A 125,676-nucleotide genomic window follows, 5' to 3' on the forward strand; every position below is an offset into this window, starting at 1 on the left:
GATGGCAAAAAGCTTTTTGCTTTGCCATCCGGCGGGCGCAACGCAAAAAGAAGAAAAGTGTGGATTCACAGGATCGGGCGGGTTGACTTCGAGGAAGGGACAAAGAACGCACGACTTTGTGAAGTGCCACGGCTCCTCACAACCTCTTCTTTTGAGCCTAGTTCAGGCCTTCCGCTTCGAAAAAGTGTATGTGTTCATGCTCTGCGTGGTTTTTAGCGCGTTGAAGTTGACTTCAACCCGCTAAAGTCGCTAAAGTTTCGTCTTGCGGTGAAAGTGCACGCTTCTGCAGCTGGCCTGTGACATAGAAGCGACTTTGTTCAGGGTGTGTTTTGAGCTCCACCAGAAGTTATCACATTCTCGACGCTTTTTCAAGGCTCACTATGACTTATGGATGCAGTCTTTTAGCTTCGAATGTACGCCCGCATGTACTGATTTGGTTTGTGGTGATTAACGTTTTTTAACGTCCCGAAGCGACTAAAACTATGATGGAGGTCGTAATGGATGGCTCCGGATAGCTTTATCTAGGTCGCCAGGGGATGTTTAACGTGCACTTTGATCGTAGAGTCGTACCTGGGCTGCCAAATTCCTCGTTGGCGTTTCATAACTCTCGCGCGGGCGCGCTACCGCTGCTTTAGAAGTTGGCGCCTCGGCGCGATTGTATTTCTTCAATAGATTTTATTTGCCAGTTGTAACAACGTGTCATTATTTCGTATGATTGACGGCGCCTTCTAGGCACCAAAGCTGCAACGGGAACACCAAAGCTAGAACCACGACTGGCTGGGGCTAGCCGAAGCTTGTGCGTGCCAAGGGGGTATAAGATCGGCTGTCCGCTATCTTCTTTTTTTTTTTTTTGTATGCGAACTCTCCCTGCGCCGCCTGCTTTATTGTAATGTCACGTGCTCTTCAGAGGCCTCCATTAGCCGTCACATGTGCCCTCCTGGAACAGCACTTGTAAAAAAAAACAATTTATCGTCACGCTTACCAAAGCACCACGCAATCAAAAAAGCGGCCCTGTTGCCAGGCATTGCTGACCGCAGACAGTTGGAATCTCTCACGCGCCGGCCGAACAAAAGTATCCTGCAGGTACGTAACTGAACCTACGAAACCACGTACATATACTTTCACGCTGTCAAAACCTGAAACTTTGGTAATTACGCGCGTATTTGAGCACACCGCGTGCTTGCGTCGTGTTTCAGCAACACGAACTCTCAATGTGCGCGCGCTTTAGGCCTTAAATACGCCTTGAATAATGGTCCTTTTCTCTATTTCTTCCACAATTCGAACACGACATTCTTAAGGCCAGTTACCGACTGACGAAGCAAGATCTCTATTGAAAAAAGTGCTCCGCAGGTCTCAAACGAACTTTTCCGCGGATTTCCTCCCGTAGCGTGTTAGCCATCGTCTGCTACGGCAGGCCCAGCAGCGGCGGCGCCACCGTCGAGCACGCGCCGAGCGGAGGAGGAGGGAAGCGAATGGCGCTACTTTGGGAGATTGAGGGGTGTTAGAGCGGCCGAGTCGGTGACGCCATCTGTGTTGCGTGGAGTTCTACCAGACAAACACAGAGCTATTACTGCAGTTAAACCAAGTATATTCTACTCCGCTGCTGGTGTAAGTTTTCGACCGGGGCGTAATGTGAACGCGTCGCCTATTTAAATGGGGTTCCAGCAAGTACGTACGCGAGCACAAGTAAAGAGAAACGGGCAGGACAACGCTGGGCACTAACACAAATGCTGGCGGGATCCGTAGAACAGGAAACACGTAGAAAGCGTTGTCCTGTCCGTTTCCTTTTACTTGTGCTCGCGTCCGTACTTGCTGGAACCCCTTACACGTTCACCATGCACCAACTGGCCCAGCAAACCACACTACTAAACTGCCTAATTAAATGTTTTTTTTTTACAAGAACAATCGTGAAGCATGAAAACGTGTCTATGCGGCAATGTGGTCAGGCGAAAGTGTCACAAGATGTCGCGCTACCGGCGCCCAGTAACCCGGTATTACGTAAGCGCCATTGCGTGCACCGGAATGCCGGACACGCTAAAACTCTTGATTGTTGCCGCACGAACCCTTCGCGGCGTCACCGATTTTGACGACGCCTGCTCGGGGCTATATATATAGTAAATCGTTTATCGATGAAGGACTACACTGCATTCTAAAAGCACCAAAGACAAAAATCTAAGTTCTGAGAACTTATTCTTGCGATAACACCCCAACGACGCGAAGTCAAAATTTTGACGTCATACTGGGAACTTCGGCCTGTAATTCCATCACTGAGTAACCATTCTTCTTTCTTCCTTCCTCCAAATTATGATGCGCATAGTCTTTAAAGAATTATTTGCCATGCAGCTCAAACTGATTTAGTGTCGCTATTTGTTTAGAAGAGCATGACCTATTTGGACGTTCTGCTGCGGTTCGTCGGCGAGGCGGCCATTATCAAAAATATCGGGACAGCTAAACCATACGCACAAAAAATATCCAAATTCTATCCACGTGAATACAGCGTAATGCTAGGGTGGCTAGAACTGCCACCCTAGCTATGCTACGTACAAACGAACTCATTTCTGTCTCTTCGAAATGCAAACTTCGCTACTAACAAAGTTACAAACATTTAAATTCACATTACATATATATCGCAACGGCTCAACTGTCGTGAACTGTTGAGGAAGATGAGCGGGCCATTGATTTGCAGTGGGGAATTTTGGAACACTTGCATGCTTCTCTCAGTGGATGGATGGATGGATGTTATGAGCGTCCCCTTTGGAACGGGGCGCTGGTTTGCGCCACAAAGCTCTTGCTCTCAAGAAATTATGCTGCGCTGCCACCTACCATACCTGAACACTTATCTACGCTGGTCAGGTTTGGTACCGTCCCCTCTGTACTCGTTTTGTAATGAGGACAGAACATTTCAACCCTTCTTGTAGCTGTTTCATTGACGAGGAAAAATCATGCAGCTTCCCCTTTGAAGACTTGGCCTGGACTTAAAAACATCCTGATTGCATTTCGTTTGGAAACTAGACTATGGAATTCAGCCACGCCCCGCTAAATTTGCATCTCTTCTCTCCCTCTCTCTTGTACTTTTCAATTGTTGATTATACTAAGTTGTCCTCGTTTTATCATATAATTTAGCCTTTGTGCATCCTTTACTCTTCATCTGCCCTGGAAATTTATTTCCGGTTGCCGTTTGGAATGATCCATCCACATCTTGGGTCAATCCCCTACTGTGGGTATGGGCGACTTAATCACTTGGTGTCAGCCAACAACTAACGCACCCGACCTCTCCTGTATACCCTCGCCTCTGTGCAGGAGGTTCCGGTGACCTGGTGGCCCCTGTTCCGGGACTCCGTCTTCTACGCGTTCACCGTGGTCATCCTGATCCTGGTGAGTCTACGGGCGGCGACCTCCGCCACACCTTCGCCCACTTCTGATGTCGCTGCAGCAGTACATGCTTGTCGCAGCCGAGGAACATCCACCCAATATATAACGAAGGTCGCAGAAGAGCGCGGGCTAGAACCATCCTTCGACGAATCGATCCTCCTTGCGGGGCAGATGCATTCTTCGTCGACGCCGCCAAATATGGCAGCGAAGACAGGTTTGCAATCACGGTCGTTGACGCGCGCGGAATACTTATCAGCACCGCATCTATCTAGGCTAAACACGCGAACGAGGCGGAGGAAACCGCGATAGCCTTGGCTCTTCAAGCCACAAAAGGCCCGGCCACCATTTTCTCCGACTCGCGCACGGCGGTCAGGGCTTTCTCGTCCGCTCTAGTTCGTAAACACGCAGCCGACATCGTCAACTTATCATTTCGTATTATTACGCGAGAAGACACTGGAGGTCATACCATAGCGTGGTTCCCGGCGCACGTGAACGATGTAACTAACCAAGCGGGTTGCAACCCTAACGAGCGGGCCAACTGCCTGGCGCGTGAATTCACAAACCGCGCCCGAGCTAACGGTCCGGCTCTCCCGCATGATTGCCCCTTCAAAATAAACTTACCACCTTTCACGAACTTACGTCACACTACAGACACAGCAGAAGGAAATTCCCTCCCCCCAGCCCGAAACTGAACAGGGCTCAGGCTGTTACTTTCAGGCTTTTACAGACGACATCCTACCTCAATCCGAGAGCGCTTAGTTGGATAGACCCGAACTTCCCGCAATCGTGCTCCAAATGCGGTTACGCGTGCTGCTCCTTCGACCACATGCTCTGGCTGTGCCCGTACAACGCGGGCTCCGACTTTCATAACAAGTCCAAGTGGGACGCCTTGCTGAAGAGCTCGGATTTCACAAACCAACTACAGGCCGTCCAGAGGGCCCGCGACGTCGCGGAGTCACCACGTCCCTGTCCCGTCGTGGGCGGAGCCACCAACTTGATCGGGGAGCCTTCGGTTCCCCCCAATCGAGTTCCTCAGGACACTCTAATAAAGTTCTTGTCACTGTCAGTGTCACCAGTCAACGCGCATTCCACTGCGCCGAAGTACGGCTACTTTTAAAGCTCTTCCACCAAATGACTGAGAATCAAGTTTTGACCGTGTTACTCTTTAGCACACCTTTTAATTACCCCTCAACAGGCACCATCGTAGTTTATTTCTGTATGCAGTGGAACTTGCAAGGCGGTGTCCACGGTGCGCTCTTCCACAAGAATATTTAAACATAACTTAGTAATACGTCTAGATGGATGCAAATGGAATGTAGCGAGACGATAGCGCGTGCAAGCAAGCAAGCTACTCACCCTCACTGCCTTGCGACCAGCGCCCACAAGCGACATTATATCCCCTGATTTCTCCCACCTCTGAGCCGAGGACGCACCACTTGACGTTGACGTCACGAGCTCCACCTCCTTTCTCGCCCATTATGCTCCGCCTCTATCCTCCACCTTTTTGCCCAATCCACATGCGCGCCAACTGTCACTCGGGAGAGCGCGTGAGCATACGCTACGTCAAAGCGTTTCGCAAACGTGTAACCAGAGGAAGTATTCTGTAAGAGTCCACCTAGTGGACTTGTCCATTTCGTATGCTGTTGAAGTCCTGATTGGATGTGGCGTCTGGCTGCTCTGGAAGCGCAGCCGACACGTAGTCGAAAGCAACAGCGATGGCGATGTCATGTGAACCTCTGCTCCACCGTGATACGTATTCTTGGACGATCACTTCCGGCGATACTATCGTCTTCGTGTGACGTAGTGCTCAACCAGCCAATCAGCGCGCGCCTGATGGCCGAACCGATAGTATCGCCGAAAGTGATCGTCCCAGAGCACGTCGCCATTATGCTCTAGAAACACACTTGCGTTGGGCACTTCCTATTGGCAGATTACGCTGCTAAACACGGCCTCACAAGGCTTCAGTACAGCCGCTTAAGTTTCCGGTTACTCACACAACGCCTAGATGACAGAAGCCCTGCGAGCTTTGGGAGGTGACATAACGCGGGAAAGTGATCATCACACATACACATCCGTGAAGCACACGGGTGGCACCTGGCTCCAGTCATTCTTTTTTCCATAGCATGATTTCTTAATGGGGGAGCATCGGCCTATCGTAACGACGTTGGAGCTCACAAGCCAAATTTTACCTGATGACTGTAAGGGTGTGCGAATATTCGAAATTTTAAATACAAATCGAAAAGTCTCTGCTATTCGATTCGTACTCTATTTGAGAATTCACTATTCTAAACTGTCTAATATTCGTTTCTTTCTAATACAAGCAATAGCACTTTTTTGAGTTTCCAGGGAATGAGAACGATGAAAGTCAGTACTGTTCCGAATGTTTCCACTGCAGAAGAGCTGCGGTTGCTGCAGAGACACCAGTTCTTGTGCAAATACATAAGGTGCTTGATAGTCATTCAACATGAATGTCTTGCCTTTTGGCAGCCTATATGCGAATTTGTTTTATTGAATTATTATTTGGCCACATGTCCCCATGATCACCTCCCTTTAAAGCACTGTGCATTACCATACCTCTCTCCTTCAATGAACACAACAATGTTCAGTGCTCACGGAATGAAACGCAACAGGGAGCATTTAGTAGAGCCCTGCATATGTGCAAATTACTTGAGAGGACCATGTCATGTCACCAGGAATCTGGTCACCAAAGGCGACGCGGACTCCGATTTAAGTGTATGCACCAAGATTGCGACAATGTGACGTGAACTGTAGGCGCTGGAAACGAAAGTATGTGCATTAGTTAGCCCTAAATTGATACATTTCATTCCGTCAGCACTGTACATGCACCATTGCCATGGTGTCCCAGATAGCTGAAAGCAGTTGTTTCTCATTTACAAGCGCCTCAGTTGTCCGGACATACCATTGCGAATGATATTACATGTGTCAAATAATGTACCCATATATGCCTCACTTTTTTCACCAAATGGGCCCCGCATGACTCTACACTTTCTTTGGAAATGAGAAAACAATAGACATTTGATTCTGATACTCGAACGCTTTTCTTTTAATGACCAGCTATATCAGAAAATTTTACTATTTGAACACTCCAACTAAAGAGTTCTCATCCCCACAACCAAAGCACAGCAATGGCAATGCACATACCTCATGATGTCCCGCGTCACATATGTGCAGGTGATCTACGATGGTAAGGTCACATGGTACGACTCCCTCTTCATGCTGCTCCTGTACGCCGTCTACATCGACATCATGAAGTGAGTCTCCTGCCGCGTTTCCCACCCATCTGAGTTACACATCCAAGGGCCTGCATTCTTGCTTGATCACTACCGAACTGATCACTATCAGTTTACTTTCGTGCAATGTAACACCAAACACAATCCTCAGCTGGTGCAACAGGCAGTCAGTCAATAACTCAGCCAGTCGCCACACAGTTAAAGTGATATATCGAAAAATGACCCATTAAGAACGCAACATCTGTTTTCATTGAGAAGCATAGCGGGAGAGCTAGAAGAATGTATGCAGTCTGCCACCTATGCGTCATGCATAGTTTCAAATGAAATCTTGCACACAACCAGAAGGTACCGTCCACAGGTAAATGCATTCAGCTATAAGCACTGTATTACACTAATAAATCATGTCAAACAGATACCGTGAACAGAGTGTTGTATCACTAGCATAAGGAAAGAAAACAAATGCAGTTTGTGTAATGATAAAAAAAACTCGTATGAGAGGTGTTAGGATTTATTTACTTTCATTCTCATCTCTGAACAATTTTCTACAAGTGTTCAACAAAATGGCGGAATTGGTTAAAAGCAGTTCGCAATAAACAGAAGTAGCATTGTCTATTTGGAAATGATTGAAATTCTGGTATCAAAATATGATTGCCACTGGCGCCGGCCACAAAGCTTCAGGCACGTACCCCATGTGTTTTCAATGGTACCAATGACAACATTGTTGAACAAAAAGCTGCCAGTTAACTTGGCAGTGCTATGACAGTCATCAATGTGCTAGTTGCAATAATCAACATGCAATTTTATGGCAACGCATGTTGTGTGCATGTTCATTTCAGTTTTATGCTTATAGTTCCTTCAATTGGTCACTTTTCATATTTTCTGTAAGCAAGAAAGTAATTGTGAATAAGCCTCCTTTCATATCTTTATTTCAATAAGAAAAGGCCTCGCAGGGCAGAGACATGTGCATACATTTCCTTCTCATTCTGTGCGACAAGGTACAACAAGAGGATCCACCTATGGGTGGCCGCCGCATTTGGCATCCACGAGGAAGAACAGACTTCTCTCAGCCTTACATCTGCAGGCTACGATGGCAAAAACTACAGCTCCTACGGTGAGGTCCACCTCTTCTCACCTGCTCAAACTTTAGTGAACCACTTGAAAAGGAGAGTGCTTAATTTGGTTGAACTGACAGATTACTTGTTCGGGAGTTACTTTTTCCCATCTCTCTCTGCGTCTTCAATGGATGTGGACAGCTTATTGGTGAAGAAATGCCCAACTTTCTCGAATCTCAAATCTAAACTAACCATGGCAATGACGGTGTCGCTGCATGACATTGCATGCATCGTGAGCGAGAAAAAGAGGAATCGAGGGACTTGATTTTCGTCAGTCACAGTCATATGAAGCCAGCCAACAATGCAGTGGAGGACAGCACAAAGGAAATTAACTGTGGTTTTCAACTGAAATGTAGAAGTAAATGGAAAATGAAAATAGATGACAAACATTGCTAGCTGCCAGTGGGAGCGACACCCACAACTTCGTGCCACTTTCATAATCAATGCAGCTTCAGGCACCCTTTCAGCTGCACAAAAACACACAATAGTGATGCCTTTCCGCATGTCACAGCTCTCTCGGATGGCCTTTCCGACTATGTTGCTACTGTCTCTGGCCCAAGTGCCTTCAGAAAGGAATGAGCAAACCTGTTTCCTTATAGTTACCACAGATTGAACTCTCTTACCTCATATTTCACAAATACAGACATAACAGCTTGTAATTGCAGGTTTCGCAGATAATGAGTGGGCTCCCTCTACATTTTTTTTTGCCTGCTCTACCTGTGCGACTTTATTTTTGCTACTGTTTTCTGATTATTTCTGCATTCATTCTGTGATTATCGCCTTAAATCTTGCTCCTACATATCTGCCAGTATTAATCCTGTATTACAATGTAATGGCTTGCATTCATTTACCTCTTCACAAAATCTTGTACCATGCTAACCAGTGAATAATGATAACAATTACATATCCTGCGCTTACATTCCTTAAATATATTCGTATTGCACTCTCTTTATAACAAAAATGACTTCATGTGTCTATCTCACTCAGTCACGCAATGCTCTGATGTAAGGAGCTTGTGAATTATTTGTAAAGAAATAAAGTTTGCATTAAAAATGCAACAACACTCCGCCAATTCAGCTATGGCAACAACTGCCCTCTCATCTACTTTCTCGAGTATTTGTGCATACATAATGAATGAGTGTACAACATCTGGCCCAGGGAGTTTTAGCCAGCACCCCACATGGCCGTAGCAGCAGGTTGCACACTTGCTGCCTTTTAATACGTTAGAGCAAGATTTTCGCTGGGGAAAAGAGGCGAAATGTCTTGTTGCTAAGCTCAAAATTTGCCATTCAAGTGCTAACATTGTGCGAATTCTAAACCTGCAGTGCCATTCAACAATGAAATTGACGACTTCGCCCAGCAAAATGCTGCAAGAAACGCACGGCCCCTGGATGAAGTGATCAGAGATAGCCGGAGAAGGTGAGTCTAGGATTCCTAGGGAATGCATTTGCTGTACCACACAAGAAGACTCCGAAAATTATGATGAGAGTTCAATGAATGATGCGCCATTTTGCTAAAAGAATGTAACCATAAGTAAATATTTTTTCTTTATGAATGCCCATCTCGCAGGGTACATTTTGTCAAGTGGTAGTTTATAGCACCACCAAACAATGGAAGAAGTAGTGGAATGAAGATGCAATGAAAAGCATTGGTACAAATCAAACTTCGGTTCCTTTTATTTTTCAGAGAAATCCCTGCATGCATATAAGCAAAATAATGGAACAAAACAATGGCACTAGTGTCAAGCCTCTCTCTACTGATGCAATTGCGACACATTGCACCGCTTTACCCGCCAGACGTGTGGGAAACTTCCTGCATGCCTCAATGCAAAAAGGCGTGCCTTAAGTCGGGCTTTTTCACAACAAAGACAACTTTGGAAGGAAGCCAGCTTTAAGGTTAGGGTAGGCTTTCTTGCAAAGCTTAGAGGGTTGGTAGTCCACCGGCGTGCCGAAAAAATAAATAAATAACAAGGAAGAATACGTCTGTAACGGAACCGCATAACATTTACACACGTGGTGTACATATGTTGCAGCAAATCGCCAAGTTCACAGGCCAGCGGTCAGACAAGACAACTCTACAAAAGAAAAAAATGTGGCCATTCCTTGTATACATTAAATACAGCATGTGCTACCTGCATTTCTTGCAGGCCCACTTTGTACGAAGCAGCACTACGAATGCTCATGACCCGATACTTCCGCCCCAAAACCCGTTTCTGGGCGGCAGCAAAGAGGATCACCCACGAGGTAAGAACTTTCCTCAAAGAGATTCATGATAAATCATTTGTCAGGGCCTCTATCGCAAGTGTCTCTATATAGGGTTCTGTTTATTTACAGTCCACAAACTCTTGCTCTGAACTCTCACACAGATTGTCCATCTTTTGGTTGCCATGGTCAGCCAAATGTCTAACTTGCTGATACTACACATAGGGCTGATCCAGATAACATAGCATTTTGGTGCTTGTCATGTGGAACAAGAATTAAAGAACATGCAGAAACAAGGAATTCCGCAGCAGGGGTAACAGAACGCACAGTGAGCCATTCACGCTACTTCACTGAACCAACCTAGCGCAAACACCGTTGATGCACTGGACACTTGCTGAATCGTTTATTAACCTCACTGAAATCTCACCTTCATGACTTGTTTGATAAAACAAAATCTGGAGGACGCTTAAGCTTCGCCTTTAAGAGCGGAATGCGATAGCATTCAAAGATCCCCAACTGCTTATTCTCACGCTTCCCGGCAACTGCAGCTTATGTAACCATAATGTTTACCAGAAAAAGCTGGCGGCGAATGCTACGCATAAGGGCAAGCTTTCTGGTAGAAATGTGGCCGCTTGCGTGGGCCGCGATGCAGTGGAGGCGAGTGCCATCTGGAGGTGTTGCAAAGAACTGGGCATGCCACTCTGTGCCCTCCGAGATTTGTGCACGCCGGCACGCGCAAATCTCGGACGCCGTGGCTGGTCTATGAATGGTAGAAAGCTACAAAGGGGTTTGTGTTTGAGTTTCTGCATAACATAATTATGTTTTCTCATATATTCACATTGCAATCCGATGCTACCATGTCTGTAGGTTGTGTGTAAGTCATACTTTACGATATTTCCAACGTATTTCACTCTGAGTAATTCAATTAGTTCAGTAACTTCCTTGCGCTACACAGAGGGTGTGCGTGGTTGGGTTTGCATGGTTTAGAATTACTATTGTCAAAACGACAGTCAACGCTGGACGCCAACGCCAGATTCTCTGCGACACAGGGCTCTTAACGCTATCGTGTTGAAACATGCGGTTCATCTACTTTGCCATAACACAAACTCATCAGCAAGTTCACTGACTACCAGGAACATTTTAGTGAATAAGTTACTCTCAACAGCGTCAGCCACTTTGATTTTGTTCTTGTTACACATTCTTCAGCAGTATTAGCTTTACCCACATCAGCTTTTTCTCACAGCTTCGCTGTCATGTCTCTTTAATGTGCAGCTTGGCTTCTTAGGCAAGGATGATTGTCGTGTGCATTATGTTATAAATTACAACATAGTTAACTTGTTGCAACAGTGAATCTGCAGCCCATTCATTTTTATTCATCTTCCAATGTGTGCTGCAAGCTTCATAATAAGCACTAGTTCCTCCAGCTAGGTACAGTGCTCACAGAAAGAAACGCATTAATTTAGGGCGAACTAATGCGCATAATTTCGTATCTGCCGGCTGCAGTTATTGTCAAATCTACTTAATTTTGGTGCATACACTTAGACCGGAGTCTATGTCAATTTTGGTGACCAGATTCCTAGCAACATGACATGGTACTCTCGAGTACTTTGCACATGTGCAGGCTTCCACTAAGTGCTCCCTGTCGTGTTTCATTACCTGAGCACTGTAAATAAATCGGCTTAAATCACAATAAATTCACCAATATTTATGATACTCCCTAATGTGAAATTTGAGCGCAGCTCTATACGTGTTTTCATTTCACTACATATTGGCTGGTACGGAATATCTGTATCGTGCGGCATGTCACAAACGGAGCAATCGTGCCGTGACAGCAGCCACTGCAGATAGACCTCCCAGACAATGCGCGCTACTCTGGCGCCATCTCGTAGACATCATCGCCGCAAAGCCCGTCATGCGTGGCACTACGCTTTTCTTCTCATGCTTTCGCCATACCCTCCTCCGATTTCCGCCGCAGTTATGTTGTACCCTCCTCCTCCTTGCACTCTCTTTGCTATCGCTGTCTTTCATCTGCCACTGTGCTCCGCGTTCATCCTTCACTGCGCTAGTTCGCTCAGTTACGTTGACAATCACAGCAGGAACAGGCGCCTAAGAGCTGCGTTCTAAAAACTTAAGTGCTCTAATTACAGGTCATGAATGTTGAACTCTTATGCCCAAGTTGCAGCACCATGATTTCCTCAATAGAAGAAAATCCACATTCTGGCGAGACTTGAGAAATAATTCAGCTTGAATTGAAGCTGACAGCTGGTTGACAGTTTTTGTGGTTTGCAAACGAGTGAAATAGCAACTAATCGTTGCACAGAAATTCACTTCAGTGTGAAGAACGAAAATGCTGGTCACACCTAACGTTTTAACTGTGAATGATTAGCTTGTCATAAACTTGTCACAACTTTTTGCACATGTGTATACGTGCAATCTTTTGGAATTTTGACAAATAGATAATAAACAATGGCCTTTGCAAATTTTTCCATAGGACCAATAAAAATAGTATTTTTAGAAAAAGTTGGCATAAAATATGCAGGTCTAAAAAGAACTCCACATGTTTAAAATTTCTTTATACATTTGTCACATAGGTTAAGAGGTTAATGAAGTAATCACTGAAAATGAACAGCGCCATAAGCACGAAGCAATTTCCGCGCAGTTCATCACTTGCGATTGGCATTACCTCTGACTTAAGTAAGGTGGGCAACTACAACCTGCAACTTGCAGACTCAAGGACACATGCATAACATCCTTGTTCCACTTCCAGCACAAGCGCATTTGCCGTGGGGAGATCCAGCACTTACCTTCCCAGACCTCTCTCGACCCCAACGACATGGTCCGACGTGGCAAGAGTTCCAGGTTGGGCACGCGTCCTGCACATTTCAAGTGGTGACATTACGAAACTGCATCAAACAAAGCGAAACAAAAGTGCAAAATCGTTACTGCAAAATAATAGTACACAAATGCAAAGTTGCACTCGTGCACATCTCTCTTGATGTGCTCCCCATCTTTTCTGTTTCGCTTTTGTGCAATGAATGTCTAGAATCTTTAGCTGTCTGCAACTGCCACACAGGTTATTAAGCCCTTTAGCTGTCAATCCAAACCCATGCCTGCCTTATCACTGTGTACCAATACTGCCAAAGAAGAGCTCTGCTCATCCCGACGACAGCTCATTTTGCCTTGCTTGCCAGAAACACTCTGCTTGTCAGTTGACTTCAGCACAAGCAGTTCATTTTGGGCATTCATGCATATCATTTAGTGCTTCACATTCCTTCCCTGATCATGTGCTGATATATAGCAGTAATATTTAAAACACACACATCTGTTGTAGGAATGCCTCCTTTTCGAAACAAGCTTTCCTGTCTCATAATCCGGGTGAAGATGAAAGGAAAACCTAATACATAAACATTTCTTTTCTTTTTTCATGTCACGAGGTTTAGGACGAACATTTATGCAATTTTAGGATTTTCAGAAAGGTTGGGCATTTTTGTCCATAAATAACTCCAGAGACAAAGGGTTAGAAGGCAGAGTAATAGGCTCCATCTTTGCCCCAAATAAAGGTGCTCTGGTAATCTAAGTCAAAGCTGCACTGAGGTCTTAATACTAAGGCTGTCAGTGTGCACATGAAGACAGTGGCGTAGCCTGAAATTTTTTATGAAGGGGGGGGGGGGGGGGGGCGTGCTCGGCGTGTTCCCCCCAGCTATGCCCCTACATGACGAGAAGCTTCCTAGCAGGATACTACTTTGCAAAAGTTGTTGTTCCACAGGCATGGCTGAAATGGAGCAAAAAACATTCTGGTGCATGTTTTCAGTGAAATGCTATTGAAAGTAACAAAAGGAACGCTGTGCAAGGACAGCCACAATTTCTGAAGCTTTCTGTGAGCACTTCTCAAGCTTCATTTTGCCAATGTGGTGTGCCTTTTCTTTCGGTGACACAAATCGGATTGTGTTTCCTTTTCCAGCGTCGATGTTGCTCTGTCAACAGAGGCTGACTGGAAAAGAGTTCCCTCACTGAGTAAGTAGGCTTCTTCAAATCGTGCCCAACACACTTTGTTCCTTGAGTTGATGTATACCAGTGGGCACAAGTATACAGACCAGGGATTGCACGATAAAACTAATTTTCTCCTTTGTCTGTGATATCAGTTGATACTTGGCAATACGAATTTTCTAGTGCACTGGTCAGTTTCTGTTTATGCGTGTTAATTACAAAGAAATTCAGTTTTTTCGGCGACCACGTGGTCCATATACTTTCGCTCACGGGTGTACCTGTCCTATGCGTGACTTCCCAAAGGGTAGTGTTCTTTTGTGGTGTTGCTCTCTTGAAAAATATGCCTCCACGTACTACCAAATGAAACCTGGTCGAGAGTCAGCACTGTGTTGTGTCTGTCTGTGTAGTCACCCATTCTTTGTGCTGCACAAAGCGACACCGTGCCTACTCGCCCAACTATCCACTGTATTATTTCTTGATGCCACTGGTCATCTGATCGCACGCTGCCCTACTTTATTGTAGGGGAGGGCCCCTGGGCGCTGCTCAAGTGGGTGGTGCAGGCACCCCTGCTGGCAACACTGCACTACACGGTGCCGGATTGCCGGACTGCGACCGGCAAGCGGCTCTTCATGCTCAGCTTCACCATGTCCATCTTCTGGACGGCAGCCTTCTCCTACGTCATGGTCTGGATGGTGGGTCTCGAATGGCATGGTTACCGAGAGTGTATATAATTGGAGAGGAGAGCTGACAGGGACACAGCAACATTTCAAGTGCATCAGACACCACTTCATCTCTATTCATTCTTGTCTTTTTTTCATGTACACCACCTCGTCAAACATTCTTGCTTCTGTCATTCATAACCCCAACTCCATGGGCATCCCTAAACAGTAAAGACTTGTTCTGAGAAAAATGCAGAAAAACTTTAAAGTTTCAAATTTTTCTATATTGCTGGTGTAATTGAAACACTGTAATTGTAAAAATTGTAATTGTAATTAATTACAAATTGTAATTGTAATTACAAATTGTAATTGAAACACGGCACTTTTTTATGCGCACTTCGAAGCTAATGCAGGTCACTGTGGCACCCATGACAGTTTCTAATAGAACTCCTTCCCAGACAGTGTCTCATGGATGCTGTGCCCTTGATGAAGTGGATGTTGCAACACCTTCATTCTCCCGAACATAAAAGGCCCTTCAGTTTCCTTATGTTACAAAGGCAAAACAGGATTGACAGTCCAATTACTGTCATTTTAGTTACGCATATTTTGTGGTTATGCAGTTGGATGTCAAGAGCATCCTTCAGAGTGAGTCATCTATCCGAGTTTGAAAGCAATTTAACTGTCATAGAGACTATTTAAAGAAAAATTTACCCTACTACTGTTTTCCACTGGATGTTGCAAGTGTATGCTCAAGCCTCCACCCATTGCTGAATTAGCTATGTCATCTCTGTAGTGAATGCAACTTTCAATTTACCATAGCAAATAAAATTGGGGTGGTGTATTAATGACTTTGGGATTCAGGTTTATTTGACTGGAGTTTTGCCAAACCTGGGTAGCAATTTGAACAAGGTTTTAACGTACTGCAGATCTTTTTGTTGAGTGGGTTGATTCTAATGAACCTTTAACTCCTAAAAATGTAGCTGCCTGAGGACAACACAGTGAGCCATTGAAGCACTTCAATACGGACCACCATGCAAGGAGACTGCTACGGCATTAATTGTGAACTTGGCTAGAGACAGCTGCTAAACAGAAAATTCATGAAAACCACTGCATACACTGGGTGTTCCATTAGCGTCCTAATGTGCAGTTTCTACAGACGGCCTGGAAAGGCACGTCACTGCATGGTTGAAGCTGCTCCATGTTCACTGGTGCCCACGATGCGATATTTTCAGTGCCGATTGTTTATTTTATGCCACTGAAAATGCGGGAAATCAGCTGGAAGTGGAGCATTTGTCTAATTTAAGCAGAACTTTTACTATATCTGCAGTTGCTCTATCAGGGTTCTTAATTTGTGCAGTCTTGAATTCAGAAATGTGGCCTGCGCTACACTAGGCAATCAACATATTTTCATGTTGCTTCACTACCTGCAGGTACAAACTGCACAATAGATCAGCCTTCTTTTGGAACCAACACCCTGTATAATTTTGATGGCAATCATACGAAGAAATAAGACAAGATGGCCGTTATTAAGCATAGGTGAAAATGGAGTGTGACACTATGTGCAACACTGCGTAGTGCTGTACTTCCCTCTTCAGGTCCACTTTTCTGTGTTTCAGTATGTGTGAGTGGTTCGGGGAAAGCAGTCATTTTCTTCTGTGATTTTGTGCTCAGGACCACAAGAGGTGGCCTTTCATGAGCCACCGTCAGCTCTTCCTATGACCATTTGAATTTTTGTTGTTATCTGCAGTGCAACATACTTTTTCATGTCTTTACTTATGTTACGTGAAAAGGAGCAGTCATTGCCACTGCAAGATGACCTCCAGTGTCATGTTTTGCTTTCATTCCCATGATGAAAGAGCTATGCAATGCTATCACCATGCCGAAAAACAGATGTTCAGCCAAGCACGCGACCTGTGCAGGTGACCCTCATTGGCTACACAATGGGGATCCCGGACACGATAATGGGCATCACATTCTTGGCAGCAGGTACGAGCATACCTGACGCCTATGCCAGCCTGCTGGTCTCCCGACAAGGTGCGTGCATCTACAAAACGTCTAACCACCTCAATTCATAACCCTGATAAGCACTTACACACAGGCCTGCGTGATTCGACACAGATCAGGCAATACCTGCTGAGTGTGTACAGTGTACTGCTCGAGTGCGGTCACTGCGAATTGTCAGCTATTGATTCTGAATCCGCAAGAAATGCCAGGGTAATTATTTTTGCCAGAAGACCAACTTTGTTGACGTGCGATAAAACTAATACAAGCGCTTACCTGCATAAAGGCGCTGGTTCTCCGTAGGCGCCCCGTATATTTTGTCTGTTCCGTTCTGCAGCGCCTGGCAGTGCAGCATTAAATGGCTCAAGACGTAATCTTTCACCATGCCACAGTAGGAGGTTAAGGATGCGCGTCAAGTTAGCAAGATTTGGCAGTACGCCCTAAGTCGGAATACTTGTTTATTTAGCTGGTTGGATCGCAAGCCGTAGCTCACAGGGATCTTAAATGCTTGACGAAGCATCGGCCAAGATTAAAACTAACGCTACACTTGTTCCTTCTCGAGAGAGAGAGAGAGAAAATGCACTTTATTTCGAATTTGGCAACGTGCGCGCCAGCTGCTTAAGCTGCTGCGGCTTAACCGTTCTGGGGGCGATGCGTTAAACCTCTCTGCCGATCACATCTGCTGCGACGCTAGGCACTGGCAAGCGAGTTTTGCGAGTGACGCCCGAGGTCACATCTGGCCCGCGGGCGCTTTGTCCAGTCGTCTGCGTCATGCTCCGCAGACAGGGCAACGCCCGACGATCCGCGACAATTCTAGCCCGGTCTGTCAGTAAAGAAGCAAAAGTTTAGAATAGCCAATACAGGTGTTCGAATACCGAAACAGGTGAAACTGTAATTGAGGTGCACAACGTACCCGTCGGTGCTTTCGGGGCAGCTTCTGCTCTCGTCGCAGTCTCCGCGCCTCCGAGTTGCGTTTCTTTCTGCATCGCCACCGTTCGCGCGCCTCGCAGCAATGTCACGAAATGACGGAATAGAACTGGGACGACAGGGCAATTCCTTTCTTTCTTTTTTCTTGCCGGCCTTGAACAAACTTTAGGTAAAGCTGTCAGATGTAAACAAGCAAGACAAACTTTTTTTCACGCACCAAATGTCACTGGCTGGATTGAATTGGATCGACTGGACTCGTGTAAAGGCTTCGTTTAGTTTCGGTTTTTGTTCATACATTTTTGTTTGTTTGCTCGCTTTTTTGTTTTTTATGAATGCTGAACGATGCGTCGAGATCCAGCTACAAACGGGTTTTCTGGTCGAACGCTGATTCACCCAAATTTCGTGAAGAAGTTGATTATATCGGGATCATTGGTTTATTATTGCACTATGGTTGGGTTTGCTTGCTTGGCGCGTTTGCCATGCACGCAAGCGTGCGCTTCCGACCCTCTCGCAAACGTGTGCGCTACATGGCAGCGAACGTTAGCGCCTCACGCTTGGGCCGCTCTTTTCCTGCAGGTATCGGAGTCCATCCTGCGGCGGTCTTGCTAGAGGCGCGCACTCGTCATGCTGCAGTAGTAATGCCTCGTTTCAGTCTCTTCTAAGATTTGGCACGACAGTTCGCCACCGTCTCCTTCTCGTGAGGCCGCTGGCACGTGGCTTTAATGCTAGGAAAATAATGCTAGGAAAACTGGCGGCTCTCTATACGAAGTGTCTATCGTCTGCAAGGGTCCCAGAAAAGTGGAAGAATGCAAACATTGTACTAATCCACAAAAAGGGAAACGTTAAAGAACTCAAAAGTTCTAGGCCCATTAGCTTACTCCCAGTATTATATAAAATATTTACCAAAATAATATCCAATAGAATAAAGGCAACACCGCACTTTATTCAACCAATTGGGGAACAGGCTGGCTTCAGGAAGGGATAATCTACAATGTACCACATCCATGTGATTAATCAGGTTATCGAGAAATCCGCAGAGTACAACAAGCCTCTCTATATGGCTTTCATAGATTACGAAAAATCATTTGATTCAGAAGAGATACCAGCAGTCATAGAGGCATTGCGTAACCAAAGAGTGCAGACCGCTTGCGTAAATACCCTGGAAAATATCTACAGAGATTCCACAGCCACCTTAATTCTACACAAGAAAAGCAGGAAGATACCTATAAAGAGAGGGGTCAGACAGGGAAAAACAATCTCTCCAATGCTATTCACTGTGTGCTTGGAAGAAGTATTCAAGCTATTAAACTGGGAAGGTTTAGGAGTAAGGATCGAAGGCAAATACCTAAGCAACCTTTGGTTTGCCGATGACATTGTTCTATTCAGCAACACTGTGGACACGTTACAACAAATGATTGAGGGTCATAACAGGTAGAGTGTAAGACTAGGGTTGAAGATTAATATGCAGAAGACAAAGATAATGATAAATATTTGGACAAGGGAACGAGTTCAATATCGCAAGTCAGCCTCTCTGTGAAGGAGTACGTTTACCTAGGTCAAATAATCACAGGGAACCCTGACCATGTTGTTTTATTCGGCGCCGTCTTTGTAATCATGCTTAACCAACTAGCCCACCAACACATGCTCAGTTACATGAGAAGGAAATTCACAGGAGAATAAAAATGGGTTGGATCGCATATGGCAGACATCGTGAGCTCCTGACTGGGAGCTTACCGTTATCATTGAAAAGGAAAGTGTACAATCAGTGCATTTTACCAGTGCTGACATATGGGGCAGAGACTTGGAGACTGACAAAGAAGCTTGAGAACTAGTTAAGGACCATGCAAAGAGCGATGGAACAAAGAATGGTAGGCATAACTTTAAGAGACAGAAAGAGAGTGGTTTGGATCATAGAGCAAACGGGTATAGACTATATTCTAATAGACATTAAGAGAAAAAAATGGTGCTGGGCAGGTCATGTAATGCGCAGATTAGATAACCGTTGGACCATTAGGGTGACAGAATGGGTACCAAGAGAAGGGAAGCGCAGTAGAGGATGGCAGAAGACTAGGTGGTGCAATGAAATTAGGAAATTTGTGTGTGCTAGTTGGAATCGGTTGGCACAGGACAGGGGTAATTGGAGATCGCAGAGAGAGGCCTTTGTCCTGCAGTGGACATAAAATAGGCTGATGATGATGGTGGTGGTGGAGGTGGTGGTGGATGGGTCCTCAGAGAGAGACGCGTAAGGTATCTTTGGACGACAAACACACATACGCTTTCATCTACCTTGAGAGCATGCACTCAATGTTTATCGTTTCGCCGGCCACAGATTGCAGCTTATTCGCAGACTATATATATATATATATATGTATATACATATAGATGAGAAATGCTGTCATCGAACACAACTGCAACCCCGTGTACATGCTATCCGACGCGCTTTGACGGTTGTCGTCATATTACACAGCATCACAGGACCCACACCACCGACACCAGAACCTTGAGATCGGTAAAGTGATAGTCAAAGCAGACACCAGTGAAACCGCGCACAAACACAAAAGTCAATGCAGCAACTGCATGGGTGATGTGCAATGATGCAGTCGCCATTGACAACCTAAGGTTGTCCAACTCGCATAGAAATCTGTATAGATGCACCAACCAATCATGTTGACTCATTTCAGTGACATCGTGGTGAACTTCATCGTTCGTCTCCCGGCCAGAAACCGTTTTGGAGTGCAGAGGGGTATAGGTTACACAGACTTAATTGCAGGAGGAACTTGAACTTCTGAAGGCCGTGTTTCTGAATTAGACAAACAGCACAGGTACACGTGATATACAGGAGCAGATTTTATTGAAGAGAGAGATTAGAGAACAAATTTTATTGGAAAAGGTGTGCAGCATATATACCTTCGTAATCATATCAATATGCCAATAGTATAGAGAATGCGCTAAACTCATGCATGCTGATAAAACGTTGGGCACAGCTATGGAACAGCAAAACTTTTTCAACTTGGCAGATATGTGACTCTCATCAAATGTATCTCTAGAAAGCATAATTCTTTCGTCAATAAGGCCACGAGTAAATACTTATATATCTGCAGGGATTGCCTGACAACGCAATCTTTTCAGATGCTACGATTCTCCATGTCGGGCGAGCTGTGCTTGCTCAAAATCACGTACTCGGTATGGGAGAGCAACTGCAGGATTTACAATGAGCAGCAAGCCACCCTTCATGTGTGCATCTGACACTATATAATCATGCCCACTCAGTCTATTGGCACAGTGGCCCACCTGCCCCACATATTTTCCATGCCCACCACATTTTCTGTACTCTCAATATGTACACCATTGTTGCCAAAGGTCTTGCTCCGAACAAGTGAACTAGCCAGAGCATTTATGGCCCAGCATAACAACCTTGATGTTGCAATTGACACAGGCTGAGACCATTCCTACCGACACATAACATCATTTGGCTTCATTCTGCGATCAGCTAGTCTCCTGGTTAGATCAGCTGCTAGAGCAACCACCCCGGAGAGGTGTTGGTCTCAGGTTCGATCCCCAAATCAGGAAAAAATTTTCTTCCACTGCTGATTAAGCTTTCTTTCTGAGAAACCCGTAACGGGTTTCCTTTGTAGCTTTGTGCTACAGTCAGGTGGATGACAATGATTTTCACTTTCATGACATAGGACCTTGGGCTGACACGTAGCACACAACCTACCCACTGATTGATGCACAACACCGATGACTCATCTAAAGGCCTGTTAATGCATTTGCATCATAGAGGGCAGCATGATGAGGAAAGACCAGCAATGCAAGATATTTTGTTTGTCGTGCTGCTGCTGTTCTAGGATACTTCACTTGAACTGCCACTGCTGACCACAAGTGCACGGACAGCAATGACGACTGTCGCAGTACTGTAGTTTGCATTACAATTCTCATGAACGCAAATGACCCAGTGCACAACATTACTATGTTCATGCACCAGCATAACCAACAGCACACAAGACAGCATCATAGCAATGAATGCACTTCCCACAATTCTGAGAGTGTGTCAATTCTGTGTCATCATGTTGTGATGGTCCTCATGGCATACAGTTTGCCATGTGACCCTCCCCTAATCACTTCCAATTATGCTCTTCCCTAAATGTGCTAAAAATGTGCAGACATACCTTATGAATCACTAGGTCAGAGTGTGTCAGGCTGGACATATTCATTGGCATCAAATGAGTAGAGAGACACTTAACTCACTATAAAGCTACCCATGTGAAGCTTCCATACTGAGCCACACTTAGCCTGATCTTTCTTTCCGACACCTACTTCCCCAAGCATGAAGTGAAAGTTCTGCCACTCCCAAACAGAGTGCTCCACCATTACTTTTGCTGACGAAATATACTTGTTTAGTCAGACATTGCTCCAGACAATGTGTAAGCCAGATTTATTCTGGATGAAATGAATAGACGTTGCATTGAAACACAGTATTAAGCAAAACCTACCATAATGTCTGATTTCTGTACAAAATTTGAGCAAGAACAAGCCAGAAGTTTAACTGGAAGAGCCCCTTATACCGAGCAACATACAGTATAAGGTGCACAGCTAATTCTTGTAATAGTTGATGGAATTGTGTGCCTGCCTCATTTCCGTATATCTGGTACATTATATCTATACACACCACATTTTAGGAAGAAAACATCCCAGGAAGGTACATATGACGTTATAATTTTGCACGAAATAGAAATGCAAACAATTGTACTCAGAAATAACATTGCATTATGCATGTCAAATGAATGGTAAATTTTCAATACAGTGCATAAACGTCTATCCCAAAGCTGTTGTCAGTACTTCCTTTTGTTTTTTCCCTTCTTCAGGTCGGGTATATTTAAACCTTATTGTTAACTCATTTTAACCTTTTTTTGCCAGGTCAAGGAGACATGGCCATAGCAAACAGTATTGGAAGCAACGTCTTCGACATTCTAATAGGTCTAGCACTGCCATGGCTGATTCAGACAGGGATGGTCAAACCTGGGTCACTTGTAAGTTCTCTGCCACGTGTGGCACATAGGCACATACATTTATGGGCTCATTATGAAACTGCTGAATTAATTCTGCAAAACTTCTTGTGCAGGCTTACATCAACAGCGGGGGCCTGGTGTGGTCAGTTGTCTTGCTATTCCTTACCATCATCATTACAGTGAGTTCAGTTCCCTTACGACTGTCTACTAACCACTGTCAATATAAGGCGAACCTCGATATAACAAACATGGGTATAACGAAGTATTGGATATAACGAATTACTGGCTACAACGAACTAAATCTAAAATGTTTCTGGCTGTTGGCGTGTAGCGAATATGTGCTTACAACAAATATAAGATATAATGAAGGTATTTTTGTCTTGAATATGCAATTTCGTTGGTGACGTTAGAGTTTATTTCTATGGCTCGTCCATGGTGTTCTGCTGCCGAGTGTGAGGTGGGTGCAATAACATCATTTGATAATGCAAGAATGTTTATGTACATAGCTTTTCTACAAACCCCATTTTGTCTTTGGAATGATAAACTTCATCAATTAATAGATTAGGACACCCCTGAAACAAAACCATGTCAAAGTAAGAGAAGTCAACCACATTGTCTTTTTGTTATTTTCAACATATAAACTTAAGGATGTCTGGACCAATAGCTACAAGCCTAGTAGTGGGTCCAGTGTCATGCAGAATTGGGAAATCACAGTAATCACGTAACCTAAGCGCTTAAGTGTTGTAGCTCAAGACAAGGCTATTGCCATCCCATTTGCCATCCAGTAGTAGAAGCGACGCATTCCTTCGACCAGTGGCTGCCGTGCACTGCTTGTGCTCGTAACCAAAACATAGTGTGTCACATACGGGAAGCACGAAGGTGCATAAATGATATGCAATTTGTCATGACCTTGCGTCGACAAGCTGCACTATGACACATGAAAAACTGCATAGCAGAAAGCAAGGAGTGAGACACTTATGATCACGCTATACTTCCGTAGTACCTACAGCATTGCCTGATGAGTATGAAATGGAGTGTACGTAACTTGTCTGTCTTGAAGCCGCAGACAAACATGGTTGTTCCTGGTATTTTCACAAATGCCCCAAGCATTGTTCCTGGTATTTTCACAAATGCCCCAAGCATCACATTATGTTGAGGTTAGGCCGCTAGCATATCTTCTCCCTTGGGTGGCACAAAAATGGTCTTGATCTAACTCGTGGTCATGTGCTACACCGTTTTAATCGTAATTTAATCATTCCGAAGAACCGTACCCAGCTTTCTTCAATGGACTTGACTTGCTGACAATTCATGTGAAGAGGCTTCAGTATGCTGCCTAAAAAAATCCACGGGAAATTTTTTCCGTTATGTTTGCCTGTCTTTTGTCATTCAAGTCCACAAAACTTCCAATTTTCACCCTATTGATGAGAGTAGTTTCTAGACTTGGTAATATTTGGAGTGCCATTCCACATGGCCAATTCTGTCGCATTCAAATAATTTTGCTTTCACGTATCTGCTAGTTGTAATGCCAGGGGAAGCTCCCCCGCCTTGTGAAAGAAATGACAGTGTGCTCCTGGGCAGACAACTCGATATGACAGCAGCGACTGTTGCAGGTCTACGCCATCCACCGGAGCCACTGGCTGCTCACCAAGAAGCTGGGCGTGTTCCTCATGGTGGTGTACGTCATCTTCCTCGTCGTCTGCAGCGCGGTTGAGTTCAACCTGCTGGGATACGTGAACCCACCAATGTGCGTCGAGTGAGCTGCAAGCCACGGCCCCTTTGCAAAGTCTCCCTAGTCTGGGGATATTCTAGTCGGCCGATGTTCATCGCAGGGAACAATTCCCAGTGCACACGCACACATGCATACTGCAATGCTGGGTGAATGCAGGGAAATGATCGACAATGCTGGAAAAAGGGGAAAAGGAGCCCTCTAGACTTCTTTTGCGTCATCGATGTTGAGCTACAAGATAGGGTTGACACCTTTGTTGAGGCTAAACAACGGCTTTTGGAAGTGGGTACAGCAGAGGGATGCAATACTTAAATGCGCTGTTGTTGAACACACATTTAAAGGGGCCCTGAAATGCTTTTTAAACACAGTACGAAAACATTGCTGATCTGTACAGGAGGCTCCTGTGAACATGTGATCAGAATGTTATTGCACTGCACACAGCAGGAAATTGACAATCTCGTGTCCAAAACTGCGAAATATCGCTCGCTCTCACTTCCGCAGTGTCGTCATGCAGCGTCATCGCAAACAGCTGGACCCACCAATAGCTGTTGGCTGATGTCACGATCGTGAGAACATTCTTGATAATACATAATTGCCAACCGTGAGTTAAATAAGTGAAAAATATATATGCCTGCAGTCTCAAAAAGACAAAAATAATTTCATCTTTGCGCTACTAGTCTATGCATGACAGTTGCACGTAGCTGTGTGCTGCATAGCGTAGTGTACTACAGCCACCATGGGGTGCCGTGACAAGCCCTTTCACCGTATTTCACTATCAAGGCACTCAACTTTCAGGCTGGGCTTTGCACCCCCCCCGGCTTTTCCCCTGTGTAGCTTCCAGCGCGCTAGCGGGGACGAAAGAGAGAGAAAGCCACTTACTGGTGCGATAACTCCACCTATACTTCATGGGTTTTAAAAAAATTTGCAGCATGAGGTTTGTGACAAAGCGTCCTTTAATAGTCATGCCATTTTAGGATTAGTTATGAAAGTGCTTCAGGACCCCTTTAAATAGCACAAGCAAAAGTAGTTATAAATTTTATACATTCAGAAAATGCAGTGCTTTTGTACAATTCAATTTTTTTTATTTAAGCACAAATAATAAAGAAGTAACATTACATTGGAAGCTATATGCCATGTAGGCTAGCCATATGTACTGCAATATGTGGACATCAGTATGTAAACAAACCATTTTTGCACTATCAACACAGTGTGTTAAACCTCAAAAGCATAAATCAATCAGACAATAGTGCACTATAACTTTTCCACCAGTGGTCATCCCTGTTATGTGATATCTCAGCTTTTTGTCCAGGGAGCTAGGTGCCAGTCACAACGTTGAACTGGTAACTAGCGACATCTGAAAAAACAAACACTGCGTCGGTTGAAAACCAAACAGGTGGTAGCCATAATACAGTATAATCTCAATTATATAAATTTCTCAGGACCTCCTAAAATATTTGTATCATCCAAAACTCGTACGATTCATAACAAATGATAGCTATAGCACGAAAGTGAGAATAACACAGTCTCGTTCAATTGCAGTGACTACTTTTGGTTGAAGACGTTTGATGGTGTTGTGGACCAGTCTTTCATTGATGCTCTTGAGGAAACATTTCCGGCATGCGTATAAGGTTGTAGTATTACTCATTCTTTCACCTTCGTTGCCAGCACTCAATGTCGCAGTGAACGCTCTTCAAGTGCACGGGCATTCGCCGGGATGGTGAAAGACCAATATTTCGTACGCTGACTTAACAACTGTACACTGCAGCCGTACTTCCACAACCGAGAGAGACCTATGGTGGCATAAAAATCTGTGTCGTCTACCACAGCCCAAACAAACGTTTCAGTCATCCTGAAACGTGCCGCATTGTATTTAATGCATTCTGCTCGAAACTTTTTTGAAGTATGAATCGCCCATAAGATCGGATCAATCACAATTGTATCTTTGAGATTCAGCTGTACAAGATAGTCTGAACCAAGTCATCGCCGATGAGATTACATGCGAGGGCTGCAGTGTAAGTGCTAGCAGATACCCTGCGTTAAGCTCTCAACTTGGTCACTGTCTTCACTGCATGCTAAACATTTAAGTGGGAACATGAAAACTTGCCTTAAGTTCAGTGTGACTAGAAATGCACAAAGCTAAATTTCCTTATGACTGTTGTTAACCAGAAAGACTACCAAGGACATGTTCTTCAGTAGGTAGGAAAATTAATTGTGCAGCAGGTTTCGACAAGTAATGGCTGAACACTTGCTTCGAGAGTAAATGTCGGTAAAGGAGTCCATAAAGCACTCCCTGTCACATTAGACTGCACAGTACAACATTTAGCCATGCTGCCTATAGTCTCTAAAGCTGCTATCCAGCTCCCGTGAACACAGCACCATGTTTTTAGAACTATGAATTCTATTGCGAGCCTCATCAAAGTCGTGCGCTTGATTTCCAGTGATTCAGGTTAGACCAAGGCTTTCATATGAAATCGGTGCTCTTGTCGCCTGCTGCAGAAGCCAGTTCAAACAGGATGGAAGGTTGTGTCTATAAGTTGTAGATATATTTAGCCTTGCAGAATTCTTGGCAGTGCCCCCCATTCTCTGGCGGTGCAGCTGTAATGGATGTAGCTTAATTTGGAACTCCGTGGAAACATGTGAAAGACTGTCACCACATGGCTTTGTATATGGTTGTAACTAGTACGAGGTGACCACAGCTTTTTCACAGTGCTGGTTTGGGGCGATAACTCGCGCGTGTCCGACAGAGATGTAGATTTTAATCATAGTGTCGGGTAAGGTGCGTACAAGATGGCTTGCAGTAAAGTGCCACTAAGCAGAAAACACTAAAATCGAGAGCGGATAAAGGACGATGCACAGACATTGAAAAAGGCGTGGTTCACATATTTTTTACACTTCTGCTTTTTGCTGTAGCTTCACGTTGTGACAGTAGGGCGATGTGGCAGTGAGCATGGTGGAGATAGCCGCTGCAGCACCAATGCTATTTATAGACTGTTCGTACACAAGCTCTTTTATGTGCATCTGTTGTTCTGCGAAATTGTGCAGGTATTGACCGTCTAGCATTGCGAATTATTTAGTGGGGAGGATTGAGCCCATTATATACAAGGCAAGGACTGCACAGCAAAGTTGTACCAGCAAGGTTTGCCGAGTCCTGAAACAAGAAAACGCACTCCCATGTATGCAGTCTTACGTCCGATGACCAAAATGCACGAAGTTGCTCAGTACGACCATAAGAACTAGTGTCGGAAAAATGGCTGCGCTCCAATCAGAGATGTGGCCTCTGTGGGAACATCAATTCAATGCTTTGCTGTAATACTCGATTGAGAGAGCAGTAGAGGGGACCTCAGTTTGGGGAGACTTATTCGCACGAATCGCACATGGTCCGTGTTATATGGTACATGGTACATGGTGAACTGTGGCTCCGTCCTACAGCATATGTGTCTAAATGCCATGTTCAGCACAAGAAAGTGAGTACATGTGGCAAGCGCCTGATTACCCCTTTAAGTGCCAAGGACGAGGCTTATGTGTACAAAGGGTTTTCAGCAAGAATTGCCCGGAGTTAAGGACTTCGAGCGATGCAAGCTATTGGGGTGTACCAATGGTTTACATATGGCACCATACGTATGCCCACCAAGAGGGTTGGAGGGGTTGAGGGACAGAGGAGGCAATGGCCGTCCCTGGCTTGCCGAGTTGGGGCCACTAGTCTGTCTCGTAACCTTTGGCATCCTGTGCATGCAAAAGATGCCAAAGGACTGCCACACATTTTGGTGAACCTAAAGAGTGGGGAATAGCTCCACAAGGTTTGCTTCCCTTCACTTTTGATCAAATTATCCACAATGGCTGTTTGGAAGGTTTGGCAGCTCTGTGGCTAGCCGATACGGAGCAAACATGAGAGGGCCACGGGGGCACTTATGGCAACGAGAAAGCCAGTGCTGCAGGGAGGTTTGGGCCCGATATTAATGGGTACCTCCAGCTTTGCGCATCCATGCATGGTGTATCGTGCTTGCTTTTACATTGACACAAATTTTTCTGAATTTAGTACTCGTGTCAGTCATGCTAGGATAGTATGTGCAAGTGATAAATGAAAATGGTATTTTCTAAAAGCTTTTTCCAAGGTGTTAAACAGCACTTATTGGTTCAAGCTGTTGCTCCACCTAAAATATTGTTGTGCAAGGTTCATGCAATATCTTTGCCAAACTGAGGTTGCCATGTTCTGGGCCGCAACAAAGTCTTTCACTTCTCTCTGGAAGCTATTCCCACTCACCACACATGCTTCCAGAGGGCACTTTTACTGTGTGTTTGCGCAGTTCAACCCCGTATGTAGACTTGTATGAAGTTGTGAACGCTATATGTGAGTGTTATATATACATAGTGCTATTCATACATGCTTGTTGACTTCAGCCAAATATTTTTTTTTTTTTGCCCAGTGAGAATAGATTAAGTATAAGGGTTCATTCACTGTTGCCGATTCATGTTAATCGTGCTCTAGCTATCTTCTTGGGGACTTCATAATGGACCGCTAACGTGTGTGCATGTGCGTGTGTACTGAGCTAGGTGTTGTGCTGTTGTTGTACATGTGTATTTCAACCATGGAAACAGAGATGCTCCTTAATTGTTGACCTCCTAGTGAAAGACAGGGAAACATCCAAGCTATCTTCAAAAACATCATTGTGTTTCCGCTGGAATTTAACACATATGTATTCTCAAGGCTTTAAAGAAAGACATCTCAATTGCTAACAAATTTCATTAGAGTCTACCAATTCTGTTAGGTTGTCCTGTACCTAGATTTTAATAATGACATATATATATATATATATATATATATATATATGCGTAAGAAACCTATAGATGAAACTTGGAAGTGATACAATTGGTGGCATTCTCAAATGAAGCCGTTTCAGTTTTAAATTCACATGGCGGGAAAATTCAGGGGAAGCATGCACAAAGCGTTTTATTTGTCAGTAAATTCGAAAAGCTTTGCAAACAGGACAGCGAGTTGCTGCATACCGAACTTTGTCACTTGACAACTTACTGTGCAGCATTTACACTGTCATTTATGCAAAGTATTTTTATCCACGGGTAAGTCCACCCAGGTAAAGTGCCTCGTGCAGATGACACTGGTTATTGCTCTCTCAATCCCAAAAAACAGAGAATATCGAGGGTGCCTGTGTCTGGTGCTCAATATAATACCATCATGGTGCTGGTACAATTTGACCTCAAAACGTGCAAGAAAAAGCATTGTTTTCAGGCAGTGTACAATCAATATCAGCAGTGTTGGCAATCGTTCCCAAATTACTCAATCGCATATATACATCAGCCATAGCCACAGAGCGTTTGGCGTCATATACGGACCTAATTTACGGCACGTCAGGAAGCACATTTGACAAGAGGAACTCAGTTACCAATCATACAGACAACAGTGAAACTGCACAATCAGTTATTTGTTGTAAATCACCTGGCCGGCGATAACCATCACAAAATGTTAAAGGCTTAGCAGGCACTGCATCTAAGCAATCAAGGTAACAGTGTCAGCCTCGTTCCCTTCTGTTGTTGCGTAAACCCTCCAGTCACTGTGCACACAACTGGGCATGCCAAGATAGTGCATCAAAACTAAAAACAGGGGAAAATCATTTAAAACGCGTCGCATGCATCTTGAAACACCTCTGATTGGACTTGTACTGTAAGTTCGCAAAATATACATGAAGTGTTTTAGTAAAACAAAGTTGGAAAGTAGACAGCTAGGTGCTTGCTCTTGATGCCAGCGTGGCATTGCAAAGCTGTTTCACTTCTATCATTCCTTTTTTGCAATGTTTTACCTGAAGCATATTGTTCAAGTCAAGGGACAGGTGCTTTACAAGTGTGCTACACGTGAGATAGTTGATGTTCCCATATCTGACATTCCTGTAGATAGTCCTCACATAGAGTGCACGTTCTGTAAACTTGACAAAACTCACCTAAGAAATGAAAACTCTCAATCTGTTCTGTAGGCGTATGCTTTTTTGTGATTCTGAAGCTGCAAGAAATGTGATTAAAAGTAAATTTTTAATTGAAGGCATTAATTGGTGCCTGAAGGGAATAAGTGGCAAAACAAAACACGCTGTGAAACAAGTTCTCTTAACACACGCCCCCACTGATCCTGTGTGCTATCAACAATCGTGAGTGAAAAAACAATCTTCTGTAACCGTCGAACAATCCTCCTCAAATGCCGCAGTCATGGCTGTATCGAATCAAAACCTCCACAATCGTTTTGAAGACATCAGTGTCTATGCTAACTACTCGGGTACCCAATCAATTTGCAACTAAAGTTGCAACTGTCATTGTAGAGACTATCAGAGTGTGTCGTAAAGCACGCAAGCTCTGCGAGAAGCGCGTGCTTTACAGGTTGTCTGGTCACAAAGCCCCTCAAAGAAAGCAATATATGTATACACAAATGTATGAAGCCTCCCAGTGTTGTGTGTTGTGCGACCACATGAGCTTTGAGAGTGCTAATGTACGCATGAGTTGTGTCTGCTTCGTGCCCTAGGCACATTTCTGGCCTGATGTTAGTGCGTGTGTGACCACGTGCTGGTGTGTGCTGGGTGCAAAACAGGCGTGGGATGGTACAGCCTCTGAATTTCTTCTTCACAATGCTAGATAGCTCATATGTCTAGCACTTCTTTCACCTTGTCATGTGTCTATGGTGGTGGTGTGAATTTGAAGAGTTCCTATATTGGAAATGTTGTTGCTTTACTGGTGACCTTGTTGTAAGTGTGTCTTTGAGAGATGCTTTGTGTTTGCATTTGTCGAATGTTTGCCATTTATGTGAATATAGTATCACAACGTTGCTATTTAGACTTTGACTTGTTGCACTTTGATAAGGTAAATGCAAAATTTATTGCGTATTCGAGGCGATTTGTTCATATAGCAGCTACGTGGGCATGTTAAAAGAAAAAAAACTAGCTCAATGTTAAATGACGAGTAAATGTGCGTTTATTACTACTATTTTCGTGTAGAACATTGTGTTTAACTCGCCATTCGCAGATGTGACAGTAGCATGAACAGTGAAAAGCACATAAGTGTATGTTCCCCGCTGCCCTAACGTGCAGAAAAGCTTCGGAGTGAAATTGTCATGTCGAAAAGATTCACCTTAGCGTCCAGTGCATTATGTCATGTTGAATCCTTGAGTGCCGCGAAGCCACAGCTGTGTGCAAAAGGAAAAGAAGAAGAGCACCTAATTTGCTGCTTTAAAGTGACAATTTGTGCAATGTTGACAGCGTAGTCAACAAGAGTACATTTTTGCTTGCCAACCATGTAACCACTGGTGATGAGTGATAGCAGGGGCTTTCATTGTGTACATTAAGCACGCGACAGTGTGGCATTCCAACAGAGCTGCTCATAGCTGTGCATTACAGAAGAGCGATGCTACCTATAAAATAACAGCCTCACCATATTGAGGCAAAAGAAGTTGGCTTCGACAGGGAAAAGGCAAAGCCAGACCTCCTACAGAGTTTATCCTGCAGGGACAGAGGTGCAACAATTACAGCAGTATTTACACCAGACGCCTTTCTCACTCTTTTTCCAATGAAAGTAAAATAATAAATAAAAAAAATATCTCTAGAACCCTTTCTCGCTGGCCTTTGCACCTAGAATTCTTAACACATGGATTGACAGTTCTGCCGAGTCATTTTAGACAGTGCCGAAGACGGGCACCGACCGGTCATAGCAGCCGACAAGACGCTCACCCACCCATAGACGTCGTGTAAACCCCGGCCATCACCAGGCGGCATAGTAGGAGTTTCAGCTCCCATTATTACATGACCCAGTCTTTCATTTACAGTGCCAAGAAGCCCCACTTTTGTGCTCCGCGTCCCTCCAAGCGAACCAAGCAAAGTTTTTTTTCTCGTGCGCCTCCTTGGCGTCTTGGGGGCTGCACGCAGCACCACACGGAGTGTTCCACCACAAAGCTGCAGACCTTATTTTGATGGAATTTCTGAAAGCACGTCCGCTCTGTTGTCAGAGCACACACTGAAGGCAAATTCCACGGCCTGATCTCGGGCAACTTTCCCTGCTCCATGCTGGACAACTTCTTTCCTGCTGGTTCGCTCAGAGTGGATTGGTGCCTTGCTCTCTTCATTTTGGACCAACTCATTCCGCGATGAATTGCTCTCTCATGCTCTGCCACTGAGGCATGGTTTCAATCAGAAGTTTCAGAGTGCGTTGAGTCACTTCTGCCAGCTGCCCCCTACAACATTTACTGTGCTTCAGTGCAGAAGCATAACATTTTCCCCTTGAAGATTTGTGAAGTACTGCAAAGAATGATCCAAGCAGTCGCTTGAGGATTGAGATAGCTCCTGTAAAACTACCAGCGAAATCCGTAGTAAAAGATGTTGCATCTTCTGAGACATACTTGCTTTGTAGCAGTACAGTATGCTCTCTTTAAAACAATATCCCTGCTAGGCTGAATGGCCTGGTGATCTTTGCTTAGTACCCACAGATTCAGTAAACTTCCGGTAAGTTGATCTTGTGATAATACGAAATGATTTTCAAGACACACTTCATTGACCATTTCATGCACATATTTCTTCTGGAAGGAAGTGTGCTCAAAAATTATTATGAGTGTCATGGAAAAAAAGATGTGCTTCAGAAAAGACTGAACTATTTTTTCGAGCAGTTGTGAAAGAAATGTATGTCTTGGAAGGTGTCAACTTTGTAGGTTGTAGGATATATGGCTATTCGGGAAGAGCACAAATGTAAGTCATCAGTCCATAGGCATAGTAAACAGCATATCTGGTCGCTATTCATTATATGGTCTGGTTAAATTCAATTTATGTTTGTACCCAGGCATGCCATCACAGCCAGTAAGTGAGGGTTCTCTAACAGACTTAACCTTCTCACTAATAGATTCTGTTCAAGCAAAACCACAATTGATCTGCTATTGTGGGCACTGGAACGCAGCTACTCAGTGGATTAAGGAATCTTAGGATAATAGACAAGTAATCGAAAAGTGTACTTTAAAGTGACAGATGCACCAACATGAATGTTCTTCTGTGAAATAGTCACAAAATTCTTGAGCATTTTCCACCTCTGGTACAAGTTCCAACTGATGCCTTTTGCTAAAGCCAATTGGCAGGTAAAGATGAGAAGCAATGCTACCGTGTACTGCAGAGAACTATTTCGATGATGTTCCCAGTGTGCATATATTTGAGTAAATAAGAGAGTGAAAGAACAGTGCAGCATTTTATCACTCCATGCCTATCCTTTATTTCCGTATGCACTGTCGACAGCATTTTAATGAAGGGTTACCAAAACTTGCCTCAGCTTTTACATTTGCAGAGAACTAGCTTTGTTTTATTCTCACTTGTGAATGACAGGCTGTGGAACATTGTGCATGACTTTGCAGATTCAGCATGCAGCATAGAAGTTCGCTGGTAAATATGAGTATCCTTGCTGATGATTGAAACAATGTGACAAAGAAAAAAATTACTAGAAAAATTGACCGGTTGCCATGCAAAATGAGGTACCAGCGTACGTGGTGAGACACTCCACACAACAAAGTGATAGAAACATGGGCTTTCAGAGTGAAAATAAAAAATAAAGAAGCTGCCTGCCAGTATAGCAGCGTAGTTTGACAAGTAGTGCAGTTGAGCTAGAGTGTGGCGATACATAAGGATGTCTTTCAAGTTGCCCTCACACCACATGGAGGCAAGAGTTTGTTCTTGAGGTGCCAGAGCTTGTTTTCTTGTGGTGCTAGACCATCTGGTCTGGTGCTGGTTTAGTGTTGAGAGAATGCATGCATCATGAGACTTACTGTTGGTGCTTTGGAAATCTGTTTCTTGCTTTCCGGTTTGGTCTGTAGGTACTCCAAGTCACTGCCCCATGTCCCTGAAGTTGTGTCACTGACACTGCCGTTTGCAGACGTTTTGTCTCTTGAAGAGAGACCAACCCACTGGAAGAATTTTACAAATTCACGAATTCGGCTGTACGACTAAACAAGCATGCACGCAGAAGAAATGTGTTTTCTTGCGGCGTTTTCAGAGCAGTTGAAGCCACATGCCATTTTTCCCTGAACAACCATTTCACCTTTTGCAACAACAAGCACCCCACCTCAAGAACAATCCCAAGCTTCTAAAGGAAAGCGAATTTTCAAAGAAAAAATGAAGTTAAACAATGTATCTTGCAGTGCTCGGTGGTGCATGTCGATAGTTGGGCATTATTCCACAAGCCAGATGTAGAAAACATTGAAATGTCTGTGTCTTGCTTTTTTCCTTGTTTGAAATGTACAAAAGAAATGTCTAAATAAAAATGGAGAGCATAAATCCTTTTGTTTTTGAAATGTGGAGTCTTATTGTTGGTCATTGAAATTAGCACTGTTTGCATGCTATGCAAGGAGTGCCTCGCACTCAAAACGATGAGCACACTACACAAAAGGCCGGAAGCAACTGCTGATCCACACATTTCAGTGTGTGGGCACAAAGTAAGTTAGCTGGGGCATGATTTTTCTTATGCACATAGTAGTCAGACTGTCAGATCTGTAATACCTGTGCATGTCTTTCTTTTGCACAAACTCATTCTCATGGTACATTCGAGTGGTCCCTTTCAAGACCTCTAGAGCACTCCGTTGGCGTAATTTACATTTGTACGGTTGAAATCGAGCCTTTGGTAAACATTTGCCTGGTTCAGTTGGAGTGCTTCGTTGCAGTTCAGAGCGCTCAGAAGCATTCTCACCTTCACTCTGGGAGCACGACTACAATCTGACAGAACTCCAGTCAAGTGACTTCTTCAATCGCTCAGGCAGCAGCTGAATGTTTGGCTTGGGCAGGCTTTCCTTGGCTCCAGTAATCATGAGAGGGCCCCCGCATCACTGCAAATTGAGTCGGGGCACAACAGGAACCAGTCGAAAGTACCATTATCGCCAGCTACTCCATCAACGTTGTCCACCTGTCAATGCCTTGTATTGTGGAGCAGGTGAAGAGAGCAACGGTTGAGAAAGTGAAGAGAGGAGGCATATGCTGCAGTTGCGGAGCATGGCGATAGATGGCAGCAGTCCTTTTTGTTCCGGAACAACGTGTTGTGTACACGGGGGCCCTTTATGAAATTAAACACAGGAATAAGTGGCTTGTGCCTTGCACTGACCAATTGTAGCGCCGACAACCGACGGCGAGGAAGAGTTCAGTCGACTGGCACATCGTCTATCACTGGGGGGCGAAGATCTAGTACGCCTGTCCATCAGCTGTGCCTGGTTATTCTGCCAGGCACAGCCGCCGCAGAGCACAGGCCACACGCTCGCATGCTCCCTTTCATAAAGGGCCCGAATGTACATCAGCTTCACAGCAATACACGGTACACACCAGTGTATGCATGGCCTCAAGGGAAACCACTACTGTTGGTTAGCAGTGCACATATACATGTGTCATGTGTCTTTAGCTGGGCATCATGTACTATCGCGCTCAGTATGAGCTACAATGCAAAAGCATGTGGCAAAGCGGTTGCCCGTTGCAGCTCATACTGAGCGCGACAGTACGCTCTGCTCCGCTCACATGTCACGCACTCAGGTGCTGCAGATAAAGACATTAACTTTACGTTGTGTATGAGCGTTTATCCTGGAGACACAATCAAGGGGCAATCAGCTTGGCTGGAAAATGACAAATAAAAACAGTGGATGCACTAAACCTGCATGTCACTTCTGCCTGCACGAGCATGGGCAATAGCGTTTCTGTTGAATGCGGGTGCACAAGATGGTACAGGGCTAAAGGTGCTCATGGCATCTGACTGGGGTCCTGACCCCTGCACGAGATGTTGTGTGTCCCACAGCAGCGAGCAAATGCAGATAGAGCAGTTAGCACACGATAGGTTACTCTGACATAAAAGTCTCAGTCGAAAAGCAACAGGTCTCTTCAACAAAAAGATAACACATCAAGAAAGAATATTACACTTCGCAGTATAAAGTAAAATTAAAAGTGCAGAAACAAGGACACAGACAACCCAGAACACCACAGCCACTCACTAACAAGTGGCTCTTCTTAGTAAATGGTGAAATGAGAATTGAAGGTCTGCACATGTGTGATACAAGCGTCTCAACCCTGTGACATTTTTGTTGCGTGTGTACACACCTTCAATTCTCATTTCACCTTTTCCGGAGAGGCATCAGTTGTTAGTGAGTGCTTGTAGTGTTCAGCCTTGTCAGTTTTTCTTTTCTTGCACTCTTTTAATTTTGCTTAATACAATGAACCAACTAGCCCAGCAACAAGTCATGATAACACTTGATGTATAAGTAATAAAGCAATGAACAAACAAGCTTCATATTCAACATAGACAAAGTACTATTTCTTCTTCATAAAAATGCCTAAATGTAATCAGTGAATTTGTCAATATCAATTATTGTTATTATGTTAGGAGGTCTTAGACCAATAATTAAAAGAAAAGTTTTTATTCTTCGAGCAATGGTGCTGAAAACTTGCACATATATGCAATGTCGTGTGCTTATATTGAATATGAGGTCCATTTTTGTTTATCTCATTTGGTGATAATTTTCTGCAAGCTTCTTCTAAAGAAATTTTCTGCTAAAATTTGCAAAATGTCAGTTCCTCATATTTCTCTAAACAGGGTATCACTGACATCTACATGATTCAAGGGATGCTGCAAGACCAACCTTGTTGCTCTGTCTACCCTAGAACAAGAGTTCCGACACTTCGAAGTTAAGCATTAGAGTAACAATCTTTCAAGTTTCACCAGGTTTGAGCACTTGCCAATAGACAATAATGGTGCATTGATCACATGCTGGCGATCATGTCTGTAAAGTCTGAATTAGTGGGCAACCATTCTGCAGCACGAGAACAGCAGACTTCAAATGAAACACCCCTGCACGCTTCCTCTCGAGAGACCATTGCTTCCTGATGGAGAATCAAGGCCACGTGCATGAACACATCGATGTACAACGCACTGCCTGCAACATTACCAACTATGGACTTTGACTTCAGTAAGTGATCCAGTGCGGAAAATCCAATACCACAATTGGCACATTGCGGTGAGAAAAACACGGGGGAAAAATAAAGGTGGGGCTTGTGACAGGTACAGGCGCCGAAAAAAGTGGTATACTCCACACAGCGGGAGCCGGAGCAGCGGCACACTGCATCGCAACGCCATCTACATTGACACAAGTCAAGCAACATGCCTGCATATAATAAAGGGCACCCATTGGCTGTCTCGATCCCAGATGCTGCCTGTAGATGGCGTTGCGATGCAGTTTGCTGTTGCTCCGGCTCCCGCTGCGTGGAGTATACCACTTTTGTCGGCGCCTGTACATGACACAGTCTCATCTCCAGTATTGGAGGAGGCGGGGAACGGTCATTTGCAGACACTAGTACAGGCAATGGAGAGATTGGCAGCGAAGCTTGCCTCCTGGTGGTGCGGCAGCGTGGCACTTCGATTCTTCCAGTCTCCTCTTGACAAGGCACTTCGCAAATTCAACGGCACTTCACAAGTTACAGCGAATAACCAAGATATACAATGGGGCCTGGCAAGGAAGGTGTGGAACTTGGTGTTATTTTAAACCTTAGAATTACTCCCTCCTTTCGAACAATTTATGTAGCCTTCGCTGTGCTTTGCCGATTCTACTTGTCATTTTGTATATCAGCTTTCTCTGCGGTGGATCGTTTTTCCTCACTTCTGTATTGAGGCATCGATTCAACTGAAAGTCTTAAAGCGTTCTGTGCTCTGCCAGCTGCACATGACAACCTCCGCCGTGATTCGCCACGAAGTTTTATGTACTTTTGTCAGATCTTGGTTCGTGAAATCCCAGCGTGATGCAAGTCCTTGCTTGAGGATTCAGGTCCAAAGTTATTGCTGAGGTTCACCCTAAGTGCTTTCAATATTGTCACTGTGCAACTCACAAATGCGTCCTCCTGACAGCTTACTTTTTTTTGTGTGTTTGTGAAGGCTGCTCTGTGGCATAGACGTTTACATGTGGAGGCACTCCTGAAGTAGAAATTGCAGTAGTGGCTTAGTGAAACCATCATCGATGAGCCAACGCCTATAACTGCCTGTGTCACCTGTTTACAGCTTGGAAGCTTTAAGAGCCCTTTCTCGAGTAGCCCTCGTTTCAGGGCACAGTTATAACAGGTGGTGCAAATGTCCCCTGTGGAAGCTGGAGGAATACTTTGGCCAGCTCACTCGGTCTTCAGGTTCTGGCCCTCAGACCCAGGTGATAGATAACACAAGACACCATTGGGAATTCTGCTGCATTTATTCAGAGTTCAAACAAAATGACCTCTCCACAGTGGAGGATGAAGCAAGTACTAACAAAGAAAAATTAACAAACAGATTGATCAGCCGTCACTTCTAAAGCCAATGCTAATTCAAGTTCGTCAAAAAAATGCACGATAACTGAAAATACAGTGTCCTTTCTGGCTGGGCTACCGCTTTTCTCCCAGCACTGCTGTTATATAAAAAAAAAAAAAGTAAAAGGGAAATTCAGTTCATATAGCACATGCCGGTTGAAACATCAAATGGGTCACAGTGGAAGTATGTTGACACTTGCCACTCAGCATGACAACATGCAAATGCATAAGTTTACAAATGCCCAGATTAACGTGCACCATACCTAATGGTGTGGACAACAACACTCACGCAGATTTGCGCAACACGGATGTGGCGTTTCGCGCATTTTGTACCACTTGCATCGAAGGCTGTGATGATGTGATGACTGCATGCTTGACGCAATGCGACTCAAATGATGGTGAAGGTCTCTAAACTATACGTCTCAAGGACATAGGCGTACTGGGAGCCAGGCTTAACATTGCATTCATTCGAAAACTGCTGGACAAGCCAGAATGGGTCGCAACAGTGCTTTCTGCTAAAGATGTAAGTACACACATTTCTAACCTTGTGTCTTGTGTGCACTGCTAAACTTTACTTTCTTGGAGACGTACGACAATGTCATCGATGTCTGACTAAGCAAACAAGAGCGCATCACGAACATATTTTGTGTGTCCTGAGAGAGCGCACAACTCAGACATACGTGTACACAACAACAAAATGAGAGACTACAGAAACACAAGATACTAAGCAGACACACTGCTCAGAAACTGGCACCAGAGAGAGCTTCACTGTGTTTATGTTGCTTCTGGACCAATTGTTCTGCAGCACTTTGAATGTGGCATCTTTCCCTGTTACTGATCCTGCCTGTTACTTATTCGATTGTCTAATAGAATCTAGGCAAGTTAACAAAAGTCAATGGATGGCAACTCAATAGGGCAACGCCAACAATATGGTGCACTGTTCCCGAGCCTTGTGCACAAGCCAGCAAAGAAGTGTCTCCATCCAAAAAAGGGGTTGCTGGGTAGGGAGGGGACACTCAACACACATTTGGCACCAACAGAGACTCAGTTGGTGATGCGCGTGATCCTAACCGATGGCACGCCTGTCGGGTTCTGCTGCCTCGGTGGAGGTGGGGCCAGGTACCCGCCGGGTGGGGGAGGGGGTGGGTACGACATCACAGGCCCCGCCCCCGTGTATGGAGGAAGCGAGGTCGGGGGTGGCGGAGGTGGCGGGCCCGCGTGGTGGTGGTACGGAGGCGGGGGCGGAGCACCTGCATACGACGGGGGCGGATGGGGTGGCGGCTGATCGGGTAATGGCCTGTGGTGGTAGTAAGGTGGCGGTGGTGGCTGGCCCGTGGGGGGCGGTGGTGGCGGCACGTGAGTGGGCGGCGGATGGCTCGTTGGCGGCAGCGGCGGCGGTGGAGGCGGAATGCCATAGCTGTGAGGCAGCGGGGCCGGCGGCGGGTAGCCGCCCCGGTAGGCTGCCTCGGGGGGTGGCACTTTGTCACCGATGGGAGGCGGCAGCTCGTGGTGCATGGGGGGCGGCTGCCCGACATCCACAGTCATGGGCTTGGTGGCGCTGCTGTCAATGGTGGGGATGGGCATTCCTGCCATGGGGGGTGCGGCGGGTGGCGGCGCGGACGACGTCGATGGCACTGCTAGTGTGACAGGCACTGCCACCGCCAGGTCTGGCGGCGGCTGCTGAAGCTGTGGCGCCAGCTGCTGGGTAGGCGGCAGCACGATGGGAGACTTGGGCGGGGAAGACTGCACCGACAAGGAGGTGGGGAAACCGTGCATGTATTTCGCACCGCTCAAGCGACATTGGAAAGTGGCACACAAGCCTAAACACACTCGCACACAGCGACAACTTGCACAACTGCTATTGGGAGCCATCCAATTTGAGCATGGTAGCTTGTGACGTGAAGCGGAATGAAAGGAAGCACTAGCCTCCTATACACACCAATGGCAGCTGCATTCTTCTGCACTGCTCCCACCTTTCACAAAACACCTCTCTCTTTTTTGAGAAGTGACACATCCAAATAAGTGTCCCCAGCGGCCACTGGGCAGTTTAGAAGCCTTCTTAACTATATGTAAGCGACAAAGGATCGGCAAATGAACTGGACTTAATAAAAATGAAATGGCGAAACGTTGACACATGCAGGAGTCTTGAGCAGCATGGCAAGTCAGCACCAGTGGCTGCTCATGCAATTAATAAATGGAGCAACAAGCGCCATTCATAGCAATTTCAGACTGCATTCAGAAGAATTGACTCTGAGGACGTAAACAGTGCGAGGTATTGAAAAGTGGCACACAACGACAGACAACGCAAATTGGAAAAAGCAAGCGCTTCTTGAGCCCATCAGCAAAGAAGAGCGGAAGCCTGCGTTTCAGTGTGTTTACAGGACAAGGGCCGAGACAAGTATTGAGAAAAGGCACATTGTGTGGTTTTCATACAGATAACGAACCTTTTAAGTACGCCATGCTAGCTACAAGCCATTTAACTTCACAGTGAGATGGAAAAGCCTAAGACAAAGGCATAATATTGTTACAGAGCATTTGGACAGGGCTGTGTGCACAAGAGACAGACAGAGAAGTGGTAGGCTGTCCACTGGAGCTGTGGCCTGTGTACCACTCTACGTGCCTACCACTAACCTCTACTAAAGATCCGGTTTTGATGCACTACCGAACGGTGATATAGGTGCTTTTCACTATGTTCACATCACCTCCTGTTATAGCTTTAACAGTAATTTTTTCTCATTTTGTCTGATAAGCGAGCCGGGTTGACACGGGCACACGGGCAGCAATGCAGCTGAAACACGCATGCCTTGCGAACAAGCACTTATGTGGAAGTTTACAGTGTGCTTTTGTGTCATAATGTTTGCACCAGTTACCATATTTTGAGAACATAGTACCGAACAAACTTTTCTTCCTTTGAACCTTGTGAGGGCCAGGAGAGCTTAAAGAATGCAGTGAAAGGTTTGTTGAATACTGTGAGCACAGCTAAATGTGACAATCTTGCCCCCCCCCTCCCCCCCTCCACATATTATTTTTGTTGAGAGCTTCACATCAGCAGACACACACATTGGGTGTAAAATAATCAAAATAATCAAGCCAAAAAAGCGTGAAAGTCCTGACCTGCACTATAGCTCAAGACCGTTGCCAAGTAAATAAAAAATTGACTCGCCATCCCGGCCCTGCGAAAGTGGATGCCCAGCGAAGCTGCTGTAAACCACCACTACAACTGCTGAGGAAGGTATGCAATGCTTTATAGTACATTGCTTTAGAGTAACGCTAGTACAGGGAGTAATGGTAATTCTGACGGCACGCCACCGCCCATAGCGGCACTGCAACAACATTGAAATTAGGTTGCTTCTTTTATATACAAAAGGCTAGGGACGTCACACCCCACGTCGCTAGCTGCCGTGGCCCACGGCAGCTTGTACAACGGTTATCTTTACCAGGAAACGTACGTGGGGGGCGCCACATGCTTCGCATTGTTATCACGTGCGCCTTAACATCAATTACGTAGTTTGGATGCTCATGTTGTGCTTCTTCTTTATTGAAGCGTATGCTGTCCTGTACGTTGTATGCTCGATTCCAAAGAATGTACGCACTGTTTGCTTCACTTTGCTGGCTGCTTGAAGCCCCTGCCTTACACGGGGGTATGAGCCACTGCTCCAGGCGTGCACTGCTGCCGGGTTCGGCCCACATTTTTGTTAACGGACACAGACATGAAAAATGCCGACCCTCGAGAGGCTAACAGCTTCGCTGTAATAAATAATGGATAAAATAAAAGGCAGATTTCGGTGCGCTAGTTGCTCGATCGCCGAATCCGAGGGGCGGATGTGCGAAATGCTTAGGAGCGGGTCCGAGGCATCCACGTGCGATGTTCTTGATCACCAAGCCTAAGGTGCCGATAAGCGAAATGCCTAGCCGCGGGTCCCGAGGATTGCATGCGTAATGTGCTTGGTCACGATGTCCGAAGCACAGACGCTCGATACGCTTGTCCGTGTGTTAGAGGATTTCGCACGCGAGGTGCTTGGTTGCGTAGCCCGTGTCGCAGATGCTCAGAATGCTTAACCGTGGGTTTGACACATCGGTGACGGAGAGATCGACCTTGGGTATGCGATGTCCGCATCGCGCCCGTTTCGACACTTGTCAAGTCCCGGCGGTCGATACGTCGAGAGCTCGCGAGGTGTAAAGAGCAGACGACACCCCTACGAGGAGAGTGCCAGACCAATGGTGAAATGCGCTGGTGCCATATGGCGGGCGTGACCAATGGAAGGGAGGCTCTGGAACGGCCTTCAATCATTTGCTTTTTGTGTGCCTGTTTCTGTGTGGAGGAGATAGCTGAAGCAGCAAATTTGAAGCTGAAGAAATGCACTTTCCGACGAGACCAAGATGGCTGTGCTCGGTTGCGCCATTCCCGAAGTATAGTGGCTTGAAAAACGCAGTCTTTTCATGATATCCGTGAAAAATTTTCACCACTTCAGGCAATACAACAAATTGTTTAGAGGACTTTTACAAGGTTTTCAGTGAAGATATTTCAGAATCGGATAGAAAAATAGTTATAGAAACTGAAAATGCGATTTTAAAAAATTGAATCCTTGGCTATTTTTCGCTATGTAAATGCGGCGTCCCTTCCCTTAAAGCAAGATCTAATGCACTTTGTTACATTAGCCTCGCGGTACGTTTGCAATTTTTTTATGGTCGCATGATTATACTTATTTACACAACGATGTAATATGTCACCACTTTTCTTCGCGATCATGTGTCCATATGGTTGCTCCCCACAGCAACACAACAGGCAGACGCTTGAATGTCACATGCATGTGGTTGCCGCATTATGCAGTGAAGCTATTAAGAGTGGAAGGGGACCACTGTCACAGAACATAGTAGGAATCTCTTAATTATACAGGCACGCATGTGCAGCTTCCGGTCACAGTACGAGCACCAAGACGTCTAATAACTGTACGTGCAGCCATTCAGACCTGTTTCTGACGTTACTGTGGCACTTTGCGGCCTTCCTCATTGTTACATTTTTCCGGCTGTTGCAGCTTTTCTTGCCCTTGGAAAATGTATCAACTGGTTTCTGCTGTATATATAAATTATCTACAGCTACTTGGCTGTGCTTTTCAGAGCAGCATGCTGTAGTAGAAATGCTGTGCCTATGTCTTCCCTGTGAGGAAGCAGGGAGAGAACTAATACAGACAGGGGAAAGGGACTCGACCTTGAGGAAATGCACGTTCTGGACGGAAAAAAGTGAAATTTTTTTTTCGACGATTTCACATTCCTTTTTTTTTTCTTGGCGCAGACGCCCAGTGGCCAGATTTAATTGTTGTAACCGATAATGTGGGATGGGAACTAGTAGTAAGGTATTTATTATGCCATAAAACAAAAGTTCTCCTGGGCTGCTCATTCTTACATCTGAGTATTGCTAAAACTGCAAATGCTGCAAGTGGCAGTATGACCGTAGTTGTTGTGTCTAACTATAATGTTTTCGTGTTTGCCCCCTCTGTTCTTTCTTTTTTTTCTCGTGATGCCCGGTTATAGTAATTATCAGTTACAACAATGAAATTCTCTTGGCACTTGAATATTGTGATAAGGCCAAGAGTTTGTGCTTTGTCCAGTCTCACACCAACTTTCTTCTTTGTCCGCTTGTGCTGCACATCTGAGCTCTCTCTGGCTTCATTGTGTTTCAATTCGCACGACTGTCACACGAAAAATTGAGCCTCTCAGTTCACCTCATTCTTCTTGCTCGATGCAACGTCCTACCAATGGGCCTAAAGAAACATGCTGGCCATCTCTCAAGTTGACGACATTGGTGTTCGGGGGTGCAGCAATTAAATTCCCACAAAATTCTTATTGTCGTGTTCATATCGCGCCAGAAAAATTTAGTACTCGGGCGTCGGGTTCTCCACGAGTCTCCACCAGAGATGAAATCTTACTTTTATAAACAGACCAAGAAAACTTAAAAAGATTTTATTCTTAAAGTACACAACAACAGCAGCTGTCACAAAAGTGACAGCCTAACATTAGCTGAGCAAAACTGCGACAATTGTGCCAATTTCCCAAGAAACGAGAAAACAAAAAATAGGGAGGGAGGGAAGGCGAAAAAAAAGGAAAAAGATGTCTTGTAAGTTGCATTGAGAATGTTTGGTTCCGTTTAGCCAAAGAGGGCACAGCTGGCCACCTTTAACTCACTCCGGAGCATGAAAGAGCATGGGGTGTATGAGATCCACTCACAGGCAGCGAGCGCTTGCCGGACTTTATGGGCAGCACGGGTGAGTCCGGCGGAGAGTCCTGCGGCGTGTTAGGGATGGGCGTCGAGTACAGGTCCAGCACCTGGTGGCAGATGTCTGCGAGCGTGAGGTGCAAAAGACAGGAGGAGGGGGGGGGGGCAAGTTACAATATTTGAAAACTGGTGCCCACCTGTCAATGCTTGTGGCACAACAGGTAAGTGAAAGAAAGAAAACACGAACATAAATGCACCCGAACGTTATCACGGGACAGGCATATCCACCTGAATGAGCAGCACAAAGAAAGCCTTTGTAAGCGCTTTGTAATGACAATGCAGCAAAAGAATGGCTGTCCACTGGGACAAATCGGCAGCACGTAAGAGGTGTCTCGTTGGCCATCGTAGCCTGCAAACACGGTGCAAGAAACATAAAGCTGCTGTCAATGGGCCACCATCAAAATGAGTGAATGACTGGCACTAACCCGAGGAAGCCTTCAGGCAAGCTACGCTGATCGCTGCACACGCTCCTCGGGTGCTCAGCGCTGTCGCCCATTGCCGGATGACATTGTCATGCCTGCCTGCTCCAGCATAACAAATACCTTGGACATCCCCAATGAAGATGTGCTTTAGCACATCAAAAGTAAATAGCAGCTGTCGCAGGACAAGAATCCTGACAGTTCATTCGCGGTTTTTACCTCCAACGATGAGCTAGCCAATTGATGTTCTGTAGCTAACTGCATTGCAGAATTTCTTTTTTATTTTCAAGTTTATGCAACTGAAGGTCAAGGGTTGATCTATATGCGATTCTGCAACAGCAGCAGCAGACTCGGCATCAGAATCCCCCCCAACCCCAACCACTCAAGCAGCATACCTTCGAGCAGCTCGACGGTGATGTCCTCGACGTAAACCTCCCACCAGCGTTGGTGTCGCGAGGTGCGCCCTACCCAGTCGGTAACCTCGAACTTGGAGAGCTTGCCCGCCAGGTAGACGAGGGCAATTGCGACCACCTCGGGCTCCCACTGAAGGCACAGCGTCGTGCACAGACTGCACAATCGAGGTAACGCAGGGTTTGTCTCTGTAAGCTCCCAACAACATACTGGCAGCAGTACATTCACAACATAATCTGGCTCCGTGTCTCAAACATTATGTTAATCACAAAGCGAGAGATGTAAATAGGTGTCTCGCCTTTCCACGCAGTAGACTAACTGTCACCAGGGGGGTATTCTGTAAGAGTCCATTTAGTGGACTGTCCATTCGGCCGCTGCTGATTGGATGTAGCTGTATGGGCGAGGAGGAGACGGGCAGCTTAGCCAATCGGGAGTGGCCAAAATGGACAGTGCACTAGGTGGACTCTTACAGAATACCCCCCCCCCCCCCCCCTCCCAGGTGATATGCCGCAAAAATTTATTGCTCATTCTTTTCTAGCATGCCCCATCTTGTTCCAGCTGGCCCAAGATCTACATGATGAATTGAGTCACTGAAGTTGGTTGTTCGGTATGCTTAATGTACACGATACACGGAATTACATACTAGTCAAAAATGACTTGAAATCATCCGTAAAGCAATCGATGAACCATATGGACAGAAAGCACATCAAGCGTGCATTTGGAAGAGTCGGTTCATGGCTTCAGATATTTATGGCAGCTCACCAGAAGTACCTCAAATAATTTTCTCATCTTCTACCTTTTCTCTTTTTCTATCACGTTGTGTGGCCAGTCGCGCTGTATTTTTCGTTCCAATCCCGGTAACAGATAGACTGTATAAGGGAAGATGTGTTCAAGTCGCAACGAAAATGGCACACAATGACGAACATGGTTAGTGGGCCGATTACGGTGAGAACAGGGCATGTCAGCATGCTCAAGGCAGCAACAGAGAGCAAAAAGAATAAACCAGAAAAATAAAAAATGTAGCCCCAGTTGCATTAGCCTATAACTCATACAAAAAAAAACCATCACAGACAGGCACTTGCAAAATCTCTCTCTCTTTTTTAAACGACCTGCTTATCTTCTTCCTTAACCTCAGTCCGAATCGACCTCTTACGTTGCGATATTATTCCATATCAGCTGACAGAGATGCTGGGTTAGGAAGCTAGTACAGAATCACAGCGGGCCATTTTCAACAAGCAACAGAGCTGCTGAAAGTGAGGGAGGACTTTCCTACGGCATTCTCAGATTTCTTGACGAAGAGTGCAGAGTGAGAGAAGGCTATCCTCAATTTCAAAGCACTGGCCAAAATCCACAGAAATACTCCATGTTTGCATATCCAAAATGCACATGCTGGTGATGTCCCAGACATTAATGTGCTACAAAGGCTCCCTGACAGAAGCAAGCACTTCTTTACAACATATCCACATTGTTGCATGACTATCTCATGAACAACGCTGGAAAATTTCAGCAATCACTTTGAAGGAGCTAGCCAAATACTTGAGCGAGCACTTGGGTGTGTGCTCACATTTTACAAATTTAAATCTGCCGGAGAAATGCTGCACACTAGATCTCAGCGGTACTTGCACAACATGATGCACCTTGAAGAAACTAAAGGGACCGCAAGAAGGTGAAGATGTCCATGAACAGTTGTCGAGCAAGGAAAACCTCAGGTTGAAGGGTGACCTGTTTTCATCAGGGCCTCGATGAAGACGATTCCCATTGTTCACACAATGGCTCCAGGCTGAGGCTTCCCTTGTTCCCACACTGTTGCATGATGCATTCTGGGTCCACTTGTAAAGGTCGGAGTGGGATCTGCTGATTCTACTTGCTTGAAATGACCAGCGGAAAACAGACTCCCCATGGCTAAAACAGCTTGATATTGGTTAATGTAATTCACCTTAAGCCTGGTCGTGCATGCATTTGTGAATGCTCCTGGAGACAACGTCAGCTCAACTTGGAAGCCCAACACTGCTACAACACATTACAAACACTAGTGTTCGCAAACTGGAAAGTAGGCGGTTGTGGCTTTCAATTACAGGGTTATTGCAGCTTTCAATTATGCTGGAATATTTTACGTGCACAAAAACAAATTCCATCTCTACAACAAAGAAAGCTGGACAGACGTAACACCCCACCTGTCATTGATGAATGTCCAGGCCATCTGCACCATCTTCTGAAGCTTTGACTTGTCACCTGCAGTTTGAGCTGGTATCAGTGTCATACATTCAGGGGCTCTTTACAGAACAACCTCGTTGACACCACTACCGCCTTCTCTCAAGAGAAAGCTTCAGCTCGGTGGCTCCTATCTAGATACATGGGAAAGGAGAAATTGTTTTTCTCAGCAACCACAGCACCAAATTTGACGAGGTTTGTTGCATTTAAAAGAAAAAGTTAGAATCTAGTGACTGATAGTAGCAAATTGTTTATTTAGGCTATAAACCTTTTAATAAAATTTGTTGAAAATCGCAAGTTCTCAGAAAATGAAATTATGAAGTTTACAACTCTAACTCAGCAATGAAAAGCAATATCACAATTCTCTAAATAGCATCTGATATGTAATACATATATAGCGGACAAAATTGTATTATACATGGCTCTCAAATAGACTCCTCATATGTGAATATGACTTTCACAAAGCCCTTTTAAGCAATGTAACAAATTCACGCAAGATTTAAATTGATATATCAAATTTGTCCACTGTGAATGCTCTAACGGCTGCAGCTTACACAACTGCAATAGCTGCCCTTGGTGTGGCGCTATGGACTTGTAAACGTCTTGCTTGTATTACTTTCAAGCCTGACAATTTTTGAAAAGTCCTTTCAATACGTTCAAGCCATAAATAAAAATTCCACTTCCAACTGTCACTAGAATTTAACTTCCTCTATCAAATGCAACTGATTTCATTAAAATTGGCCAAAGGGTTATCCCAGACAAGCGTGACTGTGTTTTACATGTATTTGAATAGGTCACATCAGAGTTGGGCCCAAGCTAAAGCTTCCTCTTAAAAGGATACAGAATTATTGGTCTCTTATTGGTCTCCTCCGCTCGTGGCTCGCTTGCCGCCGCAGCGAGCCACGAAAAATCGGCCCAGGACCGATCCCACCCACGGGGTGCATTTTGCCACTAGTGTGGCTGGGGCATTACGGCACAACGCAGAAACGGTGACCTTGCCATATAAGAGAAGGCGAGATTTCCACTTCGTTTTTTTTTTTTTTTTTTTTTTTTTTTTTTTTTTTTTTTTTTTTTGTCGCACGCGGTATTGAGGGGTTTCTTCTAAAGGCTTCCCTCTATGGTGGAGTCGAAGCAATGCTGGTCGGAGGCGCCGCCACGCGATTTGACACGCTGCTGAGAGCATTGTCGGAGCACAGTATGCTCGAACTAACTGTCGCAAATGCTTGCGCATTCGAATTGCCAGGCGTTTTTGCCCACTAGAATGCACACAACTTTGACGGGACCACGGCGTCAGTTCGAATAAACCGGAAGTTTAAATTAAGAGTGTTCAAATTGACGAGATTCGAGTGTAGTAAATTCTTTTTTTTTTTTTTCTGTTTATGCACGACTAAAGTGCCCTGAAAAGAAGATAAATATTGGCCATGTCGTGGTTAACTGTAGTTTTGCTTATGTTTTTCTGTTGGCAACCGTGGGTGTCATGAACATTCCTAGGTTTTTTTTCAAGTGTGGCACGCATGTCACTGCTGCAACCCCGAGGATGTTGGAAAGAAGGCAGTGTCAAGTCCTGGTAGTCCTAGAGTACACTTACTCTGCAGTAGGAAGGAACAGAAGTAGGACGACAGGTTTTGTAGTGTGCTTTGACAATGTTTCCCGTATTGGTCAGCATAACACATTGGTGAACCCAAATACGAAAAAAAAAAAAAAAATGGGTCCGAACTTGTCAATGGCAACAAAAATCTTAACGTACTATATTTCCATCCTCCTATGGCAGGACTGGTGCATTTTTCATTAAACAGAGGCAATATTTTCAACAACAAAACATTTTTGGTCTTTGACCATAGTAACAGTGTAACTAGAACTTTGTTTGTAGAGTAGAAGTTTATTTATAAGCACAGAAATAGCCTGTCCACAAAGAATTAAAAACCAGTCAACAAGTTCAGCCAACAAGTTCAGCCACCTTAAAAATGCAGTCACAAATTTCTTTATGACGCAGCAGAACAGAACAGAAGCAATGTGTGAAAGGTATCAAGTGAGACCTACCTTTGAGACACTTGGCGTACTTGAGAAGAAACCCGTAGGGATGACTGACCTGGAGGTCAAACTTTATTGTCTGCAGCAAAATTCGCTCCATGGTCATGACTTCTTCCTGCAGTCACACATAGCGAGAGTGTAAATTTATAAATGCTTGGGAAAAAAATGCATCTGCCTGCAAGCTGCAGCCATTCACCCTTTATTGATGAGTGTGGCCAACAGGCAACCTAACAGAATGCAATTTTTTCATTGCAGCATTTCGGTATTGAGTACAAAGCATCAGGCTACCGTATTTATTCAAATCTAACACGCGCCGTTTTTCCGATAAAGTGGGTCCAGAAATTGCATGTGCATCAGAATCGAGTACGACCCTAAATCCATGTTACCATATCAACATCGGCTTTCGAAAAATGGTCGCCTCATACACGCTTCTAGCCTAGCTGCCGTAGCTTCCTCCATGTGTATACCTCCATGTTGTATGTGTAACCAGGCGCTGGTATAACCTTGTCTACCACCTGTCTTCTTGTTTTCTGTGTTTACTCAATCAGCATGGAAGCGCTGACTGCGAAGACATCCCAAGTCCACCATGATGCCACATTTAAAAGGAAAGTTATCATGTGCGCAGGGATGAACAGAAATCGGGCCGCATCACGGGCGTTCGGAGTGCTTGCGTGCGGGACTGGCGCAAACAGAAGGAGAATATTTTCGCCAGCAAAGCAACAAGGAAGGGTTTCAGTGGACCGAAGCAGGGCCGCTTTGCCAAAATAGAAGAGCTGTATGCAGAATACGTGCAAGAGCAGCGAGTGGCACAGCGGCCTGTGACGACCGATCTGCTCAAAGTACGGGCGCTGCAGTTAGCTTTACAGAAAGGGCTAATGCGGAGCGACTTCAAAGTGAGCAGGTGCTGGCTATCAAATTTTATGAAAAGAAAAGGCTTTTCTCTTCGAAGGTGGACAGGAATGTGCCGAAAATTGCCCGAAGAACATGAAGAGAAATTGCCCAGCTTTTCAGCGGTACGTATTGAAGTTGCACCATAGAAATGGCTACCACTTCGGACAGATTGGAAATGCCGATCTGACGCCGCTCTACTTTGACATGCCTGCCATCACAACCGTTGAAAAGAAGGGGGTGAAGCAAGGGCGCGTTTTGTCTTCCGGCTACGAAAAAACTAGAGTCGCCGCAATGCTTTGTTGCAATGCGGATGGGCCCAAGCTGCTCCAGTATCTTATCTTCAGACGGAAGACCCTCCCGAAAGGAATCGTGTTTCCGAGTGGCGTAATTGCGCACACAAATGAAAAAGGTTGGATGACCACGGATTTGGTCGCTGACTGGATTGATAATGTTTCGCGAAAGAGACCCAGCGGCAGTTTGGGTCTGCATGGGATGCTTGTGCTCAATGCGTTTAGGTGCCACCTTGACCAGTGCATCAAGGACAAGCTGGCTGCATGCAACACCGACTTTGTCGTGATACCCGGTGGCATGACATCGCAGCTCCAGCCGCTCGATGTTTGTTTGAACAAGCCAGTTAAAGATAGAATTCGGGCGCTCTACACCGAATGGCTTGTCAGTGGCTGCCATGAATTCACGCCCGCCAATAAAATGAAGCATGCCTCGCTGCAGGACTTCGGTGGATGGGTGGAAAATGCATGGTGCACGATCCTATCTGCCATGGTTAACAAGGCCTTTAAAAAGTGCAGGATTTCGAATGCGATGAACGGCACCGAGGATGAAATGCTTTGGTCTGTTGATAGCAATAAGGGGTTGTCTGATAGTGACGACGAGTGATATCTATTGCCCCACGCGACTCGTACTGCCGCCTCCATTTGTGTTTCTATTCATCGCAACTTTGGTGTGTTGGGAATAAACCTGTTTTTTTCCAAATGAGAGAATATATTATTTCTACATGAAAGCACAAGGTGCGCAGTATTGTACTCTTTCTTTTTGGTCACGGAAAACAGGTGCACGTTACAATCGAGGGCACGTTAGAATCGAGTAGATACGATAAGTGTCTTCGGCCAACACTGAATGACAGGCAGCACGCATCATTTGTTGATCTACCGCAAGAACACGGGACAAGGAAGAAGAAGCATGGCATGCGACTCATCTTTTGAAAGCATGGCCAGAGGAGACTGACTGATGCAAGATTTTCAGCTGCAGTGCTTTCACATGCATGTTGTAAAGCAAATGAAGTGTACACCTGTGGTTCATATATGACGAGAGCTTCCTGTGCAAATTACAAATGAAGCCACAGGTGGCTTGGGGTGAAGCCTACTTCCACTTTCCTGCCTGGTGTTTCCCCCTATTGCTGAAATAAGGTTTATGCAAAGTACTTTTTTCTTCTTTTTTCTGATTATGCTTATTCTCAATGTGTTTTTCACATTTAAATAGAAAATAATATTTTTTACCAGGTATATCTATAGGTGCTGTCATTAAATGGTTAAGTGCCATAATGAAGGGCCAACTTGTGCTATTGGGTACTTGTCACAAAATGGAACAGTGCTGGGGGACAGGACAAATGGAAGGAAACAAATGAAGCGCTGCTTTCTGTTTGCACTGTCTCATGCACTGTTACCCTAACTGGGTAGCCAACACATGGTAGCATATGTGTAGATTAATATAACGAGAGATTCATGTGTGCCATTACCTGCTCTGAAAAAGCCCCTTAAGTTACGCTGAGAACAGCAGTCCAAATGTAATGTGAAACACTTTGCCTCTTACTTTGTGCTTCGCATTACGGGAGCTCACCCACAAGGCCACTGAGCTTTTCGACCAGGCTCTCCCCGTTGGAAGAACATGCACGTGTGGCACAGGGGGCGAGAGTCAGCGAAGAAGTGAAGTACAACAAAGGGGTGGTTGAACGATGACATTTATAGGGATTAATATCCCAAGCCAACACATGGGGGCTATGAGAGACACCATAATGGAGGGCTTCGGGTAAATTGTGACTACCTGTGGTTCTTAAACATGCATTGAAAGCATGGTGCATGAGCATGTTTGCATTCTGCCCCACCAGAGTGCGACTTCCACAGGCGGGAATTGAGACCACAACCTCAAGTTCAGCCACAGAGCACTGTACTCACTGAGCCACCCCAGCAGTAACATAGAGGAGAACTGTGCACTAAGCCGAATGTCTGTTATTCAGAAAGTCTTGATATCTGGCGGCCGCCCGATATGGTACTGCAATGTTGTTGAATGTGGTCTCACTCGCACAGATGCAGCTGCCTTGGCATCCACGCAACTAGCACCTCATGGCAGCGTGTCATGGCTCTGCTGGGACATTTTGGCAGAGCGCATCGGGACAAGCGTCCACACCGAACCCAGCACACATTTCCAATCTCTGAGGCAGCGGCACGGGCGACTTCTCTTCATTGTCTACCATGCAGTTGTGCACACTATGAAATGGACCCGATCCTAGGACTTTCACTGCGCCGGTAGCAGCATGCCAGTAGTAGCAGTACGCCTTAGTGGGCTAAAAGGCAACTATGGCATTAAGCGAGATGTGTGTCCCATGAAAACGCCTGTTTAGCCACTGAAGTCAAAAGGTGAAAACTAATAAGATTCTACAATAGCAGTGGTGTTGAGGAGAGGCAGGCCTCAAGTGCCCCCTAAAATTCACTGTAAAAATACACAGTGGCATTCTCCTCAGTATTCCCTTCAATATTGCCCTGAACACAAGCACAGCGAGAAAGCGGCAAGGACTACTGTCACCATGGCACTGGCAAGAGTGGTGTGCAAGTGTGCTGAACATGATGAAATCAGTCCACGGCAGGCAACAGAATTTGATCACGTTTCCATGGCACTCCGGAAGCGGAGCAACAACACTGGATGAGTAATCCGGCAAGGTTGCACTGACCTTAGGGTCTTCTCCAAAGGACAGATACTGTTTGTCGGTAAGGAAAGAGCGCGCTGTCTTGATGATGTCCTTGCACTTCTTGGGTGTCTCCTCTACCTTGCCCGCCAGGAAGAGGCAGCAGCAGGCCGTTATCTGCAACGAGCATGACGGCAAAATGATTCTAACCCAGGAGGCATTATTCCCGACAGCTGGGTGAGTTGGTTAGTGGCACCGCGTAACAGGCTAACAGTGCTGAGAAAGACAAAACACAAAACACTAAGAGCAGTGGACCACCATTGGGCCACGACTTCTCTAACTGATGACAACAGATCTATCGAAAAAAAACCTTGGCTCATCAGTAAACAAGCTTCGCTCCACAGGTTAACATAGCCTCAATGTTGTCAAATATGGTGCACTGCAGCATTATGTTTGGAGAGTGCATTTTCTCCACAGATCCAGGCTTACTTTGCATAAAATTCGCGGGCTCTTGTATTACACAGAAACAACAAAAACAGCAGCAGCAGCAGCAACGACAAATACATTATTTCAGAGCTACTTCTGTGCAGTTGCTCAAGCTAAACTAGGCCTGGCACAATAGGAAAGCCACTGTCCTTCATGAAGCAGTAGACTATGATGAAACAAATGAAAGAACTCACAAATCTGGGGAATGTCTTGAAGGAGTGGAACATGTAGAAGCGGTGGAAGTACACCACGCCTGTCGCCATGGTGTCATAGCGTCTGGGGAGGGACGTCACAGTCAAGGTGCAACAAGCATGTGTAATATTGTATGGCTTGCACGATGTGCTCAGCCAAAAGATGGACCGAGCCACAGCTCTTCACTTTTAATCATTCTCTCTCTCCCTCTCTATTTTTTTTAATTGGGGGATTCGCCAATAGACACCAGAGCTACATTTTCCCCGTGGAAAAATTTTTGAAATCTTTACTACTGCCACTTTTTGGGAGCGAGTTGCATGGGCTTTCGAGAGTTAAAAGCCACCCTTAGCTCGCTTATCGGCCAAGTGACCTACTCCAATTAAGGCCCCTGAAGAAAACTAAAGGCAGCGACAAACTTTTATCTTGCCGCCGCAGTTGCCACGATGAGCGTGAGAGGAGGCAGGAGAGAAGGTCTGCGTCTCCCAATTGATGGAGCGCCATCAGGTGGCATTTTCCGTGCCCTTTTTTCTGTTTTTCCGCACATTGGTGCACTCGCCACCTTGGCAGGTGGCCGTCGAGTTGCTGTGGTAAGGCATTCGCAAAGAATTTCACATGTTTCGGCTGTCTCGTGGCTGCTCGCGCCATTGAAGAACTATGTTTTTGTTCTGTTTTATGTTAGTAATTGATTTTAAGGGTACTGAAGATGCAAAGATGTACGAACGAAATTTTTTTCTTTCTTGATGGGGTATGGAGCTCAGGCATGGGTAATCTTATGCATGGGTGCTATTCTCGATGTTCGTGCAGTTTATTTCTTTTTTTTCGTATACGCTATCGTTAACAAGTGTATGAAGCTATGGAGAGCGATATATATCGTGCTAAAAGCTTAACATGCGTTATTGTTGTACTAATTAGAGTGCACGGCTTTGTCACTGCATGCTTTTGTTAGGCGCTGCAACTATATTTTGCGAGGACAAGCAGTTCATTACCATGTGCAAATTATTTTGACTATTGTGAGTAAGCTTTCTCCCCTTCGCCATCACGGTACAATAAAGTGGTGAACAAGTTTGTTGGCTCATAATGATTTGGAAATTGTGCAAGGGGAAGGGGGAAGGTTGCTCATTGATGGAAACTATTTCTATGTGTAACTTTCATTCTTGCATAACCTTTGTTTACAAATGACGTACAGGTTCCACTGAGATTGCGCTTGAGAGCCAGAGGCATCAGTTATTCATAAAGGCATAGGACCAGTTTTACTGCGTGCAGCATCACGACGAAACGACGAGAAAAGTTGAGATGCTGCGCTTTGATCGCACGCGTTTCTACGTGACACTCTCGTTATTCAGGTGAATATGTCATGCGCCTTACGTTCGGTCATCATGGTACTAAGATGATCAAATTATGAAGCTGCACAAAGTCGATACACAGCAGTCGATCGGGTCAACACAAGTACACAAGTATGCATTTCGAGTAGCGCACACACATCCGAGTAGTTGAATCGGCAGCTACATATTGCTGCACACATGCAAACGCATCACCTTTCGTGTGTAATGGTGAAACCTTGCCTTCATCGCAGCCCTTTCATGCCGGGCAAGTGTCTTTAGAGAGCCAAATAAAGAATCTTATCAATGCAATAGAAATCAACTGCAAAGCGGCTGGATCTGTGCAAGTCGTGACAGTGTTTTTGCCGGCAGGTACACTGCTTGTGGACAACAACGCTCAAATAAAGCTCCGACAGGTATATGAACATTGTGCACATTACGTTTACAGTGCTGGCAAGACAAAGAGCTCCGATTTTCGTGCTGGAACGTGACACTAAAAGAAATTTGTCCACGAAACTAGCCTCAAAAGGCTTCTAACTGGAAGTAGGCAGCCAACTTGAAACGGCAAAACGAGTGCGTAGTTACTGTGCCAAAAAAGAACAAAAATTATCTACTTCTGCCAGTTTCATAGTGTTCCATCATCACTCCTAGCACAGCACACAATAAACAAGCCTCAATTACAATAAAAATCCATGTGAAAGCACCGAACAACAATTTTTAATGTCTCACCTCGCATAACTCTATGGGCAATACCGGCGTGCCGCAGAGCGTACAACCAAAACTGCAGGGGGTGAGCAATGAGGGAGAGTGCGAGTGGCGAGGAGACCAGGAGAAGGAGAGGCTGGGTGAGGAGGAATGTCGATACTAAATTTATTCAGGGGGCTTGACTCTGACAGGACCCCTTTGATGCGTGGTCAGGGAATTTGCATACATGCTACATCTACAACCAGATTCATACGTTCTCTTGCAAGAGAAATGGTGGTCAAAGCATCAGCAGTTACTACAGGTGCCCTCAGTAGGCAAAAGCACGGCCTTTGAGATTGGTTCCTATTGTTCTGAGGGAGTTATAACTGTGCGGTGCAATCTCGACACCAGCTATGCTGAAAAAATTTTAAAAATTAGATTATGGGGTTTTACGCGCCACAACCACTTTCTGATTATGAGGCATGCCGTAGTGGGGGACTCCAGGAATTTGGACCACCTCGGGTTCTTTAACGTGCATTTAAACCTAAGTACATGGGTGCTTTCGCATTTCGCCCCTAATGAAATGCGGGTGGCGTGGCCAGAATTGTATCCCGCGACCTTGCACCTACGCTGAAGAGCAGTACCAGATTTGTGCGCTGAAACGGGGTGCTGCTATCTCTATAGCTCAGTTTTCTCCTTTTGGTTCTTTACTGCGCTTCACCTATGCTGAAGCGCAGTAAAGAACTAAAAGGAGAAAGCTGAGCTAAAGAGAAGGCAGCACCCCTGCTTCAATGCACAAATCTGGGTCTCATCTGTACACGACTACTGCCTGCTGCAAATGGGAAGGATACAGTCCCATCTTGGTGCCGACGTTGATGATGAATCTCGCACCCTCCCGCCGGTATCTCTGCTCCTTCTCCACAGAGATACCATCGAGGTAGGAGGGTGTCTTCCGGAGAGCCTTCTTGCTGTAGTACCAGTTTGGCATCTTCTGCTGGGCCTGAAAGCAGAGCATGCAAAGCCCAGCGAGTTTTCAAATGTCCTGCAACTGGCACATAAGCAGCTTCAAGCAGGAGGAACAGATATATCCCAGCCAGCAAGGGGATGTCCTCCAGAAAATAAGCCCAAACAAATAGTTTGACTTGCCCAAAATTAGCCGGAAACAATGCAAGCATTCTGTCTAGAGAATCTACTAGGAAATCCGGCAGAAACAGGCATTGTAAGCAGAGGCAAGCCAGCCGGTTGCTTGCCGTAACATTTAACTTGAACTTAGAAAACTTCTTAAACATAGAGTGTTAAGTCCAAACGAGGCACACACACTCCTTTTTTGAACTGGACACAACCTTCAGAGACTGCAAAAGGAGTTACACACCTTTTCGGCGTCGGTCACATATGGAGAAGACTTTCTTTTCCCCTGCGCGTAAACACATTGTTAGCCGGAAAAGAGGTGACAAACCAGCCTGGCGTGCAAAAGAAAAAGGCTTTACAAGTTGACAATGGCTGAAAATGAAGGCAACATGGCATACACTGTGGTGCTTGCCAAACTCTGCTGGCATATCTCTAAAACAGCCAGTCTCCTTGGAAAGATATAGCGACTGGAGACAGTTGATGATGCTACAGTCAACAAAAGAATGTTGGGTACGAAAGAAGAGTTGGGCTACTCTGTATTGGCGGCAACATGTAAGGCCGGTCACAAGAACAAGCCAAGACGCATACAAAGCGCTTCACTCAAAACTAAGGTTTACTGGAACAAAACTTGCTCAGCATTTTTTCATGTGCATACATGAATGTTCTTTTCCACCAATAAACTTTGCGAGTACAGCGCTTCACCTGTCATAGCTCATTCTTATACCATGTCTTTCATGCTATGGTATATTACCATGTTCAGAAAAGCTGATGTCTGCACATGAGCTGAGTAACGATTATAATTCTGCTGCACCTAAATCAACCTGACAATAAATTTCCTTGTAACAAGCTATGAGGGTTAGCTGAAAAGTAACTCACAGTCATAATAAATTTTTGAGCAATCAGGGTGGCACAGCAAAGGAGACCGGACAAGGCGCTACTCTCAACTAAGATCTTTATTCAACACACCCTACAACACACACCCTACATAACCCTAGCAGAGGGTTAACTGATATGCCCGAACACAGTTCTACATTAAAGAAAATTGGAGCTTCCAACTTTTTTCCTGGCCACAGAGAGTAATTTGTACTAAAGAAACAATAAAATGTTATTTGATTTAAAGCTTCACTATTATAATAGTAAATTAATTAGCCATTGGTTTACTGAACTACCCACAGCTGAAACTTCACTTCCAGCATATCAAAAACACAGCTACGAGCTTTGTGTTAAGTCTATAGTGCTAAAAGTAAGCATTTTGAGGCAATTAAGCATAGCATGTATATGCTGGGTGTTACGAGGTTAAAAAACAGCGAACACAGTGTGCCTCCAGCCAACATGTTTCCGAGGTGCATAATTAAAGAATGTCTCCTAACATGCCAGAATGAGTTTAATGCAAGCAATAAAAGGATGTAAATTAAAAAAAAGAATGTGATGCTGCCTTAGGACATTCTGCAGGAGACACAATGTTAAGAAAAGCAAAAGAAAGGTAGAAACATTACATACATTCACAGTGTACGCTATTAGCCAGCAGTTGGCAGAACAGTTTTGTCTAAATCTGGTCACATTGCAAAGAAATTTTGTACTTGGTCATGTCAACGTTGGCTCAGAGTGATTAGCAAGGATTACCATGGAGACTGTTGACAAATTGCCTGCTGGTTATCAGCATCATGTTGGAAGTGTGACAGCACCTGACGGGGATAACTTAAGGGCATGCGATTTGCCACTAATGACAGGTTGATGAGCATAACCAGCTCATTATTCACGGACGAACTTTTTAGGTTGAGACAGCTAGTTCACTGTTTGCAACAAATGTCTCACAACGGCGACTGTTTTGAAAAATAAGCGTGCACTCCTCCATCTACGTATACTTCCACAATGCTTTTGTTACACTTGAGCATTACTGCTCTACAAGTTACGGCTTAATGTGCTTTGCTTTTCAGCCGGCCTTCATAATTTAGGTGCGAAAGCACGCAATAAATTTATTACACGCGGAGTTTCGCTAGTAACATGATTACCTATCAAATAATTTAATCTCTACATATTTCAGTAAGTCCATTCACTTTGCCTGCCCTGTGTTAATGATGCAGTCACTACATTTTTCCCCATCATTGCAGTGGGTAACACTAGCACAGCACAGATGTTATATGCAGTTAGGCTGGGATAATGTAGCGATTCCATTTCAATTTCTTTCTCACCAATTTGAGCTGCGCTCTGCCTACGTCGCCACCAAGACATTCTTGAGCAGCGGATGCGATAGTATCGAGCAAAAAGGGTCATTGCATTGTGTCGGCCTTTGATTACACATTCCACTGCAACTGAGCAAGAGGCAGTACAAGCTTCCCACAAGCAGTTCAGAAGGTGTACATATGCACAGTGCCATCACTGAACAGGCACACACTAGTTCACGTGAGGCAGGAGGAATTGAATAGCATTACTCCTTCATAACAAAGGTGCAGTAAACACATAATCGCGCTTCTGTACAATGTCCAAGCAAGGCACTCAGGTTTGCAGTGTCACGTGACAACAGTGAGCAACTAACAAGCAGTGGTGCATGAGCCTATGAAGTGCTCCTTCTGTTTCGGAAAACTATCCCCAACATCAGCATGTAGGCGGCAGAAGAAAAAAAAAAAACACACAACTGCGCTACAGAGCAGTTTTCAGGCAATCCACACAAAATGATCGGGACACTGCGCGGCCAAACACAATATATCACACAAAACACACAGAAAGGTCAGTGCAGGTGAACAGTGACGTCACAGAGACGCTATCGGAAGTTGGTGGTGAAGCATCGTTGGGTGATGGCAGGGCAAGAACAGGCAGAACGCACGAGCACACACGACAGGTAGCGACGATTCAGCGAACAAGTCATTTGTGTGGGCGTAGGAACCGTGACCAACGCCATGCAGGCCGTTTTAGTTCCTTTAACGCAAGTCGAGCTTAATTTCTTGTGTTACAACTGTACGCGGGACGACGTGATCACTGCTGACCTGTGGTCTGCTCACTTATTCCAGACGAGGACAGTTCACATCGAGTCACGCGACTGGTCGTGGGAAACACTTAAACTAAACGCCAATTAACAACAAGATTCCTACGCCCGACGTTGACGCACGGCAGAGAAGTAGATGCGACAGAAGCGGCGTTTCCACGTACCTTCGAATCGGAATTTACGGTAATGCAAACGAGAAGTGGAGCAGAAGGCAGTACTTTTGTTTGCCGATATGTTTTAAGCGTAAGCACTAGCTCCACCCATCAGAGTTCATGCGTTCTGGAAGAGTGAAGACGAAATTGCAGATGGTTAGTAAGTGCGACTTAAAAGAATATAACGCGAGACTGACACTTTTCAACGTCGCAACAGGCGACGCTCAGACCCAACGTTCGACTCGTAGTAACTACAGAGAGATCGCCACACAGCATATTGCCCTCAGAGCAAACATCGTTAGACATTGAGTACACATTTAGCTGTAAGAGAAGGCTCTTCTACAATGAAATGTGGCCGCGCAATGAAGCCGAGCACGCATCTCCACGACCGAAATAAATCGATGTATGGATTGTGAGGCATTGTTCACTTACCCTGCTCGACTTTGAGGTATTCATTCTCGTCTCTATGTGCTAACGATCAAAATAAATACTCGCCACAGAAACCAAATCAGAAATGAAACTGCGCAATTGCAGACTTTACGCCGACTACACAGCAGCCATCTTTTTCTTTCTGCTATTAGAAGTGGAGAAATGACATTGCTTTGTAGGTTCACTTCGTCTTTGTAGAGTAAATATACCTCAACCGGCGGCAAAACCAGTTTACCTTAAAATATTACTAGTTACTTAATTATTACCAAGTAATATCCATTGTGTTTCATTTAACATGTGCGCATTGTTCGGAACGTCCTGCGCGTGCACGCATAACTTTATTCTACTCTACTATTCTACTATGCACTCTCGGCCAACGAGGCCAAAGTCGCTTCTAGGCCATGCATGTGTGACGTATCTATGTCTTCTTGCCTCTTGAAAACTATCACGTGACATACTGTATCGCGCGCCTTTTATGAAGTGCGAAAGACGAGCTCCAGTGAGTACGTTCCCGGCAAATTATATTTACTGGCGTCACGTTTTGTTGGAGTATGTTTTCAGGCGACTTTAACACATACTTCTATTGTGCTTGCGACACCGGAAACCGCAGCTGTAAAGAAACGAGCTCACAAATGGGGGTGTGGGAATATCCGAACATTTCGAATAGCGAATAGGATAATGCGCTATCTGGTCCCGCCTTCAAATCTAATAGCTATAGTGGTTGTAAATATGAATTGTTAAATCATTTATAGTATGCGCAATCAAACATAAAATTGGAGCAAAAGTGTGATAAATTTCATCCCGGCGGCCATGTAGGAAATAAAACGCGAGTAGTTACACGTTAATGGAGCACGCTATATATACCTCGCTCAGGGAGCCAGAATTTTCCTTCGCCCGATCCTGCGGCGCGCGTCGGCGTCGCACCTCGTAACCGAGTGAACGAGCACATTGAAGGATGGAAGCTAACGTGGAGCGCAGCGGCAGATGAAAGATCGCGCTAGCGAAGAGAGCGCGAGGAAGAGGGTGCAGCGGAACCATGAAGCGGAAAGCGTGAGAATAAAAGCGTAGTACCGCGCAAGACGGGTTGTGCGGAAACGATGGCTACGAGATGGCGCCAGACTAGCGCGCGTCGTCTGTATGGCAACAAAGCGCTGCATGAGCGGAGATCTGCCTGCGGCGGCTGCTGTGAATCGCGCAGGTGCGTCCCCCACGCGCTTCGCGATCGCCAGATTAGCGATCGAGGCAGCCGCACGACATTTCGCTCGGTTTGTAACGCGCCGCACGAGACAGATTGTCCGCGCCAGCCAATATATCGCGAAATGAAAACACGTATGCTCTTTCTTTTTACCCTGACGTCGATTTGTAAGCCACAGAAAAAAAAATTGCGTATTTCGAAATTTCACTCCAGCAGTTAGGTATTCGTGTAAATTCTCAAAATATTCTCTCATTCGTTGTGGCTTCTGTATAGGGATGTAGTTGGAGGAACGTCTGCATGACCATTTGCGAACATCTCTATGAGACCAGTAGAATGCCGTATTAATTTCCTGAATGAGTAATTGGGTTCTTCACAAAATATATGACTGCTTCACTGTTACTTGGTAGTGTCCCCCGAAGTGTTGCACGCAATGCACCTCTACGCTATATACCTCTACGCTTACTATCGAAGCCATCACGTCTACGATGTCATGTAGGAGTTGTCCCCCCTTTTACAGCAGATCAGAGGCACTCGCTGTGACGACTACTGGGTGGATTTCACCACAGTGCTTCTAGTTATTAATGTTGCAATATTAACTAGTTTATTATTAAGTTGGAATAATAGACACGAGGTTCAACGAAATCCACGTAGATACACTCGACCTCGTGGTGGTGTCGTACAGGATAATAGTTGACAGGGTGAAATTCCATACAGGGATCGATGCCAAAAGCAAGCACTTGTTATTGCGATATGGACACCCCAGGCGAATTTCCTCCGTTGCCGTCGGTGTCGCCGTGAGGTTCCGCATAAAATCCAAGTGGAACGCAAGCGTTGGGGCCACGGTACTGCGCACGCGCATACATGGTACTACGCGCACGCAGTACCGTGATTTCAAGCGCTATCGTCAGCGACTAGACGGATATGTTACCACGTAATCGGGAAGACAAATCTACTATCTATATTAAAAGTAAACCCGGGCCAAAAACACTGCCTTCTCGCACTACAGATGTAATAGGTGCTAAACTGGAAGCTTCGGTCTGAATATACACGAATTGTGAGCATCAGAGGGCAGCACACTCACTCACGAGTGCACTCACATTCACTTCCACTCATTTAAAAGGCGTTCAGGCACCCTGCCTAGAGTTACTGTATGTGCTACCGACCTACGGTAACATATACAGTAACTCTAACCCTGCCCCTCGAGCCTGCAGAAAAACTCTTGAGCAGAAGCGCCATCGCATTATCGCCCATTGCCTTATTTCACTAGTGGCATTTGACAAAATACTTATTTTACCGCTGCAGATGTCATAATCTAGAACTCGCGTGAGAGCTACGTTAGCATCGAAGGCTTCTTACTCTCGCATTAGGGTGTCCCAACCAATCATGCATCAAGATTTATATATATGCAAATGCCACGTAGCTGGACAGAACCAAGGTAATGTTGTTTGCCGTCGCTTGGAGATACTCAGATTATTTTTGGCATTCTGCGTAATTACATGGTGTAAAGCTGTAACATAGCCTGTATAGATACTCCCCAACTTTTTCCTTCAAGGAACCTGAACAGGTGACAGATAGCAGACAGCCGCTTTTTCACGTAATTGACGTGCGGAGTCCAAGACAGGTCTCTGTCAATTACGACTCCCAAGAATCTGTGACTTCTGCTGTATGGTATAAGTTGTCCGTTAATAGATACGCCGTAACCAGACATTGGCTTCCTCGTGAATGCCACCATTGCGCACTTTCCGCACGAAATTTCAAGTCCTTGTTCACGAAGGTAGCAAGATATCATTGTGGCTGCCTTCTGAAGCCGAGCGCGAAGCTGAAGTCGTGTCACACCTGATGCCCAAATGCAGATGTCGTCCGCATAGATGGAAAGTCCTACCGTGCTTGGCAGGTTGTAAACTAATCCACTGATGGTGAGATTGAAAAGAGTCGGGCTAAGCACTCCTCCTTGAGGGACTCCTCGGCTACCGTAATGCTCGGATGTCGGGCCATTTTCTGTGTGCACGTAGAATGGTCTCCTCTGTAAGTAGTTGCACACCCACATATACATCTTACCACCAAGTCCGACGGCTTCTAACATGCTAAGGATGGCTTCATGGGTGACATATTACTTAATAAATACTTTCTCAAATATTGTAATTAGATGAAAAGTGTCAAAGGGAAAATTGTAGCGCATTATTAAAAACTCTCAATACAGCTTTCTGTTGCTCAATACGTAATAGACGAAAGTATTTTTCCGAGCGTGAAATGAGCCCGCGAATACACACAAAATTGCCGCTTGACTGGCCGCGCTCGAGGCGCTAGAAGGGGCAAATGGAGAGAGTGTCTACGTTGGCGGTGATACTTAAGAGTGCGTAAAGGGACACTAAAGGTTAATATTAAGTCAACGTGGACTGTTGAAATACCATCCCAGAAACCTCGAAACGTTTTTTTCGTGAGAAGAAGAGACTTATTTTAAGAGAAAATGCGTTCTGAAGCGTCCGCGTACCTCTAGCGAAGCTCAAATCACCCGCCCTGCGATCGAGGAGTATTGACGTCATGGTCTCATAGTGACGTTGCGCCGTCGGTGAGTAAAACAGCTCCCGCAGACGGCGCTACGGCTTTTCTGCACAAAACGCAAACGCGCGGCCAGAAACAGGGCCAAGACAGAGCCGACAGCAGCGCGAAAGCGGAACTATGTTGCTAGCGGAAGGGAAAGCGCACGACGATAAGCTGGTTCTTTATTTTATGACGCCACCTTCGACGCTCGTTGCAATGGATGACCCTGACAACGACATATTAGCTCGCGATGCTGGGCTCGAGTTCAGCGATTTAAGCACTGTGACCTGCTGTTGAGGGCTCGCGCTGCCGGCGTCGTTGCGTACTACTACGAGGACGGCCTGCTTTGAAAGGCACTTCACGCGACTTCAGTAAGTCGGCGTTGAACTCGTAATCTTCTGGATGAAAGTGCAGCGAGCACACTACGTTATTTTTCGGCTCTTTGCCAGCGCACTGTGGCAGAGGTACGGCACTTAACCACTTCGAACGGAGAGGTTCACTCGACACACAGTGATAAGTAACGTTGGATTCGTCGCTGCATCTGCCCTTGGCCAAGTTCCGCGGACCGTTCGCGCATCCCACGACATCACATGGACGTGGCATTCTCGCTGCTTGTTCCAAATGCAAGTTTCGTGAGCCAGCAGGACCACCGCAGCACGACGCGATAAAGAAACAACTGAAACTCCAAAGCGCGCGCGGCGCATAGTCGAGCGCGCATAGTCGAGCGAAAAAGAAACCTTTCGATCCCCCATACTACTCAAGGGTAACGTCAAAATGTTTTTTTTTCTTAGAATCGAATAGAAGTAGACAAGTAGCATTTTCTTCCGTTTTATAATCTAATGAAATTATCTCTTTAATACGAGTAGTTGAGTACTAGTGACAAATTATGATGAGGAGTGCTTTCGTCATCGGGCTAGTACCGGAATGTCGCTGGGGGGTCTCGAATCGTGTCGTGCATTTACCTCAACTTCTCGGTTACTAAAGCTCTGTTCGCGATTATATTGACGCCTTAGACGTTCTAGAGCATTGCTTTATCACTTTAACTTGACTTTCTGGTAACCTTTTTTTAATAGTGTCCCTTTAAGCAAAATTACACCCTTTTGCCACACAACGACAATCGTCATCTGCGTTGCCCGCATTTCCTTTCTTTAACGATGCGAGCCCGGTACTTCCCATTCAATGAACGGCATGCGCGTTATCAGTGTGACAGAGCATTCTCGACAGGAAAGTAATCGAGCGCAGCGTTTTCAGGAAAGTAAGTGCGGGCAAGACACACTCTTATACAACATTACACCCTTTGGGGTGTATCTGTTCCACAACAAAACTCATCATCTGCAGATGACGATTGTTGTGTGGCAAATATATACCCCAAGGGGTGTAAACTTTTCTTACACTCTTAGGCAAAGTTACACCCTTTGGCTTGCCCCTTCTGCCACACAACAATAATCGTTATCTGCCTTGATGCATTTCCTTTCTTTAACGCTGCGAGCCCGGAACTTTCCAGTAACGAACGGTACGCGCGTTATCAGAAGCGGCACTGCAAAGGGTGGTTCTATGCTGATAACGCGCGTGCCGTTCGTTACTGGAAAGTACCGGGCTCGCAGCGTTAAAGAAAGGAAACGCATCAAGGCAGATAACGATTATTGTTGTGTGGCAGAAGGGGCAAGCCAAAGGGTGTAACTTTGCCTAAGAGTGTAGAGTGCTCTCGCCTACTGAAATGATGGCTTCGCGGCACTTCGAACGTATCTATATATGCTATTAATGAAATAATTAAAACAAAATTATTGCGGCAGAACACTCCTTAGAGGACAGGTAACAACTTCCACAGCTAGGTTGTGCGAAAATTTTGACAAATGGAAGAGCGCGCAATGTACGTTCATTGATTATTACTTTTGTTTCGTTATTTCACGCTGGTTTGTGCGGTCATGTTTTGACAACTGAAGAAGGCCTCATAATTGATGAGCAATATTGGGCCGTATAGAGCCCACTGCGTGCTACGAAGACTTTGTGTGCTTGTACAACGATGAACACGCCAATGCGATTGCCTTGATGCTAACAAACACTCCGTTCGTCATTGCCGTGGTGGTAACACGTCCGGACTTCCTCGAAAAACAATCTCGAGAAAAGCTCAGTAGGCGTCGGCTGCCGTGTTATGAGCACACAACGATAATCGTCATCTGCCTTGCTTGCGTTTCCTTTCTTGAAACGCCGCGCCCGCTACTTTCCTGTCGGGAATGCTATGTCATGCTGATAATGCGCATGCCGTTCGTTACTGGGAAGTACCGAGCTCGCAGCGTTAAAGAAAAGAAATGCGGACATGGCAGATGACGTTTATCGTTGTGTGGCAAGATACAACGTAAAGGGTGTAATTTGTTTTACACTCTTACACTCTACACTCTTCACTCTTAAAACGGTTGCACCCTTTGGGGTGTATATTTGTCCCGCAACAATAATCGTCATCTGCCTTGCTTGCGTTTCCTTTCCTGAAAACTCGGCGCTCGCTACTTTCCTGTCGAGAACGCTACGTCACACTGATAAGGCGCATGCCGTTCGTGACTGGAAAGTACCGGGCTCGCAGCGTTAAAGAAAGGAAACGCGGGCAGCACGGATGACGATTATCGTTGTGGGACAAGATACGCCCCAAAGGGTGTAAATTTTTCTAAGAGTGTTAGAAAAATTTACACCCTTTGGGGTTTATCTTGTCCCACAACAATAATCGTCATCTGTCTTGCCCGCGTTTCCTTCCTTTAACGCTGCGAGCCCGGTACTTCCCAGTCACGAACGGCATGCGCGTTATCAGTGTGACGCAGCATTCTCGACAGGAAAGTAGCGAGCGCCGAGTTTTCAGGAAAGGAAACGCAAGCCAGCCAGATGACGATTATTGTTGTGGGACAAATATACACCCCAAAGGGTGCACACGTTTTAAGAGTGTAAAAAAATGTTTGCTCCCTTTGGGGTATATATCTGCCACAACAATAATCGTCATCTGCCTTGACGCGTTTCCTTTCTTTAACGCTGCGAGCCCGGTACATTCCAGTAACGAACGGCACGCGTTATCAGCGTGACAGAGCATTCTCGACAGGAAAGTAACGACCGCAGCGTTTTCAGGAAAGTAAGTGCGGGCAAGATGACGATTATCGTTGTGCACATGTGGCAAATATACACTCCAAAGGGTGTAAACTGTTCTTACACTCTTAAACGGTTGCACCCTTTGGGGTGTATATTTGTCCCACAACGATAATCGTCATTTGCCCTGCTGTTTCGATCCTTTCTTGAAAACTCAGCGCTCATTACTTTCCTGTCGAGAATGCTGCGTCACACTGATAACGCGCATGCCGTTCGTGACTGGAAAGTACCAGGCTCGCAGCGTTAAAAAAAGGAAACGCGGGCAAGACAGATGGTGATTATTATCATTGTGGGACAAGGTAAGCCCCAAAGGGTGTAAATTTTTCTAAGAGTGTAGAGTGTATATGCTGTTCAGATCACGGTCTTCAGACAGAGTTTACGTGCAAAATGAAGGTGTGTGGCTTTCACGATGCACATAAATTTTTATTTGAGTGCAACCATGAGTGCAACCGACATACGGCGGCGCCCACCGACCTGCGCTCATTTATGACCGCAAAAGTTCTCACGCACGTGATTTTTCCGAGAACAGCTATTGCATGCTCCAGCAAATTAACTTGCATGGTTCATTTTCTTTGCGACAGTCAGATAACCGTCACGTACTTGATGCTAACAAACGTGCTCGATCGGTAGCGAAAATCAGAACTTATGAAGAGAATCGGAAACTCAGTGCTCGGATGTGTGGTTCGCATTGGCGGCATCGGCATCGACAATGCATACTTGCATATGGCGGAAAGTGGCAAAAATGTTTTGAGTGCCGCCGCTGCATCGGTCATATGGGTCCCGTAGTTTGCGTAGCGCTTTCGAGTCCCTGTCATGTCGTCGGACAAGCAAATAACTGAATGCTTCAAGATGAAAAAGCCGAGAAGCTCGCCAGCTAAGGCGGCGTCGACCTCTTTCACTACACCCAAGCGACGCAGCGGGAAGGCCAGGTCGACTCCGAATAAACTTGGACGCTCGACGCCGAATAGTAAGGCATTGAAACGCTGGCGCTTCAGATATTATGCACTTGCTTATAAACTATTTCATATGCCTTCAGGTTCCGCCGAAAGCAGTCCGCGAGATCTCCACGATGAAACGTACAACCATGCTCCAGTGGATCTCAACAACTTGGTCGTCGACGAGTTCCTCTGTTCCCAAGACGTCGTAAACAGCGATGTCATTTGGGACTGCAGTTCGCCGCGCAGCAGGCTTGTTTCTGGTAACGTGTTTTCGAGTGGCCGCTTTTCTTTTGATTCCTTTAAGTTTTAACTGACATCCTCTTGGCATCGTGTATGCGCAGCGCCCGGCGGATCGGACGTCGAAAGCTTGGTCAAGATGTTCCGGACAAAGGTAAGCAAAATTTGTGTAATAGAGAGGTAGCCGAATTTTAGGGACCAGCGTTGCTACTGCGGCTATAACTGTTACAGAGACCTTCCCGCTCCGCGCGAAGGTCGCCATGCACCTCAGCTGGTTTTAAACCACAACTGAAAGCTGACGCCGAAACTAACCGCGCCACCAGGAAATGCGTTTTTCTGTTGTCATAGAGTAACGGAAACGATGCATAGGCTATGGCAAAACGCAGGAAAAAGTCAAACATCAGGCGATCGAAGAAGATGTCACAATATTGGATACATTAAGGAAGTGAATACCGTATTGGTGAATGTCAATGCTAATTTTGTTTTTGATGTTCTGTGTAACATACCGTAAAACAAATGCCGAGACCAACGAATCGCTAAAGCAGCAGTGAATATTCATGGCTTTTTACGTATTCAGCTAACCACATCCTGTGCAGCAAAGTAACATGTGGACTTTTGCTACTTCACTGAAGGCATTGTCCTCGTAGGTGCATATATTTTTCTAACATGTACCATAAACGTCGCACGCTTGATGATTTATAAACATAATGCCGTATGCTGCCGATGTAAATATTCGGATGTAAATATTCGGGGTATAAGGGCCGATCTGGGTAAACCCACAATGTGCAAATTTGAGACTCGCAATGCCTCACAGTGCAACTTCTATGCTGTGATGCGCAAGATTGTCTGGACCCAGTACTGAGGTGAGCAATGCCAACATCACATAGTGAAGGAAAAGATAGGAAGCCGCAGAAGACTTTAATGTTGTCCACAGGTGGCCAAAACATGGTTGCTGTATTGGTGCATACATTTGGGTAACACACTCGCAAGAAGGAAAACGAGCGTAGATGAAATTGGCTGTTATTTTTTAATTGAAATGTAGAAATAATAAAAAAAAAGGAAATGAAAGTGGGTGAAAAAAAGAACTTGTCCCGATGGGAGTCGAAGCCACATATTACGCATGCAATGCTCTACCATACCATCCGGCTATGGTGGTGGGTTCCCTCCTAAAAAATTTCTTGGGAATTTGTGCCTGTGTCCTACATCTTAGCTTGGGAGTGTTAGCAAGCGCCACTCACAGCCGCGGCATTTTCTAACACTCCTGGTTGCTAGTTGCCTGGTACCAAACTTGGTAGCCCGCAACTAATCAATAAAGCCTTGTATGCTACCTAAAGGCATCAAGGCTGCCAAAGTCGGGACCCTTGCTTTGCAGCAGGTAAGAAGAATAAGGAGGACCATCTCGTAGTGGGTGGTTTACACCATTGCAGAAGTCTGAAGTGACCGAGGCTGACGCAAAGCTCTACGACTGGCCCGTCCTATAGACGTATGGAGGTTACAGGACTTGACCTTGCAGTCGGCTGTAGATGGTAAATTGGTGCGCTTTATACTACAAAGCCTAACTTTAGACGGACAGTGATGTGCAGGTTGTTGCATGGTGCAGCTGATATTTCATAAAGCATTGCAAGTCTTTATGTCATACTACTGCTCTTTCACAGTTTTGTACTTTTTGGAAAAACTGCAACTTTGTTATTTGTTAGTGCGGCTTAATTGTCCTTAGCAGTACTGAAAATCGTTGCCTGCAAGTGACCTCTCTCCAAGCAACGGAGTCTTTTCGGTAGAAAGGGCGGAAAATGGCTTTGTTACCCAGAGCATTGTTCCGATGCATCCACAAGACACGAATACCGTGAGGCACGAGCACGCTGCTTGGATTCACATGGCTTGCCCATGTCATTTTCTCCTAATATTGAACTCTCTCAAGGAACTGTTTTGATGATGTGTGAATGACCTTGCAAACGCAACCTTAGTTGGCTGTTCCTTGCTGGTCTTCATGATAACTCTCACATTTCAGCCTCAAGATACCAAACCAATACCGTCGGCATTCAGCATAATTAGTGCAAGCTATGTCAAGACTTCAACCGTAGGAGGTGCTACCACACCAAGGTGAGTTTGCTTCACTTTTGCATTATTTGGTGGTTTGCTAGCATGATTATAGCATTGGGTTTGGTGGACGTTAGGATGTGCCTGCAAATGCTGGTATTATAAATTCAAACATCACAGGGGTGACAGTTGAGCTTATAATACTACTTCTGTGTCATGAGCAGTCTAAGTGATCGTGAAACAGTTTCACTATCAAACTAATAAAAGCCCATTTGGGCTTGCTAGAAATTCCAGCTACTTCTTTTTACAACTTATTTCTTATTGAGTGCTTCACATTACAAGTACCTCACATTGTGTAGATCTGGTGACTTTTTGATGACAGCGAGTGACCTTTATAAGCTGATAAGCTCAGCTGCAATGTCATTTGTTTGATACTGCTCTCGTGACAAGGGTACATGATGTTTAAATGATGTAATTGAGCAATTCAACTTAACTCTTTTGTTACCACTAGAAACATCCTCAGTTTCAGTGGTTTTATTGTAATATATTGTTTCAAGACATAGTAGTCGCAACATATACTGCAATAAATAAATTTATAGCCTGATCACTGGTGTTTGGAATGGATTTATAGCAGTAATAATTGCTTAGACATTTGCTGAGAATTCTTATCTGAAACTTTAAAAAAGCACTTTACAGGGGCCCTCACCAGACCCCATAGCAAATTTTGATTATACGCTGGAAGTTGTTACGTGTCCTCTAGGGAGCGTTCTGCTGCCAGCATTTCTCAAATCGGCTCATTAATAGCAGAGATAGAAATATTTCAATGCTGCGAACCCATGATTTCAGAAGGCGAGCTCCACTGCATAGCGAGACACTCTCTCCAACGACCTCGTCTAGCCTCCACAAGCGAAATTCCTTCCCTGTGTCCTCCCATACCGGACCTCGAGGATCGCATGACGCATACGTCACGGGCCCCGCCTTCATTTTGTTTTTCCTCGCATTTTTTTTTTTTTTTTTGTGGCTCTGCGCACTTCCGCTGACGGTGTTGTGCACAAGCTGTTGTGATATCTCATTTTGTGCAGCGCATGATTAATTCAGTGCTAATGAATACTGAGGCAGAACAAGCGGATTGCGGAGCATGATCACGCGCTGGAATAGGGTATAAAATGGCATAGTTTCGGTACCTGCGCACGTGACTGCACTGCACGTGACGACCGTAGGAATAAGCAGACGAAGCGGAAGCGCATCTCTCTTGCTTCGGTGCGAAGTAAAACAAAACACACGCAGACATTCTGTTTGTGTGTTTTATTATTTCTCTAAACTTCAATTTGTCAATTCAAGCAACAGATTACACAAATAACAGATGTTGCCTTGAATAATTCTCGAAGTCGTGTCACTACAAGCGACGTCACGCTGCGGACACGACTACATAGGTGCAGGGACGTGACTACGTCACTGTCCGGCTTGGAGTGCGGTCGCCACGAGGGTAAGGGAAAACGCTGTTCGGATTGAAATTTCAGACATTTACGCGGTGCTTAGCAATGTAATTCTTTGCAAACACGATCGTTAGTGTGCATTGTATGCTCTGCACTTGTCACCTCAACATGGCCAGACCTGGTGAGGGGCCCTTTAAGGAACACGAGAGAAAGTAATAATGTGCTATTTTTATTATAAGTACTGAGAGTGAAAACAAACACTTTAATATTCAAATATGCACTTGGTTTCTAGTTTTCAAGTTTTGTAAATCAGACCAAGGAAAAAAATGTATTCTCAAGATTTGTTGGCGTCAATACTAGCCATAATGGTACCCATGCTCTGCATGAAAGCATTAGCTTTCCAAAAACGGGTGAGTTCTTATTGTACAAGAAGCATTTGTTTTTACTCATTACAGCAGGCACCTGGCTTGTTTTTTGCTGCAGTCTTGAGGCTCACGAAGCAACGGTTATCACATCAAGGAATGAGCAGAAGCCTCCTCGCACTTGATTATTGCGTTTTATCAGCTTTTCTGTGCAAGCAAGGCGGTTGGTCTCAAGTACAGTGCTGTACAGTAATGTGGTGTGTTGCACAATCTTGAACAGTAATGAATAAGTGCACTTGCACAGACGGTGTTCAAGATGTAAGAGATTAGACAGCTAGTCATGCTTCAGTCGAAGGTCGGTCTGAAATCGACTGCTTGCTATTGCATGAATGAAAACACCACACGACGAAAAAGATTGCTCATAATAATTTGTACATACGCTGTCAAAGCGCTGATGGATAAAAACTATTCTTGGTGGGGAAAATAAAGTTTCACTTGATATTATCTGAACACAATTATCAAAATAACACACTCATGATCATCTACTCTTGTTTGAGACATTGTTGTAACAGGCTATGCATTGGAAGATTGACAACCTGAGAGAAGCTTTTATGTCTTCACTACTCCTGTCATTTAAAGATGATTTGACCGAGTGATAATATTGCATTTCTTTACTGAAGGAGTGATAGGAACACTGGAGGCTAATTTCTACAATACCTCCAGTCTGTTTTATTTCTCCACACTCCCTAACTGCCAAAATTCAACAAATCTGACAAATGGTTAAAGTTCAGTCGTCATTCCAGATGGTGCACAATGTTGCTTGCATAATTCCAGTGAAAATGTTTTACGACGCATAGAAAAACTCTCAATCACATTAGTAGTTTTTCATCATCATCATCAGCCTGGTTACGCCCACTGTAGGGCAAAGGCCTCTCCCATGCTTCTCCAACTACCCCGGTCATGTACTAATTGTGGCCATGTCGTCCCTGCAAACTTCTTAATCTCATCCGCCCACCTAACTTTCTGCCGCCCCCTGCTACGCTTCCCTTCCCTTGGAATCCAGTCCGTAACCCTTAATGACCATCAGTTATCTTCCCTCCTCATTACATGTCCTGCCCATGCCCATTTCTTTTTCTTGATTTCAACTAAGATGTCATTAACTCGCGTTTGTTCCCTCACCCAATCTGCTCTTTTCTTATCCCTTAACGTTATACCCATCATTCTTCTTTCCATAGCTCGTTGCGTTATCCTAAATTTAAGTAGAACCCTTTTCGTAAACCTCCAGGTTTCTGCCCTGTAGGTGAGTACTGGTAAGACACAGCTATTGTACACTTTTCTCTTGAGGGATATGGCAACCTGCTGTTCATGATCTGAGAATGCCTGCCAAATGCACCCCAGCCCATTCTTATTCTTCTGATTATTTCCATCTCATGATCCGGATCCGCCATCACTACCTGCCCTAAGTAGATGTATTCCCTTACCACTTCCAGTGCCTCGCTACCTATTGCAAACTGCTGTTCTCTTCCGAGACTGTTAAACATTACTTTAGCTTTCTGCAGATTAATTTTTAGACCAACCCTTCTGCTTTGCTTCTCCAGGTCAGTAAGCATGCATTGCAATTGGTCCCCTGAGTTACTAAGCAAGGCAATATCATCACCGAATCGCAAGTTGCTAAGGTATTCTCCATCAACTTTTATCCACAATTCTTCCCACTCCAGGTCTCTGAATACCTACTGTAAACATGCTGTGAATAGCATTGGAGAGACCGTATCTCCCTGTCTGACGCCTTTCTTTATTGGGATTTTGTTGCTTTCTTTATGGAGGACTGTGGTGACTGTGGAGCCGCTATAGGTATCTTTCAGTATTTTTACATATGGCTCATCTACACCCTGGTTCCGTAATGCCTCCATGACTGCTGAGGTTTCGACTGAATCAAACGCTTTTTCGTAATCAATGAAATCTATATATAAGGGTTGGTTACATTCCGCACATTTCTCTATCACCTGATTGATAGTGTGAATATGGTCTATTGTTGAGTAGCCTTTATGGAATCCTGCCTGATCCTTTGGTTGACAGAAGTCTAAAGTGTTCCTGATTCTATTTGTGATTACCTTAGTAAATACTTTGTAGGCAATGGATAGTAAGCTGATCGGTCTATAATTTTTCAAGTCTTTGGCGTCCCCTTTCTTATGGATTAGGATTATGTTAGCATTCTTCCAAGATTCCGGTACGCTCAAGGTCATGAGGCATTGTGTATACAGGGTGGCCAGTTTTTCTAGAACAATGTGCCCACTGTCCTTCAATAACAGGAATTGATGCTGATAATTTTGTTTTATTGTTTACTGCACTGCTTGCGTCGCTTTCACACCAGTGCCTGCTAAGTATTAAATGGAGTACTGTTACTTTCATGTGCATGGTAACAGCAGTAAGCGTGTGGCCCCGAGAAACCTACGGTCACATGCCTTATCAGTCTGCTACGCCAGAACAAAAAGTATGTTTCTAAAGAGACGGTCTTTGCTGACTTCACACAGGCTTCAATATCTGGGATCTAGCTATCTTGTTGGGGGAAAAAAAAAACGGCCCTTAACATAACGAAATGAGTGGAAGGAACACGAGAAAGAGACAGAATAGAGATAATCAAAATTTAATGATTGAATCAGTTGAACCATGGTGTACGTCTACTTGGTCATCTTCAGCGTCGACACTTGGTGTACTCCCTCCCCCTTTTTTTAAATGTTTTTTCATGTATGGAAAGTCTTTTTTTTTTACTATATATATTTTCAGATAAGAGAAACGCGTATAATGGCTCAAGTTTAATACTTATAATTTTTTGTGTAACTTTTGCCAAACTTGTAAAATTGTGGTCATGTACAGGGAAAAAGTGTTGAAGATCTGTGGACTTCTGTTCTAACTTGCTCCGGCTACTCAGCCTTGTCTTTTTTGCCTGGTAAATCTGTCAGGCTATGTCAGTGGATGAAACAGGAAAGCACCTGAAGCCTATGTTTGTAAAGATTGAAAAGGTCTGTAGGGGCTTTATTGAATTTTTCACTGTTGATCAGCTAGTACCACTGAAGTTGCTGAGAGGCCACTTGCTGTTCTCCTCTTCAGTCATTGCACAACAGGGGCCAAGCCAATGATGAGAAATCAGTGTTTTGCCTCGCGAGCAGATGCCGGTCGCTCTGTGCGACAGTCTCATGTCATGCCAACCGTTCCAGAAGAAAGAAGAGAAATGCGAGGAAGAAAGCCAGCGTGGCCAGTGCGCAGGCAGTCATGGACCAGATGCAAGAATTGTGGGACATGGTGCAGCAGTCCAAGAAGAATGGCTTTGGGCCGTCGACGGCTGCTGACATTCCTCAGGTGTCTGTAGAGGCAAAAGGTCAGGCTGTCTCCGTGTGTCTTTAATGTGATAATGTTAAGAGCCCGTGTCACAAAAAAATTTGTTGTAGGCATTGGCAGCGTTGTCCATTAGAGAAAAATCATGCCGAACCATGCAGGCCCTCCTGTTGGCATGTAGGCATTACTAAAGTAATTTAATTTCTCAAAGAAAAATGCGTCAGTAAATTCGTAAAGCACGACTTACACGGAAAGTATAGACATGATAGCATCAGATTGGAATTTGAATATACAAAAAAACAAAATTCTGTTACGCAGAAACTCCCAACATAAATCATTTTTCCAGCAGCTGTTTGAGGTCTGTCTTAGTGGCCATGGACGCTAGGTGTGGATACTAGGGGGACCTGGTGAATGGGTTGTTGTCTTTAACTTAATGAAGTGTGTTGGAGACATGTACTGATGAACGGCTATCACGTCCTCCAAGCTTTTTTTCAAGAACACTGACACAACACTTCCGTGTTGCTTCCTTCCTTTTTTTTTTATATTACTTACCTCTTCACTCAGTAATAACAGTACAAGGCCTCAATTACTCAAAGCTGCACTTTCTTGGCTTTGGCATTTTAGGAATGCATTGTTGTTGTTTCTTCTCTACTGCCATTGCATCCAAATCTTTTTTATTGGCAACCAATCAGACCTCACTGCCCAACAGCAAATGCAGATCAGTGGCCAAGTTATGACATGCGTCCCGTCTCTGTTCTTCACCTTATCTCTCATTTTAAGTGCCTTTTCGAAGGTCAGCCAGTACCAATTCGCCCAATTTGCTACCATTATGAACCCTTAGCTTGAGCAAGACATTATATATTTTTTGTTTTTATGCAGTTAATCATCGATATAATGAATATAACAAAGTGTTTAGCTTTTTATAACTTCTTGTACATAGAATACCATGTATGTAAAACCTCAATATAAAGAAGTGTGTTTATACATGATTTCAAATGAACGAGATTTTACTGCCGTTGCAAAGAAATCCGAGACATTAAACCGAAACTTCTGTGGTCGCAGATGGCCAAATGGTTGAATTACGAGTGGCTGCTTGGAATGGCAAGAAAAAGAAAGAAGCCGAGAAGAATAGTGGCTTCGTGAGTGCCATATACCCGCATGTGCAAAGAGAAACAAGTAGGGGAGCGAGCTTGTGGTACCGTGGTCAAGCGTGTGCGAGGGAAAGGGAGGGGGGAGAGTGGGGGCCAGGTTGGCACGTGTCTCCGTTTCTAGTGCAGTCGCAGCTGCCTATGGCTTTCAGCGCGGCTTAGCGCATATGCATCTTGTGTGCCCTGTTTTAAAGGTAATCTGCTACGTGTACAAAGAGTGGGCCTTCCAAGGTGACGTAGCATCATGTGCGCTGTCTTCCTGCTTGTTTGGTAGTGGCAGTTGCATAATCTCGAGTTTCAGAGACGCGTTCAAGTGAGAGGCAGACAAAGCATTCGCTCCCCGCTGCCGGCGCTTTTCATGATAGCGTCGTCTGACTAGGGGCAACTCTATCAGCCAAGGGGGCGGAGTGGAAACGAAGTTGTTGTAGACACAGCATGAAACTGTATCTTTTTATGTCGACTCTCAAATTCAACAAAATGAATACTTTTAAAGCACAGCTCTTAGCCGCTCGTTCCTGCATTTAGCATCAGCGTCACTCGACCTATGCGAACGAACGAGTGCAACGGGGGATGAAAGAACTAACGCAGAGAGCGGCGGGGGGTGATGTCACACGCGGCGATAGTAAAGAGAGCGTGAGGAGGAGAATGTAGCAGAACCATGAGGTGGAAAGCAGGGAAGGAGGGTATGGCAAAAACGTGAGAAGAAAAGCGTAGTGCCGCGCAAGATGGTCTCTGCGGCGACGATCGTTACGAGATGGCACCAGAGTAGCGCACCGTCGTCTGTTCATCGATGGCACGGGGTGAGCGTGTCCACCGATCCCAACATATACGAAAACAAAGTGCCCCGTGAGCAGAGGTCTGTCGGTGGCAGCTGCTGTGAATTGCACCCACGCATCACCCGTAGGCTGCCTCTCACGATCCCCCCATTAGCCAGGTAGTCATGCTACACTTTGCTCCATTTGCAATGTGCTGCATGTGACAGATTGTCCGCGCCAGCCAGTACATCACGAAATGAAAACATGTATATAGCTGCGCTCAAATTTCACATTAAGGACTATCGTAATCGTCAATAAATTTTTTCTCATTCAGATTTTCGTTTTCTGATTGCCTGACAATTTGGAAAATTTTGTCGCCCCTTTTTTTGTAAGAAATGTCCGTCGATAACTCTACTTATTTTCACACAATTCTGAATTTTAAGGCAATGAAATTACAATTTAACAAAGCAAATCGCTAATTTTACCGACTTCATTAAATCAAGGTTTAGGTCTGTGTAGTTAATTTGTAGTAGGGCGAGGCATGCAAAGGGCAGCAAGTAATAACTACTCGGAAGAAAGAGAACATGAAATCATTCAGGATGTGCAAATTACTCATACAAGAGGACATATTAGATGCCCTGCAAATTCAGATTACTTAAGCGGTGGCACCAGGTCTCTCCCGGACACAGTTACAGAATCTGCAGTAGCAAATACATCTGGGTTGAGGCTTTCCTTTCATGTGGCGATCAAAAACAACTGCTGGTTTGTGCACTGCAGTTTTCACCTTTATGATTAGAAATATTCACTTATGTTGCTGCGTGATGTGCAAAAGTTAAAGCAGCCGCTAATGACTAGGTTTTTTTTTCTTTATCAGCTTTGAGCGCCATCTCAGTGTTGTTCAAATTGCTAACTGTGAGTTTGGCCGTTTGATGCCATGATTCACGTCACGTGGTGTCATCGCCATCTGCTCGTTCCATGCATATCAAGCTTCTTCATGCATTAAAAGTGACTTACGATATTTGCTGTATAACAAGTGTAATCTGCCGGCCTAGCTTTACCTGAATCTATTAGCATCTCTAAAATGATGCACATGTTGATAAATTTTGTTCTTGGTTTTCTACGTTGCAGATGCTGCAAACAGCAAATCACTGTGAGTGTGAACGTTCAGTTCATTTTTAGACATTACAATCTAGTTGTTATTTGTCCCCTCCTGTAGTTCAAGTTCGTGGTTTTAAGCAGTGCTAACAACTAGCTGTGCACTTGTGTTGTCGTAATGCGAAACTGAGGCACCTTGTCTTGTGTGTCGAAGTTATGTTGGTATGCCAGCGAAACTGATTACTTGTACAGTTGCCAACGAATGAAATGCGATGTACTGTGAGCACTTGTTGTCTTAAACATATTGTGGCGCTGTGAATTCCATGTGTTTCTTGAAGGTAGTGAGAAGCGTGCAAATCCCCTTGTAACTGCCGGGAGTGAAAGGTTGCTTTGCAAAATGAGGTACAATGCAAAACCTATCAAAGCCTTGAGTTTTGATACCGAGCAGGCTATGAACTTCAGTTAAAGGACAAAGAAGCGTCTCTCCAGGCGATCTTTTAGGGCGTTCCAATTCTGGCTAGCATCGGGGACCTTCTGTGTAGACAGCTAGTAGGACAGCTTTGAGCCCAAGTAGTGGAATGTGTCTGGAAGGTGCCTCTGCATGTTGACGCCACCTTGCGCTAACAAGAAAAAGTTAAAAAAGGCACATATAATAGCTGCATTTTAGAGCTGTGCATGTATGACCTTATGAAAAACAAAATATGGCTTGTATTAAGCTCATAGGGAAGCATGACTACATTTTCTTGTGTGCAGACGACCTTCCTGTTAAGTTTCCACACTACCTGCTCAGTCACCATCTCATTTGGACAGCAAAGTAGCCTGCATGGTTTCCGTATTCCAGGCTGGCTTCGTGAAGCTGTCTTCTTTGACGGCTTTGCCAGAATTGGAACAAGACTTAAAATGGCTGCTGTCTGCTTGTCACTCTTGTATACTCCTGTTGGACAGGAAAATTTAGTGTTACCTTGAGTTAGTGCACTTCACTGTTAGTGTCACTCGCAGGATTTGACATATGATGGTTTCCCTGTGATGGTTTAGCGATGCTCGCCACATAACATACTCGCCATTCAATGCTTTCGTCAAACTATCTTTGCCGTGTCTCGGGGAAATGCTGATGCAGCGCATTGCTGCGTAGCGCTAAATGCTTACGCATTGCATTGGAAGCGGTAACTGCGACATTGGAAGGACGTTTAATCGACTACATTATGCTCAAAGAGGGTTGGAAGATGCAGCCTATTTGGCGTTCCATTAGTTTTGTGGCAAGAGCAAAAGTTGCAAAGCAGTAAAAACTGGATGACAACAGGCAAGGACAAAAGGCCCAACAGCTGTCTAGAATGCACACACAAATGCTCAAAATGCATCTGATAATGTGTGCGTCGAGAAGGGCTTGTAAGACAAGGAAAAGCGGAACGCCTCTTGCGAAAGGTGCCCATGCGCACTACCATATGTTAAATAATAAAGTGCAGAGAACAAAGTAAAGAAGGGATTGCCAAGCATGACTCATTTTGTTGTTTTTGTTTATGTAGTTTCCTTTAAAACTATAAATAATGCCTGCCAACTTGGATTTGCAGAAATGAGTTCGTCACATGACTTGCATACAAGTGCATTGTCATGTGAAAATAACGACCAATTTTTATCCCCTAAATTGAAAATATATATTATACGTATCTAACCCAAAAACGAAGGACCCTATATGCTCATTACATGACCTACCCTAGTGCTTGAGTTACTGTAATACACTCATTGAGCTCTGTACAAGCGCTGGATTTTTTTCTTTTTAGCTGTTGTGGATGTGTTGGTTTAGGTTTTATCAAATGGCAGAATAGTAGCTTTTTTCTCTGTTGTTGCATCCTTTTTTCCTGCTTGATATGGTTTACTGTTGATGTTGTTTGTCTGTTTCCTGTTGGTGTTATGCCACTTTTATTAAAGAAGTGTCATTATTGATTTGTGTCCTTTTAGCCTGGATAGCATTGCTGCGAAAGTGGAAGAGGATATGGCATCCCAGAAGGATCCCATCAACAACGTTGCGGAGGCGACAGTAGCAGTGGAACCGGTGGCTGATGCTGTTGAAGATGAAGATGATTACGACCAGTGGTTAATGGGTGACGACAGCATCTTGGTGGCCGCAACACAGGACATTGACGTGTTGTCACCCGCCAGGTAAGAGACCACTGGAAGGGAACGGTGTGTGCCGGGTAGTGCTCTTTAATTTCCGAGTTCTCTGGAGAAAAATCTGCTAGCCTCCTGGTTAGCTGCAATGGTAGAGCGATTGCTCCAGATAGGCTTTCTTCCCAGGTTTCATCTCCACACCAGGACAAATGTATTTTTTTTGTAACTGCCCAGCTTCCTTTTTCGGAGAAAACTGTTAAGGTTTATTTCCCCCGCAGGGGCGTCTGCGTCAGCAGGCGTTTGGTGTGTTGCGACACCACGGACCCGAGCACACGAGGGTTGGACCCTCCCGCGTGTAGCCGTGCGCGGCTTAGCCGTGTCTGGGGAAAAGGGGATCCTGGGGGTTGAGCCGAAGCTGGGTGTTTGGACCTTTAAGGCCCCCCGGCGGAGGCAACACACCTCTTCGGCCTCGGCTTCACATAGACGGCACCCCCGGACTGACCCACCCGGGGGAAATCGGTAGTTGCCTTTTCCTGTCTCTCTCTCTCCCTCCAACCTTCGTCTTTTTCTCACTTTTAATCTTTCCTGTCCTCTCTTTATTTTCGTGTTACTTCCGACTTCGTAGGCAGCGAGGGTTAACCTTGTGCACTATATCCACTCTTGGGTATATGTATTCGGTTATAGCGGGGTTGTACCGCTGGCGTGCGCAGAACTGAATATTTCCGTCCTGTGTCGTCCCCTGGTTGGGCTCCATGGTGGGCGGCGGCCATCCCTGCCGAAAACACCATACTCCTAATGGCCACTTCTTTCCCTCGACTACCTGATCGCCCTCAAAAACGAGGGCGCACCGAAGATATTTTCCAATTTCTTGGAAAGAAATCGCAAAACTTCCCCCGATTCCATGTAATTCATTCAAGCAAACCTGAAAAGACCATGAGAATGATTTCTCCTTTCCTGGTATCTAAGTATCTCACTGAAACTCTTGGTACAGGCTATAAAGCATCCAAAATGGCTAGCGGCGATCTCCTTTTGGAACTCCGCGATCCAAAACAGTTTGAAAATCTTCCTAAAGTTGAGTCATTTGGGGAAATCCCAGTAACAGTAACCCCACACCGAACTATGAACACCAGCCGTGGTGTTGTTTCTGACGATGATATGATGGAGCTCACAGAAGCCGAACTGTTGGAAGGCTGGAGTGAGCAAAACGTGATCAATGTTAAAAGAATCATGCTAAGGCGCGACGGGAAGGAGATAAAAACCAAGCACCTTGTACTGACTTTCTCCTCAAGCATTCTGCCTGAGACACTCGAGGCCGGCTACGTAATGTTACGGGTCAGGCCGTATGTTCCAAATCCTCTCCGCTGCTTCAAATGCCAGCGTTTCGGTCACAGTTCCCAGAACTGCAGAGGCCGGCAGACATGTGCAAAATGTAGTTCTCGCGATCATGCCTCTGAAACATGCGAAAACGCTCCACACTGCGTGAACTGTGATGGCGAGCATGCCGCATACTCGCGGTCATGCCCGTCTTGGAAGAAAGAAAAAGAAATAGTCACAATCAAAGTAAAGGAAAACATATCATACAAAGAGGCACGCAGGCGGGTTTCATACCTTCCTAAGACCACCTTTGCCGAAGTGGCGCGTCAGGGGGCAGCGTCACAACGGCCTCCGGCGGCTGTCCGACCCACAAGCAGTGAGTCGGCAGTCACGCCATCTGCCCCCGCGACGGTTGCAGCTAGCGCTGCTCCGTCAACCGAGGAGAAGAAACCATCGACCCCGAAGGAGGGCGCAGCCGAGGCTGCCTCAACTTCGGAGGTTCCTTCCTGCGCAGCCAACGGCCGGCGTAGCCAAATCCCTCTGGGAGCCCCATCGACCTCCGGGCTGGTGGGCGCAGGGGTCTTGCCCTCCAAGGCGGGACTCCCTCTGAAATCTTCCCGCTCGCAAGAGCACGTGTCCGGCGCCTCACAAGAGGCAATGGACACTACACCCATCCTCAAGGCGCACCAAGCGCCTAAGGAGCGGCGAGGCTCCCTCGAACGCTCCAGAAAGAACAAAACCCCTATTACAGGGCCTCGAAAGGGTTCTGTAATCTAAGGCATCCCGTCCGTTTCCGTAAACACAGCACCAATTTATTTTAAATATGGATACACAAATCATTCAATGGAACATTAGAGGTCTCCTTACAAACCTTGATGATTTGCAAGAACTCATCCACAAACATAATCCAAAAGTGCTGTGTTTACAGGAAACACACTTAAAATCAAAATACACAAACTTTCTTCGACAATATGTTACTTTTCGGAAAGATCGCGATGATGCTGTCGCATCATCGGGCGGTGTCGCAATTATAATTCAAAAAAGCGTAGCGTGCCAACGTTTACAGCTACGAACGGCCCTTGAGGCAGTGGCGGTTCGAGCTGTTTTCCTTAATAAACTCGTCACCATTTGCTCGCTTTACGTACCCCCACACTACAAATTAAACAAACATGAATTTCAGTCATTTATAGACGAATTGCCAGAACCTTATGTTGTTCTTGGCGACTTCAATGCGCACAGCTGCCTGTGGGGCGACTCTCGTACAGACGCGCGAGGTCGTCTCGTTGAACAGTTCCTTTTCTCTTCTGGTGCTTGTCTTCTGAATAAGAAGGAAGCGACATACTATTCTCTCGCAAACAGAACCTATTCCTCAATAGATCTTAGCATAGTCTCCCCGTCTGTACTGCCTGAACTTAAATGGGAAGTTGCCGACAACCCTTACGGCAGCGACCACTTCCCTATACTGCTAAGATCACCTATAGAAAACGAGTATCCACCATACGCTCCTAGGTGGAAGATTGAGACAGCTGATTGGGAGAAATTTCGATCTCTAACTAGTATCTCATGGGCTGACCTGTCTTCGTTAGGAATTGACGCTGCAGTCGAGTTTTTTACAGCATTCATAATAGATGTCGCATTTAAATGCATATCAGAAGCAAAGGGCTTGGCCTGCAAACGACGTGTCCCATGGTGGAACAACGATTGTAGGATGGCTCGTAAAAAACAGAACAGGGCGTGGGGGTTGCTACGCGCTTCTCCCACTGCAGAGAATCTAGTCAACTTTAAAAAAGTAAAATCCGAAGGCAGGCGAACCCGCCGACAGGCCAGACGAGAAAGTTGGCAGAAGTTTCTATCGAGTATAAACTCGTTCAGAGATGAGGCGAAAGCCTGGAACAGGGTCAATAGGATAAGAGGGCGACAAGCACATGCACTCCCTTTGGTAAACACAGAAGGCGATACCCTACAAGACCAGGCGAACTCACTTGGGGAGCACTTTGAGCACGTGTCGAGCTCAATTCACTATTCCCAATCCTTTTTGAAACTTAAAGAAATAGAAGAACGCAAGCCACTCTTACGAAAATCCAGAGAGAATGAACCGTATAACCAGCCCTTTAGTGTCGCCGAGTTGAGAGCTGCATTGAACACATGCAAAAGCACTGCACCGGGACCTGACAGAGTCATGTATGACATGATCAGAAACTTACATGCTGACACACAACTTACACTTCTCACACTTTTCAACACTATGTGGGCTGCGGGATACCTCCCACCCTCATGGAAAGAAGCGATTGTGGTCCCTGTTCTTAAGCAGGGTAAAGACCCTTCCTTGGCGGCAAGTTACCGACCGATAGCTCTTACAAATTGTCTCTGTAAGCTTTTCGAAAAAATGATTAATCGCAGACTTATACACTTCCTAGAACTCGCCAATATGCTCGATCCCAATCAGTGTGGATTCAGAGAAGGACGATCGACTGCCGATCACCTTGTGCGCATTGAAGGAAATATCCGCGATGCATTTGTTCATAAACAGTTTTTCCTATCAATATTCCTCGACATGGAGAAGGCGTATGACACAGCATGGCGTTACGGGATCTTGCGTGACTTGTCGGGAATGGGCATCCGTGGAAATATGCTGAACACTATTGAAAGCTATTTGTCAAATCGTACCTTCCGAGTAAAAGTTGGTAATGCACTCTCACGTCCTTTTACGCAGGAAACTGGTGTACCCCAGGGAGGCGTGCTGAGTTGCACTCTCTTTATCGTTAAGATGAACACACTACGTGCCTCACTGCCACCGGCCATCTTTTATTCCGTATACGTAGACGATATACAAATAGGCTTCAAATCCTGCAACCTCACAGTATGCGAGAGACAGGTACAGCAGGGCTTGAACAAGGTTTCCAAGTGGACAGACGAAAACGGATTCAAAATCAACCCCCACAAAAGTTCCTGCGTTCTTTTTACTAGAAAGAAAGGCCTGGTTCCAGATCCTTGTGTTCAAGTCTGTGGACATCAAATACCTATCGACAAAGAACACAAATTTCTAGGTATTATACTAGACTCCAAGCTTACTTTTATACAGCACATTAAATATATTAAAGAAAAATGTCTAAGGACAATGAACCTACTTAAAATTCTATCCCACTCAACATGGGGTAGCGACAGGAAGTGTTTGATGAACGTTTATAGGAGCCTGATTCGATCACGATTGGACTATGGCGCCGTCGTATATAACTCAGCCGCTCCGAGCGCACTAAAGATCCTAGATCCTGTCCACAATCTAGGTATCCGCTTAGCCACTGGTGCTTTCAGAACAAGCCCGATTGAAAGCTTATACGCGGAATCAAATGAATGGTCGCTCCATCTACAGAGAACTTACATCACCTTTACATATTTCATAAAAATACACTCCAATCATCAACATCCATGTTTTAACACTGTTAACGATATGACCTGCACTACACTATTCCATAATCGTCCTTCTGTAAGAAAGCCTTTCTCGCTTCGAGTGAGGGAGCTTAGTGAAGAAATGCATGTTCCACTCCTCGGGCTTCGCCTATTGCATCCAGCGAAGCTGCTACCTCCTTGGGAGTGGCAGCTGGTACAATGCGACACATCTTTTATTCAAGTTACAAAGCACGCTCCTGAGGCCGAAATCAAAATGCACTTCCTCGAACTCCAGCACAAGCATTCCTGTGCAGAGTTCTACACAGACGCTTCGAAATCAAATTCCGGGGTATCCTATGCAGCCGTCGGCCCATCCTTCTCGGAATCCAACGTACTTCATCCGGAAACAAGCATATTTACGGCCGAGGCCTACGCATTACTCTCTGCTGTGAAGCATATAAGAAAATCGAAACTTCCAAAAGCAGCGATCTATACAGACTCCCTAAGCGTCGTGAAGGCCTTAACCACAATCAGCAAACATAAAAATCCCGTATTTAATGAGCTCTATTCCGTCTTGTGTAAAGCGTACTCATCTAAGCAGCATATCATAATATGCTGGGTACCTGGCCACAGGGGAATTGAAGGCAACGTTCTGGCGGACGAGATGGCCACGTCTATAGCATCGCAAGCCGTTAACCCTACCGCTGAGGTGCCTGTCACAGATCTGAGGCCTTTCTTGCGAAGGAGATTGCGAGACCACTGGCAACGCATGTGGGACGCGGAAACAGATAATAAGCTCCACCTGATAAAACCACAGTTAGGATTCTGGCCCTCTACTACAAAATCGCGCCGAACAGATGTCCTATTCTGTCGTCTCAGAATAGGGCACACGTTTGGCACACATAATTTTCTACTAACCGGAAGTGAGCCTCCAGCCTGTGGTAGATGCGGGGAGAGGCTGACCGTACTCCACGTCCTCCTGGAGTGTCGGGAAGCCGAATCTGAGAGAAAGAGACATTTTCCCTTAGCGTATCGGCAGCACATTCCCCTTCATCCATTAATGTTACTCGGCCCAGAACCGCTATTTGACACCAATGCACTTTTAAGTTATCTGAAAGATGTTGTATTGCATGTTGTTAGCCCCACATGTTCATAGCGCCTCCTCTCTTCAGAGGATGGCGCTGTGATAGTTCTTTCGTATAGCACGTGCCTCTAGGCCCTTGTGTTTCAAGGGCTCCTGCGAGGCAACAGTGCTCCAGCTATTTTAACCATCTCATATACTTTCAATTCTATGTCATTCTTTTACGATGGATTTTAATGTTCATAGTATTCGTCATTAATCATGGCCATAATTTTATATCACGTAGATTTTATGCACTTTACAGCAACTATTTTTAGGCCACTTTACAGCCAAGTCACATCTTCATAATACATCGTCAACATCACCACTTGTCATGGCGCTCTTTGGCCACACCTGGCCCTTGCGCCATTAAACACCACATATCATCATCATCATCAAGGTTTATTTCGTAGTGTTGAGATAAACTTGGTTTACGACAATTCTTCCATTTTGAGCATGATCTTGGTGGCGAAAGATGTATTTTGACCCCACCATAGCATTTTTATTGTACACTTCACCATTAAAGTTGTAAATAAGAAGAAAAAGAAAAGGCTTCAGTAATTCCTCCTGCTCCGAGCTAATTTACTGCGGCATCGGCTGGATCTCACGGCAGGCATGGTCATCTTCTCAAGGGTGACTACTAGTACTTTACAATGTGTACTTACGGTACTCAGTCTTACCTCTTGACTGGGAAGGATCCTCCGGCTTGCAGCAAGTGCGGCAATAATCTCGCAGTCCTCCATGTTCTTATTCAATGCCCTGCAATAGAGGCAGAGAGGAAAACGTATTTCCCTTCTGCATATCCCGAAAATATACCTCTTCACCCGGCATTTTTTCTTAGCAATGAACACCTTTTGAACCTGAAAATAGTTTTCAGCTGAAATAGACACTCCGGAAATCATTTGGCCAGGTAATTTTTAGCACACAATTAACAGCCCTTGTAATCAATGGCTTTCTTGAGGTTCTAGTATCACTGTTATGTTTCATTGTATCATGTTTTTAACGAAACCCAATTGCCATAGCCCACATCACTAACTAGGCAGTGTCATTATTTTAGTACCTATATATTGTACACCGTTTACAACGACAGGTCTCAGGCCCTTTTGCAGCCATGTCATATCTACCATAAGGAATTCACTGTCCACATTATCTACAATTCATTGATAACATTACCATTTGTCATGGCGCTCTTTGACCATACCTGGCCCTTGCATCATAAAACACCACACATCATCATACTTCGCAGTCTGCACGGTGTTGTCTTTGTCTGCTACTTATTGTCTCTGTAGCCTCTGAAGTAGCATGTAGAATCTCCATAATTCGAACTCCAAAGGGACTGGAAATTTATTTGAATAAAACCTAGTTGGAACTAGAAAGAGTCCTTTAAATATGGCATCTGATCAGTTGTGAGGTACAGTTTGCAAAATTAAAACTGTCACTGGGCTCGCATTGAAGTCTTGTGTATGTTTCCTCCATGAGCTCGCGACACGTGTTGGAAGAAGCCTAGGTTCCTTATAAACTCCAAGTGCAATAAGATCGCCCCTCGCGTGCTGTTTGCTATGGGTGCGAGGGAAAATGTACAAGGGTGAGCTATCGTACTGCGGCGCTAGGAAGGGAGCGCGTGGTAATGTGATCAAGCTGAGGCTCTTTCCTGTTCCTTTTGAAGGGATGCTAAAGGCAAATACTAGGTCATCATCAGCTGTTTAAATACGATTCCAGAAACCTCAACACTTGTTTCGTGTCAAGAAAAGACTTAGTTTACGAGAAAATTGCGTTGAATGGTCCGAATATTTTTATCCTAATTCAAATCTCCTGCCACCCAAACGGGGAGGGGTGACGTTGCATACTCCATCACAGCGCTTTGCTGCCGACGGTGAGTAAAACGGCACCCGACAGGTGGCGGTACGATTTTCTGTACAAAATGCAACCGCGTGGCCATGGAGAAACCAAGTCAAGACACAAGCGGTGGATTTGCTGCTGCAGCTGCTTTTGGTCAAGTCACGTGGACCGTTCAGGCATCCCGTGACATCACATGGAAGTGGAATTATCTGCTACTTGCAGTTTGTGCGAGTTTCGCACTCCAGCAAAACCGGTGGAGTACTATGTGACAAAGAACCTACTGAAACGTGGAAGTGTAGGCGGCGCAAAGTCGAGTGTAAACGAAACCCTTCGACTGCCCTTGTCATTGTCAAGGGTAATGTCAGTGAGGTTGTTTTTTTCTAAAGATGAAATAGAACTGGACAAGTAGCATTTTCTTTCGGCTTATAATGCAACACAATGATGTTTTTTATAACGAGTGGTTGAGTACTAGTGACAGAGTTTAAATGAGGAGTGCCTTTGTCATCAGGCAAGTACTTGAATGTCCCGTGGAAGTCTCTAATCGTATCCTGCATTCACCTCAATTTCTCGATTACGAAGGCTCTGTTTGCAATAGTATTGACGCCTTAGATATCCTCGAGCACTAATCTATCACTTTAGCTTGACTTAATATTTACCTTTAGTGTCCCTTTAAGCGTTATGGGGGGAGGAGAGTGTGCACTGCTCTGCTTGCTCCAGTTCTCTTGGCTTCCTGCACATCTTTCCTCGTCATTTTTACGGCACGCAGTATTAAGGTAGCTGATGATGCACCGAACCGTTGCCTTTGGTTCGTGTTTGTCTGAAAGGAACTGCATGGGAGTGAGAGGTTTTGTTTGAAATAACCATTGCATGGTTTTCAGTTTTCGAATTCGTGGCAGTTTTTGTGTATTCAAATACAAGACTTTGCCGGGACCAACGGACAAATCCAAATTATCCGTCAATTCAAATTAGGAGATTTCAAATTTTTAGGATTTCACTGTACATCAGCAGCAGGAACACAAAGGTACACACCCATGCCAGCCAGCAGTGGCACACTGCGTCAGTTACTGCAGACAAAACCCGAGACATTGTTATGTGCACATCCAGATGAGACATGACCCTGGTGCCCAGTCCCAGTAGAACAGGCAAAGCTGGAGCACCTTATATGGCAGTGCTCGGGCCTTGGTAATATTTGGCACCGGGTAATTGAAGACCTCCCTACGGAACGAGCGACCGCATTCGTTCCACGAGTGGCTTCACTCCATGCCGGAGTGAAAGCAAATACTGGACTGCCTTTTAGACTTGATCCAGAAAGCACAACTCTAGTATTTCATTTTGCCCTGACAACCCCGCCAAAGGGCAAAACATGACGGCTGCAGCCCCTAGTAGTTCTTTGGTTCAATAAGGTCATCTAAAGCAACCAGAGATGGCACCGCTCTCACAGTCTCTGTGGTGAACAAAACTCTGCACAATTCGCCAAGTGTGAGTGTTACATGATAACTCAGTCCTGAGTGCATCTGGCTCCCAGCTGCACGTTGCCACAGGGGCATGGGCTTGACCCCTAGCGGCAGTCATGGGCACAGCTTTGAAAAGCCTTTGTCGGCTCAATCCAGGCACTTGGCGGTAGGTAGGTTCCCACCTCACCTTATTTCGGGCCTCTTCAATGAAAAAGAAATTTGTGTGCAATGGTGGGATCGAACCTCTGTCTTCCAGCACAGCAGAGCCTGGTGCTTTAACCATCAGGCCACAATTGCACTTATGCAGTAGACGTCTGTTAATTCGACTCTGGTTAATTCGATTTTTTTGTAATTCGAACCTGACCGAAAATCCTGGCCGACACCCATGCATTTGTATCAGCCCAAGCGTTTGTCATTTCACTCCTAAAATTGGCTTTTGCTGGATGATTTTAACCTGACCAGCAACTATGCATGCACCTCACCCCTGTAGTGACCCTGATAATGATCCCATTAGTGGCAGCGTCTGTCCGAGTGGAGCTGAGGGGACAACGAATCCGTTAGAACGTATGTCATCTCTCGTGGAAAATGCCTATTTTCCGCCTGCCCTAGGAAGATTTTCAAGCAATAACCGTAGCTCACAATGTCTGATTACGGTATTTACATGATTCTAATGCTTGTCTTTCTTTCTTTCTTTTTTGAGAGGAAAATTGGGCCAAAAATTGCCTGCACAGTGCAGTCAGGCACGAAACCAAAACCACCTTCGCAATGGTCGTATGTGTTACCGTATAACACCATTGTATTGTGGCAGAGTGAAATAAAAAAACGTTGTGAAGCTGATTCTGGGAAAACCGGCCTCCTTTGTGCAACAATATTTCTTGCTAGAAAATCGAGTGCATGTTAGATTTCTAGTATGTCTAAGAGCTTTAATGTCATTCCTACGTTAGTTTTCTCCTTTGGACGTATAGAAAGTGAGTGAACACTCTAAAAAAATTTTACACCCCTTGGGGCTTATCTTGTCCCAATACAATAATCGTCATCTGCTTTGCTTGCGTTTCCTCTCTTGAAAACTCGGTGCTCGCTACTTTCCTGTCGAGAATGCTGTGTCAAGCTGATAACACGCAAGCCATTCATGTCTAGGAAGTACCGGGCTCGCAGCGTTACAGAAAGGAAATGCGGGCAAGAGAGATGACAATTATTGTTGGAGGACAAAACACAACCCAAAGGGTGTAAACTTTTTTTAGAGTGCACATGTTAGAATAGGGCAAAATCAGCCCAATGAATCGGCAACGTATTGGCATTTTTTTCTGCATCTTGTTTAATTCGACCTACCGGATAATTCAATTGATTCATCCGGTCCATTCGGAGCCAAATTAATGGAAGTCGACTGTATACTCATCTCATGCCACTTCCAACTAGCACTTTGAAATAATGGGAGCGTGCTTTACATTCCATAGCACGAGGGAGAATGTGTGTGCACGCATCAGTTTCCATTTGGCTACAGACTTGCCAGTGTCCTTTATTTGTGTCATATTGCAGAAGCTGCTTAAAGAAGTGGGAGCAGGCCAGTTTTTCTCATTGTTACCCAATGACAACTGGCTCTTTGAGACGCTGTGTTAGACTGTTCCCCTTCCGGGATTGGGTCACTCTACCCAGGCCTTTCTCTATAGCAGTTAAGGCTGTGTAGACACTGTGCGACATTGTATTACCTTCAAGATCGGCCCAGATCATAATGAAACAAGCTGTAACATTTCGTCACCAAAGTATTAGAAAAAAATTTGTCATCGTGCCATTGCCATGATGTTATCATTGTTGCGGTCGTCTTGCTGCTGTTGTCGCACATTAAACATACTCGCATTGCACACACAACTGCTTGCTTTGCACAAGCATGTTGGTCCACGATGAATCCTAAATCCTGAATGAATCCTAAACAATGCTGGATAGTCGGCTACCTGCAAGATGCTTCGCATAACATCGATTTCCACACTGTGTGGTACGCATCGTTCCGCATATGCGGCAAGTTATTTTTCATCCTCTTTCAATTCCATTAATTTATCATTTCTTTTTTTCAATTGGTCATTACAAGTAATTTCCCCTGTGTTGTTGTCCTTGGTGTCTTTGTTTGTTGGCTTCTTATATTATGATTAACAAAAATCAGGCCCCTCGGTTAACCCCCCTTTCTTCTCGTTTATTGCAATCAATATTGAAACTTAATAAGAGATTATGAGTCTTTGTGTCAATGGGACTGCATGTTGTGATAGTACCAGCACAACCAGAATGGATATTCTGTAGGGGTATGCAAATAGTGATTTTTCAGAATGAATCAAATACGAATCAAATAGTGCCAGAAGCAAGTTGAATCGAGTCGGGTATTGAATACGTTTAGAATAGTTTTCGTATAATGACTAGCCGTTACAAGAATTTATATAAAATGATGTTCACATCCTAGTTTTCTTAAAGTTAGCATGTTTCTGTCATTACATGGCATGTTATGAAACGTTTTTTATAAAAATCACAGATGGAGCATTAGAAGCAAAGAAGTAGTTTCTTCTGATGCACACGACTCTGCAGAGAATGCGAATGGTCACTGTACAGTCTATAAAGTATGGCTACTTAAGTGATGTACCCTGCCCCACTACGCAAGGTTTTATCCTTTATGGCTACACCATGCCTGCGGTGGTGAAAATTTACCGTATTTCTGCTCCAATTTTATGCTTATTTGGGCGCATTTGACGTTTTGAAATACTTGTGTTTGCAAATTGAATGTTTGTAGTATATTTGCATTTACAAATTGTGACTATTCGATTCAAAGACCGGATAAAATAGGACATTATTCAAATCGTTGTTCGAAGGTTTCAAATTGTCACACTCCCCTATTATCGTGCTTTACGGTATAACTGAAGGTTCTTCAAACCATGACTTTGTAGCATTAGTTAACTTTTTTTTTTGTATCCCACAGGAAGTGTGCCAAAACACCGACGCGAGCGAATGGAGCACAACCACTGAGTGTTAGCCGCAGTGCCGTTCACGTTGCCAATGCCAGCTCGCCCTCAATGCGCAAGACACCACCCTCCGCATCACCACTGCAACGTCACGAGGGCCGTTCCACTCCGAAATGGAACATGAGTGCCATCCGCAAGTCACCACGGCTCTCTGCACTCTCACTCAACCGTACGCCCTCTCCACTGCGTCCATCATCAGCTAAGACCAAGAGGCCCGCTGAACTGGTGAACCATGCCGAACCTGTGAACCCTGATGAGCTGCTGAAGCGTGTTGAACCTGTAAAGCCTGCTGAACCTATAAAGTCTGCTGAACCTGTAAAGCCTGCTGAACCTGTAAAGCCTGCTGAACCTGTAAAGACTGCTGAACCTGTAAAGACTGCTGAACCGGTGAGTTAACTTGTAAAGGTAGATCCCTGTGATGGGCCAAACTGCTGATTCATTCTGCAGACAAATGCAACCTGTTTAGTGCTTTCCTGTCCGCGCCTATCACCATCAATAGCCCATTGTCGACGGTCGCAAATTCGTATTTTGCCACTTTCCAAGTGCTTTCTGACAGCTGGCTCTGTTTATTGGGTTGTTCAGGAACTATTTAGTTATTTTTGGTTATCGGTATTCTTTTCCTGAAGTGCGCAGATTTTTAAAGCACCTCCGGAAAAGGGGCAGAGTCTGCACAATGAGCACTCATACTTTCCAAGATAGCGTTGGTGCCACTTGCTGCTCATGCATGGAAACATCGCATTCCTACCGATTCCAATGCATCTGCACGCAGGTTTTTCGATATTGAAAGCAGCACTGACGCGGAAGACAGCTTCGGTTCGTCAAATTTCACTACACAGTTTTGCTTTCTTTGCCGAACCGTTTCAAAGCTGCCGTGTGCTGATCTAAAGCTATCCTGCGTGTTATAAAGGTTACAGTTTTTATCTGCAGGGAGTTAACAACGTTTGGTCGGGATCATTTGCTGGCGGTCGCACAGGGAGCCAAGTTTCGCATGGAAAGACAGCCGGTAGTTGACTTTGGCATTGCGCTAAAGCTAGTCACTAGAGTTAATGTTTTCTTTTATATCTCAAAAAGATATTTTGCATAGAAAGATGGTGTTTGCTGGAATATTGCACAAGCCTTTTGCATTCAAAATGCAGATTCTGAAATTTTTTAAAGGTCTTTCTATGCAAAGCAACAATGACGCTTTTATATAAATTTTTCTTATTACTACAAAATATTTGTTTAGATTTTTGTTTTTGCTTAGATTTTCTTTAGTAAACATGTTGTTTGCGACTATAGTACTGTCGGTAAGAGAATTTCTTCCTCTTCAATTTGATTTTTGTATAAAGCTTGCTCTGTGATAGCAAAAAATGTATTTGCCAGACTACCCGAGAACTGATGCTTTTCCCATGGGCAGGAAAGCAGGAAAGTGTTAAGTGATGGCAAACCATGTTGCCTGCAGCGAACATTGGTGGACGCTCCAATGTGCAGTGCTATCTTTTGCGTGTGAACAAACTCTCGTTCAGTCACAGAGTGGATTGGCAACTGAATCTCGTGTGTAAATTTACTCAAAACAAAACTTTTTTTATGCAAATTATATGTTCACTCCAGTCGAACTTTTGCCATCGGTGTCAGCATGAGGTTCTGCATATATTTAAGTACTATATTTATGCTATACCGTAGTTAAGCGATTGCAATGCAAACCCGTTTTCCAGGACCAAAAAAAGGGTGGGGGATAAAAAAACGCCCTCGATTGTAACTCGCACCAGTATGCCATCACCTTAAAAAAGAAAAGTCCTTTGCATTACTACGCACCTCATTCTTTCATACAGGAATACAACTTTCTCTCATTTGGAAAAACAAATATTTACTTCTAATACACTAAAGTCAAGATAAATAAAAGAAAGTTGCAGTTTTGCCCTAAAGACGAAGCATCGATTGCGATAGCAAATCAGAAAAGTAAGGATAGTAGTATTTCTGGCCGTATAAACTTTTAAACATTCGCTTACTAACTAAATTAACAAGCATGGTGCCACGTGCACTCGAGCAAACGTGAACAAATCTCTTTCAATGACCACGGAAACTCTTTATCATTATGCTGGAGTGAGGAAGTGCAGTACCAGGAGCGAGCGAATTGACCTTTGTGCGGCCTCTCGCTTCAAACCCGAACTAAGCGACGAGAACACAGCGCAGTGCGCCTAGGTGTGTCGACCCCGTGTCCATCCATCGCAGATCGTTTCCAAAATATGAGCCACACGGCTGTGCCTTACGCAGCAGCCGCCAGAGTAGAACGCCTTTCCTACTTGCGCCAGTCCCAGTCCCGCATGCAAGTTTCGGGAACTCCGAACGCCCGTGATGCGGCCTGATTTCCGTCCACCTCTGCACACGTAATCACTTTCTTTTTAATTGCGGCATCGTGATGAGCTTGCCGTGTCTTTGCAGTCGGCACTTCCATGCTGACAGAGCAAACGCAGAAAACGGGAAGACGGATGGTGGACTAATGCCTATGCACACATGCTACAGCATATGGAGGAAGCTACCGCAGCTAGGCTTGAAACGTGTGCGCCGCCGCCATTTTAATATACCAGTGGCGATATCGTAAGGCAGATTTAGGGTCATACTCGATTCTAACGCGCATGCAATTTTTGGACCCGTTTTATCTGAAAAAGACTGCGCGTTAGATTTGAGTAAATACGGTGTGTTTATGCATGCAGTTTATGCCAGGTGATCGTATACTATTCAACTGCCAAAGATGCTCAGACCAGTTCATAAGTTCTTGACTGAATTATCCCTCAGAATTTCAAGAATGGCATCCCGCAAACAAAGGTAATGAAACGTAGCATTTGCAGCACATGGCTTTTATTTTAGTTCTTCTCTGACTATTAAATAATAAAAGTGAATCGCAGTATTGGTGCTCAAACCTGAAAGCGATGTGATTTTACTAGTGTGGCCCTTTATGGGCAACAAAGCAGCTTCTTTGTGATGCCACTGCAAACCCAGCACGGCGTGTCAAGTTTTTAAGGGACCCAGAAAATTTGCCACACTGGCGTATGCCACGTCTGCGTTAGTCGAACGCGGATATAGTTAGAACACCATTCGAGAAGTTTGAGCAGAATGCTAAACCTTGCTGCTGGTGAAACTGCTAATTTTTTTTTCCTTTTAATATAGAGCTGTTATTGGGACTTTACCTAACCTATGTGAACACTGGAATTTTCTGTACCAAACGTCCATCATTATAAATATCTGCAGCTATATGAGAAACCAATGGTCATACAACGCTGAAAATTCAGCTACATGTTGGTGTCCTTTCTTTTTCTTCTTCTTCCTCTTCTTTTTCTTGTTGTTGTTGTTGTTGAAGTGACAATAATAGAATGAGACTTAGTCACCCAGTAATGGCAACAGCTACTCCTTTTCACATTATAGTAACATTAATAAAAGAAATATTGTAATATAAGAAGAAACAATGTCATAGGTTAGACTTTAAAAATCTAGAGCGGAGCTTGCTAAAAAGAGTTACTGTTTGGGTGATTAGGGTAATGTGTAACAAAGTCATAAATGTAAGAGTCAATTAGATGCATTGTAGAAAATTGTTAAATTTGCTAATGTGATTGCATAAGTCACTGCCTATTCTTCAGAGAGGCTCGAGGTGAAAGGAAGATGGGGTTGACTAGTTGCACCGACAGCTTTGCTTGGAATTGGGTTGGGATTCTCCAAGGTTTCATAATTCTGCCAAATTTTTTTTTATAGAAACAAAAAAATCAATCTTGTTCAAATCTTGCTGATAACTATTTAAGTTGGCTGAGATATGGTCTTTGTTTGCAGGGTTTTTGTACTTTTGCTGTCCCTGGTATGCAGATCAGATCTGGCATTCAAGAAAAACATGTTCTTTCTATCTTGCCTTAGGCACCATCCACACAAGTATGCTCAAGATCGTCATCAACAGAATTGCTCTTTGACGATGAAGATGAGCTCCTCGACCAAATTTGTTGCACCTACGAGCAGCAACAACAGCTGGATGCCAAAATTGGGGCAGCTACTGTAGCATCTTCATCTAAGACTTTGACATCATCTACGAAAACTCCATTTCACAGCATCACATCGACATCACATACTGGAGCAGTTGTTTCCTCTGTCACTTCGAAGGCTAGCACTATGCTACCCTCAAAAATTGAAGCTCCCAGAGTGATGGTATCTAACAGCCGTCTTGGCACAGATTCTGTTAGGAAAATTGGCCAGCAAAAGAATGGCCATAATAATGTGGCCATTCCAGCACAACCTCTAGCGGCTCTCCGTCCAACGATGTCCATTTCAGCAGTGAAGCAGAGCTCAAACTCGACAACCAAACCTGGATTTTCATCTTCGCTGAATGCGACAAACCAGCCAAAACCAGGATACACCGACTCTCTTCAGCAGCCAAGAGTGATTCTTGAGAGATGCACTGCGAAGTCAGTGAAAGCCCCTCCGCACAGAAAGGGCCCTTCATCTTCATCGGCTCACGCTTCTACGGCATCAACGTCGATGCCGTGTCTGAACACAAAGTCCCCTTCAGAGCGACTGTCTACTGGCACGGTACGTCCTCAAAGTGCCGAGTTCAAGACTCCGGTGAGGACTGCAGATGCTGCCCTGGACTTTGATGACGATGACTCGGATCTGGCAACGCCAGAAGTCATGTCATGGCTGGAGGAGGTTGAGTGTAAGTATAATAAGATTTCACTGAGACTGGACCAGTGCTGTCAGTGCTAGGGAAATCTTAATATATATAGGGACTCTGCATTTTCTAGGGAAATAGGGAAATTTGTTCTGATCTAGAGAAATTTCACGTTAAGATATTGAAACAGCGAACTTTCTAACGGGACAACATGTTCTCCTTTCAGTCAGTGCAAGTTGTCTTCGCATTAGCATTAACGAAGCTTTGCTAATACGGTTTTGCCATTCATACCTCTAGCTGAACTATCTATGGCTGTGCACTCCGAATGAAATATTTATCTGCTAACAGCAAAACAAACATATGCTGGTACAATAAACAAGGCAGCACGGGCACATCTGGGCATAAGTGGACGCACATATCTAGCACTGAGCACGGCAATGTGGTTGGGGCGCTAAACATCCGACTACGCACACGTATACTAAGATTTGCCTCGAATCGCCCATAGGCAGAGCAACCTTGCACAGAGACCTAGTGGTCATGTGTCTGTACGAGTCTTCCTTTGGAGGAAAGATGAATATTAGCCTCCTGTTTTTCATGCTTCGCTGCAAATGATATGTAAGTGTGTAAGTATGCTACATGAGTACACGGCATACAAAAAAATGTGTTCTCATCTTTTACATTGGCGTTGCGAAGTGGTGCACTGTTTTGACACTGTTACATTCTGTAAGGGAGGTCTGGCACCCATTTTCCATGTAATCTCGGAACTTCGCTTTAGATGCAAAATAACTTTGAATAGCAATGAAGTATTCACACATACCTTGCTCGGCACTAGGTATGTGTGTCTGATTATGCCCAGATTTTCCTGTGCTTCTTTGTTCGGTGTTATAGCATACTTTTGTTTAACCGCTTACAGATAAGTGCGTATTTTATTCAGAGTGCACATACATTGACAGCCCAGCCGGAGGCACGAACAGCAACATCACAGTAGCAGTACTTTCTTTAAAGGGCCCAAGGCATCCACACACTGTCGTTTACTCGGTGGAATGTGTTCGCTGTGTTCGCTGTGCGACCAAAACTTGTTATTTGCATGTTAATGCGAAGCTAATTTGCAAGTGACTGAAATCGGAACACGCCAGCATGTCAACAGTTACACCATTTAAATGTCCTAGTGCAAGATTTCCCTAGATTTGGTCAATTTTCCCTACTTCCCAAAACAATGTGCAAAACCCTTAAATCTGCATAATATTTCCCTAGAGTTGGCAGCACTGTTTGTATTCTAAGCATGCAAGCCTAATTTACCTCTTCACTAAACAATATATGCACATTAGTCATTGCCGCAAAGGGTATGGTCGGAAACGAGAAAAATGATTTATTTTCCAGTGCCTCAAAATCAACTGATCTGCAAAGCAAATTTGAGCACCAAAGCCAGGTTTTTACCCATTGTTGCACTGCTAAGGCAATTCATGGAGTATGTGAAATTTCATAAACCATGAAATGGCACACAGACCTTTGCCACAGGGCTTGCACCAGGTCTTGGTTTTCTTTCAAAACATCCTGCCAAAAGGCACTCAAAGAGCACAATTTCAAAAATGCAGGCTTTGAGCGCTGACAAAATTCTGCCATTTATGTTGTAGAAAAGCTAAATGGACAGCCTCCGTTTGTCCAGATTGCTTTAAAAACGGGAATGCTGTTGCCATGCATAAGCTGAGCTTGTCCAAACCAAAGTTTACTAGTATAACGTTGGCAAGCTAGGCTTGTCCAGAGCACTTTAGGGATTAATACACTACGCTTGGATGCAGTAATTGCCTGTTTCATTCAAGGTAAATCTGAAGTGCACATCATCGGCTGTGTTACAGCGCTGAAGAATTTTCTAATAAGAATGAGCAGTTTGGCATTCCTGCTGACAGATGGCACCACCACACTTAGTATGTTTTTTCCCCCCACCCACCTTTTGTTTATCAGCATGGCTGCACACAATTTGTATTTCTGGCTTATTCTTCACAGAACAAGAAACTGTACTGCAGCTAAACTTGACGTTGTGCGAAATGCATCACGAGATCCCACTTGCACGCAAAATTTTAGCACAAATTATCCAGTGGTATAGCCAGAAGAGGTGTTTATGTCAGTCTTCATTATTGGTGCAATGTTTGGTGCATCTGGTGCTGCTGCGCATTGCTTGCACCTAATGGCTATGGTCGTCTGTCCTTCTGCTCTACGTTGCAGCCCAGCCTGTACAAGTCAAGCGCTGCACACCAGAGGAGATAGCCAAGAAACGAGCAGAGGCGCTTCAGCGACGTCGGCTCAGGGAACAAGAGTCGAACAAGTGGAAAGGTCGCCTGCGCATGTCCAAGTGAATGTGCATCTGTGGTGCGTGTAAATAGATGACCAAAGTTTTAAGAATCTATGGACATGCAGATACTCCACTCAAAGCTCAGTGCCTAGAATTGTTTTGGTGGTGACCGTGTAAGACCATCGAGAACAATTAACCGATCCCTTCCGACTTTAGGGCCTACCTTGGAGTGTGTCCTTGTGGCGAACACAAGGGAAATGGGTGGCTAGGTCACGTGTGTGTTACCGTGCGAGTGACTGACAGTGCAAAGAGCGCAGACGACTTGCACCATTTACTGTGTGAGTTGCAGTGTACAGTACTGCATTATTGATGACTACATTCAAGCTTTTGCAAGGCTGCCTGGAGGTCATGATCTTCAGCCTACCTCTCTGCGACTCACATAGAAGGGCTGTGTGTATTGTCCGCCAAGTAGTTATGAACTGTTGCATTCAGAGCAGTGTAGCTGATGAGCCCAACGTTCATGAATACCACCCGGCACATGTAAACACGCATTGTTAAATGCTTTTGAGGAGTTCTCGTGCAGTGTGTGTTGACAAGGACTGGGACTGCCACCTCTAAACAGTGAGTGCTGCTGATGAGGTCGCGAGTGAAACTTTTTGTATTGTGTTCTCTGGAACATCCTGAAATGTGTTCTTTTGTGACCTGTTTGGTGCCTTGTAAAAAGGTTGTATACTGGATTGACTTTATTGTGTTTCTTTTTTATTGTCAGGTAAAGCACTCCTGTGCCAGTAAGCTCATGGAACTTTGCTCCTACTGGGTTGAAAAGTGTGTTATGCTGTTGCTTGATTGCACAAGAAAGGCACAATCATTGCCTGCATTCTGCACACCTATGAACTTGATGCAGCTCAGCTTGTTTGTGCTAGGTCATGCACTTGAACAGAATGTAATGTGCTGGCAGTGTCTGCAATAGGGAACAGGGCATTCACTGCTGTGGCTAACGGCTTTGTGCCATGAGCCATAGACTGAAAATGCCTTTGAGAGACCATCACTGCAGAACGTGCCTTGCATCAGGGTTTCCACTGGGCAAACAGTCGCACTTTATATTGCCAGAAAGTGCTCTCATGAGCCCCTGGCAAAATTATTTCAAAAGTCCTGCTGTTTTATATACTAGGAAGTGCCATGATTCACTGACCCTGCCCAATAGTGTCTGTAACCCTGCTTTGTTACAGACACTGTTGACCAAATTTCTGGTGACATCCTAGTCTTACAAGTGCATAAAGCAGGAGTCACTTTGTGCGATTCTGCATGCACTCTCATGCACTCCGGTCACATTAGCAGCTGTGCCCAGCAAGCTTCAGTAGGCCCAAACAGTTACAACAGTCATCTCTCCAACGCTCCACATATTACATCAGATGTAGTGTTGTACCATGTGTCTCCTGCTTCTGCAGCAGGTGAAATGGAGTCTGTTGCATTTATTATAGAAGTGTCATACTACCTTGAGCAGTCGGACTTACATTAGTTGAAGAGCTCTGTTTTAGGTGCATGAACTGATGGAAGGGGCCTGTAAGCAACCAAATTAATTTTTGTACTGTGCACTGACTTCTGTCTCGTGCTTTCATATGTTTTGTTTCTTCCTTTTCTTGTTTACAATAATTATGCATTTTACGACATTTGTCACTTGTTTTGGAAGACTTTATGTAACATGTACAGTGCTCAGCGATTCAAACATGATGATTGACCTGCATGGCATCCAGTGCTTTTTGCGCCATTGGTGGGTGCTGGAGACACTGAGTGGATCTGTTCTGGTATATGATGAAAGCAAGGGCATTTGTGATGCATTATGATTTCATTTGGCCCCAATCCACCACGCTGTGCTCATCGCTCATGTAGGTGGATTATCGCGTTTGAATTGCTGAGCACTGTACAGTTCATGTAGGTGAAGAGAATAGGTGAATCTATGCTGACCAAAATCTTGCAACTCAATATTTTTTGTACTATAAGCTTGCTTAAAGTGTGCAACAGAGCTCCTTGTAGTTGTGTTGGTGCTCTCCGCTTGCTGTGGTCATAAGTCGGTTAAATAATAAACCAATGCAAAGTCAATTCTTTTCTCGTCACGGTGTTTCAATCCTATGAACTTTTGCCTCGTGCAGACAGCTGATACCCACCTCCATAAACCTTCTTAGCTTTCTCTAATTTACTCCTTACCGTAGTCCACAAATATGTCTTGATCTGTCCCTGCTGTATATTTTTCATTGATCCTTACTTACCATTGTACATTTTTAATGCAGGACATAGCACTCTTATTGCAATAGCAATTATACGGACCCTCCAAGTGCATTTTTGCCTAATGTTCTGTACATATTTAGGTATATGTATTGTATGTATGCATTTATCTATATCTATATACAATGTAGATGATACACTATTCGACTGTCAAAGTCGCTCAAACTAGATCTTATATTCTTGATTGAATTATTCCTCATAATTTGAGAGAATTTCAGCGTGCAAACAAAAGTAATGAAATATTTCATTCACAGCACATGCTTTTTATCCTAAACCCTCTTAGATTATTAAAGAAAGCAAAACAATATTAGTGCTCACAATCTGAAAGTGATATAGTTTTGCTGGCACCACTATTCACGGGCCGCGCAGTGGCTCCTGTCAGATTGCCATTACGCACACTACATGGAATGTTAAAGCTTTTAAGGGTGTGCCAGAAATTTTGGCACATTCGCATATGTTGCATCGACGTATAGTCCCACCTGCGTATAGCTAGAACACTGTCTGAGTAGTTAAAGCTCAATGCTAAACTTTGCTATCATTGTCAGTACTTTAACCTTTGGACGAAACTGCAAATTTTTTAATCTGTACTACTAATGCCAAGCTGGGTTCATATTTTCTCACCTATGCGAACTGCGTTGGACAAATGAATATGAAAGGGAAAATTAAATGGATCTTTACGAAATGCGTCCCTTGCTGGTCACATTGCTTAAACTACTGTCTTCACTTACCCCAACATATTGCCTGCATACCAGACTTGTACACAATAAATTACATGTAATTTATTACTTGTAATTGACTACTTGGTAATTTTTGTAATTTGCCGATTACTTAGTTTACTTGGTAACACTCACTGTAATTCAGTTATTATTTCCAGTAACCATTTACATGTAACGAGTTACATATTCAGTGAAACAAGTTATAACGGGCTACGCAGCTTTGAGTACTTAAATTTAGCAGGAGCTACAGTGTTTTAAGGGATGATAACATGGTACATGGCTTACCTCCTTCCCTCAATCAGCACGCTGCAGTTACGTCTTGATCACCTGAGGCGGGGTTGTAGATTTGCATAGCTCTCTTGGAAGTCCGACATATGAGTTTTTCTGTTACGGATTTCTCTCTCTCTCTCTCTCTCCTGGAAGCGCTTTTAAGCGGCCTTCATAGGTAGTAAGAGCTGCTACTTAATTCTTTGCTGAATGCATTCTATGGCTTTTGTGATATAGACAGAAGTTCTTGGCAGTTCGTTGGTTGCATAGGGTGTTGATTACAGGTGGTGTTAGCCTGGCAGTCTGGGCCAGAAATTGCTCCACCTCTTTGTTTGTTTCACTGTTAAGGAATCTGTTACCACATGTCTGTGAGTTAAGTGTCATCTAGATATGCGAGTAAAAGGCATGAAATCTCCTTGCGGACTATCCTCGGTCCTTCGAAGAATATGATCTGTCCCACACGTGTTTGGAAATCCTCTTTTTGGCAGGTTGTCAAGTGGAGTTTGCCATTTGGTATTGAAGCACCAGCAGGACCACATGACGTGTTCCACGCCACCAATTTCCTGACATGCTGTGCACAGCGGAGAGGTACCTCGCCCATTTTTGAATGCCCATGCTCGAGTGCGGGCCGATCCTGTTCTTATTCCATCAGCTAGAGTGACCTCCGATGGGTCAAGCCCGTTCACTGTGCACGGCTCATGTGGTGAGGTACAAAGTGGCTGCAAATTACGTCGTTTGGGAAAGATTGGTTGATTGGTGCTCCACCTGTTGGTGGCCTTGAGAGAGCTTCTTTAGCAATAGTGTCTGCTCTTTCATTCTCAGGGATATAAACATGGGAAGGTATCTACTGGAAGACAACCTTACAGACGCATATGTTTCTATCTGTTTGATATATATGTGACTCGCATACACCTATTTTCGCAATTGCAATGCAGAAACGGTACTATTGGGGCTGAATAATATGCAGCTTTATGTTAAATTACATTACAGATTTGCTCACCCTTTCAAGGAACGTGAATATTTGGTGGCATCTGTTACAATTAGTTGTTTAAGTGTAAGTGGTTCACTAGTAAAGAGCACAAATTCAAACAGCACTACTACATAGCGATGGTCACTTCGGATGTTAATCCCAGGGAATCACCTATGGGCGATTTGTCAGTTTTTCACTGGCCTTATCGGGAGCGCCTTCCCCTAGCTCGATTAACAATGACGCTTCATATGTGACCCAGATCCAAGCATCGCAACAATTTTGTGCGCAAGTTGTTTGTATGTTAGAACACAGCCCTTTTCTCCAGCACACTGATTGAGCAAGTTTTCAGTGTTTCTGACAGATGTTTTCGTGAGAAAACGAGGAAAGATTATTTAAGCAAATTTTGAAAAGCAATTCTTAGTGAATCGTGTGAAGGGATGCAGTCAACACATTGCAAGAAGCAGGCTAGCTCGTTAATTAAAAATTAAATTCGAGAGCTTTACGTGCCAGAATCACAATATGATTATGAAGCATGCCATCTTGGGGGACACCGGATTAATTTTCACCACCTAAGGTTCATTAACATGGGACCCAATGCACGGGCGTTTTTACCCTCATCGAAATACAGCTGCCGCGGCCAGGATTTGATCCGGTGACCTGGTGCTTATCAGCGCAACGCCAAAGCCACTGTGCCACCACACGCCAGCTCATCCTTTTTACTGTATCTGTGCAATGTTAATAAACTAAGGAGAAAAGTAACGTTAAAGTAATCGATCACATTTTAGTAATTGCTCAGTTATTTTTGTGGGGCAGTAATTGGTAACGATAGTCAATTACATTTTTGAAAGGAGTAATTGTAATAGTAATCGCTTACCTTTTTTAATAGAGTTTTCTACAATAATTACTAGAGCGAATCCTAGCACTGCAGTCGTTCAGCCACCATGGGAATGATGGGAAGTGCATGGATTTGTCTGATCTTCGTGTTTGTGGATTCAGACATTCTTGTGGCCTTGTTTCTTATGCTTTATATGCCTTCATTATCGTAAATTTCGGAGCAAATATACTTTTCGAAGTTCAGAAGACGCTGCGAACGCGCACGATCACTACTAATTGCAATGGCTGAGCTTGTCGAGTGGGCCAAATTGAAACATGCCTAGTGTCTCATGGCAATGGCATGCCCACGATAAATTCGTAAGGGCTGTTTATTTTGCTTGTTGTGAGCGAGAGCGGATAAACATGTTCATTCCATAAATGAAACTTTGGAGAGGCGGCCTCATACATACGTCTTTGGCGTAATAGCTTCAGTATCGGGCTTCTGTGCTAGAGGTACTGTGTTCGAATCCTACCATCCGACAATTTTAATAATGTTTCTTTACTTATTATGCAGCACTTTGTTGAAAATGACGACTTTACAAAGTCACGACGCCGTTTGAAGCCAGAAGGGCGAAGTTTAGGCAAACACACGTACTCTCTGTAATTCCCGTGCTGGCTGAACTGCCCCCATTGCAGCTCTCGTTGGCACTAGCGCTAGAGTTACCGCTAATAGTTATTGTATGAAACTCCATGCCTTCTTTCTGTCTGCTGCATGCACATGAAAGTCTACTAGAACAGAACGCTATCTGGCACAATCATACTGGCAGCCATTAACTCTAGTACCTGTGTGTGTTGGAGTGCAAATACTCCCGAGTTTAAACACGTGCGTTTTAAAAGCCTGCAAGAATTTATTAATCGATTGAAACTGGCGCGATTCTGGCGCAACCTGAGGCGCCATCTATGAAACGTAGCAGACGACGGGCACCGCCGCAATGACCGTCTCGTCGCTGCCGTCGCCCTTTCGCACACAACTTCCTGTAACTTCCTCATCAACTTCCGGTTGTGGTAGGGCGGTGAATGTGTCCGTGTGCTTTATATGTCTGGATGTGTAGCTAGCGTAAAGTTTTTGTGTCCCCATTAATCGTAATGGATAGCCAAGGTAAAAAAGTCATTGTGTGCGACAACGGAACGGGGGTAAGTGTTCTAAGCGTCCGTGCGTTTATTTTGGCGCCCGAGGCGGCGATCGCTCGCCGATGGCCCTCGGATTGTCAACGGGCCGGTGTACCTACCTTTCGCCCCAAGATGGTGGTGACTGCCCGCCCCCGTCACTTCTCATCGGGCCTGCCTTGGTGTTTGCGCTTTGCAGTTCGTCAAATGTGGTTACGCGGGATCCAACTTCCCGGCCTTCCGATTCCCGTCGCTCGTCGGGAGGCCGATTCTACGAGCCGCCCACAAGATAGGTGACATCGAAATTAAGGTGAGTCACTTGGATGTTTCGAGATGAGTGACTGTAGTAAACAAACCGTTGTTTATTTGGGTGCTTAAGCTGTCGTGAAACTCAGTGGCCCGGCTTTTTGATGTCCTGTGCGCCTTGTCGCTACGGGAATTTCGCTGCGAACGCCGCTATCAACTTCAGGGAGCGGTCTTCGCGAAGTAGTTTCCGGTGATGTCATTCCGCTGTCTGTCCGGGGGGTATGCGGTACTTGATTCAAGAATAGTTTATTCAGCTTCAAGAACCTGGGTATCATTTGGCGGTGCTTTGGTCTTTCGCCGTGTATTTACTTCAAAAATTCTCTCCCACATCCACGCTGCAAAGGACTCGACGACAGAAACATACGTGAGTACGAGCTCCGACCTGTAGCCGTCATCCCATGATAAGAACGTTCGCACCTGCATGTGTTCATTGCGCACCTCGCAACGGTTGATGTGCTATGATCTCGAACTTGATTGCCCCCCGTCACACATTCGTGCTCACTTATCCACAGACGGGTAGCCGACATAGCCTGAGCTGTGTACGTTTCCATAGCGGTTATACCTTCACGCATGTTGAAAGCTCTGCTCGTGCAAAACGGCTTGCTGCTGGTTTCGAAGCAGTGCCTCCATTCTGCCTGACTGGTTTCGAAGCTCTTTCATTAGTACATCCGTGCGCGGGCAACGTAATTTGCATACGCGGCCACGCATCGCGCCGTCGATTGCTACCGTTGAAGGAATGCATTGGCCCATGACTGTTGCTGGCCTCTCTGTCACTACTTGCGTCAGCAGGTTCTGGCGTGGTCTGTTACTGCTCGCTTGTTTGCCTTTCACCAGCACGTGCAACAAGAGAGGTTGTTGTCTGTAAACATTGCTGTCTTTTGTTTATGCATGCACGTGTGGAAGGGCATGTGCAGGGAACAAGATGTTTGCTAGGGGCGGGCTAGTTGTGCCGACGCATTTAAATAAAATGTTTGCGGCTGCATATTTCACCATTATTGCTGTAAAATTGTCACAGTACGACCAGTTGAGACGTTCGTAGATCAATTAAAATCTGCGGCAGGTAATGTAGCTATTCTATTACAACTCTTTCTTTTCACATTGTACCAATGGTCCAAGCATCGTTTTGATTTGCCTATGTCATCACTATAAAGGGAATAGAACCCAGTTAAAGGAATTACTACATTACACCAGCCTTAGAAACACTTGCTAAAATGTTGTACCTTGTTTCCGTCTTTCCTCTGGAACTTCTTAATGCGGTTAGTGCATTTTACTTTCCGAAGTGGCACTTTGACTGCACGCTGCTTGACAGGAAAGGAAAGTCACCCTTAGCTTTGATGGGAGTGTCAACTGGCAGATCAGTATGCATGTTGTGTATTTGACATATTGAAGAAAACTGTGTAAATAGAACTTGCCAAAAAGAACACAGGTACTCTTTGTCTTCCACAACACCCATCTGCCTACACTATTTGTTCAATATGTAGAATTTCAGCTAATGAGGTCCAACCAGCACTCTTGTATTACGCATTTGTTATTTTGGTTCATGCTTGTAAGACAACACTCAATACCATCCATAATTTAGTGTGTGGTGTAACGTAATTCTTTGCAACCACATTAACATGATCATTTGTAACAATCCAATACGAGACAGCATTGCAGCCAAGGCAAGCTGACGGATAATGGCAGTTTTGATTGCAAATGACTACTTATGGCAGAGTGACGGTTATGACATTGACATAAACAAAAAAAATTGTATTTTCAGAATTGGTGCCAACCCTGAATTGAGTGTTCTTATTTATTTTTGAAGCACTGCTGTTGAGGCTACACACTTTGACCTAGCGAAGTGAGTTTAACGAAAGCACTAACTGATGACTGCATTCTGCATTGAGTGCCTAAACCTTGCCTTTGTGACAGCCTGTCACAAAGGCAATTAAGTGTCAAAGTGACACTAAATTTTCTTGTCCGTCTGAGGTAATAAATTTTTTGTTACCACTGCCTTTGTTGAACTGAACTGACGACATTTGGAGCATTTTTCAAGTAACTGGAAATTTTACTTCATTTGTAGCTTGCGTAGCTCTTCTGCTCGCTCTCACAGATTCATTGAGCGCCTGGGGTCTTTTGTTTTACACAGCAGCAGTCCATGAACCGAGTCAACTAAAGGTCCGCATAGTGGGGTATTTATGTATGCCATATGTGGTGTTTATGTACACTGGAGGTATGTTGTGGATGTTAGAAGTCATTATCAGCAGCAGCCTGATTTACTTCCACTGCAGGACTTCCCAGGGATGTTCACTTGCCCCATCTTGTGTTGGCTTACAGCAACTGTACAGCTGCAAATTTTTCAGTTTTTATCAGCAATACCTAATCATCTACCATCGTGGATTCCACTTCCTTTCAAATTGGCACACATTGCTTGCTAGTCTTGCAGACCACTTGTCGACTGCTGTACACATTGGAGAGTTTTAGAATTGGGGGCCCAAGTAGCTTCGGGACCCAAGAAAATTGCGCGCCACAAGTGCGCATGTGCAGAACCCAAGCCAGTCTTGGGTTCTTGCGTTCGCGTTAACCCAAGACCCAAAAATCGAAAACTAGCGTGGGCCCCCAAGCCGTCTTGGGGGCCCATAGGCTGGCATACAGGCCCATAGGCTGGCATACAGGCGGAATACAAGGATTGTACTATACTCGTGGAAATACCCCACTATGCCCTGCAGCCCCTTCGTATTAAAATTATAAGGAAATATTGGATACCAAATTTACAACTAAAATTGCAAATTGAATGACCAGTGTTTTATCAGCATCCATAACGCCTGTAACACTAGTTCCCGGCCGTCTACAGGATGTGATGGTTGGTGATGAGGCCTCCAAGCTGCGCTCCATGCTGGAGGTGGGGTACCCCATGGAGAATGGCATCGTACGCAACTGGGATGACATGTGCCTGGTGTGGGACTACACCTTTGGGGAGCAGAAGCTGGCCATCGACCCGCACGAATGCAAGGTGCTCCTCACGGAGCCGCCCATGAACCCGCTCAAGAACCGCGAGCGCATGATCGAGGTCATGTTCGAGAGGTACCAGTTCGACAGTGCCTACATTGCCATCCAGGCTGTGCTCACACTCTACGCCCAAGGTGCGTGCTTCAATTTCCCTCACGCAAATTGCGCTCTGCCGGGTGTTTAACCCGTTTTACTGCAAAATCCGGCATACAATACAAAGGTTTCTTTTTGTGGTCCTCGCAGGTCGTACTTGTTTCTAATAATGTGCTACCGCTACCTGCTGTAAAGGGAGTGGGAGCATTTATTTCCACTCCTCTTATCACTCTGCGATGATAGGAAGTATGTCATTATTATTAGTAATAGTAAATTAGAAATTAAATTCTGCGGTCTTGCATGCCGTAACCACAATTGTGATTATGAGGCATGCTATAATGGGGCTCCGGAGTAATTTTGACCACCTGGAGTTGTTTAACGTGCACCCAATGCTCGTCACGTGAACATAGTTTTTTTTTCATTCCGCCTCCATTAGAACGTGGCCATCACTGCCTGGCTCAAAGTCATGACCTTGCACTTAGCAGTGCAACACTATAGCCACTGGGCTACCAGGCCGGTGATTATTATTATTATTATTATTATTATTATTATTATTATACCAGACATTCTAGTTGTTGTTTCTTGCCCTGAGCACTGTGTAGTGCTGAAGTGTTAACCGAACCATCAGTACATTTCACCACAATTTCGAGGGTATCGTGTGTGTTTTGTAGTGCACTGAGGTCATGGAGTGAACGAGCTCAAGTCAGCTATGGGTCGTTGCTCTCGTTCACTCTTTCCTGCAGGCCTTTACACAGGAGTGGTTGTGGACTCTGGTGATGGTGTCACGCACATCTGCCCTGTGTTTGAAGGCTTTGCCCTAAATCATTTGACTCGGAGGCTGGACATTGCGGGCCGAGACATCACGCGGTATCTCATCAAGGTATGCTCCTGATCTCTGCAAGATGACAAATTCAAAGCGTTTGCAAGAATCATATGCTCGACAATGAATTGTTATCAGTTATCAGTTATGTCATCGGGAAGCGTAACCAGCTGCGAGCTGCAGTAAACATTAAGCTTCCACACTGGACTTTCAGCTCTGTCACGACTGTGATGGTGGATGCATGTACGCGGTGAAGGACCTAAGTTTTAAATCTGCCTGCAGTTCATAGACACAAAAATAACCAATTCTTCATACCGACTTGTGCTCATGTTAGTACATGTCTGATCCTCTCATTTCACAAAATTTAATATTGCAAAGCTTATGACAAGACTTTAAGATAAGCTTGAAAATGGAGAGTCGTCGATGGTGCTTGTGGGAGCGACAGGAGACAAGGCTTGCCTGATTTGCTTCCTCCTGTTGCAGCTGCTGCTATTACGTGGCTACGTGTTCAACCATTCAGCCGACTTTGAAACAGTGCGCATGATCAAGGAGAAGCTCTGCTACGTCAGCTACAATGTGGAGCAGGAGCAGAAGTTGGCCCTAGAGACAACCTTCCTGGTGGAGTCATACACTGTGAGCATCATTTTTACATTTTTAATACCCCCCTCTCCTCTTCCACTTTTTGGTGCCCGTTCCTAACAGCTACTAACTTGCTGTGTACACATGTGCACATTGATGCAGAGTGGAAGCTGTCACTCAATAAACAAAGAAATTACGTCTCTGATGGTTTGTTTTAATCCCAGTTCCCTCGATGCTTTAACCACTACGGATGCATGCCCAAAAAGGCAGAATAAGGCACCCTTACGAATTTCCCTCATGCAAGCCGGCAATTTGAGAAGCTTGGATCATTAGCTGTGTTGCATTCCGACAGTTTACTTATAGAAAGTGAGCGCACAAATATTCTAGCGGACGATGAAGGTGGAAGTTACAGAACACGTTTGTCGCCAGAATTCGTTGTCCGTCTGTCATCGTGGTGTGATGCGCTCAAAGCTACTCAAAGCCGAGCAGGTCGTGTCTCTTGATTCAACACATCGAATAACGCTTCTGCTTGCTCTGGAAGGTCCACGGTGGTGGCTGAGAAACGCGTTTGTCACTGAAATCTGCAGCATATCTCTCGTCGTAATTTGCCATTTTCACCTTGCTGGCTCATGAAAGGTTCACGCGCTCCATTTCCCACGGTGCGCGGGATTTGCATATATTTTTTCCCCTTTTTTTTTGCAAGGGATTCACTGCACGGCACTTGAGTCGTCACTGCATCGTTTGCATTGTTGGAGAGGTGTTCGCACTAGAGCATGTTGTTGGTGAGAGAGGAGGTGGCGTGCACGTAGGGGGAGGGTCATGTAGGGTTTTCAGAATTGGAAAAAAGTGGTGTCTATGTCAACATCCAAAGCCGAATTTTAACTGCCCGCCATGGTGACGTTCAGTAGGCGAAGCGTTGTGGGCACGCCCCGCTTCGACGTAGCATTCGCAGTGCAAATCATTGAAGGAGCAGTGGGAGCACCGTGAACGGTGTGTTTGATTGCCAATAATCTGCTTCTGCTGAATGCACTGAATAACTTTTTGTGGCAAAGTATTTTTTAAATGGTTTAATGCAACTTGACTTCTATAAGAAACCCCTCACCAGGCCACATAGCGAATTATGATTAGTCGTTATGTGCCCTCTTCGGAGCTTTCTACTGCAAGAATTTTTCAAATTGGTTCATTAATGGCTGGCATTGAAATATTTCAGTGCCCCGAACCCATGATTTCAGGAGGTCAGCTTCAGCGCCAATGAGGATGCACTTTCCACTTGCCCAGTCTAGTCTCCACAAGCGAAATTCCTTCCCTGCATTCTCCCATACTGGAGCTGGAGGGTCATGTGACGCATACGTCATGGGCCCCGCTTTATTTTTTCTGCTCGCTTTTTTGCTGCATGGTGCACTTTCGTTGATGGTTGTGCGCGTGAGCATTTGCGTTTGTCTTGTTTGCGCTGTGCACAAGAACACCTGACTAGCGCTACAAGTCTGTGCTACACGAATACTGAGGCAGACACAAGTAGATCACAGCAGATCGCACGCAGGAACACTGTAGAAGATGAGTTTCACTCTCAGCACGCGCAACTGCACGATGTTGTAACAAGCAGACGAAATGGAAGTACATCTCTTGCTGGTGTGTGAAGTGCTGGTGTGCTGGTGTGTGAATTTCTCTATTGAAGCAAAAGATTGCACAAACAACAGATGTTGCCTTGAATAATTTTCGATGTGTCACAGGGCCCTATGACCAACGTCGCAGCACATACATGTGCGTAGGCGCACTTGCTGATAAATTCGAAACCCACGATAACGAAATCCTGTGACAACGAAATATTTTTGTATCCACGGCGAAAGCCCATAGGATTCAATGCATTTCGTACCTTTCGGCAACGAAATGTTGCTGTAGTACTACAATCCTGCATCAACAAAATTTGCTGGAACGTAACCCCGCATATTGCCTGCTTGTACAAGGCTAGCAAGTTCCAAAATATCCTCATATGCTTTTGCACTGAAATTGCATAAAATACTGCCACATTACACTTGCATGGGTGCCGTCACTTTTGTTAACAAAAACAACCAAGCACCAAAAACGATCGAGCGTGCCAGAAACACGTCATGGCCGCCATCTTGTTTGTTGATTACCAGTTTGAAGTGGCACACATGTTGCTACAGACATATGACAACAGTTCTTGCACACGTAGTGCAGTGCGTAACGTGCGCCTTGGTGAGAAAAATGCACCAAAAACAAGGAAATCTACATCTTGCCGATGTAGAATGGCATATGGCGCTTGAGATGGCAGTCACAGCATGGAATGCCATGCATCGGGCTGTGATTGAGCGATAATCCGGGAGTACCGTAAAAACCGGAATATAGGTCGAACTTTTTTTCAAAAACCCATCGCGAAAAGTCGACCCTCGACTTATATACCGGACATTGGCGGAAAAACTACGGAAGTCTTGCAACAATGGGCGGATAAAGTAAACAGCCGCCTTCGCCATCGCCATCAGCAGCATGGCGGCGTGGCGACGCTGTGGCACCTGTGACACCGGCATTTTGCGTTTCCATTGTCGGAAAGTTATATTAATTAAAGGCTGCACTTTCATTTTGTTTCAAAATGAGCGGGAGCGGAAGCCGACGTCAATTCACCGTCGCCTTCAAGAAAAAGGCGATTGAGTACGCGGAAGCCCACGGCAACCTGGCGGCACAGCGCGAACTTGAAGTATCCGAAAAGAGCATTCGGTAGTGGAGGAGGCAAAAGCAACGTATTACAACTTGCAGCAACCAAAAGAAAACGTCATTTCGTGCCGGATCGCAGTGGACTGCAGAACTGGAAGGCAAGGTTGTGGAGTCCGTCCGCGAGCTGCGTGTAAGATCGCTGCCTGTGACTGCCGAATGCATCCGTTTGAAAGCGGTAGAGATCGCACGCGCTATGGACTGGGCAGCGAGAAGCACTTGTCATCCGACTCTGATCAAAGGCGTTGCTCTGATTCGGAGTAGAGCTTGCGCACTTCGTGCCCTTCTGTGTACTGTACACCCGACGAACTTTTAACAGTATCGCGCGACCATCGACCCGCGTGTTTGTCAGCACCTTATCATCACGGCACGGAGCGGCGAAATCGCGAAAGTAAGGGCATGTGTACACATGCGCGTATCTCGTTTGTTTCGCTGCTCAGCGCCATTAATAAGGTGTTGACAAGCACGCGTGTCGATGATCGCGCGAAACCGCTAAAAACTTGGCCGGGTGCACATGCGAGCATAATACTGAATAAATACTGTCACCATTGTGCAACCCCCCGACTCGCATTTGTTTCAAGGTAAGGGTGTCATGTCTTTCGGTACTTTTGCCATTGAAAAGGATATTTTTTTTTTTTCATTTTGAGGATTCGTTAGTTGGGGGATCGACCTATATTCCGGTCCGACCTATAGTCCGGTTTTTACGGTATGCATCCCTTACCTTCAAGAATGCTGGTTTTGGTGCCACCCGACAGGCATCGTGTGCGGATTCGGTGCCGGACGTAGATTTGCATGAAGAGGCCATAATATTGTTCAGTTGCCTTCGAATATGCGAGGTACGATCACTTTCGCACTCGGCACCAGATGCGTCAGTGCCTACGCGCCGCAGCGTGTGGTGAAGTGATGATGCATGCATGGAGTGCTGTTGCTCTGTGTCTGGCGCAGAGTTACACAAAATCTCGCAAAAGTGAACGCATCTCCAAAAGCGATTGACCAAGAGTACTGCTCCACAACAGCGCAGCCACTGCTGATTGATGCACGTGGCGCACTTTGTACTGTCGGCATTGTGGTTCTACATCCTCAAGCAAAGCTTACCAAAGTAGGCTAATGGAATTTTGACAGTAAATTTTCATTCTGCGACGCATTCTATCTGTGCTCTCTCATTTCACAACAAAGAAATACTCACAAAAGTCATTTTTTTCGCATTCCCCGCCGATCTCGTTATTGTGAGGTTCAACTGTATACATCATGCCCCCGTCTTAGAGCGTGGCACCCACGAGAAGAAGGGCAAACAGTGTTTAGTTTGAAATTTAAGCTCTTTCCATGGTGCATAGCGAGGTAATTCTTAGCAGACGCGATGATGGGCACGCATTATGTGCTTTGCGCTTGTCGGCTCAAAATGGTCAGACCTGGTCAGGGGGCCTTTAAGGGATTAATGTTGGAGGTAAGGGACGAGTGCGCAAAAAATTGTTAGGTTAACATGTTTCTGACCAAGTACACTAACAATGTTCCGATTTCGCTGTTCCAGTTTGAATTTTCTTGCTTATGTTTTCACCATTGGTGATGCCATGTTTGTTGACAGCGTGCTACCTTAGTGTTCTGTGTTGTTTCCCTTACTTCCATGGGTGCGTGCAGCTTCCAGACGGTCGCACCATCAAGCTGGGCGGCGAGCGCTTTGAGGCACCGGAGGCCCTGTTCCAGCCACACCTTATCAATGTGGAGGGGCTGGGCATTGCGGAGCTGCTCTTCCAGACGATCCAGAGTGCGGCGATGGACGTGCGAACGAAGCTGTACAAGTACATCATCCTGTCGGGGGGCTCGACCATGTACCCGGGTCTGCCGAGCCGTCTTGAGCGCGAGATCAAGCAGCTCTACCTGGAGCGCGTGCTCCGGGGGGACACGGAGAAGCTCATGGTACGGCATGCATTTCAGTGCTTGTCAGTTGCATTTGTGGAGCATTAGGCATTCCGTGGATGGGTGCAAAAGCCGCTTGAAGGACACGAAAGACAACCATGAAGTTAATTTAGAGTGTTTGATCACTCTTCTAGCAACCTCGAAACATTTGTTTTATGCCAGGAGATGGCTAAAAAAGAATCGTGACAGTAGGGGCTGCGCAATAGGTAATGTTCAAATTGAAGCCTTGAGTGAGCGCTTGCTTGGAATAACAGAAACGCATCTCGAAGGCTATGCTTTTGCAAGCTGCTTGTGCAACTGCAGGAGCCAGAAATCTTCCACAATTGAAATTGTTCACAAGTATGGTTCTTTTTTTATTATTCAGGGTGTCTAACAACCGGGAAAACCGGGAATTCTCAGGGATTTTGAGTAGTCTGGAAAAAGTCAGGGAAAACTCGGGGAATTCGGGCCTCTATCAGGGAAAATTAGCGGCAATTTTATTGAAAGGGTCGAGTAACAGACAGGAATCGTAATGAATCGTCTTTGATGCCCTGTCGTCGGCAGGAGGAGTTGCCAGTGTACAGTCAACGAGCGACTTTCCGGATTACCGATAATTTGGACGGCTTCGCGGCCCCGCCACGTTACCCCATAGAGTCAACGCATAAAAACGTGTGAAATTTCCGACGCAAGAACTCTTCGCCGTCCGAATTTCCGGACGTTTTGCCGCGACCGCAGGTCCGACACGGCATTAATAAAAGCCACCACCGCTGCTATTTTTATTGACTCGCCACCTCGAACCGGCGCTCTCTCACGCAGATCCGTTGGCAGCCGTAACCACCAATGCGGCGACGTTCGCCATGCAGCTTCTTGCCGTTGGGTGCCGTGTTTTTTATTGAAAGAATTCGCTGCTGTCAGCAATGGCACAGACTCCGCCTTTGCGATCCTCGCGATTGGCTTCGAAGCTTGGAAAGCACAGTGCATTGTATAATGCCGTTTCCGAAAGTCAGCTTCGCCTCTGTACAGAAATGTTACTTGGTGAAGCTTACGCAAAAGTATTGCAGTGAAGCATAACAAGCGTGAGAAGGGGCCACGGAACACAGTATGTATTCCTTAATTATACACGCAGGCACCCGGTATTTCCTGTCACAGTACGAGCATCGATATGCCTAATATGTGTACCGACAGGCCTTCAGAGTGTTTTCGAACGTGCCTGTGGCGGTTTGAGCCCCTAAGGGCAGTAAATGACACGGATTTATTTTTTTCCAACTGGCCGATTTTTCGGACGTTCTTGCGGCCCCTAGGGAGTTCGAAAAATCGGTCGTGGACTGTGCAACTGACCAAGATGCTTCAAATGGTCCTTGGGGGCGAACGAGTGGTGGAAGGCGGACAAGAACAGAAATGACCTACGCATTGAGGAATAAACGGGAATGGAAGCTTGCTGCCGCCGTTTTGAAAGAGCTTGAGCTCAAAAAATAAAGTTTTGGCTGATGCTGAGACGCAGGTGTCCCTCATCCAAACCAAAATAAACTCTTTAAAGCAGTGAAACACAACACTCGGGCGTCGTGCGCGGGCTGAGAGTATGTCAGGACAGTTGAGGTTGACCTACGAGCTGTTGAGAGAGAATCTCAATTGTGACAGAGTTCGGGCCTCATCCCGCTGAGGTTGCTATCAGTTGATAGAAATAGCTCATATTCGAAAATATTTGCTTCTATATGCATCTCCTTTTTATTCGTATTTGATAATGTCCAACTCCATTCGCAATGTTTTTCGAAGACACTTTATTTGCTGTGCATTTTACTAACCCATGCCTTCTATTCTCTTTTTGAATAACATAAACACTGCTCCTTAGTATTCAAATTGGATTAAGTCGCTTCTTCATTTTTTTTCATGTGCTTACTAGAGAGTGACAGCATCAGGCGATATGGTTTCAGTCCGTCTTAACGTAAAACATAGTTCTGCATCACTCCGGGAAATTTGCAATGGCACTCAGGGAAAACCTGGAAAACTCAGGGAATTTGGAAATGTCAACTTGGTAGACACCCTGTTATTGTTGTTGTGCAGCTGACCTGGAAATCTGAGGCTTTGCTCAGCTGTGTGCTGCGGCCGGCTTTGAGTCAAAAGCCTGCACAGAGAGGGTGCATAGTGTTGACAGGTTGCACCATATTTTGTATTGATATGCAACAAAATTAGCCTTTCTATTGTCAGTGGTTGATTAAAGCTTGCCAATGAATAGTGGGGCATGTTGTGTCGTGCCACTGCTACCACATCTTCACAGTGGTAGCACCAATCCTATCTTATGTGTATGTCATTTTCTTACTTACAGAAGCTTTGTTCTCCATAAAAGTGATGCTGTAAAAAGTAGACACAGGAGAGTGCACTTGAATAATGCTTGTGTGCGGGCCACACCGTTGGCTTTGGGATGCTGTTTTGCCAAGCAGTGTCGGACAACACAGCCGGACAACACATTGCTGTACCAAAGCAGTGACAATTGTTAGGATACATGTTCTCATTGTTTATCCTGATGATTATTGTTGTTGCTTTGTTGTGGCATCGTTGCGCCCATTGCGACAGTGCCCCCTAATCAAAGAAAGCACCAGAAGCTTCGTACTGCGTAGAATGAGGTGCTGTTTTGTTGTATTTTGTGGCAGCCATAACAAAGATATAATGCTTAGCTAAAAAAAGAAAAGCTTATGAAATTTGTATGACTCTCTCCTGGTAGTTATGGGTGTGATTGGGGAAAAAATAAATAGGAAAAAGGACACCAGGAAACTGGTTTTGCTGCAGTTTGTCTTAAGGGCCCAGCAAGTCTGCTTCAATGTCCTGTGAAGCTAGTGTTTTAGCTGCGAAGCTAGCCTTGGGTAGTTGGCATTCGATATCTTGCTCCTTGTGGTTTTCTGCCCCAAAATTGGCTCAGAGTTGTTCTTGAGTCACAGTTGTGTGCGGTACCCGACAGTTTACTAAACGGCCTTTCCTTTTTTTGTCCCCTACCCCCTCCCTTCCTTTTTCCTCGCCACTCACTCCTGAGCAGAAGTTCAAGATCCGTATCGAGGACCCTCCCCGACGCAAGGACATGGTCTTCATCGGAGGTTCAGTCTTGGCCGAAGTGATGAAGGACAACGACAAGTTCTGGATGAGCCGCAGCGAGTACGAGGAGAAAGGCGTGCGCGTGCTGGACAAGCTACTGCCCGGTGCTGCCATCATGTAACCGGCACTTCCATCACATTGCCGGCACTTCCATCTGCATTCGCTGCACAGCAATGCTCGGGGACGCCGCAGGCATGCCGGCAGAACGGGTGCGTCCTTCGAAGCTGTGATGTGTAGAAGCGAGCACCATGTTTACGCCATCGATGGCACGTGGGGGGGGGGGGGCAGTTTTCGGCACTGTGGCGGGCCCAATGCAATCTGCACGCTTCGCAGAAAAGCACGTCGTCCCCGAGCGGTTGTGGCTTGTGGGTGCGGCAACAGCAGTCTCTTGCTCCAGAGCATTGCGCAACTACTGTTGCGCGCAACAGGTATGAAGGCTTGCAGTATTTTGACACCTTTGCATCAATGGCTCCCAAACATTGCAGTGGTTACACACTAGCGTTTCCATTGCAGAAGCATGGGCGGGCTCTTCTGTCTTGCTAAAGTTGCCGAGGCTGTTGGCTCTGACCATCTCCGACGGACCATCTTTGACAGCGTTCAGTTGTGGTGCGCCGCGCTGTCTGCCATTCCTAAACCCGAGGCTGTAAAGCTGACGTAGCGCCTTGTTTGAGCTCGCGTGCGACGTGGCACCGTTGTTCGGTCATTCAACGACATCTCCACTAAAGGAGTTTGTGGCTCTGATAAGTCGGGATCTCCACGCATGCGTCACTTCGCTTTCTCGCAGCGCCTCACTGCTGCGAGATAATTCTTGCTTGGCCCCACTTCTTGAGTGTGCATTTTTCGGGCTGGCCTCCTGACACTGCCGGTGCCATTGTTAAATGTTGTTCCAATGACGAATCCTTCTTTTGCGTAGCTTCGCTTTATAATCGCCAATTTATATTCTAGATCGACTTCCATCTCTATTGATTAGGTGGTCGGAGTGATATAATACTTTTAGGGTAGCGAGCACAAGTTGTTACACGCCATTCATCGCGGCGTGCGGTTAATTCGTTCGAGCCTCCTTGAGCTGTACATATGGTTGTTCTGCCCCAAGAACCCACTTGAACCCTGCGAGTGTGTGTGAGTAGGGTTCAGTCACATTTGCTGGCAAATGAACTTGCACGCCTGTTCCCTCGTTCGCACCTGTGCTCCTTCGCAGCAAGGCAAATTAGTGTACAACTTGTAATATAATGTACAATAATCCGAATGGACTAGCGGTTTGTGGTTAGAACGTATGTTGGGACTTCCACCTGTTTGAATGTCTGGTCATTTCATTCCCTTGGTCGGACTTTTTTCGGTGGCCGGTGGTTTTTTCCGAAGACCATTGCCACTCCTGTTGTGATTCAGCAGCAAGCGCTTCAAGCTGCTTGCACATTATTTTAGAAAATAGTTTTTTTTTTCCATTTATTATTTTGGAGCACAAATGAATTGTGCTCCTGAGAACACTTCTTTGAGAATGATTGCATTGTTCATTTTATTTTATAATAAACATTCACTTGCAGATCAATGGGTGTCATTCGTTTGTCTTATGTCGGTGTGGCACGAAGCAGACCGCACCCTCTACCATTGAACATAAGTGATGGTGAATAAACTGGTTTTAGTGCCCAAAATGGGCATTAATGGAAAGCAGTTAATCAAACCGCATAAATGACTTTCAGAACTCTCCCTGCTTTTTACTAGACAAAATACATTGAAGGAATAGTTCCTCGATGGAACGCTGAGAAAGTGAGGGAGGTCGACGTGCCATGCGGTGATACCGAGCGAATAATGTTCGTCTATGCCAGGCACAGAGGACTAACGGGTCGACCACATGGAGTGCGGGATATGTGCATATGCACCTCCGAGTCCCTACGTGCTTGACAAAGGGAAGGGCGACCAGCCACATCAAACGTGCACAAGTGCGGGCTTCATTCCTCGCGGCACAGTGTTGCTAGATCACCCTCAGCGGAAACATTCCTGTTTGGGTTTAAGATCAGTTTATTCACGACTTCATTATGCTACACCTTTTAATTTATTTATACTAGAGGTACTACATTGTTTTTCAATTGAGAAATGCTCAGTTTGCATGTGCACATCGTTAAACAGTTCTGGAAGTTCACATGCCAGTGACATGGTATCGGCGCACAGGCTGCCACTTCCGTAGCGTGCCATAAGCGTATGCCCAAAATTGGGCATTGCCTGCCAGCCGCACGGCCCACCTGTCTCCCCTCGCTGAGATGCGCAGGACAAACGCACCCAGCGTTGCAGACGTGAGTCGTGTCTCTGGGTGCATACGATTAGCACCGCGTGGTTGGACCTTAAGTTGTTGGCGGGCGCAGTCCCACGAACAGAAGCGCATCTGAGCGATCATGTTTGCCGATTCCAGTTCCACTCTCGGAAGCTGAACGGAAAGCCTTCCGCAGGTTTCATGCACGGCCAGCCTGCACCCGCAGCCAAAAGGCAGGAAGCGAGTTCCTCGTGCGGCCGAGTTATCCACGCTATCAGTTCACGCTATTTTCGCAGATATTGTTCCGTTGCAATAAAGGGAAAGTTAGAAGGGCGCAGTTTCTGCGCTTGTGTTAATGCGCCAAGTAATCCTGCAGCGTTTGACAGCGCTTTTGGTTTCTTGTAGTAGACGCTGGGGGGAATCGGCATAGCTCCCACGTACGGCGCTTCCACATTTGTCCAAATTCGGAAGAGAAGGAAAAGAAGCCAAATTTAACCCTCAGTGGTGTTGCTGTTGTAAATGAGATGTAAGCTTAAATTAATGCAGGTAAGAAGGTGGCACCTTTTTCATGAGCAGTCTTACTTGCACACAGTGTGCCTCTGCAGCTTTCGCTTCATTTGCACAGAAAGTTGCAAGTGCAGCATCTAACATGTGCACCATCTCGCACAGCCGCAAAACTACAACGCTGACTCTCTCTGTGCCGCTTGCGTGTTGTGTGGGAAAGCTGAATGCCAGGATATGTGAAAGTCATGCTGGGAAAACAAATGTTGGACAACTGAGCGACAAGGCATGGATGACTTTTGCCGAACGCTTCTGCTGTCTCTCCCTATAATGTGTCTCCAAAGCTTTGAGATTACGCGATCTTCGGTACTAGGCGTGTGCGAGGGCAGTGGACATGCAGCCATTAGCCATCTCAGCTCGCCCAAGCTTTGCCCCTGCTGGAGATTTACCTCCAAGGTGGGGTGTGGCAACGCACGGCTCACCGCGCTTACCTGCCACCCCCGTCCCCCCCACAACCCCTTGGTGTGCATCAATCTACCATCCTTCTCGGCTCACTCTTGCTCGCTTCCCCTCGCACCCACAGCACATGGCATGCGATATGATCTTATTGCCCTTGGGACTTCATACGGGACATCCCGACGAAAATTTGCCTGGAGTGTCCATGTAATTGCTATCGCAATAGTAAAGGCAACGGAGGTTCTTCGGCCATTTGTGAGACAATGATACATGGCTCAGCTGGTGGTGAGAGTTTCTGGGTTGGCCACTTGCCACATAAAGCATGTTCTGCAGAAGTCAGATTTCCAATACAAAGCCGGTGCTTCCGTAAAATCTAGATTGCAAGACTATTGGCTCAATATAGAAACTATACAATATAAACTGCGTGCACTTGGAAGTCTAAAGTGTTAGACAATGCACAATCTCGGCTTGCGCATATACTCTACATGCACTTTTGCTTGTGAATGTCAAAAGAGCCATTGCCTTAAAAGTCTGCTACCTATGGCTAGTGATTGCTGCAATCTTGGTCATTCTCTTTATCCGGGAATGTGAAAGTGGTTTTGCCCCACCTTCCTCGGTGTTGCTTTCTTGCATACATATACCGATGATCGACCATGCTAAAGTTGCGTGCAGAGAGCCGTGGAGTCCAGTAATGCAGTCACTCGGTGTATAGTGTAGCAATGTATCACTTCAGTGCTTGCTTATCTTCGTTAACTGAAATGTTGTTGGTCATGCTTTCCTCATTGGGTGTTCTCCCACTATAACGAAACTAAAAATGTGTGGTATCGGTCATACAGCAGCAAATTAATATCTATTTGAGGGCCAAATACACTCGCTAACAAATTTCTGAGATTCACAATCTTTCAGACCTGCACAATTTTTCGCATGCGATCGATCCGCGCATGCACAGTTATGTAATGTGAATGTAATGGCTGCGAAAAACATTGAATCTCCGCCAGACTTTACACCACACTCCAGACGAAAACAAAGCTATTTGATAGTGGCACTGGTGAGGCCTAGTGGCACCGCGGCTCTGCCGAAAATTTGCCGACAACAGGAAAACCACTGGTGGTGGGTAGTTTGCCGTCAAAACTATGATCGTACCAGAAGACCACCGGCAACCGAGCACGAGGTTGCAGCCACGATTAGGCTGATGGTTGCATGTAGTAGAGAAGTTCAGGTCCGTGTGCAGTTCCCTCTGTGTCCGGAAAATTGGGCAGAAACTGTGCTAAGCAACAGGAGGTGGGCTCAGCAAGAGCAACTTGAAAAGTCACATGTGCGTGCACATTTTATTTAGCCAGTGGCATGGAACGGTTTGACAGCCGGCAATCCGACGTGCCGATCCCTTGTGATCACGTCGATCACACTGCATATTATCGATGGTGCAAAGTGTGTGTATGTAATATGTTCCTGTACTATGTGCCGGTACATCAATTAAGCCACTGGCAGGCATCAAGCGTGCATTCCTATCACGTAGTCCTGATTGCTAAATTTCTCTTTCGCCGCGAGCTCAGCATGTACAGTTATAATGAAGTTTGTAAAATCTGCAATTTACTTTGTTATATCGAAATTTCATTATATTGAAATTAGATCTTTTATGCAAATAAGTGCAGTCACTGATGGAATTGTCTCACATGGAAGGGGCCGCAAAATTTGCTTTATTATTGGCAGAATGAAAAAAAAAAAAGATGGATTTGAACGAGGAAAAAAATTTTGAATTTGAGTCGGCGATGAAAGATATGGTTTCATGCAGTCCGTAGCGAGGGTTTGGCGTTGTCCCTCATAACCGAGCAAACACAGCAAAGGATGAAAGTGAATGCAGAATGCAGCAAGCGATGAAAGAGGCAGTAACGAAGAGAGCGCGAGGAGGAAAGTGGAAAAGGAGGGTATGGCGAAAGCCAGAGAAGAAAAGCATAGTGCCGTGCAAGACAGGGTTTGTGGCGATGATGGCTACGAGATGGCGCCAGAGTAGTGTGTGTCGTCTGTATGGAAACAAAGTACTGCATGAGTGGTGGTGGTCTGTCTGCGGTGGCTGCTGTGAATCGTGCCCACACGTCTCGCCTACGCGCCACCTCTCGAGATCTCCCGATTAGCGAGGCAGTCGCGCCACGCTTTGCTCCATTTGCAACGTGCCACGCAAGACGGATTGTCCGCACCGGCCAATAAATCGCAAAATGAAAACGTATACAGCTGCGCTCAAACTTCACATTAGGTAGTATCGTAATCGTCACTACACTTATTTTACGTTGTAATACACATATAGAATAAAGCGCAACCAGCCAATAATAAAAGAACTGTAACTTTAAACAATAAATGTGCAGTACTTAATAACAGCCAACTGATGCACAGTAATCTCGCATACATCCAAAGTACCAAGGCTTCACTGCCACTTTATGCCACGTACCGTTTTTTGCAACTTTCTGTTCCCAATTTAAAATTATAATTTCTACTTAAATCACAGTCAGCACACTGGATTATATCACTATAAATCATGATAATTTCATATCCAACATCTTGCAACACGTTCTCACTAGTTGTCAGGCCTTTAATGTCTATACTAAATGATTCACCATGCAACATTACTGTTAAAGTTTACTTGTAAGCTGATGACTGGGTATGTGCCATACTAGTAATCAAACACATACCCGACATCCAAGTGTCGCTTTTGCCCTGTCCCGATAGCAGACCTCTCCCATATCATGTGGCAATGCCAAACCATTAATTAGTAGCGAGGAGCTGTGGGAGACTGCCCTGCGCAGCTCCGATCCCACCCTACAGGACCGAGTCCCGAAGTGGGCTGAGGAGGTAGCGGAGGCCTACCACGACTGGTAGACGGACTTCTAGCCACATAATGTAGCGATGGACGCCTGCTGGGACTGGAGTACTTAGACCTCCCTCTCTACCCCCCGGCCCCTCCCCTTTCTTAAAAGGGAAAGAAAGTTCATTCATTCATTCATTCAAACATAACAGTGATCTCAACATCCTCAACAATTCATTTGCATCATTCTGCTCATTGTACGACTTGGCAGATGTTAATTTGTTTGCTAAATTAAATGGTAATTAATTATTAAAACAGCTTGTATCAATTACAAAATGCCCTTTCCAATTTCCATTCACTTACTCAAGTTGTTCTTCGCTAGGTAATGTGTCACAGCATGCATACCTTGGTCTTCCTTTCTCAAAAAATTTATCTTGGTCTCATCACAAAGAACAGACGAGCAACGGCGCGCTCGAAAAGCTAGGTTATCTGCAATGTACCCAACATTCAGCTCCCTACTATACGATCTTCCTCACCTGTAAAACTCA

At 45.2% G+C, this 125,676-nt stretch overlaps 4 protein-coding genes across 7 annotated transcripts in view; 3 read left to right on the forward strand and 1 right to left on the reverse strand.

Moving 5' to 3' along the window:
- The window catches only part of LOC126534191 (sodium/potassium/calcium exchanger 4-like), an 86,899-nt gene extending 52,345 nt beyond the window's left edge, over nucleotides 1-34,554 (forward strand). The window contains exons 6-17 of the mRNA XM_050181448.3: nucleotides 3,301-3,375; nucleotides 6,565-6,644; nucleotides 7,619-7,734; nucleotides 9,061-9,154; nucleotides 9,882-9,978; nucleotides 12,704-12,795; nucleotides 13,898-13,950; nucleotides 14,446-14,615; nucleotides 16,502-16,616; nucleotides 22,428-22,540; nucleotides 22,633-22,698; nucleotides 24,130-34,554. Of these exons, the coding sequence (XP_050037405.1) occupies nucleotides 3,301-3,375; nucleotides 6,565-6,644; nucleotides 7,619-7,734; nucleotides 9,061-9,154; nucleotides 9,882-9,978; nucleotides 12,704-12,795; nucleotides 13,898-13,950; nucleotides 14,446-14,615; nucleotides 16,502-16,616; nucleotides 22,428-22,540; nucleotides 22,633-22,698; nucleotides 24,130-24,276 (1,218 nt within the window). The 3' untranslated portion in view covers nucleotides 24,277-34,554. The remainder of the gene's footprint in view (nucleotides 1-3,300; nucleotides 3,376-6,564; nucleotides 6,645-7,618; nucleotides 7,735-9,060; nucleotides 9,155-9,881; nucleotides 9,979-12,703; nucleotides 12,796-13,897; nucleotides 13,951-14,445; nucleotides 14,616-16,501; nucleotides 16,617-22,427; nucleotides 22,541-22,632; nucleotides 22,699-24,129) is intronic.
- Nucleotides 34,555-38,444: 3,890 nt separating this feature from the next.
- On the reverse strand, nucleotides 38,445-61,245 carry CycK (cyclin K). 2 transcript variants are annotated; one of them, XM_050181447.3, is made up of 11 exons: nucleotides 61,088-61,245; nucleotides 60,668-60,782; nucleotides 57,765-57,806; nucleotides 57,244-57,392; nucleotides 54,392-54,473; nucleotides 53,757-53,888; nucleotides 49,913-50,018; nucleotides 47,836-47,893; nucleotides 45,646-45,818; nucleotides 44,783-44,895; nucleotides 38,445-40,300 (listed from the first exon to the last, which is right to left on the reverse strand). In XM_050181447.3, the coding sequence occupies exons 4-11, from the start codon at nucleotides 57,378-57,380 to the stop codon at nucleotides 39,602-39,604; spliced, it is 1,500 nt and encodes a 499-aa protein (XP_050037404.1). In that variant the 5' UTR covers nucleotides 57,381-57,392; nucleotides 57,765-57,806; nucleotides 60,668-60,782; nucleotides 61,088-61,245; the 3' UTR covers nucleotides 38,445-39,601. The 2 variants fall into 2 exon arrangements, with proteins under 2 accessions (XP_050037404.1, XP_050037403.1); XM_050181446.3 differs by lacking the exon at nucleotides 60,668-60,782.
- Nucleotides 61,246-68,645: 7,400 nt separating this feature from the next.
- Nucleotides 68,646-102,526, forward strand: LOC126534179 (uncharacterized). Of its 2 annotated transcripts, none has more exons than XM_072289236.1 (10): nucleotides 68,646-68,913; nucleotides 68,983-69,144; nucleotides 69,226-69,275; nucleotides 71,130-71,221; nucleotides 76,175-76,332; nucleotides 79,321-79,342; nucleotides 81,244-81,444; nucleotides 93,464-93,893; nucleotides 97,389-98,178; nucleotides 100,357-102,526. In XM_072289236.1, the coding sequence occupies exons 1-10, from the start codon at nucleotides 68,760-68,762 to the stop codon at nucleotides 100,485-100,487; spliced, it is 2,190 nt and encodes a 729-aa protein (XP_072145337.1). In that variant the 5' UTR covers nucleotides 68,646-68,759; the 3' UTR covers nucleotides 100,488-102,526. The 2 variants fall into 2 exon arrangements, with proteins under 2 accessions (XP_072145337.1, XP_050037388.1); XM_050181431.3 differs by having other exon boundaries at nucleotides 68,647-68,913; nucleotides 76,172-76,332.
- Nucleotides 102,527-106,512: 3,986 nt separating this feature from the next.
- On the forward strand, nucleotides 106,513-120,675 carry Arp2 (Actin-related protein 2). Of its 2 annotated transcripts, XM_055072741.2 has the most exons (8): nucleotides 106,513-106,666; nucleotides 106,839-106,949; nucleotides 107,289-107,309; nucleotides 109,779-110,067; nucleotides 110,770-110,906; nucleotides 111,330-111,479; nucleotides 115,788-116,066; nucleotides 119,074-120,675. In XM_055072741.2, the coding sequence occupies exons 1-8, from the start codon at nucleotides 106,619-106,621 to the stop codon at nucleotides 119,248-119,250; spliced, it is 1,212 nt and encodes a 403-aa protein (XP_054928716.1). In that variant the 5' UTR covers nucleotides 106,513-106,618; the 3' UTR covers nucleotides 119,251-120,675. The 2 variants fall into 2 exon arrangements, with proteins under 2 accessions (XP_054928716.1, XP_050037400.1); XM_050181443.3 differs by lacking the exon at nucleotides 107,289-107,309.
- Nucleotides 120,676-125,676: the final 5,001 nt, after the last annotated feature.

Source organism: Dermacentor andersoni, chromosome 7 (assembly GCF_023375885.2).
Source record: "Dermacentor andersoni chromosome 7, qqDerAnde1_hic_scaffold, whole genome shotgun sequence".
NCBI classification, from domain to species: domain Eukaryota; kingdom Metazoa; phylum Arthropoda; class Arachnida; order Ixodida; family Ixodidae; genus Dermacentor; species Dermacentor andersoni.

Excerpts from the sequence above, each read along its gene's own strand:
- LOC126534179 (XM_050181431.3), top strand. The coding sequence starts at position 68,760 with ATGTCGTCGGACAAGCAAATAACTGAATGCTTCAAGATGAAAAAGCCG. Across the intron at positions 68,914-68,982 it reads TGGACGCTCGACGCCGAATA|GTTCCGCCGAAAGCAGTCCG; the intron begins GTAAGGCATTGA and ends ATATGCCTTCAG. Across the intron at positions 81,445-93,463 it reads GACGTGTTGTCACCCGCCAG|GAAGTGTGCCAAAACACCGA; the intron begins GTAAGAGACCAC and ends TGTATCCCACAG.
- CycK (XM_050181446.3), bottom strand. The coding sequence starts at position 61,111 with ATGAATACCTCAAAGTCGAGCAGG. Across the intron at positions 45,819-47,835 it reads TGGACATTCATCAATGACAG|TCTGTGCACGACGCTGTGCC; the intron begins GTGGGGTGTTAC and ends TCGATTGTGCAG. Across the intron at positions 44,896-45,645 it reads CACCGTCGAGCTGCTCGAAG|ACATCTGCCACCAGGTGCTG; the intron begins GTATGCTGCTTG and ends TCACGCTCGCAG.
- Arp2 (XM_055072741.2), top strand. The coding sequence starts at position 106,619 with ATGGATAGCCAAGGTAAAAAAGTCATTGTGTGCGACAACGGAACGGGG. Across the intron at positions 110,068-110,769 it reads GCTCACACTCTACGCCCAAG|GCCTTTACACAGGAGTGGTT; the intron begins GTGCGTGCTTCA and ends TCTTTCCTGCAG. Across the intron at positions 116,067-119,073 it reads GGGACACGGAGAAGCTCATG|AAGTTCAAGATCCGTATCGA; the intron begins GTACGGCATGCA and ends ACTCCTGAGCAG.